General features: G+C 40.3%; 2 protein-coding genes and 2 pseudogenes across 3 annotated transcripts; 2 read left to right on the top strand and 2 right to left on the bottom strand.

Annotated features, from left to right (window-relative positions):
- The first annotated feature begins 11,738 nt into the window (after positions 1–11,738).
- On the top strand, positions 11,739–71,876 carry LOC119509982. Its single transcript, XM_037803927.1, has 7 exons — positions 11,739–12,084; positions 12,117–12,353; positions 47,004–47,060; positions 68,599–68,699; positions 69,792–69,917; positions 70,632–70,778; positions 71,590–71,876. Exons 1-7 carry the CDS (start codon positions 11,739–11,741, stop codon positions 71,737–71,739), a joined length of 1,164 nt encoding a protein of 387 aa, XP_037659855.1. The 3' UTR covers positions 71,740–71,876.
- On the bottom strand, positions 17,671–18,633 carry LOC119510252 (annotated as a pseudogene).
- LOC119510254 lies at positions 58,955–59,535 on the top strand (annotated as a pseudogene).
- A 43,104-nt stretch (positions 71,877–114,980) lies between the features above and the next one.
- LOC119510491 (zinc finger protein 260-like) lies at positions 114,981–121,671 on the bottom strand. Of its 2 annotated transcripts, none has more exons than XM_037804824.1 (3): positions 121,452–121,671; positions 121,102–121,197; positions 114,981–119,988 (listed from the first exon to the last, which is right to left on the bottom strand). In XM_037804824.1, exons 1-3 carry the CDS (start codon positions 121,483–121,485, stop codon positions 117,794–117,796), a joined length of 2,325 nt encoding a protein of 774 aa, XP_037660752.1. In that variant the 5' UTR covers positions 121,486–121,671; the 3' UTR covers positions 114,981–117,793. The 2 variants fall into 2 exon arrangements, with proteins under 2 accessions (XP_037660752.1, XP_037660751.1); XM_037804823.1 differs by having other exon boundaries at positions 114,981–119,991; positions 121,452–121,670.
- Between the last annotated feature and the right edge of the window lie 2,926 nt (positions 121,672–124,597).

Below are 124,597 nucleotides of genomic sequence, written 5' to 3'. Positions count from 1 at the left end.
ATAAAAGCCGATCCATTCTGTTTTGCATTCTGACAGCATTAGCAAATTAGAACAAGGGGCAATGTAAGAAGATGCTATTACAACACAGTCTTAAGTAAAAATTTTAGAGACAAGATATGTGGCTTCTGGACAACCATCAGATCAAGTTTTCTGACTGCCTTGTTCTAGGACTGTGGCCACCAAAAGGAGCCAAGTGGCCTCAGGTTTCCAAAGAAACAAAAAAGCGACCTACGGAAAATGCTTTGTGGGAGGAAAAACTATGTATCAATTAAAAAATGAACCCTGCATATTATTTCAAGGAAATGCTTCCATACAATGTTACATAATTTTAAGTGAAAAGGACCCTCAGACACACATGCAAATTTAAAACAAAACAAAAAATCTGGAACAAATTCTACCTAAATGTATTATGATGGCAAAGTTATGGATAATGTAATCTTCTGTAATAAATTGCTTTTTCATGAAAAACAGGAAAACAACAGACTTACCCCTGATTATCTATATCCTCTGACCCTAATGGTTTAGAATCAGAAAAAAGTGTCACTCTGCTGGAAGCCATCTTGGCATCAATAGTGGAACGGGTGGAAATGAGACTCTGGACCAGTTCGTGGGTAGGCCTCACCTCCTCCTGCCAAGGGAACCGAAAGAAACGTGAGGAAAGCACGAGGATTCTGAAGAGACACACATTGGTTTCACGAGGATTCTGAAGAGACACACATTGGTTTCAGTTTCCCCAAACTATCCTAAAAATAATTCCTGACAGCCTTTCTTACTTCCTCAACAACAACAAACAGAAAATTCTTACAACAAAGTCGGAAACTGATCACCACATTCATTCACTCAACTCTTCCAAAGTTCATGGAGTATATATACTAACTTCCAAACTAGGAAAAGCTAGATCCCAATGCTACAGCAAGAGAATCATTAGTCCAATAAAATTCCATTCCAGAACAGTCAAAAAAATGAAGTCAGTAGCCCATTTTATAAAATTAGCTACTCTTTGAACCAAAAACTTCACTTCAAGACATTTACAGTGTAGAAAGTTCTTCGGAGTTAGCACATCTGAGCGAGCGAGGGTACAGGGAACTGGGAGGGAGTACACAGCCCTCAAGGGGCTGCTTCAGCAAGTGTGGTTAGTCTATGAAATGAAATAATATACAGCAGTCAAAAGGACTGAAGCAGTTCTACAAACATGAACAGGAGACAATGGGATCACAAAAAGAAGTGCAAAAGCATTTATAGGATGTCATATTATACAAGTATTTCTTCTCTCACATGTATGTATGTGTATATATACACTTAGAAAAAAAAAAGACCAAAGAGAGCTAGAAAAGATCGCAATGACTGGTTTTGTATATAGAGATTGGAAGCACAGTACTGACCAGCTCATAGTAGTCAGGCTTGGAGACCTGGGATCATTGTGTGAGCTTGGCAGGAGGGCATGACTTTATATTTCTGCTTGGTACAGTTAAGTATTCTTTAATTATTTCCAATATGCATGATGGTGTTTGTAATAAGCGTAAATAAAGATAAAAAGCTTGAATAGATTAAGAGCTGAACACATTGCTTTCTGTGATTTAAAAAAAACAAACAAGGATTCAGAACAAGGAGAGTCAGAACAAAGATTCCCCTCTCACCGATTCCTGAAAACCATGGCTGCCACCAAGGTCAACATAGACAGCATCTTTGTCATACAACACACCACCAACTCCAGAGAGGGGCGCATAAACCAACTTTTCTTTCTCATTTAAGCAGCGCTTCTTTTGTTGTTCAGGCAGAGCACAGGGGTCTGGGAGAAAACTGACATCGCTCACAGCAAAATCTCCTACACCTAAAGACAGAACACATGAAAAGAGAGAACTGTTGGTAGAAGAGTCCTATGGCCCGAAGGCTGAAAACACTATACTAAAAAAGGGTAGTATTCAACACTGGGACTATGTCTCCAAATGACACAAAAACCAGAATAGAGGGGATCTGGTCAACCCAACACTATTGTGAGTTTATGCAAAGCGAATCACCAGCAATATTGTTCTATTCTGTTTGACCTGCAGATTCCTCAGTATTCCTGAGAAATGAAGCTATCCCATAGGATACCTGGCATGTGAATATGGCTTTTATTTTTCAAGTGTGCTCCTCTTAAATAACCATAAAGAGACACCTTTCGGTCACATTTGATATTTGTTCGAATATCTTCTGGGTTTGTCAAATCTTCCATCCTAGAAAAATAAAACTCAATTATACTGCAGAAATAAATGTCAAAAATTGTACCTTCTTTTCTAGGTCAACAACTCAAGGCATCTACTCATTCACTAAGCATGCTGTGCAGCAGCACATGACTGCACTTCTCCTATGGTACAGATGATATACACTCCGTAAGTAAGAAACAGAAATGAGAAATGGTTTCTACCTGGGGTAGGGGGAAGAGCAGAGAACATATGCAGAAAAACCTTTATAGAGGAGGGTTAATCTTTGATCTGGATTTTTAAAGTGGCTTCGTTTGGAAGGAAACTGCAAGGCCCATTTGAGTAACCAACACACATGGTACCATTGAAAACAGGCTGAAAAAGTGGGAGGGGGCCAGATCCTATAGGCTTTTCATAAATGCTTCAAAGTTGTCACATTTTTCATATTTAGTTTACTCCTGAAGGCAAAGCATCTTTAAATGACAACACAAGAAAAGTAAATATTTTCCATCAACTACATTTCTCCCCACACTAATCCAAAAGGCACAAAATAAACTGACTGATTTTTTTTTCCTGACCCTTTCTAGCTTTCAAATATATGGGTCAGGAAGAAAAAGTTTATATTCACTTTTTACCTGTCTGCCAAGATATAAGGGTGAGAGGTTTGCCATGTTAGAGGCCTAAACTTCATAACTGTAATGAAACGGCCGAGATTATGAATTTCTTGGTTTTGATATTCTCCATGTACCATTCCAGAAAGGTAGAATAGCTTTGCACCCTAAACATTAAAAAAAAAAAAAAAAAAAGGTTGATTTTCAATTAAATTCTTGTCAATATCGCACCAAAATAAAGGCCCTAAATTAGAAACAATCCTAAGTAAGGGAGACTCCCAGCAAGGCCACCATCCCAATGCTTCTTATCTGGTTTCTTTTAAGAGTCATCCTGTCAGGACCTCTTAGGGGTAGAATTGCAAATAAGTTTAGTTTCAAGATCGATCTCTTGGCATCTGTCTGGAATAATGCACAGAGAAGAGCACTGAGGCTCCTGAACAAAGACTTCTGTGACTGACTGGAGGGGTAGGAGTAGTGGGAGTATGTGTGCACTATGGTTCCTGATCCTATAACCTGGAAACTTCAGGGGAACTCTGCTAAGACATGAACCCAAAACGCTTAGAACCAGATATTGCCTGGTGCAGGGGGGCGAAGAGACAGATAACACACATCAAAAGCTCAGAATTAAGCCCATCTCAATGAAAATGTCCCAGGGACTGTGAAAAGTTTTATAAAGGAAACTGAGGAGCTGGATCTTGTAGAAAAGATCCAGAGTATCTTCTCCATATTCTGTCTACTTAAAAAGGATTAAAGTATTAGTATTCAATTATTTCTCTTCCTACCGGATAGACTTCAGTCCAGAACCTGTGTTTTAATCGCTTCTTTGTCTTCTTCAGCTGTTTATTATACTTGAAGGAGTCTAGGTGGGTGAGAACTCCCATAATTTTAGGAAAGCCATGTACTTGGCAGATGTTTAGAAACTCAAATGTTTCCATTTCAAACCCAAAGCTGGCATCTATAAGCATCAGAACCTAAAAAGCAGAACACACACTTTCTCAAGAAAGCTACCAAAGGATAGTAGTTACGATGAATGCTAACACATATGAAAATATAAAAATATAAACAGATAAGACCAATTTTTAAAAATTTTTCGACTCTTTAAACATTCAAAATTATTTCAGAATTGATTTCTGGAGACTTGTGGATTTTAAGATATTAAAAATATCTCTGCTTTTTTTTAAATCTTCATTTTATTGAGATATATTCACATACCACGCAGACATACAAAACAAATCGTACATTCGATTGTTCACAGTACCATTACATAGTTGTACATTCATCACCTAAATCAATCCCTGGCACCTTCATTAGCACACACACAAAAATAACAAGAATAATAAAGTGAAAAAGAGAAATTCAAGTAAAAAACAACAGTGGGTACCTTTGTCTGTTTGTTTGTTTCCTCCTCCTATTTTTCTACTCATCCATCCATAAATTAGACAAAGGGGAGTGTGGTCCTTATGGCTTTCCCAATCCCATTGTAACCCCTCATAAGCTACATTTTTATACAACTGTCTTCGAGATTCATGGGTTCTGGGTTGTAGTTTGATAGTTTCAGGTGTCTACCACCAGCTACCCCAATTCTTTAGAACCTAAAAAGGGTTGTCTAAATTGTGCATAAGAGTGCCCACCAGAGTGACCTCTCGGCTCCTTTTGGAATCTCTCTGCCACTGAAGCTTATTTCATTTCCTTTCACATCCCCCTTTTGGTCAAGAAGATGTTCTCCATCCCATGATGCCGGGTCTACATTCCTCCCCATGTATGACAAAAGACTGATACCTTGCATATATAAAGAAATCCTACAACTCAATGACAATAGCACAGACAGCCCAATTATAAAATGGGTAAAAGATATGAAAAGACAGTTCTCTGAAGAGGAAATACAAATGGCCAAGAAACACATGAAAAAATGTTCAGCTTCACTAGCTATTAGAGAGATGCAAATTAAGACCACAATGAGATACCATCTAACACCGATTAGAATGGCTGCCATTAAACAAACAGGAAACTACAAATGCTGGAGGGGATGTGCAGAAATCGGAACTCTTATTCATTGCTGGTGGGACTGTATAATGGTTCAGCCACTCTGGAAGTCAGTCTGGCAGTTCCTTAGAAAACTAGATATAGAGTTACCATTCGATCCAGCGATTGCACTTCTCGGTATATACCCGGAAGATCGGAAAGCAGTGACACGAACAGATATCTGCACGCTAATGTTCATAGGAGCATTATTCACAATTGAGAGATGGAAACAACCCAAATGTTCTTCAACAGACGAGTGGATAAATAAAATGTGGTATATACACATGATGGAATACTACACGGCAGTAAGAAGGAACGATATTGTGAAACATATGACAACATGGATGAACCTTGAAGACATAATGCTGAGCGAAGTAAGTCAGGCACAAAAAGAGAAATATTATATGCTACCACTAATGTGAACTTTAAAAATGTAAAACAAATGGTTTATAATGTAGAATGTAGGGGAACTAGAAATAGAGAGCAATTAAGGAAGGGGGAACAATAATCCAAGAAGAACAGATAAGCTATTTAACGTTCTGGGCATGCCCAGGAATATGGTCTGTTAATTTCTGATGGGTATAGCAGGAACAAGTTCACAGAAATGTTGCTATATTAGGTTACTTTCTTGGGGTAGAGTAGGAACATGTTGGAAGTAAAGCAGTTATCTTAGGTTAGTTGTCTTTTTCTTACTCCCTTGTTATCGTCTCTTTGAAATGTTCTTTTATTGTATGTTTTTTTTTAATTTTTTTTATTTTTCATACAGTTGATTAAAAAAAAAAAAAGTTAAAAAAAAAAAAACAAGGAAAACAATATGTAGAGCCCCCTTGAGGAGCCTGTGGAGAATGCAGGGGTATTGGCCTACCCCACCTCGATGGTTGCTAACATGACCACAGACATAGGGGACTGGTGGTTTGATGGGTTGAGCCCTCTACCACAGGATTTACCCTTGGGAAGATGGTTGCTGCAAAGGAGAGGCTAGGCCTCCCTATAATTGTGCCTAAGAGCCTCCTCCCGAATGCCTCTTTGTTGCTCAGATTTGGCCCTCTCTCTCTAGCTAAGCCAGCTTTAAAGGTGAAATCACTGCCCTCCCCACTACGTGGGATCAGACACCCAGGCAACATGGAATATGACTCCCAGGGAGGAATGTAGACCCAGCATCGTCGGACGGAGAACATCTTCTTGACCAAAAGAGGGATGTGAAAGGAAATGAAATAAGCTTCAGTGGCAGAGAGATTCCAAAAGGAGCCGAGAGGTCACTCCGGTGGGCACTCTTATGCACAATTTAGACAACCCTTTTTAGGTTCTAAAGAATTGGGGTAGCTGGTGGTAGATACCTGAAACTATCAAACTACAACCCAGAACCCATGAATCTCGAAGACAGTTGTATAAAAATGTAGCTTATGAGGGGTTACAATGGGATTGGGAAAGCCATAAAGACCACACTCCCCTTCGTCTAGTTTATGGATGGATGAGTAGAAAAATAGGGGAAGGAAACAAACAAACAGACAGACAAAGGTACCCACTGTTCTTTTTTACTTGAATTGCTCTTTTTCACTTTATTATTCTTGTTATTTTTGTGTGTGTGCTAATGAAGGTGTCCGGGACTGATTTAGGTGATGAATGTACAACTATGTAATGGTACTGTGAACAATCAAATGTACGATTTGTTTTGTATGTCTGCGTGGTATGTGAATATATTTCAATAAAATGAAGATTTAAACTCCCCAATTAAAAGATACAGATTCGTAGAATGGATTAAAAAAAATGAACCATCAATATGTTGCATACAAGAGACACATCTTAGACACAGGGACACAAAGAAATTGAAAGTGAAAGGATGGAAAAAATACTTCTGCTCTTTTCTTTCTGCAGCTAACTAAATATAAGAAAAAGCAGAAACAGAAAAACCCATCTTTGATTACAAACGTGAATATCCATAATCCCAAACCACAAAATATATGGATGGCTACCAACTGCTGTGGAAGTCAGATACCAGAAACACAGCTACCTCTGCAGACCACAGGCCAAGCTGACAGAACAGAGCTCACCAACAAAGCTACAAGTGGAGTTGAAGCAGGGCAAGCTGGCTATGGGAATATCCCTAGGACCCATTGGACACCATGGAGTGTCAAGGGGCCATATGAAGAAACAGCATAAGTTCTCTGTAACGAGCAAGAAGCTGTTGGGAGGATGGAGTCAAATAGGCAGCAAGCAATCCCTTAGCTGCCAAACTTTGTCAACTAAACATAAGTGACACCTAGATTACTCCCCCAATGCACCCACATGTAAACACACACATGCATCCATGTATTTTGTGGGCCTCTGCTGTGACTTAGAAGGCTTCTTGACAGCCCAGAGCAGAGTAATCAACATAAACCCAGTTAAACAAATAAATGATGGTGCATCCATACAGGAGAGTACTATGCAACTGTTAAAAAGAATGAAATGACCCTAAAAGGAGTTATAAGTAACGATAATATACCTGCAAGATATATTCAGTGAAAAAAGCAAGGCACATAACCATGTATATAATAAACTACCATTCAGGTTTTCAAGTAAACAAAAGGGGTACATGTGTTTCTATATATGTATCTGGAAGGAACTACTCTGAGAACTGAGACCAAGGTCAGAGCTGGAAAGGAGAGATTTGCATTGTGTGTGCAATATGTGTATACTTTTAAAATTAGGAACTTGGTAAATTTTACATAAAAGAGAAAGCAATGACTATTATATGCTGAACTATTTTTAATCACTCCAAATACTTATATACACAAGGTTTAATAAGTTTATACTATTTTATATTGGTAACAACACACTTATTTTTATCAATGGTAGCATTACATGATTCAAAATTTGGATGATATTAAATATCCTTTGATATTTAAATGCCACAGCTGTAACATATTTATATAAATTACTTTTTATTTTGTATTTTAGGATACTTCCTGGGCCAAAGGATAAAACAGCTGTCCAGAAAGAGTCACTCCACACTTTCTAATCAAAATGGTTTAATTTTGTTTTTTCTTTATGGTTTTATTTGACTTTATTTTTGCTAGTTTAAAAGTAATACGGGAATATTAAAGAACTGAATATTACTGTTACTGTAAATGCAGTCTAGGCTGCACATTTCCATATGCTGAACACTGTGGATTTTCTATTTACAAATTCTCCCCACTGCTCAAGGGCAATTCATATACTTACCTTATTATAATCATTAAAAACAGAGGTTCAGGCACCATCAAGGGCAGGGCTCAAATCCACAGACAAGTTACTTAACTGCTCAAAGTCTCAATTTCATCATTTATAAATACCTTCAAGGCTTACTGGAGAATTAAATGAGCTATATTTGTACAAAGCTATTGACATAGTGCCAAGTAAGGGTCCAAGAAATGGTACTTACTATTACATACTTGTAAACATTATACATTTATATGAATATGACAATGAGCTTTTATTGGTTATGTTCATTAAAGGTTTTCTCCATCCTGTGGTTTGTAGCTTTTAGGTCTTAGAATACATTTCACCGTGCACATTCCATTTATTAGTAGTAGTATCAATCCAAACACATCTGTTATATCCCCAATATCCTTGCCATTCCTTTAATAATCCTAACTTTTTCTTCCCTTCAATATGGGATAAACAAACTATCACACTGCTATAAAGTTTCCATCAGAAACCCAGGCTGCCCCTCCTGACTTACCAAGTCTGCTACTTTAGCCAGATCAATCATCATATTAATATCACACCCACATTCAATAATGGTCAATCTACGCTTTTTACCTGTAAGTAAAGACATGAAAACTTTACTTTTAAAAACTCTTGAAAAACTTTACCCATTAATGCTATCATTTTTTAATTGCATTCACCAAACTGCTTTAAACATTTACAGGAATCTGCCAAAAGTACATTTTTACATGAGAAAACTGCTAAAATAAAATAAATTCTATCTTGGTTTTCTTGTTGTGTTTTCTCTTCAATTTAAAAAGAATATCAAGTCTACCCAGACGAATGAAACTGCTCAAACAGGTAAAATCACAACTGGAATGGGCAGGCAAGTAGGCTTCATGACAACTGGGATCCTGCTATCCAGGAGCGAACCAATGTTTCCATCTCTGCCAGAGATTCAACGTTCTCACAACAGCTAAAGACTTCCTCAAACATAATGCAAACATAGTGTCTAAGGAACAATAATTATTTCTTAATTAACATAAAAAGGATAAAAGGTCAAGATGATCAGGAATACCATACAGATAAAGAAAAGCCTTAATCCGACTGTATTATTAACTGTAACAAGAGATTTCAGATTATATCACTGCCAATTCGGGAATCTGTTTTATCCTCCCTCAAACTTAGAAAGATCGCCATCTCCCAGAGCAGACAAGTTCTCTCATGAAAAAAGAGAGAAAAGCCCCCTCTCACTTCCACAAGCATGTGGCTTCCTAAGGGCAACTACGGGGGCCTGGTGCTTGGAATGTGCTTACTGTCTGTTACATGAACGTGGTCACAGCATCCAAGTTGGCCTGTGTAGGCCTGCTAAGCCTTCCAGAACAGCATGCTTGGCAGATCCACAGAGTGGTCAGAATAAGGTATACAGCTACATCACTACTACCTCTAGGAACCTATCCCCTTCCAAAGCTACATTGACTTAGTAAAACTATGACAAATAATATGATATAACAACATTACCTTAACATTTGCCAGTCAAGACAACAACAGACATGCATGTCCCTTAGCTGACACCGCCTGCCATGTCAGCTCTGTGGCAGCACCCCTACCTGACACGATCGTTACAGGCCCTCTGATCTCAGTCAGTTTCTGCCTGGTGAAGTTCCGGATGAGGCACTGTATCAAAGTGCTCTTTCCTACTTTTGGAGGCCCCATCACCACCACCACTATTGGTGGAGGCTCTAGTGGAGTTCGATCAACCACCGGAATGTGATGCTTTTTTGTCTTCAAATCTTGAGTCCTATTTGCAAATTTTAAAAAGAAGGAAATTTTAAGAGAGAAATGCAAAATTTATTTCAAAAAGGCATCTACCTTATAAGTATAGATTTTAAAAAGAACAGAGCAGACATCACATGGATGCAATTAACATCAGTCACTAGTGAACTTCTGGCCCCAATCTAAATAACTGCTTCTCAATCACAATGTAACAGGTTAACTTCAATGGCAGAAAGCGCTGAAAAGTGCAAGCACCTTAAAATGTTGTAGTATGTTTAAAGGAAAACACTGAGGTAGTGTATCATAATGGGGGAAAGAGAACAGGTTTGAAGTTAAAATTTGTCTCTCCTACTTACTGGTTGTATAATTTTAAGTAATTTGCTCCCTTAGCCTCAGTTTTTTTAATCCATAAAATGAGAAAACAATAATTCCTACACCCTTAAGGCTGTTGGGAGGATTTAATTCAATAATGTTTAAACTTACTACACGGCATAAAGTAAGGGCTTGCATTTATAAATAAGCTATTTAAGACTACATATTACAATGTTATGAAATATATCCAGAAAGAAACAAGCACATCTATCACAGAAATTGTTTAAAGTTTAGGAACAAACTCTAAAAGAAAAACTTTAAGCATTTGTCTCGGGCTAAAAAAAAAGCCAATCAGTATGCAGATGCTGGAGGCAAGGTGGTTCCACAGGAAAAGCTTCTCACAGAATGCATACATCTCCACGACCTTCAGAGCTGGATTAGACAACTTCTAATTCCAATGGTCTATGAACTCATGAATCTGAAGGTCATCGATGAGAGGCTCCTGCTGTTTAAAAAGGATTAAACCAGAAAAACCACCAGACTCTAGATGATCATACCTATGGAAGGATCGAGCCATCCGCACAGCAGACTGAACTGCAAAAGCTTTGGGGTTTCTCTTCCGAGCATCTTCCTCATCACCAAGCTGGAGATCCTGCAGATGCCGTTTCTTTTTCTTTTCAGCTTTTGGTCCACTGTTTTTCTTTCTGTGTTTCTTCTGGTCCTTAGTCTCCATAGTGGCTTTTTATCAATTCACAAATAGCTCTAACGACATCAAATGAGGCAGGTGTGGGGGAAGCATTTTACAATCCAGGTAACACCCAGAGAGAGGCAGAAAATTTCATGTACTGATTTCTAAAAGTTTACGCATTTGTTTACCCAACACGGGTAGAAACTGCTTAATATCATCTCTGATTTCACTTCTGTTAGGCTAACCTCTACTTTTTATGCTTAAGTTACTTTTTATTCAATTCAGTGTCTAGATTAATACTGCCAGTTTCTGTGATGATGGAAATATTCTGTATCTATAGCCACTAGCTACATGAGGCTACTAAGAACTTAATATGTAGCTATCAAAGCTGAGAAACTGAATTTTTAATTCAACTACATTCTAAATTTAAATTTCCACATGTAGCTACCATATTGGACAGCACAGGCCTAGGTAACAAGTGGATTGATGAGATGGTTTCCTAACTTAAACTATTAAAATCTTTGTTTCAATTTTCAAAAAATTTAACAACTCTCCAACATGATAATATTAATTTTAGTACTTTCGTTCTGTAAAATCTTTAAATTACACTAGCCACCTACATGCATCTACAGCACCGGTCCCTGACTAGTGAAGGAAATGCAAACTAATCCCTTCCACGTCATATATTAAGGGCTATATCGGCTGAACAATAGGAGCAGTCAGAAGCTTCCCACAGACATAAGCACAGAGGAAATAAGAGTTCTTATATACCAGGATAATGTCAAGGAAAACTGCTCCTGGGGGGAGAAGACCTGGGTTCCAAGAGCGCTTTATTCTAGCTATGTGATTTGGGGAGAGAATTTTGGTTTTAAACTTCCAGTGATGCCTTTCTCTTCATTTTTACGAGTGGGAAAAAGCACAATTTGGAGTCCACAGATCTGGCTCAGGTCTAACGTCACCAGTTTGGATTACCCTGTCATGAGAAGAAAGCTCCCAGCCACCGTCCCTCCCAAGGACCCCGGAACACTTCTTTGGCAGGTAGAAATGGGAGTATGTCTGTCCCAGCGCCATGAGACGCTCCTTGGGGAAAAACCGTCCGAAAGGACCGAAAGAGGACCTTACCACGCGCACGACTCGCCGATCCTCCCTCGGGATCCCGCCGTCGTCTGCCTCAGCCCGCAGCCCGGTACCGTGTTCAGAACTGCTACCCCTGAGCCTCGCTTGGACACCGCCGGAAACGGAAATGCGCCCACACACGGACTCTACACTCCGACGGGAAACAAGAAGGCCGAAGAAAGAGCCCGGCGGACGGACGACTTTCAGGGCAAAGCCGGGAGGAAGACTGGTGATTGGCAGAGGGCGGGCGCAAAGCCCCGCTCCACTCTGCGCGTGCGCGCGCGTTCCCTGCAGCGGCGTGGATCTGGCAGTGGAACCCGCAGTGGACTGGGGCTCCTCTCTCCCCGGAGTCTCCTGCGGGTCCCTCCGGAGAGCCCCAGGCAGCGCGTCCTCGGCTGGGAGTCGGGAAACCGCCCTGTCCGAGCCAGCTGCGTCAGCCGTGGGGCCGGCCCCAGGACCGCTCGCTCATCCTCCGAGGTAACTGCGACCCAGGGGGTCTCGGGCTCCCTGCGTTCTGACGCCCTCTTTTGCTGGGACCAGCGCCAGGGCGGGGACGGACTCCCACCCAACCTGGAATGCCTCGGCTTCTCTGTTCCTTGAGGGTGCGGGTGTCCGCGAGCACGGGTCTGCCTTCCCAGGACTCTGCCCATGCCCGGGGGAGGGGGTGTCCCTGGTAGGTTGGAGCGTTCTCTGGCCTGTGAAGACAGTTACGTTTTCGGAGGGTGAGGATGCATCCTTCCGTTGTCACGGAGGTTTTCTTGTTGTTCTAGTTTGCTAATGCTGCGGAATGCAAAACACCAGAGATGGACTGGCTTTTATAAAAAGGGGGTTTATTTGGCTATACAGTTACAGTCTTAAGGCCATAAAGTGTCCAAGGTAAGTCATCAACAATTGGGTACCTTCACCGGAGGATGGCCAATGGTGTCTGGAAAACCTCTGTTAGCTGGGAAGGCACGTGGCTGGCATCTGCTCCAAAGTTCTGGTTTCAAAATGGCTTTCTCCCAGGATGTTCCTCTCTAGCAAGCTTGCTCCTCTTCAAAACGTTACTCACAGCTGCACTGAGTTCCTTCTGTTATGTCAGTTCATTTATATGGCTCCAGTGATCAACTTAGACCCACCCTGAATGGGTGGAGCAACACCTCCATGGAAATTATCCAGTCAGGGTCATCACCCACAGTTGGGTGGGGCGCATTCCAAAGAAGCACTCAAAGAAATCTAATCAACACTGACAACATCTGCCCACACAAGATTACATCAAAGAATATGGCTTTTTCTGGGGGACATAATACATTCAAACCGGCACACTTGTCAATAAGGTACACCGAGGCTCAGTTGTTCTGCCCCACAAAACTAGCCCCACTGGGACTTAATTGTGCTTTTTCCCAGCAATACACAGGTATTCACTCTGCGTTCACCATACATTAAGTGCTGTGCTGTGGAAGTTAGCCTACATAGCACATACTTCCCTGATCTATGAAGCTCTTATAATTTTATAACTCCCCCCAACACTATCCCTGTCTTACTTGGAGGTTTCCATATATAGGTAGATCATTCTTCTAATGTCGTCACCAACCCCCATCCCCTTGTCCTCTGCCTTACCTCATCAATGGGGCCCAATAATAATTCTCTGTCTGCCTGGTCCATTCAATCTCCCTTTCTTCTTTCTTCCAAATTAGTTGCAACATCCCTAGTCCTTGTCAGGACCAAGACCCTTATCCTCTGCAGGTCAGGAATGGCAAGATGATTGTGTTTTTCTGTTCTATTTTGTTAATAAGTTAGATCACATTGATGTATTTTCAAAGGTTCAGGCAAACTTGCATTACTCTAATTATGTCAGGATGTACTAGCCCTTTTACACACTGTTGAGAGTGATTTGCTAAAACTTCTTAAAAAATTTTTGATCTCCTTCATGAGAGTCATTGAAATTTAGTATTCTTTTCTTTTGTGTCTTCAGTTTTGGTATCGCAATGATGCTGGCCTCCAAGAATGAGTTTTAAAGTGTACCTTCCCCTTAATTGTTCTGTAAGAGTTTATGTATAACTGATAATATTTATTCCTTAAATATTTGGGATAATTCACAAATGATGTCATCTGGCCTGGAGTTTCTTTTAACCTGGAAAGGTTAAAATTGATTTAATAGGTATAAGAATATTCTGGTTATCTCTTCAATTCAGTAAAGTTTAGTATTTGTGTCTTTCAAGGAACTGGGCCATTTCATCTAAGTTGTCAAATTTATTGGTTTAAAGTTTTTCATAATGTCCACTTATCTTCCTTTTACTATCTATAGAAGCTGTAGCACTGCTATCTCTCTCTTATTAATATTAATAATTTGTGTCTTTACTCTTTCTTCCTAGAGGTTTGTGAATTTTATTGATTTTTCTGAGTCAGTTCTTTGACCCACTAATTTTCTCTATTGCTTTTCTTTTATTCTATTTCATTGTTATCCACTCCTTTCTTTTTTAAAAATTATCTTCTAATTACGTTGGGTTTATTTTTCTTTTTTTTTCAACGGTGGAGGAAAAGATCATTGATTTGAGACTTTTTTTAACTCTTTATTTTGAAATAACTTCAAACTTACAGGAAAGTTACAAAGATAATACAAAAACAATACATAAAACTCCAACTTACCCCCTCACCAAGATACCAGATTTAACAACTTTTAGCATTTTGTAACATTTATTATATCTATCTAGTATCTATCTGTTTATCATCTATCCATCTATATTTAAACATTTTAAAGTAGGTTGCATACATCATCCTCCTCAAACACAACACTTCAGTTACTTTTCCTGAGAACAAGGAAACTCACTATGTAACCAGCTATGTACAGCTATCAAGTTAAAGAAATTTAACATTGATATAAAGCATACAGCCCATGTTCCAATTTTTTCATTGTCACAATAATGTCCTTTATTCCTTTATTTTAGTAATGTATATTGAACCTAAAATTTCTCCCTTTAACCATATTCAGATATATAATTCAGCGGTGTTAATTACATTCACAATTTTGTGCTGCTATCACCATTATCTATTACTAAAACTTTTTCATCAACCCCAACAGAAATTCAGTACCAACTGAGCTTTATCTTCTCATTCCATAACCCTTCCCAGCCCCTGATAACCTGAATTCTAGTATCTGTCTCTATGAATTTGTTTATTAAAATTATTTCATGTCAGCAAATGAGCTTTTTCTTATGTTCTAATGTGGGCATTTAGGGCTATAAATTTTTCCCTAATTGCTGCTTTTGTGGAATACCACAAATTTTGAAATGCTGGGTTCTCATTTTCATCTGGTTCAAAATACTTTCTCATTTAAATTCAATTTATTTCTTGACCAACGGTGTATTAATTTCTTGTTACTACTTGTAATAAAAAATCACCAGAAACTTGATAGCTTAAAACAACACAATTCTATAATTTTACAATAATATAGGGTAGAAATATGGCATTGGATCACTGGGCTAAAACAGGTGTTTGCAGGACTGCATCCCTTGCTGGAGGTTCTAGGGGAGAATCTGTTTCCTTGCCTTTTTCAGCTTCACCAGGCTGCTTGTCTTGCTTTATTCATGGCCCTTTCTTTTCCTCTATCTTCAAATCCAGCAACGCTGAATCTCTCTGAACATTTTTCTGTAGTGACATTTCTGACTCTTCTGCCTCTCTTATGCTTTTTAAAAAAAGTTTATGTGTCATGCTGTTGATGGATATTTAGGCTGTTTCCAGTTTGGGACTATTACAATGCTGCTGCTATGAACATCCTTGTATTTTTTTTTTTTTTTTGGTGAAAAAAATGTATACATTTTGTTTGGACAAATGGAATTGCTGGGAATGTGTATGATTATGTTCAGCTTTAGTAAATAGTGCCAAACTTCCAAAGCAGTTGTACAAATTTACTCTCCCTTCAGTATTGAATTGAGTTCTTTTTGCTTCACATCCCAGCCAACACTTAATGTTGTCAGCCTCTTTAATTTTGCCATTCTGATGGCTGTGTTGTGGTACAATATTGCATTTTATTTGTCATCTACCTGATGATTAATTTCTGTTCATTAATTAATAAAGAATAGGAAGTTTTGGGATAGGTAGAGTGGGCAAGGGTATTCTAGGTAGTTGGAATAGCATGTTAGATGGCTTCTGGAAATGTTTTAATTGAGTTTTCTTTTAAAGGATTAGGTCATTAAAAGCAAATAAAATATGGACATAAATGAAACAAAGCCAAGGGTAAATCAAGATGGAGAGGTAGACTCCTCTCCTCCTTCCTCCTCAAAGTCGGAGCGCCAAGACATGCTTCTATCCTGGGTACTACAGGATGGGTCGGATCCAATTCTTCCCTTGCTGAATGCTGGCTTAGTGGGGAGAGGATCACTGGGGGAGAGGATCACTGGGGGAGAGGATCACTGGGGGCATTGCAAAGGAATACTCAAGGGGCTGTGGGAGCTCCAGGAAGACAGACACTTAACTCTAACCTGGATTTACAGAACCCAGGCTCCTTTGAGGTTTATGTCCTCAGGTTCTACTATCCTCTGTCCCACATCCTTATTGATATCTATTGACTCTCAGTCACTTCTCCCCATTCGAGAAGACTCTAGCACCTAATCACAGACTTGCTATCTATTCCAAGCTCAGTTATCTTGCTGGGATACTTAACTGCCATGTGATAATCCATCCTTCCAATTATTTTGCCTCATACCATTTTTTTTATTAGAGAATTTGTGGGTTTACAAAAAAAAAGTTATGCATAAAATACAGGGTTCCCATAAATCACCCTATTATTAACAGCTTGCATTGGTATTGTACATTTGTTACAATTGATGAGGCACATTTTTATAATTGTACTGTTAACTGTAGTTCAGTGGTTTATCTTAGGATTCACTGTTTGTGTTGTGAAGTTCCAGAGATTTTTTTAAAAGCTTTTAGTCCAGTAACATATATGCAACCTAAAATTTCCCCTTTTAACCACATTAAAATATGTATTTCAGTGCTGTTAATTATGTTCGCAATGTTGTACTACTATCACCACTATCCGTTACCAATTTTCCTTCATTCCAAAAAGAAACTCTGTACATATTAAACATTAAATCCCTATCCTTTGCCTCCACCCTATCTGACCTGGTAATCTATATTCTATATTGTGACTATATGAGCTCGCGTTGCTAATTATTCTGTATCAGTGAGATCATACAGTATTTGTCCTTTTGCACTCAACATGATGTCTTCAGTGTTCATCCACATTGTCACAGGTATCAGAACTTCATTCCTTTTATGGCTGAATAATATTCTGTTGTGTGGATGTTCCACATTTTGTTTATCCATTCACTGGTTGCTCCCTGAAACTTTTTTTTAATGTATTAGACGTGTTCTTTATTTGGGGAAAAAAAAAATGGTACTTTCATTAGAGTAAAAAGCACAGAATTAACAATCCTTTAAAATGCACAAGACTAAATGTGAATATATCTGTTTATTTAAAGCTTTTGATGCTTAAAATATCAAATAAAATGATCTGTCCAGTTGCTATGGTTTTAAAACATAAAACATTTTCCCATTCTCTTTTAAGAAAAATTGCAGCACAAATTAGCACAGTAGAGAGTAGTGAAACAGAGTAACATTTAAAACAATTTTAAAACACAAAGATATCTCTTTAAATTAGTATTTATAATATCAGTTGATAACAAAAGCCAACTTGAATGAAATACAGACATTGACATCATATCATGCTTGCATGTGCCATAAGGACAACAATAGTAAGTTTTAAATTTTACTAGAGATAAGTGTAATCATATAAACAGGAAAAACCCTCCCTTGTTTATTTTTACCCCTAACTTTTTCTTCTATATTCAGTTCTAAAATTTTTTACTTTTCAAAAGTATAAGACAGCTGTCAATACAAATCTCTCACTCGTTTAACATATACTTTTCATTCTCTAATACATATTTTGGTGCTGACGATGCAGTTTTAAATCGAATCATTTAATGCCAGAATCCAGGTTGCTTCAATGTAACTGCAGAAGACTTAAAGCTAGGACTGTACCAGATCGTATGATAGCAAACGTGCTGTATTGCCCCGTGCTAGTCTGATACATGCTGCTTGGGACTGCCAGGGTAGCGATGTTTGGGGGCATTCCTTTTTACTCGGATTTTTCTTCTTCAATCTTGGGAACCCCAGGCACATCAGAGGAAAGTTCATTCAGTATTTTTCTATAAGAGGGTCTTCGTGAAAGGATGTCTCTACGTTTATGAGCATCAGTTACACCTTCAGATTCTGCAGACTCATCTGTCTTTAACAATTGTTGCTACCTGAACAGTTTGTATTTGTGGTGACTGAATAACCGATGGCTGTGGTGTCTGAATTACTCCCTGGACATGTACAGTTTGGCCCGAAGGTAACTGCACTAGAGTTACAGCTGGGGAGCCTCCTCCAGTGCCTGATCCAGCTACAGAAACCTGAGCTAAAGTAGGAATTTAATTTTGACCAGTCTGAGTCTGCATTTGAGCAGATTTGCTCTCTGTCACAGAATCTGTTACACTTCCATCCTGCTGGGATTCAATAGTTTCATGGTCATTTGTCTTAGATTTGTCTTAATATATTTTTTCCTGCCACATTTGCTCATTATTAAGACACTTGTAACCAAAGCATTGCTCTTTTCCCGTTTTCTTCTTTATTTATCCTGAATTCAACTTGGCTTTTGTTAAAATATTAGTTTCAAACAAAATTTAAAAGAGTTCATTTGAAACCTCCTTTTTGTAGCCCGCCGCGGTGGGTTCACGGAGCGGACGTGGTCACTGGTGACGGAGGGGAGGAGGTGGGGACGCCGGGCCCGGCCCGCCGCTCTGGCACCGCGCTGCAGCCCAGCAACCCGCGGCGGCCCCGCACAGCCCAGCCTCATCGCCCAGCTGGGACCGCGCTCTGAAACTTTTAATAATCCCTGTGATTATATAGGGTCCACCAGGATAATTCAAGATTATCTACCAATCGTAATGTCAGTTGAAAAGCAACTTTAATTACATCTGAAATCTTCATTTCCCTTTGCTGTGTAACCTAGTACATCAGATCCAGGGATTAGGACATGGACCTCCTTGAAGGGCATTATTATATCCACAACACAGGGGTCCTTGAGCAGTGTTATTTAGTTTGCATATATTTGTATATTTTCAAGAGATTGTTCTGTTATTAATTCCTTTGTTGTCAGAGGACATGTTTTGCATGAGCTTGAATTGTTCTAATTTTATTGAGGCTTATTTTATGGAAAGGAATATGGATTCTTGGTCAATGTTCCATGAGTAATTGAAAATGTGTATTCTGCTGTTGTTAGGTGGAGTGTTCTATTATTGTGAATTAGGTCAAGTTGGTTGAGAGTTTTTTTCAAGTCTTCTAATGTCCTTACTGCTTTTCCAATTGTTTTATCAGTTACTGAAAAAGGACTACAATTGTGGATATATCTGTTTCTCCTCATAATTCTATCAATTGTTGCTTCATATACTTCGAAGCTCTGTTATTTTGTGCATAATTGTTTAAGGTTATTATTTCTGCTTAATGAAATTTATCATCGTTATGAAATGACATGCTTTATCCTTGATAAAACTTTGCTCTGAAATCTAGTTCATCTGATAATAACTCCTTCAGCTTTCCTTTGATTAGTGTTAGGTATATTTTTTTATATCCTTTTGTTTTTAACCTATTTGTGTCTTTATAGTTAATGTGCATTTCTTATAGGCAACACAATGTCATGTCCTGCTTTTTTTTTTAAATCCAATGTGATAATCCACCTTTTAATTGGCAGATTACATTTAATGTGATTTTCAATATGGTTACAATTAAGTCTATCATTTTACTTGTTTTGTATTTTTCCTCTCTGTTCTTTGTTGTTTCCTCTTTATTTCTGCCTTCTTTTGAATTGAGTATTTAGGATTCCATTTTATCTCATGTGTTGGCTTATTATATCTTTGTTTTATTATTTTCATGGTTATTTTAGGGTTTGTAGTATACACCTATAACTTATCTGCTGCAAAGTCAGGGACACTCTGCAGCTCTGAATTTCTCTCTCTGTGAAGCCCTCCAGAACGCTGCCTGTGAACTCTCACTGCCTGCATCTCTCTGGACTCTGCTCAATCTTCTTGACAGAAGGAATCTTTTAGGCTTCATGTGGGATTCCCTTCTCTGCTCTGTGGCCTGGAAACTCTCTCAAGGCAGCAATCTATAAAAATGTTAGGACTCATCTCACTTGGTTCCTAATTCTCAGGGATCACTGTCTTTCATTGCTTAGTGTCCAGTGTCTTGTAAACCTTTGTTTTATATATTCTTTTTTTTTTGTCTTTTTTGGTTGTTCCAGAGGTGAAAATAAATCTAATTCATATTACTTTATTTTGACCGGAAATCCATCTGATGGATCTTTATTTCAGATATTGTATTTTTCATTCTAGGATTTCTATTTGGTCCATTTCCTATAATTTTTTCATGTGGAAATTTCCTGTGTGTTCACTTATTATGAGCATTTTTTTTTATGCTTTGAGCACAGTTATAATAGCCACTTTAAAACACTTATGTACTAACTCCAAAATCTTGGTCATCTCAGATTTGTTCTCCATCAGTTGTCATTTCTCTTGAATGTGGTTCCTGTTTTTCTGTTTCTTCTAACAGTTCTAACTGCATCCTCTCTGGTGGTGCATGATCTCTTGATTAAGATGGTGTCTGCCATGTTTTCCACAGTATTTATGTTTTTCACCCTTTATAATTAAGTATTTTGTAGGGATATACTTTGAGACTCTAGTCAATTTCATTCCTCATTATACTTCCATCCATTAGTTTTAGTATCTGCTGATGTTTCATGCCTGAAGCAATCATTACTGTTATGATAAACCAAATGGTAATTTCTTAGGTCCATTAGTCCTCCTATATGTATTAATTGATACCATTTTATAAAGAAAATCATTCTCTTCTCCCCATTTATTTGTTTGTATTAGTGCAGACTCATAGATCCCTATTTTACTCTAAATGCTATAATTTACTATCATTATTTATTTCAGTTCTTACACTGTCCCAGATGTGGCCAGGGTGGTCCTTTTAAGTGCATTTAAGTGGAGTCTTTTGACATGGTCCCATCATTTTTTGAGACATTCCTTATTTTCTGACACAAAGATTTTCCAAGCTCATCTTGTATTTTATCTGCCCCAGGCCTGGAATTAGCTAATTTTCCAAGGATTCTGTTTCCTCTTAGGGAAGAATGGTAGTTAGAAACAAAAATACTAGCTTTGTTTATTACTTCTTTTTTTGCTGCTCCCATGCCCTCTCTGTGGACATAGCTAGGGAGTGTGTGCATATGTGCATGGGGATGCATGTGTGTGTGTGTATGTTTGTATACACCTACATATTCACTTTTTCTGTATCTTTTGTATTTATCTGTATTGAAACCCATAAACTCATATTGATATCACTAATTACATTCTAACACCCTATGTCTTTAAACTAAACTCATGTTAAGCAGAAGTTGCCTTTGTTATATGCAACAAAGTTCCTGCCTAAGAAATATTTTTTAGTATAAACCCTATTGCTTTCATAAATCATTTTATCATACATTACTAATGTAATCATAATAATGTCATTCTTTGAGATTCAGCTATTATTTTTCCTAGATTCATTTTCTCTTGCAGTTTTTATTTTCCCTAACTTAATGTTTTTGATACAATTTAATTGGGTTCTAAATAAAAGTTTAATCGTAAGTGTCCTCAGAAATTTAAATTTTACAGTACATTTTCTAAGTATTTATTTTTCCTTCCCATGGCCAGGTTTTGGATGTTTATTAGAGTCATTCATTCAATACAGTCCATTTTTTTTCAAGTGTGTCTATGTGGTAGTTGTCCCACTGGCTTTGAAAAGTCAAATACCAACATGATTAATAATTCCTTGTAAATTCCTGGTTTTATTTCCTTGAACGTGTAGATTATTTTCACTTAATCTTTGTTGTTCAGAAATTTTACATTCTATGTAAAGGATATATTCATGTGTGATCTTTTTAATTAATCCTAACTGGCACAGTGTGTTTCCATTCAATGTGAATTTTTTTCTTTATTTATGAGATGTTTTCTCTCTTTCTCCATTGTACATTTGCTACCTCCTGTAGTGAAGATAAAAGATCAGACATGTATCTTAGTAGCCTTCCTTGGAGCTACTTGGACAGTGAATAAGAATCCATTAATCACATGCCTTCCCTGTGAATTAGAATCTAGTGACATCAAACAAGGACAGTGGTAAAATAGGTATCTTTGTAAGTCTGGGTTTCTTGAGCAGTGGTGAAAGCATTGCTAGTGGAATCATTCAGGCTTAATGCTGGGAGTGCAAGTGGCAGCATTTAGGGCTCGGGAGTAGCGGCAGTGGTGGGCCTCACTGGATTAGTCCTATGGAATAATTTTGGGTATTGTGCCTGGTTCCGTAGGCTCCTAATCTGGTCAATTCTGTGATTTAACAAATGTCCTTTTACATTTATTATTTTTATTATTTCCTTATTATGATTCTCTCTTATTATACTTATTTTTCTCAATGTTATTTTAATGCAGTCACACTAATTTTAGGTCACCCAGAGTCAGTTTAGTTGTTTGAAATCGTTTTGTCCATCCTTCCAGCCCTCCTATTATTTGCATATGAGGTCTGAATCCTGTTGCCAAAATCTTTTCACAGTAAATTGTTAACACAAGACCATTTAAAACATAAGTAGGCAGAAAGAAAAAAAAAAAAAAGAAATGATTTACTAAGCAAATATTACATAAAATAAAGATGGTCTAGCTATGTTACCACTTTAAAACAAAAACATTACTACATAAGAGGGATCATTTCATAATGATAAAAGGATCAGTTCACCAGCAATATAATTCCAAAGTTTTATTAACCTAATACCATGGCCTCAAAATATTTGAAGCAAAAATTGACCAAATTACAATGAGAATTAGACATTTCCACAGATACAATGGTAGATCTTTAATATGCTTTTCTCAGTTACTTATCAACAAACTCACCTATGGGACAGATATGGAACACTGCAACCAACAACTACAGAACATCCATCCCTTTTCAGGAACACATGAAGAATGAATGGACAGAGGGTCTGTAGCATGACTGATAGACAATATGCAGGGCACACTTAAGGTTATCTGTCAGAATTAAAGAGACTCCAGTCATTAGCTACAATGAGGGGCACAGAGGTGGCTGAAGAAGAAAGAGTGGACATGAGTAAGGGTGAAGGACAATAAAAATGTTAACATCAATGGATTGTAGGTCAGTAAAGGATTGTTGAAGTTGGAGACAAGAAGGAGTGAAGCTGAAAAGATAGGAGGCAGTGGTCAGAGAGTGGAGTGGGAAGACTTTGGTAGCAATAGTGAAGCCCAAGAAAGATACCAAACCCACCTCCAGGTCCAATGGTATGAGGGTTGTGGGAGACAAAACAGCCATCACTCTAGAAGACTGCTAGGAGGAGAGTTAGACTTCAGATAGAGAAAGAGGCATTCCAGAGAACAGGTTAATGCAGAAGATTAACCAGTGGGTTAGTGGAAACCCAGTAGGACCAATGGATAAGAATTGAGAAGGGTAAGCAATGGGGTCATAGAAGGGGACATATAGAATTCTATGTAGATTAGATTCTGGGGGCTGAGTGATGATCTAGGAGTCCAGGGCTTATTAAAATGGATGCAAAATAAGCTAATGGGAACAATAAATTATTATGGGTATTCTCAAGACAGGGTGAATGTTGGGGAAGAGTGAGGGGTCAAAATTCTTGTCAGGTGCAATTCAAGTTAAGTTTATAAGACTAGGCTATGTGCTGTGAAGGACACAGTGTTAGGTGGAAAGCAAATTGGTGTTTAGGCAGAGTGACATATTATCAACATATGAAATCTGGAGTAAAACCATTCTGATTTGAATCATTTCACCTCTTTAAAAATCTGTGCTTTGCCCCCTGCCTTCCACTAGTTCGGTGAGTTGCTTGGGAGGGGGCTCTGGAGAAACTGAGGCTCAGAGGATGGGAGTCTGCAACTGACTAATGTCCTGTCACTGCGGGGTCAATGTTGGACTTGCCTTCCCCAAAGCTGAGCAGTATGACGTGGCCTGCCAGGCCCCAGCCACTTGCAGGGCCTGGGTTGCCCATCTGCACAGGGAGGAGGGAGGGTTGCATGGCCCTGCGAGCCTTGTTCACTCCCATGCAAGCAGTGATGGGATGGGTCTTTGGGATCTCAGAGTTCAGCGAGGTGCAGAAGCCCAGACACCATCCCTTCCCTTCCCTGGGCCTCAGTTTCATTGTGTTGTTACTCTTTAAACCACCTGCTTTCCAAAAGATAGTTTATATATTCCAACTTCTTCATATATTGAATGGATAATTGTGTGACAAGTAGAGCAGAATTTTAAAAAAAGCCACACAACAATCCCACCACCTAACTTCATTTTTCTTTGTTCTGGCCTGATTTGGGCCCTATGTATTTCTTATATCTTTCATAGACAAGAAGAAAAAGAATGAATTGACGAGACTGCTTAAAATAAACTGAATGCAGTCAGATTGCCAAGTGTAAAGCCATAATAGAGAATTGAGGTTAGAGCATGGGGTTGGGGTCAGTGAGACCTGCATTTGAATCACCACTTGGCTGTGGAACCTTGGGCACGTCACTTCAGTGCTTTGAGCCATAGTTTCCTGTTGAAGAATGGCAATAATGCCTCAGAGGGTTGATGTGAAACTTAAGTCAAATAATGGACGTAAGGCACCTGGCACAATGACTGGCAAGTCGTACGTCATCAAAAATGTTAGTTATTATCCTCCTAATAGGAACAACCAAATACACTAGCCAAGGGGCCCATATACTTACAATAATTGAGTACTACAAGTTCAAAATTTGACAGTTAAGACAAAAGGGGAGCCATAAGTTACCTAATTCTGACTAACTAATAATTAAGGAAACCAAGTTTTTCTGTAAAGAGAGAATTTTTTTCCTACTGCCTATATTAAAAGGAATTTATGTTGTGGAATGTTATATATAAGTAATATCATGGTGTGATGAGCATAAGTTTTTCAGAAAGTATGAAAAGTCATTTCTTGACTCAACTATCAATAAAACCTAAGAGCATGCCATTGAAACATTTTAAAAAGTCTGTGCTTGAGTACAGACCATCATCACCACAATTACCACTAGCAAGGCCCTTAGTAAATGTCTGTGCTCTTCCCAGCTGCAGGCAGGCCAGGTCCTATTAGCAGAAGCAGGGATTTTGTAGTCAGGGAATGAACATTTAAATTATCATAACTCCCACCTATCAGCGTACCTTTGGGCGTGAGCCCACTGTAATAGGACGTTTTGAAGCTGTACTTCATCATCATCAACTGAGAAGACACCCAATCTTTGACAATCCTACTTCTAGTGATGCTAAGGTTGACCAGTGGATTTAAGTGGTGACAGCTTGATAGTTTTATTGTAAAGTCCCCCATCAACTTTCTTCCAATGACTTTATCATCCTTGATAATTATTGCTTGAAACAATTGTTTCATGAGGATCACAAAATGTTTTCTCAATTTCATCATTTCTTCCACATTTTAAAGTTGGAACTCTATTAAAAAACTCCGTCAATTTTAAGAATTCCCTTTCCTCTACGAAAGGGAACTCTTGTGTGAGATTTGTAGGGTGGAAGTGAACCGCATAGATTTTGTAGCCACACTCACATTTGCTTAACCGCAGGCTCACTTCAGATGCATGAGGCAACTGCTGCACCTTTCCCTTAAATTACCTTTGGGATAGATCGGATTCTCCAACTCTTGTTCAGATCCTGAGCAGTTGGAATTCCAGGCTTCATTCATTCCATGAAAATGACAGCCCCATTGAGGCAGATGTGCACACTGGGGTTTAGGGCACCCAGGGCTTTCTGGGTGGCCTAGGGGCTCCTGGGTCCATGGTGACTCATCAGGGGAAAGCTGGTCATCTTAGATTCGGTTCCCAGAAGCAGCTTCTGAAATAGAGAATTGCCTCAAGTAGATGATTGGGACATTCTCCCTGGAAAGAAGCAAGGGAAGCAAGACTGGACAGAAGGAGGTGATGAAATATGGCTCCACTGAGGACTCAGCTGTTCCCAAAGGGAGCTCTGGGGCTGGGAGACCCTTCAAGGCCATCCTCATCTAGTCCTGACTGGGTTTTGGCCTCAGGGAGTCATCACACCTGAACCACCCTGTGAGCGTTTTCTGTAGCCAACCACGATTCACAGTAAATCCTAGAGCTCTGAGCTGCCCAGGGCTCCCACGGCTGCAAAGGGTGTGTCAGCCCTGAGGAGGGATTCCGTGTGGATGCCACAGTGCCCACCACATTGGTTGTTCTTTCCAGAATCCCAGGTGGCTTGAGGACCTGGAGATTTATGGTCTCACCTGAACCTGGGCCGTTCTGGGAAATAATCCAGGATAGCTGGGGCTTGGAAAGGTCCTCTTGCCACATATAGAAATGCAGGGACCATAATGATGGATGGATGTGTCCTTCTGTCCATCCTCCATTCAGGTCCTCTGCCCTAGTCCCTCTCCATTCCAGAAAATACCAGGGCTGCCTGGTCCTGCCAGCCTGAACCCCCCCCCCCCCGATACACCCTCTGAAGAACCTGCCTGGAGGGCTGCAGCCAAGGTGGTCTGGGGGTCTCAGACCAGGGGGATGGGGTCAGACCTGCATATTGTTTGTCATCAGTCCTCCTGGGGCTTGAGGGAGAGTGAGATCCAGACAGAGGAGCAGATTTTTGTCCCCTGGTCAGGGTGGTCATGGTGGCTGTGTTCCTGAGTTGGAGCCAGAGAATCGGTCAGGGATCCCTGAGGGCTGTTTGCTGGCCTGGTTTCTGCTGGTACCTGTGCACATACTTATCTTCCAGGCTGTCTCCCTGATCATCTACACTGACACTGCATATGGTTGGGTCAGATCATAAGAGGTCACAGAGACTGGAGAGGAGACAAGGAGAGGTGGGCTTTGTGGGAGGGGTTCATCCCAGGAGAGTCCCCTCCTGCCTTGCCTGGATTGAGCTCTAGGGGGTTTGGGCACCCACAGCTCCAGCATGCATCAGCCCCAGCCCCTCTGGCACATATACTGGGCTGGTGGATGGAGCTCTGAACAGAGGACAAAACCGGCCCCCTCCTATGGCAGGTGCAGGGTCCTTTGGAGCTCAAAGCCAATTAAGCAAAGCACTGAGTAGTTGGGTGTGATCCTAGGGATAAGCACCTGTGCAATGAGCCAGGAGGGTGAGGAGGAGAGGGGTCCAGGCCATGGTGGAGGTGCCCCCAGATCTGCTCCCTGAGGTCCCGAGGATGGGCTAGTTTCCCCCAGGCCTCTCTTATCCCCTGGCTGAGGGGAGCTTCCTGTTATGCAAAACAACTCAAGCTCATGGGTTGCAGCTGAGGGACTCTTGTTGCCTCCTGGGAGGAACTCAGCCGCCGAGGACAGACAGGGGAGGGGCAGGCCCTGCAGATCCACAGTCAGCTCCAGGATTCTCCTTCCTCTGATAGTCCCCTAAGTCTGGGCCTCATCTCTACCCCAATCCCTGTCCTTTCATCCCTCCTGGACAGGTCTGGCCATTGAAGAGCTCAGCAGGGATGTCTGTCTGTGTTTTCCAGGGAACTTGAAGTCCCTGTCCTCGGGGTGATCCTGGGCCCTGTCCTGGGGTGGCCAGAAAGTCACAGGGTGATGCTAATTGATCCAGGGGTCCAGACTCTAGCTCGGCCCAGTCTGGGCTCAGTTGACAGGTGGTTAATTTTGGTCCAGGACCCAGGGGTTTGCTGTCTAAAATCGGTTCATGGCTGAGTCAGATGTGGGATCTGGTCTCAGTTCCTTTTTTTTGGAGGCTGTATGTAGGAGCCAGATTAAAATTCCTCCTCTGTAAGGGCACATGAAGTTTTCAAAGATCCATGCAGGTGCTGTACATGTCTGTCCTTGGCTGTGAGTCCTGGGGCAGGTCACAGGGGCTTTGCCTCAGTGTCCCCTCTGTGGGGTCAGGGCAGGTACAAGGCAGAGGCTTGTTTGCGCTGTAAGAAATACTCTTGGCAAGAGGATGAGAGCTATGTGAACAGCATGATTGTAATTTTATTGCCTTTGATTCATGGGGAAAATATATTAAGTAAAAATAAAAAAATTAACCCAAACACATGTTTAAACCTACAAACGGGTATGGAGCAATTCTAGTGAGCCAGGCACTGGCAAACAGGAAATTACATTTGCCCTTGCTTCCCTGAGAGAAAGAGAAAAGACAAGGTTCTGTGCCCCATGGGAGGTGCTTTCAGGAAAAGTGAGAAGCAGAGTTGCGGGGGAGAGGGAACGCGATGCCTGGGCCTGTAGCCAGAGAAAGAGGTGACATTTCCAAGAGCCAGAGAGGAGTCCCACAGAGCAGTTTCGACGTCAGTGTCAAGGACAATTCTGTGGAGACAGAAGGATGCCTTCTCCTTCAGGTCTGATGTCAGCGTCACTAACCTCCCTGCCCACTGGAATCCCCCTGATGCTCGCAGCCGCTCAGCTCCAGTGACTTTGACAGGTGAATCTCTGCTGCCCCCTGGTGGCCACTCAGGACTGGCTGCTGGAGGCACAGGGGATGTCCTTGTCCAGGAGATTCAGAACCTCCTGCTAGGGTAGGATATTTCCTGGCCCATGGACGGCCGTCCCAGGGGTGGAACTGCTGTACTCTGTGTGTCCCCACCTGCCTCAAGACCTAGAATGAGGGGCTTAGATTATCCAAGAAAATATGCACAGTCTTATTTGGATGAGCAGGCAGAGCTGACCTGGGCACCGGCACATTTCCCTGGTGATGGGTGGTCCTGCAGGTGGTACCTGGGTGTTGCATGTAGGGACACGGGAGCTTGGATTTGCGCTTACTGCTCCTGGCTGTGTACCAGGGACCCTTGTGGGTGGCATTTACTGCTGCAAAAAAGTCAGACAGGTGAATATCCCCCCTACTCATGTTTATTCAGACCCACATCCTAGAGCCTATGGACTCATCAGTGAACAAGACAGGGTCTCTGTTCTCTGGTGGTTTCCCCTCTTGTAGGCAGGGGAAGTGTGGTTCCCATGTTTGGCTTGCAGACCCAGGAGACCTCACAAACCACCTTCTAACTTTACCTCATCCACTGTGGTCATTTAATAGCCAAACACTCGCTTCTCCCAGGCCCATGCAGGAGGATTGACAGTGTGGCCCAGCGCTGGCCAGAGTTGCCTGGAAAACCTCACGGGGAAACTTTGGTGCTCTTTTGGAATGAATTAGACTGGATTAGTGCATCACCTTTCTTCCTGAATAATGTTGTGATAGCTGGAGCTTCAGGGGCCACTCAGAGATCTTAAATCAAATAAAATGGAAGCTGTTCTAGTTTGCTAATGCTGCCAGAATGCAAAACACTAGAGATGGATTGGCTTTTATAAAAGGGGATTTATTTAGTTACACAGTTACAGTCTTAAGGCCGTAAAGTGTCCAAGGTAACACATCAACAATCGGGTACCTTCACTGGAGGATGGCCAGTGGTGTCTGGAAAACCTCTGTTAGCTGGGATGGCACGTGGCTAGCATCTGCTCCAAGTTCTGGTTTCAAAATGGCTTTCTCCCAGGACATTCCTCTCTAGGCTGCAGTTCCTCAAAAATGTCACTTTTAGTTGCACTTGGGGTATTTGTCTTCTCTCAGCTTCTCCAGAGCAAGAGTGCTTTCAACGGCCATCTTCAAAACTTTCTCTCATCTGCAGCTCCTGTGCTTTCTTCAAAGTGTCCCTCTTGGCTGTAGCTCCTCTTCAAAACATCACTTACAGCTGCACTGAGTTCCCTCTGCCTGTCAGCTCATTTATATGGCTCCACTGATCAAGGCCCACCCTAAATGGGTGGGGCCACACCTCCATGGAAATATCCAATCAGAGTCATCACCCACAGCTGGGTGGGGTGCATTCCAAAGAAACACTCAAAGAAATCTAATCAACACTGATAACGCCTGCCCACACAAGATAACATCAAAGATAATGGTGTTTGGGGGACACAATATATTCAAACTGGCACACCCACCTTTTGGTGAACCCTCCAACCAAAGTCTCCACGTTGGACTATACATTCAGCCAGTCACAATCTCAGATGTCTACTAGCATGTATATGATGCCTGCCCTCTGGCAAAACCTGCAACCAAGGACTCAGCTTTGGACTTTATGCTGTCATGGATATCCAAGGACCCCAAGGCAGAGTTCTAGATGTCCAACCACCAGTGAACCTTCCATCAAAGGTCCTCACATTAAAAGTGAAAGTCAGCCAGAGGCCTCCACTGAATCCTACTCAGAGTGGCATGGACCAACATCCGTGGGCAAATCTTCCATCCGTGGGCAAATCTTCCATCCGTGATCTTCCCTAGACTCCATGCTCAGCCAAGACCAAACATCCACAGTCAGAGTATACCAGACCCCTGCCCATTGTCAAACCCTCTGTCTGACATCTCCACATTGGACTCATACAGTAAATGAACGGCAGCCTCAGATGGCCACTCTGAATGCATGGAACACCAGCCCACCAGTGCACCCTCCACCCGAGTCCTCATTGGAACCTATACTCAACCAAGGGCAACCTCAGATCCCTACTCAGTTTTCCATGGACCAGCATCCACCAGAAAACCGTCTATCCAAGATCTCCACAGCAGATTCCATACTCAGCCAAGGGCATCCAGAGACTCACAGTCAGAGGACACTGGATGCCTGCCAATCATCAAACCCTCCACACAGAATCTCCTCATTGGACTGTACATTCATCCAAGGGCAACTGCGGAACAGTACTCAGAGTGCCATGTACTTCTGCCAGTCAGAGAGTCCTCCAGTCAACACAGCGGACTCCCAAGTCACTCAGTCACAATCACTGAGTCCAACACTGAGTGCTGTGGACCCCTGCCCACTGGGAACCCCACCCAAGATCTCTACTTTGGACTCCACAGTGAGCCAATGGCAACTGCAGACACACACACACAGAGTTTAGTGAACTCCCGCCCACTGACAAGCCCTCTACCTGAGCTTTCTGCATTGAATTTCATGCTCAGCCAAGGGAAATGGCAGACCCACACTCAGAGGTCTCTGAACCTTCACCTGCCAGCAATCCCTCCATCAAATGGCTCCACAGAACCATCCACGTTCATCCAGTCTGAACTGCAGAATTCCAGTCAGAGTACACAGGGCACCTGCCCAGTGGCAGTCTCTCCATACCAAGAATCCATGTTGGACTTCATGCTCAGCCAAGTACAACTGTTCACTGCCACTCACAGTACACAGGAAGCCCACTCACCTGCAAGCCCTCCACACAAATTCTTTTCATTGGACTGTATATTCTACCAAGGGCAACCACAGACCCCCAGTCAGAGTTCTGTGGATTCCCACTAACAGGTGAAGCCTCCATCCAAGGTATCTGCTGTGGATTCCACACTCAGAAAATCACAACCTCAAACTCTCACTCTGAGTGCAACTGGCCTCTGGCTACTGGCACACCCTCCATCTAAGATCTCCCCATTAGACTCTACACTCAACCAAGGGCTACCCTTCATCCCCACTCAGAATGCCAAGGACCCCCGCCCGCTAGCAAACCTTCCATCCAAGTTTCCAGCAGCAGATTCTAGGGTCAGTCAAGGGCATCCCAGGACCTCTAGGTAGTGTACACCAGATGCCTACCCACCAGTGAACCCTCTACCTACAATCTTCACAGTGGACTCTACATTCATCCAAGGACAACTGCAGACTATCACTCAGAATGCTGTGGATTCCAGGCCATGGGGGAACCCTCCATTCAAGGTATCCATAGTGGATTCCACACTCAGACAATCACAAGCACCGACACCATCTCAGAGTACACTAGGGCCCTGCCCATTGGCACACCCTCACTCCAGGACTCCATATGGCACTCTACCTTCAGCCAAGGGCCACCACAGACCCCTGGTTCCCTGGACAATCTCCCTCCTCCAGTGAACCTTTCACCAAGGTCTCCACCGTTGACTCCACATTCAGCCATGTGCAGTTCCAGACCCTTACTCAGAGTACCCTGGACCCCCAGCCTCCTGCAGATCCTCCATCCCAGTCCTCCACCTTCTCTGCCCAACCCTACAACGATCAGCCAAGGACCCACACTCACAGGCTTCTAGACCCCCATCAGCCTCTGGGCCAGTTTTCCAGCCCCGGAGTTGTCCCAGATACCCAAGTCCTGGCTTGCCTCTAGCCATCAGGCCCCGTCTGGTCCAGTTAGCTGCAGTGGATACAGCTGCCACCTAGCAGAGGAGAAATGCCCCTATCATTCCACGGGGATCCCACAACTACACTGCTTGCTGAGCACCTATGCACAGGGGGTGCTGAGAGGAGGGCAGCACTGGGAGGTTTCTACTGCTTCCTGGCACCCTTGACCCTGGCCATATCCCTCATCCCCAGGTGGCATGCCAAGAGGCAGCAAAGGAAGAACTCATTACTTTTAAAACAAATGGAGGATCCAGAAACAGAGCCAAAAGGACAGAGCTGAAAACAGTGCATTAAAGAAGGAAGCAGACCACAGAGCAATCTGTCTTTGGGCATACTTCATACAACACTCATGAAAACGTGGAACTGCTGAGATCAGCGAAATCTGTAAGTTTTTGCGGCCAGGGGACCCGCGCCCCTCCCTGCCAGGCTCAGTCCCGGGGGAGGAGGGGCTGTCAGCTCCAGGAAGGAGAAGGGAGAATTGCAGTGGCTGCTCTTACCGGAAACTCATTCTACTGATTCAAACTCCAACCATAGATAGACTGAGGCCAGACACCAGAGACTCTGAGAGCAGCCAGCCCAGCAGAGAGGAGACAGCCATAGAAAAAAAACAACACGAAAAACTCCAAAATAAAAGCAGAGGATTTTTGGAGTTCTGGTGAACACAGAAAGGGGAAGGGCGGAGATCAGGCCTTGAGGCGCATATGCAAATCCCGAAGCAAGGCTGATCTCTCTGCCCTGGGGACCTTTCCTTAATGGCCCTGGTTGTTTTGTCTCTTAGCATTTCAATAACCCATTAGATCTCTGAGGAGGGCCGTTTTTTTTTTGTTTTTTTTTTTTTAAATCCTTTTTGCTTTTTCTAAAACAATTACTCTAAGAAGCTCAATACAGAAAGCTTCAAAGAATTGAAATTTGGGCACGTCAAGTCAAGAGCAGAACTAAGAGAGCTCTGAGACAAAAGGCAATAATCCAGTGGCTGAGAAAATTCACTAAACAACACAACTTCCCAAGAAAAGGGGGGTGTCCGCTCACAGCCACCATCCTGGTGGACAGGAAACACTCCTGCCCATCGCCAGCCCCATAGCCCAGAGCTGCCCCAGACAACCCAGTGTGACGGAAGTGCTTCAAATAACAGGCACACACCACAAAACTGGGCGTGGACATTAGCCTTCCCTGCAACCTCAGCTGAATGTCCCAGAGCTGGGAAGGGGGAGCAGTGTGAATTAACAGAGCCCCATTCAGCCATCATTTGAGCAGACTGGGAGCCTCCCAACACAGCCCAGCAGCCCAGAACTGCCCTGGGGGGACGGCACTCACCTGCGACATAGCACAGTCATCCCTCAACAGAGGACCCGGGGTGCACAGCCTGGAAGAGGGGCCCACTTGCAAGTCTCAGGAGCCATACGCCAATACCAAAGACTTGTGGGTCAGTGGCAGAGACAAACTGTGGCAGGACTGAACTGAAGGATTAGACTATTGCAGTAGCTTTAAAACTCTAGGATCATCAGGGAGATTTGATTGTTAGGGCCACCCCCCCTCCCCGACTGCCCAGAAACACGCCCCACATACAGGGCAGGCAACACCAACTACACACGCAAGCTTGGGACACCAATTGGGCCCCACAAGACTCACTCCCCCACTCACCAAAAAGGCTAAGCAGGGGAGATCTGGCTTGTGGAGAACAGGTGGCTCGTGGACGCCACCTGCTGGTTAGTTAGAGAAAGTGTACTCCACGAAGCTGTAGATCTGATAAATTAGAGATAAGGACTTCAACTGGTCTACAAACCCTAAAAGAACCCTATCAAGGTCAGCAAATGCCACGAGGCCAAAAACAACAGAAAATTATAAAGCATATGAAAAAACCAGACGATATGGATAACCCAAGCACAAGCACCCAAATCAAAAGACCAGAAGAGACACACCTAGAGCAGCTACTCAAAGAACTAAAGATGAACAATGAGACCCTAGTACGGGATATGAAGGAAATCAAGAAGACCCTAGAAGAGCATAAAGAAGACATTGCAAGACTAAATAAAAAAATGGATGATCTTATGGAAATTAAAGAAACTGTTGACCAAATTAAAAAGATTCTGGACACTCATAGTACAAGACTAGAGGAAGTTGAACAACGAATCAGTGACCTGGAAGATGACAGAATGGAAAATGAAAACATAAAAGAAAGAATGGGGAAAAAAATTGAAAAACTCGAAATGGACCTCAGGGATATGATAGATAATATGAAACGTCCGAATATAAGACTCATTGGTGTCCCAGAAGGGGAAGAAAAGGGTAAAGGTCTAGGAAGAGTATTCAAAGAAATTGTTGGGGAAAACTTCCCAAATCTTCTAAACAACATAAATACACAAATCATAAAGGCTCAGCGAACTCCAAATAGAATAAATCCAAAAAAACCCACTCCGAGACATATACTGATCACACTGTCAAACATAGAAGAGAAGGAGCAAGTTCTGAAAGCAGCAAGAGAAAAGCAATTCACCACATACAAAGGAAACAGCATAAGACTAAGTAGTGACTACTCAGCAGCCACCATGGAGGCGAGCAGGCAGTGGCACGATATATTTAAAATTCTGAGTGAGAGGAATTTCCAGCCAAGAATACTTTATCCAGCAAAGCTCTCCTTCAAATTTGAGGGAGAGCTTAAATTTTTCACAGACAAACAAATGCTGAGAGAATTTGCTAACAAGAGACCTGCCCTACTGGAGATACTAAAGGGAGCCCTACAGACAGAGAAACAAAGACAGGACAGAGAGACTTGGAGAAAGGTTCAGTACTAAAGAGACTCGGTATGGGTACAATAAAGGATATTAATAGAGAGAGGGAAAAATATGGCAAACATAATCCAAAGGATAAGATGGCCAATTCAAGAAATGCCTTCACGGTTTTAACGTTGAATGTAAATGGATTAAACTCCCCAATTAAAAGATATAGATTCGCAGAATGGATCAAAAAAAATGAACCATCAATATGTTGCATACAAGAGACTCATCTTAGACACAGGGACACAAAGAAACTGAAAGTGAAAGGATGGAAAAAAATATTTCATGCAAGCTACAGCCAAAAGAAAGCAGGTGTAGCAATATTAATCTCAGATAAAATAGACTTCAAATGCAGGGATGTTTTGAGAGACAAAGAAGGCCACTACATACTAATAAAAGGGGCAATTCAGCAAGAAGAAATAACAATCGTAAATGTCTATGCACCCAATCAAGGTGCCACAAAATACATGAGAGAAACATTGGCAAAACTAAAGGAAGCAATTGATGTTTCCACAATAATTGTGGGAGACTTCAACACATCACTCTCTCCTATAGATAGATCAACCAGACAGAAGACCAATAAGGAAATTGAAAACCTAAACAATCTGATAAATGAATTAGATTTAACAGACATCTACAGGACATTACATCCCAAATCAACAGGATACACATACTTTTCTAGTGCTCACGGAACTTTCTCCAGAATAGATCATATGCTGGGACATAAAACAAGCCTCAATAAATTTAAAAAGATTGAAATTATTCAAAGCACATTCTCTGACCACAATGGAATACAATTAGAAGTCAATAACCATCAGAGACTTAGAAAATTCACAAATACCTGGAGGTTAAACAACACACTCCTAAACAATCAGTGGGTTAAAGAAGAAATAGCAAGAGAAATTGCTAAATATATAGAGACGAATGAAAATGAGAACACAACATACCAAAACCTATGGGATGCAGCAAAAGCAGTGCTAAGGGGGAAATTTATAGCACTAAACGCATATATTAAAAAGGAAGAAAGAGCCAAAATCAAAGAACTAATGGATCAACTGAAGAAGCTAGAAAATGAACAGCAAACCAATCCTAAACCAAGTACAAGAAAAGAAATAACAAGGATTAAAGCAGAAATAAATGACATAGAGAACAAAAAAACAATAGAAAGGATAAATATCACCAAAAGTTGGTTCTTTGAGAAGATCAACAAGATTGACAAGCCCCTAGCTAGACTGACAAAATCAAAAAGAGAGAAGACCCATATAAACAAAATAATGAATGAAAAAGGTGACATAACTGCAGATCCTGAAGAAATTAAAAAAATTATAAGAGGATATTATGAACAACTGTATGGCAACAAACTGGATAATGTAGAAGAAATGGACAATTTCCTGGAAACATATGAACAACCTAGACTGACCAGAGAAGAAATAGAAGACCTCAACCAACCCATCACAAGCAAAGAGATCCAATCAGTCATCAAAAATCTTCCCACAAATAAATGCCCAGGGCCAGATGGCTTCACAGGGGAATTCTACCAAACTTTCCAGAAAGAACTGACACCAATCTTACTCAAACTCTTTCAAAACATTGAAAAAAATGGAACACTACCTAACTCATTTTATGAAGCTAACATCAATCTAATACCAAAACCAGGCAAAGATGCTACAAAAAAGGAAAACTACCGGCCAATCTCCCTAATGAATATAGATGCAAAAATCCTCAACAAAATACTTGCAAATCGAATCCAAAGACACATTAAAAAAATCATACACCATGACCAAGTGGGGTTCATTCCAGGCATGCAAGGATGGTTCAACATAAGAAAAACAATCAATGTATTACAACACATTAAAAACTCGAAAGGGAAAAATCAATTGATCATCTGAATAGATGCTGAAAAAGCATTTGACAAAATCCAACATCCGTTTTTGATAAAAACACTTCAAAAGGTAGGAATTGAAGGAAACTTCCTCAACATGATAAAGAGCATATATGAAAAACCCACAGCCAGCATAGTACTCAATGGTGAGAGACTGAAAGCCTTCCCTCTAAGATCAGGAACAAGACAAGGATGCCCGCTGTCACCACTGTTATTCAACATTGTGCTGGAAGTGCTAGCCAGGGCAATCCGGCAAGACAAAGAAATAAAAGGCATCCAAATTGGAAAAGAAGAAGTAAAACTGTCATTGTTTGCAGATGATATGATCTTATATCTAGAAAACCCTGAGAAATCAACGATACACCTACTAGAGCTAATAAACAAATTTAGCAAAGTAGCGGGATACAAGATTAATGCACATAAGTCAGTAATGTTTCTATATGCTAGAAATGAACAAACTGAAGAGACACTCAAGAAAAAGATACCATTTTCAATAGCAACTAAAAAAATCAAGTACCTAGGAATCAACTTAACCAAAGATGTAAAAGACCTATACAAAGAAAACTACATAACTCTACTAAAAGAAATAGTAGGGGACCTTAAAAGATGGAAAAATATTCCATGTTCATGGATAGGAAGGCTAAATGTCATTAAGATGTCAATTCTACCCAAACTCATCTACAGATTCAATGCAATCCCAATCAAAATTCCAACAACCTACTTTGCAGACTTGGAAAAGCTAGTTATCAAATTTATTTGGAAAGGGAAGATGCCTCGAATTGCTAAAGACACTTTAAAAAAGAAAAACGAAGTGGGAGGACTTACACTCCCTGACTTTGAAGCTTATTATAAAGCCACAGTTGCCAAAACAGCATGGTACTGGCACAAAGATAGACATATAGATCAATGGAATCGAATTGAGAATTCAGAGATAGACCCTCAGATCTATGGCCGACTGATCTTTGATAAGGCCCCCAAAGTCACCGAACTGAGCCATAATGGTCTTTTCAACAAATGGGGCTGGGAGAGTTGGATATCCATATCCAAAAGAATGAAAGAGGACCCCTACCTCACCCCCTACACAAAAATTAACTCAAAATGGACCAAAGATCTCAATATAAAAGAAAGTACCATTAAACTCCTAGAAGATAATGTAGGAAAACATCTTCAAGACCTTGTATTAGGAGGCCACTTCCTAGACTTTACACCCAAAGCACAAGCAACAAAAGAGAAAATAGATAAATGGGAACTCCTCAAGCTTAGAAGTTTCTGCACCTCAAAGGAATTTCTCAAAAAGGTAAAGAGGCAGCCAACTCAATGGGAAAAAATTTTTGGAAACCATGTATCTGACAAAAGACTGATATCTTGCATATACAAAGAAATCCTACAACTCAATGACAATAGTACAGACAGCCCAATTATAAAATGGGCAAAAGATATGAAAAGACAGTTCTCTGAAGAGGAAATACAAATGGCCAAGAAACACATGAAAAAATGTTCAGCTTCACTAGCTATTAGAGAGATGCAAATTAAGACCACAATGAGATACCATCTAACACCGGTTAGAATGGCTGCCATTAAACAAACAGGAAACTACAAATGCTGGAGGGGATGTGGAGAAATTGGAACTCTTATTCATTGTTGGTGGGACTGTATAATGGTTCAGCCACTTTGGAAGTCAGTCTGGCAGTTCCTTAGAAAACTAGAGATAGAGCTACCATTCGATCCAGCGATTGCACTTCTCGGGATATACCCGGAAGATCGGAAAGCAGTGACACGAACAGATATCTGCACACCAATGTTCATAGCAGCATTATTCACAATTGCCAAGAGATGGAAACAACCCAAATGTCCATCAACAGATGAGTGGATAAATAAAATGTGGTATATACACACGATGGAATACTACGCGGCAGTAAGAAGGAACGATCTGGTGAAACATATGACAACATGGATGAACCTTGAAGACATAATGCTGAGCGAAATAAGCCAGGCACAAAAAGAGAAATATTATATGCTACCACTAATGTGAACTTTGAAAAATGTAAAACAAATGGTTTATAATGTAGAATGTAGGGGAACTAGCAGTAGAGAGCAATTAAGGAAGGGGGAACAATAATCCAAGAAGAACAGATAAGCTATTTAACGTTCTGGGGATGCCCAGAAATGACTATGGTCTGTTAATTTCTGATGGATGTAGTAGGAACAAGTTCACTGAAATGTTGCTATAGTATGTAACTTTCTTGGGGTAAAGTAGGAACATGTTGGAAGTTAAGCAGTTATCTTAGGTTAGTTGTCTTTTTCTTACTCCCTTGCTATGGTCTCTTTGAAATGTTCTTTTATTGTATGTTTGTTTTCTTTTTAACTTTTTTTTTCATACAGTTGATTTGAAAAAAGAAGGGAAAGTTAAAAAAAAAAAAAAAAAGAAAAAAGACAAGGAAAAAAAAAAAAAAAAACGATGTAGTGCCCCCTTGAGGAGCCTGTGGAGAATGCAGGGGTATTCGCCTACCCCACCTCCATGGTTGCTAACATGACCACAGACATAGGGGACTGGTGGTTTGATGGGTTGAGCCCTCTACCATAAGTTTTACCCTTGGGAAGACGGTTGCTGCAAAGGAGAGGCTAGGCCTCCCTGTATTTGTGCCTAAGAGTCTCCTCCTGAATGCCTCTTTGTTGCTCAGATGTGGCCCTCTCTCTCTGGCTAAGCCAACTTGAAAGGTGAAATCACTGCCCTCCCCCCTACGTGGGATCAGACACCCAGGGAAGTGAATCTCCCTGGCAACGTGGAATATGACTCCCGGGGAGGAATGTAGACCCGGCATCGTGGGATGGAGAACATCTCCTTGACCAAAAGGGGGATGTGAAAGGAAATGAAATAAGCTTCAGTGGCAGAGAGATTCCAAAACGAGCCGAGAGATCACTCTGGTGGGCACTCTTACGCACACTTTAGACAACCTTTTTTAGGTTCTAAAGAATTGGGGTAGCTGGTGGTGGATACCTGAAACTATTAAACTACAACCCAGAACCCATGAATCTCGAAGACAGTTGTATAAAAATGTAGCTTATGAGGGGTGACAGTGGGATTGGGAATGCCATAAGGACCAAACTCCACTTTGTCTAGTTTATGGATCGATGTGTAGAAAAGTAGGGGAAGCAAACAAACAGACAAAGGTACCTAGTGTTCTTTTTTACTTCAATTGCTCTTTTTCACTCTAATTATTATTCTTGTTATTTTTGTGTGTGTGCTAATGAAGGTGTCAGGGATTGATTTAGGTGATGAATGTACAACTATGTAATGGTACTGTAAACAATCGAAAGTACAATTTGTTTTGTATGACTGCGTGGTATGTGAATATATCTCAATAAAATGATGATTAAAAAAAAAAAAAAAAAAAAAAAAAAGAAGGAAGCATCATTACCCAGAAAGGATAAATCCAAGACCACTAGCTCAGGCCAGAATGGAACTTCCAATGGAAGGGCCAGGCCGGACTTGGCCATGAAGGTAAAGAGTGCTGACTCAAGACAGTGTGGGTTAGGAAACATCCATGGTCTATGGCCCATCGTTGAGGCCCCAGCAACACCCAGAGCTGTTCAGAGCACAGTTCTCCTGATGACTCACTGTGCTGAGGGGCTGATGTTCCCATGGTCAGATCTTTGGGGACTGATTTCAACCTAATCTCCTGGTGGTGTATCATCTGAGGAGCCCTTTCCTTCATTCTGTTGTTGAGAGAGAGCAAAGGATGGCAAGGTTGTGAACAATAAATTGACCTGGAGGTGCAAAAGTTGTCTAAAGAAATGAAGCTTGTAGTTAAAACTTTCTTAGAATGTGAGGAAGAACCTGAATTTATAAAAATACCTTCTAAGGCAATCATGAATGTTAATGAGACTCTCTCCAAGGAATTGTCTGAGATGCACTCAGAATGTGTGAGCCAGAAAAACTAAGGTTGCTGCAAATTTGCCTTCTCAGCTTGGTGTACAAGGAAGGAGAGGATTTAATAAACATCCTGGAGAGCCAGCTCTCCATGAACACATTAAGAGATGACAAGGGGAGTTGTGAACAAGTTCCTGAGGAAACCCAGGCCCTGGGGATGCTCCTGCAGAGTAAGAGATTCCTTGGCTGATCTCCACCTGGTCCAGGAGGAGCGCTGGAGTTTGGAGGAGGTGGTAGGGGGTGGAGCACTGGCATCAGCAACAAACTGAGCTCTGGGAGCAGAATGACCCTTAGCAAAGTGCAGGCAGACCAAGAGACTCTGGTCTCCCAGTCAACAGCCTTGCAATATGAAGGAGTGAAAGCCCTACTCATCTCTGCCCCAGGAGGAAATGGAGGGGAGCTGGACCTGAGACTGGGTCTCCTCCTTGAGGAGAACAGGGCTTGAACTTGATACTCCAAAAATAAGTACTTTGCTTGGCATGCAAAAGAAATACCCCTATTCTCTGTACAGCCATGTAAGGCAAGCCCTAGACCGTGCCCAGCAGTCAGGAATTGCGTCAGTCCTCTCATTGTCCAGCTGGATGGGTCTAGATGCAGCAATTGTCTAACTGGAGCCTCAGAACAGTGTAATGAGACAGGCAGGAGTCACCAAGGGTTTGAGAAATTATCTAAGTATCTCAACAGCTGGTGAACTACAGAGGGCTAGCATTAAGTACAAACTGTCTCTACCCTCTACGTGTCACATCTACAGACCCAGAAAATCCATGGGTCTGTAAATATGGACTCATTTAATCCACACCTGTCACTGTCCTCTACATGTCCCAGAAAATCCATGCCTGTCACAGTCCTAAACACATCACATATATGCTATCATGAATGATGGAAAGGAAAACGGAGGCAGAGAGTCTTGGCACATAATTGTTTCTACATAAACCATTTCCTGTTAAGTTTCTTGACACCACATGGTGAGTTTGTGGTAAAATTTGGGTTCAGATCCAGACATTGTGGCTGGAAACTTGACCCATTCAACCCTTTTCCTGTGTATCCCAGGGAGTACATGATGACTAACAACAGTTTGTTTGCTGAACTTACTCCTAAGGACAAACTGTTCCAGTTTGGCAACTCTGCCATTAAGCAAAATACCAGAAATGGATTGGCTTTTATAAAGAGGGTTTATTAGGTTACAAATTCACAGTTCTAAGGCCATAAAAGTGTCCAGATGAAAGCATCAATATGAGGATACCTTGCCTGAAGAATGGCTGATGACACCTGGAACACCTCTGTCAGCTGGGAAAGCATGTAGCTGGTGACTGCTGGTCCTTTGCTCCTGGGTTGCATTTCTTTCTAAACATCTGGGGTCCTCTCTTAACTTCTCTGGGGCAAACTCTGGGCTTTATCTCTTAGCTTAGCATCTCCAAACCTCTTCAAGCATCAGTATCTGTGTTGGCTCTTGAGCTCTCTTAAGTAGTCCAGTGAACCAATCAAGACCCACCCTGAGTGGATGGGGTCCACACCTCCATGGAAATAATTTAATCAAAGATATCACCCACAGTTGGGTTAAGTCACAGCTCCATGGAAACACTCAATCAAGAGGTTCCACCCAACAAGATTGGGTTAAAAAATCATGACTTTTGTGGGGGACATAAGATATCCAAACCAACACAGTGACCAACATCTTCGGTTGGGTGTGGAGAGTCCATGACAGGCACAGCAGAAAATAACTGGTTTTTAAGTTGGAGAAAAATGAGTTTAGTGTACACTGGTGAAAGCTGGTATAACAGGCTTATTGAAATGGTTGTTCTCAATACTGTGCTTGCTGCAAAGTGAAGTCAGGGTAGTTGCCTCTTCCAAGTACAGGTTGCTCAAGCTTGTCCTTGGCACTGCTGTCTGGGAGCCTGCCAGCCACACCCAGGGCGGGGGAATGGGTCCTGAGGATGGGCCGGCTCTGCTGACACCTGGACACTGCACTGAAGTGAGGTGGGACACCCACCATCTCCCTACCACCCATCCCAATTCCCACTTGAGAAGCTCTGCCCTCCTCCCCCCACTGAAGTCTAATTGTGGGGCAGGGTGATTGCGGTGGTCACCTCACCTGGAAGCCCCAAAGTCCTTTCTCCCCTCCCCTGCATCAGCCAGGAGCAGGCCTGGCACTCTCAGGGACTGGAGCCCTAGCCAGTGCCTCCAAGGAGAGCGGGGTCACCTGGTGGATTCCCACTCCAGGCAGCAATTCCAGACCATTCCCAGTCCTGGCCCCAGCCTCTCCCAGTGTCTCAAGACACAGGAGTCTTCGGATGGGCTCCCCTCTGCTTAGGAGAGTCAAGGTTGTTTTCTCCTCTTCACCTGAGGGCCTCAAGTGATACAAAACTGCTGAAAGCAGGAGCCTATCCCACCACGCCTCCTAAACACAGGTGGATCAGACATTTCAGTCCGTCTGTCTACACCCAGGATGCTTCCCCGGATGGCCCACATAAGGGCCCCACAGAGGGTGGTTCCCAGGCTCCGGGTTTCCCAGGAGCCCTGCTCTTAAGGGCCTCCCCCGGCTCCCCCAGCCCTCTCCGTGCCGCGAGCGTCTTTTCTCTTTCCCACGCTGCTCACCCGTCTGCGCTGTTTTCCTTTGTTTACCGCCCACCCCCAGGACGCAGCTCCCCGAGGGTGCTCTGGCCCAGATCGGTGCCTGTAAACATTTTCCACACATTAGATGCGCTCCCCTTTCTTGAAGGCCACATTTAAAACAACACTCAACCTCGACAGAGTGCCTGTTCACTAGCGATTACACTGTTTGAACAGGAACTCTTCTTCCCTGGCTCCCACAAGCATTTATTCCCAAATCTTCATGCGGCGCTTGCGCATTAAGCGAGGGCTCGGTCCTGGGAAAGGGGTCCGGCCTGACCCGCCCCTTCCCAGCGCAGGCTCTGTGGGCGGCAGACGGCGGGCGCTCGCCAGGCCGGGAAGGGCGGGCCGCAGAGGCGCCTCGCAGCTCCCACCGCCAGCCCCGGCCCTGGCCTCCCGTGCTCCTCCTTCCGCGGAGACCCTCCCTCCTTCCCCCCGGACCCCGGCTCCGCCTCCGGGCGCGCCCGCAGCCCTCGCCCCTCCTCCCTGCGTTCCCCAGACCCCGCCTCGTCCCACAGGGCCCACAGCCCCTCAACCGCCTCTCCCCGGTCCCAGCCCCGACCCTGGCGCCCCCGCGCGCCGCAGCTCCTGCCTTACCTGCGCCATCCCTTGTGGGCAAACAGACCATCTGTGCGAACCGCCCAAAGCAGCGGCTTCCCCGTTCCTGAGACGAGGAAAAAAAAAGCAGAGAAGCGGTAACCCAGAGCAAGGGACACGTCCACGCGCGAGTGACACGCGCTGCGGGTGTGTGCTCAGCTGCAAAGGCCGCTGCACGGGCGTTCGCGCCCCGCGGCTCCTGCTCGGTGGGCGCAGGCCGCTGCCGCTCAGGCCCCCGGGGGCCTTCAGAAGGCTGCCTGGGAGCTCCCAGCCCCTGTGGGGTGGCCTGACGTTTCTCCCACATCCTTCCAGGGCCCGTGGGATGTAGTTTTCATTTCAAGAGCCAGTAACAGTTCACCCCCAAATCATCCAAGCTAGGGGATGCCCAGGATTGAAACAGCAGCATGAAAACATTCCATGTTCTGCCTTCATCTTCTCCTTTGACGAAGGATGTTTATCACAAGAGCAGGAAGGACATCGTTTCAAAGAAGTCAATCCCTTCCAGGAAACTGGGAACAGGTGCCCTGTGAGAGGGAGGGATGTGACTCAGGGTCACCAGGGCACGGATGTAACCTGGAGCCGGGAGGTACAGCCACCAGCCAAGGACGGGCAGCTTGCGACCTTCCCACAGGGCCCTCCCCAGGTGCACTGCGGGCGACCGTCCCTGAAGGCCAGATGGAGAAGGTGTGTCAGGAGGCAGGCCCCACCCCCCGTGCCAGCTGCCCAGGGAGGCCCAGCGAGGCAGAGGGGAGCAGTGTAGAGTGGGGAGCAAGGCCCACAGGACAGCTTCCTGCCCTGCTGGCTGGGGCAGTGAGGGGCCTGCTGGTGCCTGCACAGACCCTCTCTCCTCCCTCTGCCAGTCCTGTGGGCCCACCCTATTGCTTCTGCTGCATTGTCAGCCTCTGCAGCCTTCTCCAAAAGACTGTCCTGGACGACCTCAAGTCACTGAGAGCCAGGAGTGCCTGGGAGTCAGGCCATCCCTTAGCAGGCTGAGCTGGAGGAATGAGGAATTTGGGGTGCAATTCATGCCCTGGCCCCTGGCAGGACCAGGATGGGAATGGGGAGCAAGGAACTCGGGGTGTAACTCAAGGACCAGGCTGTGGTAGGGATGTCACAATAAAAATGCAATGTGTGGATCTTGGATACTGGGCAAAGAAATCCAGCTTTTGAGCGTGAAGTCTGTGAGTTGTGTGAGATGTAGTAAGGACTTGAGGTGTCATCCTGTTAAAGAACATCCTTTCTAGTCAGTGATGCTTGCTAAGGTTCCAGTGGGTGAAAATGACCTGTGGTCTGGAATCTGCTTTAAAACACCCTAGGAAAAAAGTGTGGGCATGTGTCTCATACAGTGTGTGTTTGTGTGTGTTAAAGATTGGGGTTCATAGCACAATTCTCTAGTTTTGTGTGTATGGAAATTTCCATAATAAAGAGATATTTAGAAATGAATGGATATGAGGAAGTGGTGACAAAACATCCAGACAACTCTTTGAAGATGTTAGGCTATGAAATAGTAGCAAACTCAATAGCATTTACCTTGTGCCGGGGCTGTCGTGAGCACTTGACACACAGGAAAGCATTTGATTCTTACAGATGCACTGAAAGGCAGGGACTGTTCTTATCCAGCTTTGCAGATGAGGAATCTGGGGCAGAAAGCCAGTAAGTAACCTGCCTGGGTTACTCACAGGTAAGCCGCAGAGGAGGTGAGCCCAGGCGGGGGCCCCAGTGTTGCCTCTAGACGGAAGACTGGGGGATGCCTGATGAAGGGAAGGCCAGGCAGGTGCTCAGAGCTCAGTCCCTGACGAAGAGGCAGGAGAAGATGGTCTCCAAAGCCAGGATAGGCTCTGGGTAGGGGGGGTCTAAGGGCAGGGTCCCAGTTGGAGACAGCTGCAGAGGGCCCGTGAGCTGAGACCCCACCCTGGGCCAGAGAAGCCAGGAGATGCAACATGTGCTGATAGCCACAATGTCCAGGTGCAATCCCTGCTTTACAGATGGCAGCCCTGCAGTCTCGTACCTGTTCAGATGCACTAGCTAAAAGGTGTGGTGGATGAGTCCAGGCAAACTCCAGTCTCTGCTCCAAACCACAATGCCACGTTTTTCTTTTTTTTCACTTGTTTGGAATGTTCATAATTCCTCATGGAAGTGTTCTTATGCCAGCACACACACACACACACACACACAAAGTGTGTGCGTGAATGGGAAATCATCTCGTCTGCAGTCTAGCCCCTGAGTTGCACCAGTGTCACCCTGACTTTGATGAGGTGGCCAAGAAGTCACCTTCTTTTGGAGGGCTTCTCCATCAGGGGAAGCTGTGCAGTGGGTACATGGGCCTCTCTGTGCTGTTTCCTTTGCAACTTCTTGAGCCTCTAATTATTTTAAAATAGAGGGTTTAAAAAATAATACCTAGGCAGAGCTGAAGGGAGGTAAGGGATGACACTAATTGCAGCGCCCTCTTTTTATGAGGTAGTCTCCTTGCAGATGAGGCCTCTGCCAGAACGTGGGTTGCCTCTCCACCCCAGCATCCAGCTTCTTGCTCCAGCTGCTCTCTTCTGCACCAGTCTCTCCCCCACCTCCTTGCATTTCTCTCCTCCATGGCACCAGCTTCACCTCCCACCCCCAGGCCTCCTGCCAACAGTGGAAGCAACCAGAAAAGGGTCCTTTCAGACTGTTCCTAGAGACATATCCCTGGGTCCTCAGGGCTTGCATTGGCTGTCCCTGTTCTTTCTGTGTATCTTCTGGTGCCTTTCCTTTCACCCCACATTGTTTTTCATTCCATCAGAACACTTCAAATTCTTTAAAAGCGATCTTAAGTAAGAACACCTTAAAATCTTGAGTAACATATGAAATGTGCACAGAACATACTCAGACGTCACCATGCTTGGAAAGGCCCAAGGTCCGCCCACTTTTTATCTTGTTCCATGAAATTTGCTGCAATTACGTGCCCAAAAGTAACCACCATATGTCTCTTCTCACGAAAATCAATTTTACAAAATCATCCAGAGAAATACAACACTCAATAAACAGTCTCCATTGCAATTAATCCATTTCAGAGAAAGCACCACCAGGAGTGGTTACACAACAGAAATGCAAACATTAACATTTCTTTTAAGTTTTTCTTTTTCGCTTTCAACTGCTTTTTATTTCCATGTAGGAGAACGAGAGGAGAAATGTATAATGGAAGATATTCCAAGTGACACTTTGATAACAGGTAGGCAAAAGTACTTTGTTGAATGTCAAACTCAAAATGTCATTTTATGGTATTACTGTGTTAATCTAGAGCATATGTTATTTGCCAATGAGTATAATGCTGCATGGTTTTCTCTTGATGATTTATCAAATTATGCAAGCCTAAAAAGAAAATGGCCTTAAAGTGAATCATGTAATTCCTAAAATAGGAGGCCTGGGAATGTGGGCACCACAGAGTCCAGGCTTAAGTTGTTTTTCCATCATCAGGTTCCCTGAATAAAAGAATCTCTGATGCCATTCATCATGCTAATGATGGTTAAACACTGAAAAGTTATCTGAGGTCTTAAGCATGCCCAGTAAAACAGGACAAAATCAGCACAAATCAGTGTATTCTCTGAATGTCAATGTCCTTAGCCCACCCCACATTCCCCCTGGGAAGGGGTGCTGTGGATGGGTGGCAGGTGTGTCCAGCTCAGACCTGGCTTTCCAAGCACAGTGCCCAACGCACAAGCTCCAAGCACGTTCCTAGACAGCTGAGCTTAACGGGTCGTCTACAAAAGAAACATGTCAGAATCAATAGTAATTTCCCTGTTTTCAATGCAAAAAACAAGCAGGATTTAAATCTAGTGCTATTTTTCATAAATGCTAATAGCATTTTTTACATCCCATTCAATCTTACATTGAATAGTGTCAAATTCTTTTCTCAATTTGACATTAAAAATTGAATGTCAAATTGATCAGTTATCTTGATCTTTACATTTGGATGTTCTACTGCAAAGAGTAATAACTACTGTTCTTCAGAAAATCCAATAAATGTGTACGTATGGAAGCAAAGACAGACAAGAGAAATGTGAGATATGGCTTTGAGATGAGTAGAATGGAAAGAAGACACATGGGGGAGGATTAAATTTATTAGAACCATCACTGCATTGTAATCACCATGACAAGAAGCTTGAAGCCTGTGGGTTCTGAACAAGGCTGCCAGGATCCAAATCCCTTCACAATGGTGAGCTCTTGGGCAAGTTTCTTCACTTGTAAAATGGGATAATAATAATACTACCTCTTTCTTCTGGTGTGATGGTGATTGGATGAATGTAAAGCTTTTAGAACCTGGCCAGCTATGGAGAAAGTGCTATCTAAGTATTTGCTAAGTCTTGTTCTCAGAGCCAACTCTCTTATCCAAGGTGAATCCTTGGCTCCTGGGAGAACAGCCTTGTTGCAGCTCGTTGTTTTCCTAGCAACTGAATTTTTCAGCCTGCAGTTGAAGGGGCAGAGGATGCTTAAGGGAATAGGTAGCCCGCCCACTGTGCATGGTGTCTCATGGCCACTAGCTGGCTGGATGTGGCCTGGGACACAGGTGTGGCAGCAAGCCAGAGCCAAAGGAGCCACTGGAGGCCTTTGAGGCAGAAATGACAAATGCCGTTTCTGTGCTCCTGAGAGCTGCACTGTGGAGAGATCTGTCTAGGCTGGCTCATGGCCCAGCCTGCCATGCTGGCTGCCTCAGCCTTGGTGCTGAAGACCTATTGCAATCCTCCAGTGCTTGGACATTGCTGTCTGTCTGGTTCTTAATGCCCCCTCCTTCCTTGACTCCTCCTTCACTGCTCTAGTTCTTTGCTGGCCTCAATGGTTCCCCACCCCCACCCCTGCCTACCTGGTCTTCCATTTGGGCCCTTCCCACTCTGAGGTCTCCTTAGCCACCAACTTATGCAATTATTTAGATTCAGAGCTCAGCTACTTGAAGTTTACTATGAGTACAGGGAAAATTTGGGCACATGTCAGGTAACATGATCTAATTTTTACATAAAAGAGGAAAATATGGTGCTTAAGCCACAGAACTGCAGGCTCTGGTTGTGGAAGAGACCCTGTGAGTCTGAGCCTCCTGCCCCTGATGGGGTCTCAGCATGCACAATCCCAAGCAGCTTGCCTTCCCCTTGCAAAGAGACATGGTTGGCAACCATCTGAGAGCAGAAAGCTGCCTCCCACAACTTTCACCCAGTCATCTTTCTTCTGCCCACTTCATTCTGGGCTCACTCAAAATTAAGCTATATGTATACATTTTTATTAGAGAACTTATAGGATTACAGAAAACACAAGAGTTCCCCTGTATTACTCCCCAATAGATTTCCATGTTATCAACAATTTGCAATAGTGTGGTACCTTCGTTACAATCGAAGAAACAGTATTATTATAATTATACTATCAATTATAGGCCATAGCTTGCATTAGGGTTTACTGTTTGAGTTGTATAGCTCTATGGGTTTTAAAACAGTTTTATTCTAATAGCATGTCATTCTGTCTTTGTTATAAAGCATACCTCATAATTTTGGTTGGATGCCGAATATTAAGGATGAAAATTTGTGAAGGCTGTGGATAATGTACTCCTCCTACAAAGAGGGTTATTTTTTTTCCAGCAGACAGCTAGGGCTGGTCTACTTCTGTTTTCTCCTTATTCATAGAATGTAGCACTTATCACAGGATGTGGTCCTCCTTGAGCCTCGTCTTATTCCTCTGGTGTGGCTCTTCTGGGTTCCAACGGAAAGTCCAGAGTGTTTGCCAAGGTCCCTCCTACCTCACTGGGGCTTGAACCTCTCTCCCTAGATCCCTGTGGCTGCTGAGGTCTCTGCCAAGCTTTTTAGCTGCCCATTTACCATTTTATGCCTTTTTAAAACACCCCCCCCCCTACTTTTATGTAGTAAAGGTATCAACCAATGACTTGAAGAGGATTCTTTGCAGATTTTGGGCCTCCCTCCTTGTTTTCATTTCCTTCTCCTGGATTTCACTCCACCATTCCCAGCCACTTTGGCAGACAAGAACTCTGACTGCTATTTCCCGAGCCCTTTCTCTCAGCTTCTGTTCCCTAATCCATAATTTCAAAATTGGCCCGAAGGAAAAATGTTAGGATGATTGTGAAACTCACATTGTATCCTTCCCTTCTCTCAGACATTACAGCCTCTTAAGTCTACCTGTGTTGATTATACTCCAATGCCTTCAAACACTTGTTTAGTATATTTTGCCAAGCTTTCATAGTTGTTTTCAGATTGGAGTTGATTGAAGAAAGAATCAGTGAACTTGAAGACAAGAGAATTGAAATGATCCAGACTGAGGCACAGAAATAAAAAAGAATTAGAACAAAACACAAACAGAGCCTAAGAGGCCTGTGGGTTACATCAAGCATAGCAGTATATGCATTATGGGAGTTGGAGGAGAAGGAGAGAAAAAGGCAGAAGGAATATTCAAAGAAATAATGGCAGAAAACTCCCCAAAGGTAACCAAAGACACGAATATGCACAGTCAAGAAGCCCAATGAACCCCCAAAAGATAAACTGAAAGAGAACCACACCCAGATGCTAGTAATCAAATTGTCCCGTGCAGAGGATGAGAGAGAGTTCAGAAAGCTGCAAAAGAAAAACAAGTTATGTATAAGGGAATCTCATTTAGATTAAGTGCTGAATTCTCATCAGAAACCATGGATGCAAGAAGACAATGAATGAAATATTTAAAGTGCTGAAAGAAAACAATTGCCAAGCCAGAATTTTATATCTGGCAAGACTCCTTCAAATCTGAGGGTGAAATTAAGGCATCCCCAGAAAAACAAAAGGTGAGGGAGTTCATACCACTAGACATTCCTTATAGGCAATGCTAAAGGGCATTCTTCAGACTAAAGGAAAGGACACTAGACAGTGGGTTAAAGTGGCGTAAAGAAAGATCTCCAATAAAGGTAACCATATGGGTAATTATAAACGCCAGTAATATTGTATTGTTTTTGTTGGTATGTAACTCCACTTTTTACTTCTTACAGGTTCTAAAATGCAAATACATAAAATTTAATGAGAAATCTATGGTTTTAGACATACAATGTATAGAGATATAATTTGTAAAAAGTACAAGAAAAAGGTAGGGGGACAAGGGCATAGGAACAGCATAGGTGTATGCTATTGAAGTTAATTTGCTATCAAATCAAACATTTGATTTGATTCTACAGATTTAGGATAATTATAGATTTAGGTTAATAAAGTTAAGCCCCATGGTAACCACAAAGAAAATATCTGAAAAATATGAACAGAAAGAAATGAGGAACCAAAATGGTACAGTACAAAAAAATTAACAAAATATGAAAGTAAGCATTAATGGCAGAATTGAGGGACAAAAAGATATAAGACTTACAAGGACAAAATAGTAAAATGGCAGAATAAAGTCTTGCATGATAAGTTCTTAGTTTAAATGTAAATGGATTAAATGCTCCAATCAAAAAGCAAATATTGACAGGATGGATAAAAAAGCATGGCCCAACTATATGCAGTGTATAAGAGACTCTCCTTAAATTCAGAGACAAAAATAGATTGACAGTGAAAGGATGGAATAAAACATACCATGAAAATAGTAATCAAAAGAGAGCTGGGGTAGCAATACTAATATCAGATAAAAGAGACTTTAAATAAAAAATGGTATGAGGGCCAAAGTAGGTCACTATATGATAAAGGGGCCAATTAAACAAGAAGACATAGCAATTATAAATATATATGTGCCTATTGGAAGAGACCCAAAAATATATGAAGCAAGCACTGACAATTATGAAGGGAGAAAAAGCCAATTATATATTAATACAGGAGACTTCAATACACCACCTTTGATAAGGGATAGAATAGCTAAACAGAATATCACTAAGGAAATAGAAGATTTGAATGATACTCTAAACCAACTAGACCTAACAGGTATATATAGAACACTTAGTCCAACAGCAGCAGAATAGAAATTCTTCTCTAGTGCACATGGATCATTCTCCAGGATAGACCACATGTTAGTCACAAAACAAGTCTTCATAAATTCAAAATAGAAATCTATTACAGAGGGATAAGTGGAAAATTAACAAAGAGGCCTTCAGGAGGAGGCTCTTAGGCACAATTATAGGGAGGCCTAGCCTCTTCTTTGCAGCAACAGTCTTCCCAAGGGCAAGTCCCATGGTAGAGGGCTCAGCCCATCAAACCACCAGTCCCCTATGTCTGTGAGCACATCAGCAACCATCAAGGTGGGGAAGCCCAACACCCCTGCACTCTCCACCAGATCTTCAAGGGGGCTCTGCATATTTTTTAATTGTTTTTTTTTAATTGACTTCTTTTTTTAAATTAACTATATCAAAAAAAAAAACATACAAAGAAAAAACATTTCAAACAAACAAACCATAACAAGGGAGTAAGAAAAAGACAACTAACCTAAAATAACTACTTTACTTCCAACATGTTCCTACTCTACCCCCAAAAAATAACCTAATATAAGCAAAATTACTGTGAATTGGTTCCTACCATACCCATCAGAAATTAACAAACCGTAGTCATTCCTGGGCATTCACAACTGGGGAATCTTGAAAAAAGAAAAGCAAAGTAAGCACTAAGTGAGCAAAAAGAAGGAAATAATAAAGACTAGAACAGAGATAAATTGAGAATAATATAATAGAATCAACAAAATTGAAAGTTGGTTCTTTGAAAAAATCAATAAAATCAACAAGTCTATAGTTACACTGACAGAAAAGAGAGGACACAAATGATTAAAATCAGAAATGAAATGGGGGACATTATTACTGACTCCAAAGAAATAGAAGGCTTTTGAGAGGATACATTGACAAACTGTATGACAACAGATTAGATGATCTAGAAACATGCAAACTGCCTACACTGATTCAAGAAAAATTAGAAGACACCAACAGACTTGTAACAAGTGACAAAATTGAATTAGTCATCACAAACCTCCCAACAAAGAAAAGGCCAGCACCAGATGGTTTCACTGGTCAATTTCTCCAAACATTCCAAGAAGAATTAACACTAATCCTGCTCAAAATCTTCCAAAAAATTGAAGATGAGGGAGCTCTTCCTAACTCATTCTGTGATGCCAGCATCATCCTAATACTAAAGTCAGATAAAGATACCACAAGCAAAGAGAATTGCAGACCAATAAATTTTATGATAATACGTGCAACAATCCTCAACCAAATACTAGCAAACTGAATTCAACATCACATTAAAAGAATTGTACCATGATCAAGAGAGTTTTATCCCACATATGCAAGTGTTTCAACATAAGAAAATAAATCAATATGATATGCCATGTTAAAAGAATGAGGAATAAAAATACATAATCATGCCAATTGATGCAGAAAAGGTATCTGTCAGAATTCAACACTGATTCTTTTTTTTTAAATTAAATTTAGTTTTATTGAGATATAGTCACATACCATACAATCATCCATGGTGTACAATCAACTGTTCACAGTACCATCATATAGTTATGCATTCATCACCCCAAGCTATTTTTGAACATTTTCCTTACACCAGAAAGAATAAGAATAAGAATAAGAAATAAAAGTTAAAAGGAACACCCAAATCATCCCCACCATCCCACCCTATTTTTCATTTAGTTTTTGTCCCCATTTTTCTACTCATCCATCCATACACTGGATAAAGGGAGTGTGATCCTTAAGGTTTTCACAATCACACTGTCACCCTCTGTAAGCTACATTGTTATACAATCATCCTCAAGAGTCAAGGCTACTGGGTTGGAGTTTGATAGTTTCAGGTATTTACTTCTAGCTATTCCAATACATTAACACCTAAAAATGGTTATCTATATATTTCATTTCATTTTGCATCCCCCTTTTGGTCAAGAAGATGTTCTCAAGCTCATGTTGCTGGGTCCAGATTCATCCCTGGCAGTCATATCCTGTATTGCCAGGGAGATTTACACCCCTGCGAGTCAGGTCCCATGTAGGGGGGAGGGCAGTGAGTTCACCTACTGAGTTGGTTTAGTGAGAGAGAGAGCACCACATCTGAGCAACAAAGAGGCACTCAGGGGGAGACTCTTAGGCACAATTATAAGCAGGTGTAGTATCTCCTTTGCAGTAATGAGCTTCATAATGACAAACCCCAAGATAGAGGGCTCAGCACATAAAACCACCAGTCCTCAACGTTTGTGAGAACATCAGCAACAATCCAGGTGAGGAAGTCCAACATTTCCACATTTTCCCAGCTGCTCAGGGGCACCCTGCATATACATTTTTATTCTCTGCCCAAATTATTTAGGGATGTCAACACTGATTCTTGATAAAAACACCTAGAAAACTGGGAATAGAAATGGACTTTCTGAACATGGTAAAGGACATATTTGAAAAACCCATAGCTAATATCATACTCATGGTGAAAGACTGAAAGCTTTCCCTCTAAGAATCAGGACCATGACAAGGATGCTTGCTGTTACTGTTTGTTGTCAACACTGTACTGGTAGTTCTAGACATAGCAATTAGGCAAGAAAATGAAAGAAAATCATCCTATTCAAAAATGAAGAAGTAAAACTTTCCCTATTTACAGATGATATGATCTTACATATGGAAAGATAGATATCCATATGAAAAGGAATGAAGGTGGACCCCTACCTCACACCATATACAAAATTAACTCAAAGTGGATCAAAGGCCTAAGTATAGGAAGCATAACTATAAAAATTCTAGAAGAAAACATAGGGAAGCATCCTCAAAACCTTGTGTTAGGCAACAGTTTCTTAGAATTCACATCAAAAGCACAAGAAACAAAAGAAAAACTAGATAAATGAGACTTCATCAAAATAAAAAAAACTTGTGTATCAAAGGACTTCATCATGAAAGTAAAATGATAACCTACAGAATGGGAGAAAAGATTTGGAATCCACATGCCCAGTAAGGGATTACTATTATTATAAAATAATCCTCAAACTCAACAACAAAAGACAAACAACTCAATTTTAAGAATGGATAAAAATCCTTCAATAGACATTTCTCCAAAGAAGATAACCAGATGGCAAAAACAAAACAAAACAAAACAAAACAAAAAACAAAAAAAAAACATGGGAAAGATGCTCAACATCATCAGCCATTAGAGAAGTGCAAATCAAAACCACAGTGAGATACGATTTCATACCCACTAGAATGGCTACTATTAAAACAATGGAAAATATCAAATATTGGAGAGGATGTGAAGACATAGGAACACTCCTTTATAGCTGGTTGAATCAGATGTAAAATGGGCCAACTCCTGTGAGTTATGAGTTTAGCAGCTCCTCAGAATGAATAGAGTTACCATATGTCCTGGTAATCCCACTTCTAGATAAATACCCAAAAGAATTGAAAGCAGGGATGTGAACAGACATTTGCACACTGATATTCAAAGTGGCATTATTCACAATTGCCAAAAGATAGAAGCAACCCAAGTGCCCATCAACAGATGAATGGATAAGCAAAATGTGGTACATAAATATAATGGAATATTATTCAGTTTTAAAAAGGAACAAAGTTCTGAAACAAGCCAGACACAAAGGTACAAATATTGTATGATCTCACTGATATGAAATAATTTGAATAAGCAAATTCATAGAGTCAGAAACAAGAATACGGGTTACCAGGGGCTGGGATGAGGCAGGGAGTGGGGAGTTAATGCTTAATTTGTACAGAATTTCTGTTTGAAAGAAAGGAAAATTTTGGTAATGGATTATGCTGATGGTAGCACAACATTTTGAATGTAATTAACACCTCTGAATTATATATATGAATGTGGATCAAAGGGTAAACTTTAGATTTTATGTATGTTACTAGAATAATTTTTTTAAAACCATAGGACTGCACAATACAAACAGTGAACCCTAATGCAAACTATGGAATATAGTTCGTATTACAATTATAATACTCTTTCATCAGTTGTAAAAAAAGGCACCATACTAATACAAAGTTTTGATAATGTGGAAAACTGTGCTTGTGAGGGAAGAAGAGAATAAAAAAACTGTATTTTCCTCATTATTTTTTGTAAACCTACAACTTCTCTAAAATAAAAAATAAGCATGGGGAAAATGACACAATATCAGTAGAATAATGGAAAGAATAGCAACCAGTCAACAGAAGCTGGAACACAAATGGCATCTTCAAAGAGTATGGAAACAAAACAAAACAAAAACCCATATTTCAGTATTTGTTGAAAATAACCTTCAAAAATGAAGGTGAGGCAAGATGGCAGCATTGAGAGGTGTGGGATTTAGTTAGTACCCTGGAGCAACTAATAACCAGGAACAACTAGTAAATAATCTGGAACAACTGCTGGGGGACAACCATGACAGTCTACACATCGTACACCAACCTGGATTGGGTAGAATGGCTGAGATTGCAGCATAAAAACTGTAAGTCAAAACTGCTAACCATGCCAGGAGCCCCCTACCCTGAGGGCAGGCTGAGCTACAAGACCTTTTTGTGAGAGAAAGCAGCATTCCCTGAGCAAGTGAATATAGCTCAACCTAGCTCAAACTGGGGTTTTAATTAACAAATATGGACTGCTTAATACAAGCTAGAAACATAGACAAACCCCTAACAAGCAGCAAATTACCCTGAGGTTGCTCCCAGTGGAGAGGACGTGGGGCTGATGGAAAAAAATTAATTAAAAAAAAAAGTGCAGAGGCTTTTGGAGATGACTGAACTTAGAGAGCCAGAAAATGGCTGTGCCCCAGGAAAGGAAGAACAGAAGATCAGGTCATGTACTCTCTGACAGGTGAAACTGGGGGTCCATGGACTGCTTCTGAAAGGGGGCTTTCTTTCCCTTTTTCTCTCTCTTAACTTGAGTGGCTCAGTGGAGAAATCCTCAGCCATTTTCAGTTTGCAGCACTCTGACCCAGACAGGGGTGGAGTTAACAGAGTCGGAGAGGCAAAGGAGAAATTCAAATGCAGAAGATAACTCCCTAGGGGTGTATCTTCCCTAAGAGGAAGGAGGTGGGGCCCAGCTCTAGTGCCAGCCCTCCGTTCAGAACTCAGACCCCAGGGCCTGGGGGAAAAGAGTCAACACAGAAACAACCTAACCTGAGAACTAAAGGGAACACACTTCTTCACACCAGTCAGGAGTGACAGTCAGGTTAGGAAAAGCACAGCAGCTAGAGGCTTCTAAGGTGTCAATCTTCTAAGACACACCCTCAGGAAAACTTGATGCTGAATATAGCCCCATTATGAGACCTGAACCCATTCTGGTCTGGGAAAATCTCATTGGGGTAACGAAGGAAACCAGATGCCTGGACAACAGAAAACTACAAATTACACTAGGAAAAACAAAGATATGGCCTAGTCAAAGGGACAAACTTACACTCAATTGAGATACAGTGGAGATATTGTTTCACTTTAATGAAATAATTAATTAAAGATTTTCAAATAAATATGCTAAATCAATGCAAAAACCAAGTCAATGAGTTCAGGGAAGATATGGCAAAAGAGATAAAGGATATAAAGAAAACACTGGGCAAACATAAGGCAGAAATAAAAAAAGTTTGGAAAAAACAACTGGCTGAATCTATGGAAATGAAGGGCACAACACAAAAGATGACAAACACAATGGAGACATAAAACAGCAGATTTCAAGAGGCAGAAGAAAACATTCAGGAACTGAACAGCACACCTGAAATCCTACACACAAAAGAACAGATAGAGAAAAGAATGGAAAAATGTGAGCAACGTCTCAGAGAATTGAATGACAACATGAAGCACATGAATGTACATGTCACTGGTGTCACAGAAGGAGAAGAGAAGGAAAAAGGGGCAGAAGCAAAAATAGAGGAAATAATCAACGAAACTTTCCCATCTCTAATGAAAGACATAAAATTACAGATCCAAGAAGCGCAGCATACCCCAAACAGAATAGATCTGAATAGATCTACAACAAGACACTTATTATATAATAAGATTGTCAACCATCAACGAATCTTGAAAGCAGCAAGAGAAAAGAGATCCATCACATACAAAGGAAGCTTGATAAGACTATGTGTGGATTTCTCAGTAGAAACCATGAAGGCAAGAAGGAAGTGATGTGATATATTTAAGATACTGAAAGAGATAAACTGCCAACCAAGAAACCTATATCCAGCAAAACTGTCTTTCAAATATAAGAGTTTAAAATATTCTCTGACAAACAGACAATGACAGAGTTTGTCAACAAGATACCCGCTCTACAGGAAATACTAAAGGGAGCACTACAGACAGATAGGAAAAGATAGGAGTGAAAGGTTTGAATCACAATTTTGGGTGATGATAGCACAACAATGTAAGTACACTGAACAAAGATAACTGAGTATGGTTGAAAGGGGAAAGTTAGGAGCATGTAGGACACTAGAAGGAAAGAGGAAAGATAAAGACTGGGGCTGTATAACTCAGTGAAACCTAGAATGCTCAACAATTGTGATAAAATGTACAAATATGTTTTTACATGAGGGAGAACAAATGAATGTCAACCTTGCAGGTGTTAAAAATGGGTTGATATTGGGGGAAAATACAATCAATTCAAACTAGAGACTATAGTTAACAGAAACATTGTATTATGCTTCCTTTAATGTAACAAAGGCAATACACCAATGTTAAATGCCTATAAGAGGAGGACATGAGGGAGGGGTATGGGACTCTTGGCATTGGTGATGTTGCCTGACTCTTTTATTGTACTTTAGTTTAATTGTATCTTTTCTTTTGTTGCTTTTTAGCTGTTGTTTTTTTCCTTTCTTTTTCTTCTTTTGTCCCTCTACCTTCTTTGACTCTTCCTTCTTCTTTGTAGAAGAAACAGAGATGTCCTTACATAGATAGTGGTGATGGTGGTGAATGCCTAAATACGTGATTATATGGGGAACCATCTATTGTTTACTTAGGATGGAATATATGGTGTGTGAACAAAACCTTCTTAAATACAAAACAGGTTGAGGGCACTATATTGAATGAAATATGTCAGAAACAAAGGGACAAATATTGTATGGTCTCCTGATATGAACTAATTATAATATGTAAACTCAGAGACAAGAAATATAAGTTACCAGGATAGAGAATGAGGCTAAAGAATGGGGAGTGGTTGCTTTTTATGAGCAGAATGTTTAACTAGGTTGAACGTAAGTGTTTGGAAATGGACAGAGGTGACGGTAGCATGTTATTGTGAGAGTAACAATGCTGAATGATGTGTCTGTGTGGTGGAAAGGGAAGCTTCACGTCTCATATGTCACCAGAAGAAAAGTTGGAGGTTAAAATATGGGAATGGGTCCAATATGGTGGCACCCAGTGATAGTGTGAACTGTGAGGAGTTTGCCAAGTTCCAGGAATTACTCAAGGTGATGAGGACAACTGATGACAGAATAGTACATGAATTAAACACTACGGTTCCAACAGTTTCCTTTGCAGGGAAAATTGATGCCAGCCAAACCTGTAAACAACTTTAGAGTCTTTGATGATAGCTCATGCCAGTAGCGACAGAGTCATAAAACAGTGTGTCGCTCAGACCTCAGCAATAGTAAAAGATCTCTGAGAAGAGAGAGAGAAGAATTTGGACAATTTAGCTTTATTAAAGCAACTTAGAAAACAACAGACAAAGTTGAAATGGATGCAGTCAGAACTGAAAGTTGAAGAAGTGGTAAATGACAGGAGCTGGAAGGTGTTTAATGAACACTGTTGAATTCACTTCAAGCCCCCAAAGAATGAATAAACAAAGAGAGAGACATTGTTTTAAAGGACCAGGTCTCTCAGAAGAGCTAAGCATGGCAGATAGCAAGAAGGTGGGCTTCCTAGGGTGATTTCTGAGCCAACAGTCCAAGACCTTTTGTTGATTTCAGCCCCAGTTAGCCAAGACCTCACAAATAAATAATTCTAATAATTATGGAAAAATCAACTGCTATTTTATACTGATTCTGTAAAAAAAAAAAATTACAAAATATTAAAATAATTTTCTGATTCAGTGTGAAAAAATACGGGAATGTATAAAACAGTGAATCTTGTGGTGGACAATGTCTGTGATTAACTTTACAAATGTTAGAAATCTCTTTCATGAACTACAACAAATGTATGACACCATAACTAGAAGTTAAAATGGAGGGGTATATAGGGAAAAATATACCTATTGCTAACTATGTACTATAGTTAGTAGTATTTTAACATTCTTTCATGGACAGTAACAAATATACTATACCAATACTATGAGTCAATAATGGAGGGGGGTGGGTTAGGGATATGGGAGGATTTGAGTTTTCTTTTTTGTCTTTATTTCTTTTCTGGAGTAATGAAAATATTCTAAAAATTGGAAAAAAATTAATTGTGGTGATGGATGCACAGCAGTGTGATGCTACCATGGGCAATTGTTTGTGCACTTTGGATCATTGTATAGTATGTGAACAATTGCAATAAAATGGAATTTAAAAAAATGAAAGTGAAATAAAGATGTTTTGAGAAAAGCAAAAGCTCAGAGATTGTTTAACCAGCAGACCTGCACTATAAGAAATATTAAAGGAGTTCTTCAAGCTGCAGGGGAATGAATCCTGATGGCTACAAAAAATCAAATGAAAGAATGAGGAGCACCAAAAAGGGTGAACATATGGGTAAACATAAACAACTATTGACTGTTTAAAACAATAATAATAATGTCTTGTAGGTTTTATAACTTATGTAGAAGTAAAATATATGATAGTGATAACACAGAAGAAGAAAAAGGGTAAATTAAGCTGTTTAAAGATTCTTGCAATGTTCAGGAAGTAGTAAAAGTGTAATTTAAAGAAGAATGCAATAGAAGGTTGCATACTGTGATCACTAACATAGTCAATAAAAGAATAAAAAAAAGAATGTATGCCTAATATGCTAATAGAGACAATGAAAAAATAAAACATAAATAACCTTGATTATTCCAGACAAAGGCAAAAAAGGGGAAAAACAAACAAATAACAAATGGGAAAAATAGAAAACAAATAGCAAGATGGTAGGCTTAAAACCCAAGTACATCTTAAATTACGTTAATTGTAAATGGACTAAACACACCAATTAAAAAACCAAGATTGTCAGACTGGATTGAAAAAAACCACACAACTGTATACTGTTTCCAAATGAAACACTTTTAATTTGAGGAAATGTTGAAAGTAAAAGAATGGGAAAAGACCTGACACGTAGAATATGAACTAAAAGAAAGTTGGTGTAGTCAAGTAGACTTTAAGAATGTAAATATTACTGGAGTTAAAGAGGGACAAATATACCAATGTTTAATAATAGAAAGGTGTTTGGGGGGTGTTTCCCAGTTCTCTGTTGTGAACTTCATTTAAAAGAATTTTGAGCATGATGGACTATCAATTAATTCTCTATTATCATTATTTTTCCTTTTAAATATGGTCACATCTTTAATCATCAGTCTATTACTTTGATGTGCCAAATAAGGTGAAAGCAGACACAAAATACAAATATGAAATGGTTTTTAAAAAGGCCCTTTGATATCTTACAACTCAGTAACAAAACAAGCCATTGAAGATGCACAAATGGCCTATAAGCATATGAAAAGATGCTCATCAACATTAGTCACTAGGGAAATGCAAATCAAAATTGCAATGAGACACCACTTCAGACACACAATGACTATTCTCACATAAACAAACAAATCAGACAGAAGATAAAAATATATTTGCAAGGATGTAGAGACATTGGGACTCTACTGCATTGTTTTTGGGAATGCAAAATGATGCATGCATTGTGGAAAAGAGTTTGGTGGTTTCTCAAAATGTTTACCATATGACACAGTTATTCCACTCCTGGATATTTACTCCAAACAATTAGAAACAGAGACTTAAACAGTTACTTGCACACCAATGCTCATAGCATTCTCAATAGCCAAAAGGTGGGGAAAAAAACAAATATCCATTAACAGATGAATGGATAAACAAAATACAGTACATAAACACAATGGAGTTTTATTCCACCATAAGAAGCACCATAAGAAGGAATGAAGTTCTGACAGATGCTACAACACGGACACAAAAAGGCACATATTGTGTATGATTCTACTTACATGAGGTACCTAAGCAAATTCGTAGAGAAAGTATAATAGAGATTACCAGGGGCTTTTTCACTAAAATGAAAAAATTTTTAATTTTCTGAGAATCTATGGGGACCGTAGAATAGGCCTGAGATCCCCAGTTCAGGAAGAGCAGATAGAATTTGTCTTGTTTCTCTCTTCATAGCTCTTAATACCAATGTGGTCCAACAGAATACAGCCTTCTAGAATGTTCAGGAGGGATGACCTCAGAGACAGTCATCCAAATCTACCGTCAAGGTTGTTTTTGCTCACTAAGACTAAAAATAGACTGCAAGAATTTTTGAGGTATTGGCTTATGTCCTCTTCAGATGGAGGTAGCTAAGTGCACCATGGAAGACTGGATGGAGAATAGGCTTTGAGACAAACAAACAAGATGTAGTTTAAAACCCACTTTTATTGCTTAATAGACGGGTGATTTTCAGCTCCTTATCTGTAAGCTGGAGACCACAGCTCCCCTGAAGCAGCAAAGCACCTGGTATTGTCCTTACGAGCAGCAGGTACCTGTCGATGTCAGCTCCCGCCCTGTGGACTCTGTCTCTAACCTCTGAACTTGGACTATGAGTGTCTGTCCTAAGCCTGCCTAGAAAAGTACATATGACTCTGACTCTAACCCCTTCCTGAAAGGAAGATTGATGAACCGGGAAGCAGAGAAGAGGCTTGCATTCTCTGAGCAGAGGCTGACAGGGAAACGGTACAGGAGTTATGCACCCATAAATGGTGATAGTCTGCACCCCTCCCCCACCCTGGCTTCAAGACAAAAATTTATTCCTAGACATTTTATTCTCTTACATGCTATTGCATATGGAATATCTTTCTTGATTTCCTTTTTGGGTCATGCATGCTGATCTCATACTCTGCAATTTTGCTGAAGTTATTTGTTAGTTCTGTTAGCTTTCTATTAGAATCTCTGGAGTTTCTATAAATAGGATCATGTCATCTGCATATAAAGATAGTTTTACTTCTTTCTATCCAATTTGTATGCCTTTTATTTCTTTCTCTTGCCTAATTTCTCTGGCTAGAAGACAGTGTTGAATATCAGTGCTGACAGTGGGCATCCTCTCCTCTCCCTATTCATATGGGAAAAGTTTTCAGGCATTCACCACTGAGTTTGATATTAGCTTTGCATTTTTCATAAATATCCTTTATCATATTAAGAAAGTTCTCTTTGACTTCTATTTTTCTGATTGTTTAGTTTTCATTAGAAAGCCCAATAATAATGTAAGGACTTATTTATCAAGCACTTACACAGAGCTTACAGTGTGCTAGGCTCTGCATTAAGTAGTTTATAAATATTAACTCACTGAATCATCACACCCTAAGAAATATACTATTATCATCCTTGTTTTACTGGTGGGGAAACAGGCATCTTGCCCTGGACAGCACAGCCAGTAAACTGCTGAGTCAGGGTTCAATCAGGTGGTCTGGCTTGAGTCATGGTTCATGAGCACTGAAGCCTGCTGGCTCTCTCACAATGTGGTGACAAACATGACAAGGCTTGTTACGTTGGTGGTTAACATATCAGTTCTATCCAAAGCAATATACAGATTTGACACAATCAGAATTCCAACCAACTTCTTCAAAGAAATAGAAAAAACAATCATCAAATTTATATGGAAGAGTAAACCCCAAATAGCCAAAGCCATCAAAAAAAAAAAAAAAAAAAAATTGGAGGACTCACACTTCCTGACTTTAAAATTTATTACAAAGCTACAATTTTGACCTAAATATAAGAAAGAAAAGTATAAAACACCTAAAAGAAAATATAGGGAAACATCTTAAGGATTTTGTGCTAGGCAATGGTCTTTTATACTTTACATTAAAACCACAAGAAATCAAAGAAAAAATAGATAAAATTGGTACTTCATCAAAATTAAAAACTTTTGTGCATCAAAGGACTTAATCAAGAAAGTGAAAAGAACCTATAGAATGGGTAATTTTTGGAAACCATGTCTGATAAGGGTTTAATATCCAGAATATATAAAGCAATTCTACAACTTGAAAATAAAAAGACACACAACCCAACTTAAAAATGGGGGAAAGACTTGATTAAACATTTCTCCAAAGAAGATATACAAATATCCAAAAAGCACATTTGAAAAGATGCTCAAATTCATTAGCCATCAGAGGAATGCAAATCAAAACCAGAAGATACCACTTCACACACACTGAAGTGGCTACTAACTGAAAAAGGAAAGTAAGTGTTGGAAAGGATGTGGAGAAATAGGAATACTTATGCATTGTTGCTGGGAATGTAAAATCATGCAGCCACTGGGGAAATCAATATGGAGATTCCTCAGAAAGTTAAGTACAGAATTACCATATGACCAGGTAATCCCATGCCTAGATATTTTCAAAAGAATTGAAAGCAGGGATGAAGAGACATTTGCACACTGATGTTCACAGTGGCATTATCTGTAATTGACAAAAGGTGGAAGCAACCGAAGTGTCCTCCAACAGAAGAATGTATCAACAACATACGGTATATACATACAGTGAAATATTATCCAGCCATAAAAAGGAATGAAGTTCTGATGCATTCTACACCATGGGTGAACCTTGAAAACATCATGTTGAGTGAAATACACCAGACAAAAAAGTACACAAATACTGTATGATTTCATTTATATGAAATAAACCAAATATGCATAATCATAAAGTGAGAAACTAGAATAAAGGCTACCAGGAACCAGGTGGGGAAAGGGAATGGGGAGTTATTGTTTAATTGGTACAAAGTTTCTTTTCGGGGTGATGGAAAAGTTTTGGTAATGGAAGATGAAAATGGAGGCACAAATTTGGGTGTATAATCAACACCACTGAATTATATATCTGAAAAGGGAAAAAAGGGAAATTTAAGTTGGATATAATTTACCACTCACACACACACAAACCAGTAGAACTATTCCACACAAGTGAAGCTGCATGTAAACAGTGCACTGAAGTTAGTAGCATAGTTGTAATAATATTGTTTCATGAACTGTAGCAAAGGTACCACCCTAATGCAAAATGTTAATAAGAGAGGACTCTGTGTGGAGGGGAGGTATATGCAAACTCTGTTTTCTGCTTCATGTTTCGGTACACCTACAACTTCTCTAATTCACAATATTTTTTTAAAAAAAGAAAGTCGCATAATTTAACTTCTGTACCTAACGGCTTCCCAGAATCCCTACAGTGGACTTGCAGACCCTCCATGACCCAGCCCCTGTTATCTCTGACCTCATCCCCTACCAGTCGCCCCCTAATATCCTTCCAGCCTCTCTGCTGTTCTTTGAACACTCCAAGCATACTGCTGCCTCAGGACTTTTGCGTTTCCAGTTACTCTTGAAGGGAATGATCTTTTCTCAGACACAGACAGTATAATGTGGTGGTTAAGGGAAAACACACTACACTGCCTGAGTTGGGGTCCTGATTCTGCCACTTGCTAGCTCTGTGGTCTTGGGCAAATCACTTTTCCTTACTATGCCTAAGAATCACCTTACGTAAAATTATCATAAAAATAGTTTCTACCTGTCATGAAGATTCAGATAATATGCATTAATTGCTTAGAATGGTGCTTGGCACATAATTACTACTAAATAAATAAATATACAAATACCCACATATACATGTACAAACACACATATACATTCACAAGCATATACATATGTATACACACCCATGTATGTACATTCACACACCATGAACATTTGCACACATACAGACCCACACATACACATGTGAAAATATACAGAGGCACATATACTTTCACATACATATATCTACATTCATAGAAACAATGCATACATACCTTCATGAACACATACACACACTTAAATTCACCCACACACATATATTCATACACATATACATTCAAAGACACATATTTATACACACATAGAAATACATACATATATTCACATATATATATAATATTCACCCACATATTTTACACACACATATATGCATTCATATACACACATTCATTTATACACATATATACCTTCACAAATATATTAACACAATATATTTATGTACACACATACATATATAAAAACAAAACATATATATACAGACACATGTATACCCATATACACACACATTCACACATACATACACACATACATGTATACCTTTGTGGTGGTTTGAAGTTGTATGTATCCCAGAAAACCATGTTCTTAAATCTAATCCAGTCCTGTGGGTGTGAACACAGTGTAAGTAGGACATTTTGATGAAGCTACTTCAGTTAAGGTGTGGCCTACCTCAGTCAGGATGGGTCTTGATCCTATTACTGGAACCCATTATAAGCGGAGTGAAATTCAGAGAGAGGGAGGGAGGGAGGGAGAGAGAGAGAGAGAGAGAGAGAGAGAGAGAGAGAGATGGAGGGAGGGAGGGAGAAGCATGAAGCATGAAGGTGAACCTCAACAGAACCTAGAAGAGAAGGCAGAGGCCACCACGTGCCTCGACATATGCCAAGCTCAGGACCAAGAATAGCCAGCAGCCGACCCCAGAACACCACAGTCTTCAGGAAGAAAGCATCACCTTGATGACAACTTGATTTGGGCTTTTTCCCAGCCTCAAATCCTGAGTGAATAAATTCCCATTGTGTAACCAGGCCCATTTCATGAATTTGCTTGAGCAGCCTAGGAAGCTAAAACAACCTTCATGCACACATACACATATATTTATAAGTACATATGTACTCACACACATGTATACACATTCACAGACATATACATTTATACACACATGTGTATATGCACACAAATATATACTTTTTCACACATACATACAAATTCAAAGATATTTATACACACACATACATATACAGAGATATACATTCATACACACAAACACATATACATTTACACATATACAAATACCATACATGTATATATACACAGAAATATATAACTTCACAAACATATACAGATATATATTTGTACACACACGTCTGTCTCCCTCTTTCACATCCCCTGTAGGTCTTTGCTCAATTGGCAGAGAAGCCTTCCATGACTTCCCCACACAGCACTGCAAAGTCCCCAGCGTGAGACATCAATCTCAGTTTCTTTCCTTGGCACTAAGTATATCAGCATTTATTTTCTTTTTATTTAGGGAAATGACAAAGACCCAGTTTATCAGATTTAAGTTTCATAAATCAAAACTTAACGTTACATATTTAAACAGTTGTCAAAACACTTAGGTATCAGCATTCATGCACAATTGAAAATGGCCTTAATTTATGTTAAACCAGAAATGTATCACCAGTAATGTATTACTGTCTTTCACAACTAAGCACTGAAAGAAAAAGAAATGATTTTTGTAGACGATTCATCCCAACAATGTTAACTTCACAGCAGACTGATTCTACTTGGTTCACACTTCAAACAAAATGGGAAAGAGCAAGATCCAGGCTGCTATTAGTGTATAATTTTGTCCCAGTACTGCTAAAGAGTCATGATTCACCTTGGAGTAAGTTAAAAAAAAAAGCATGCACACAAAAATTTACAATAATTTTAAAGGCAAAAAAAGGCCTAATTTGGTCACCACAATAAACTCAAAAGTCTGTGACGTTCTTTGAGGTTACCTACAGAACTGCTTGTTAGATCATATACTTTGAAAGTTGTCACCTTTCTGTGTATGTGTTGTATGTCACAATTGTGGAACTATAACCCATAGCATTCTTTGAAATTTGCTCTCTAAATGCTTGTTAAATCATACTTTGAAAGTTATCACTGATCTGTATATATGTTAAATTTCACAATAAAAAGGTATTTTTTAACGAACAGGTGCTGTGGTGAGCATTTTTAACACCTCGACATTATGCTAGTGATTTGCTTGTCTGTTTCTTGCCTGTGTGAAAGCTCCTTGAGGCAAGGATGTGGTCGGCTTTGTTCACAGCTGTGTCCCCAGCTCTCAGAACAGGGCCTGCTCCGTGAAGGTGCCCATTTATCCTCGTCCAGTGACTGTGTGAATGAGTGAATAAAAACACTCTCCTCCAACACCATCTTGAGATGAAATGAGGTAATGCATGTTGGGTGCTCAGTTGAGTCCCAGGCAGGGAATATGGACACAGTAATGTCACCTGCCTTTTCCCTCCCACTGCAGCTTTCAAGTATACACAGGGGGAGCTAAGCCCCAGGCTGGCAATCAGAATCTAAGGGCAGAAAGCAGAGGAGACGGTGATCCCCAGTCAGCAGGAGGCTTCAGAGGCCAGGAGAGAGAGGCTAGGACAGGACCCCACCTTTGTTTACGAAGGAATGCTGCCTGAGGTATAGACGGTAATTGTGGGAAGGCAGGGGGGTGACTTGGAGGCCAGTGAGAAAAGGCTCAGTCCTGGCCCACGTGGAGCTCATGGAGCCCATTCCAGGTGGAAAGCTTTCCTCGGCCCATCTTCAACAACCCTCACAACTCCAAGACTTAGGCAGGATGTGTGTTGCCTCAGTTTCTCTGAATAGGAAATTGAGGCGTGGACTGGTGGGATGATTTGCCAAGTCACCTGGTCAACAAGAGCTAGAACTGTACCAAGAACTCACGGTCCCCTCTGTATTCCAGGGTTGTCCAACTCTGCCTCACAATGCCAACACCAGGACAGGAGTTGTTCACACTGCTACACTATGTTGTGATTGGAAAAAACTGAAAAGACAAGTCCTTTTAAGTGGCAGGAACCATCTGATTACCTTGTCTTACATTAATTGCATAAGAAATGTCTTCTATGTTTTGAAACAGGGACTTTCAAGGTACAGAAGTGGGATATAGGCAGACATGATTTCCTTGAATCTGCTCCAGGTTTGGGAATGTTTGTGACTGTTACAACTTACAATGATGAGGTAAACATTCTTTATGTTTTTTAAATAAAATCTTTCATTTGCTAAGTATGAATGTACCCTGCATCCCTGCAAAGTTTTAAATGTGTTAGTTATGTGACAGGAGCACTCATTAATCAACACTTATGATTCTTAATGTGTACATTGTAATTCTAAATAAAGGCAGCATGCAAAGGGGAATTGAGAACATGGCAAGATTCTTCTGTTTTCTCCAAATCAATATTGAAAGACTTTTTTTTTAAAAAGTAGAATCTTTATTGTATTTTATAACTATGCATAATATATATCTGTTTATAAAATTCAAAACAACATAGAAATAAACTAAACAGAAAATCAAATTTCCCCAACAAATATAGCCACTATGAAAAGCCCAAGTATATTCTTTGGGACATTTTAAAAGTGTGTGTGTGTGTGTGTGTGTGTGTGTGTGTATACACACACATATATATAGACATATATACATATATACTTGCACATGTGGTGTTTCAAACACTATGTTTTTCAAAAATAGCATACTATAGAGATTGCTCTACAAAACGAAAGGAACACCTTTTCTTAATAGTAGATATAAATCTAATAACACTTTGTGTAAATGTATTTAATTAATTCCCTACCAGAAGGCATTGAAGTTATTTCAAAATTCCAGTTTTGCTGTTACAAATGACATCACACTGAATGTTTTACACAGAACCTTGTCTACTTGTGCATTTCCAAGGATAAATTTCTACAGGTAGAACCACTGGGTCAGTGCTTATGCACATTTTAATTTTTAATACATTTGGCCAAACTTTTCTCCAAAATGGTTCTTCCAGCTTATGAGCTTCACCAACAATGTCTGGACAGTGCTTATTTTGGCACACTACCTCTGGGTACATTTTAATCTTCCCCAGTCTGATAAAGAAAAAGGGATGTCTTAATGCAGTTTGTACTTCTCTGATTACAAGCCAGGCTGAGTATTTTCTCATATGTTTTTGGCCATTTGATTTCTTCTTTGGGAACTGCACAATTTTTACTAGATGATATAGAGGAAATTTATATTTAAAAATGAAAAGCAGAGAATAATAAACTTGAACTATATAAATCCTCTTATTGTAGGTATTGCTGTCAAAGTTATATGGCCCACAAGGAACATTCTATTTTACTTCCCATTCATCTGGTGAGCACATCATCTGCTTAACATCTAATTCGACAAAGATCTGGTCATTTGGAGGGAGTGATCTGGTGAGTGGCGTCTCCCGTGTCGTTGTCCATGCACCCAGCGTCCGTGCTGTCCAGGCTTGACGCCGGCCCGCAGAGCCATTCCCTGCAGACTGGCCAAAGCTTATTCAAGTCCCACGTCCAGATCTGGGTGCAGCAAAGAAAGAGGGAGTGGGAGAGCTTGGGAAGGTTCAAGGGAGAGCCAGGAAGTTGAGTAAAGGGTTTTAAAATATAAACTATGCGGGAAGGGTAAGAGAATTGTGATTACTCAGGCTTGAAAACAAGTAAAGACTGAGGGGTGGATTAGTAAGGAATTCTAATAAATAAAATGCATACACGGTGGTGGTGATGGCCTATTTCCTAAATGTGCTGACAAAGACTAAGAAAATTTTGCTTTAGCAGGAGTCATTTAGTTATAGATGAATAAAAATGCCCTGTGGGCAATAATAAATTTTTGCTGTACCAAAGGCATTTGCCTAATAGTAAATTTGATGTCCAGGTTACCAGTTAATGCATTATTTTTACAAAGAAAAACTGCTGAGCAGAATAGGGAATAGAGGGGCAGGGAGAAAAAGAGACAGAGCAGAGGAGTATCGCAGGGACCCAAAGCCCAGTTCACCAAATGGAGGGAAGGGACAGAAAGGGGAGGGCAATGGGAGGAAAGAGAGGGAGAAAGGAAGGAAAAAAGAGCAGAGTTATTTTGGAAACATGACTTGCTTCCTTTTGTTGTCTGTGCAGCGGGTCCACTTAGATATTCGAGTTGGAGAACATGACCTTGATGCAGCCATGGCACAGGCAAAGGACAAAGTCAATGAAGTCAGAGTGAAGCTTGAACATCTAATTGAGCAAATGCAGCAAATAGTCAAAGAACAAAACTATCAAAGGGTCAGTTTGCCTATTCAGCTTACTTTACCTCTTCATTCCTCTTCATGCCAGGGAAGGCATTTCCTGAGACAAAGCCTCTGGAGCAAGGAACCGCCTGCTCCTTGGTCTTTCTCTATGAGCTAAAACTGCAGACATGCAGGGCTGGAGAGAGCCATCTGTCCCTCTGTCTGCTGGAACCAGAGCTCCTTGAGGAAAGGGGCCTGGGACTCATTCGCCTTTTTACCCCCAGTGCCAGACAAAGTGCCTGCAGCAAGTATGAGCCTAATAAATGTTAATTCTAGAACAAACAAATAAATGCTTTCAAACACACCCTCTTAGCAATGCAAATGCCACCTTGTAGGTTTGTGCAGACTCTTCGAGTATAACCCGCTTTCTTTATCAATACTTTATGAGTCACTGCACTTAATGGAGTCTGGGGAGAAGTGAGCTCAAGTCTGGCCCACCACTCACTCACTTTTGTGTTGTCTCTAAGCCTTCATTTCCTCATCTGGAAAATAAAATGAAGACGGGTGTGATCATTCAATAAGGAGTGCCCAGTGCTCAGCAGAGAGTGGGTTAAGGACTTGCACGGTCAAAACCCATCATTTCTGGGCCATGTGCTATATAAATATTTGCTTTGCCTTATGGTGGCAAAATAAAATGTATAATTACATCATAAGTCTTGATATATTACATCAAAATGTAAAAATGTGTTTTATAAGGTTGATTCTTCCTTTCTGATACTTAGCTAAATAAAGCACTCTGGCAAAAAAAAAAATCATATACTGAGGTACTTCAAGAATCTAAACCCACCCCTTTCTCTTCTCTATAGGATCGAGAAGAAAATTTTCGAATGACCAGTGAAGATACCAATGGCAATGTTTTATGCTGGGCTCTTGCACAAACATTAATCCTTATCTCGGTTGGACTTTTCCAAATGAAATACCTTAAAGACTTCTTTATAGCTAAGAAGCTTGTTTAAAAGTTATTCATAATGTTCAAAAATTGATTGAACAATTTATGATACACAACTATATGCTGGTACTGTGAACAACTGATTGTACACTGTGGACGACTGCATGTGTGTGAATATATCTCAATAAAACTGAATTTAAAAAATATTGTTGAGACATTGTATCAACCGGTTCATTCTTTTCTTTGTTGAGTCATATGCTATTGACTGAATATACTGTAATTTGTTTAACCATTCTCCTGTTGATGGACATTTGGCTTGTTTTCAGTTTTACTATTTTGAATAAATAGGCTATGAATATTACAAAAACATTAAAAAACATTAAGAAAAAAGAAAGGATGCTGGATTTTGTCAAATGTCAATTGGAATCATGTGGTTTTTTCCTTTTTGATTTGTTAATGTGGTGTATTACGTTAATTGATTTTCTTGTGTTGAACCACCCTTGCATACCTGGAATAAAACCCACTTGGTCATGAAAAAAGAATTATTCATAAAGGCAAAGAACTACCTGCTAATTTTCATACTTGAGATAATAGGTCAAAACATGACTATAAATATGTATTGTTTTATGAGATCTCAAAGACATCAACATTTGAAATTAATTTCTAATTGATCAGCATTTGTAACATTGGCAAAAGTTTACTTTAATAGTGTAGCTTCTGAATTTGACAGAATAAGCACATCACCTAATTGCTATTTTAAATAAAATGTGTGCTGGACTCAGATGTCTGGCCAGGGCTGGCCAGCTGGGTATTCTGTCTTCACACCTTTCAGCCTACCTTGTGTTTCAGGTGTACTGCGACAACTGCCTTGTAGCAGGCCCGGCCCCCCCCAGACTCGCCATTGTGGGAACAGTCGCGGGCAGGGGGTGGCAGAGGCAGCCCTCTAGGTGGCCGTCGGGGTAGGGGTGGGGGGAAGTTGTGCACGGGGTGGCTGTGTGGAGGCGGCTTGCAGTAGAGGTGTTGGGGGACCAGCACGATTGTGACTCTTCAGGGTGGGGGCTGTCCCTGGGCTGGGAAGTCATGGTGACCCACTGGGTGCCTCATCAGGTCAGCAAACAGCAGCCGCTTCTGGGCTTCACAGGATGTAGAGGCTACGACAGAAATGAGTGGATATCACAGCTGGAAACTGCACTCTTTGAACCTGGGAACCTGTCAGTTTTTAGTCTTAGCACCAGGAAGAAAGCAGTGAATAAGACAGTACCATTCATTCCCTGCCCTGTTGGGAAGGCAGACATCAAACTGATAATCACTCTATGATGCGTTGAAAGACAAGTGCAGATGTTTAGAAGGTGCATCCTCACTGAGTCAGGCAAAGACAAAGGCAGGACCAGAAGGGGCTGTGAGAGTCAGCTTGGGGGAGGTGGGATGCAGTGGGCACAGGGCAGAGCAACAGAGTCGGAGGATCCCAGGCAGAGGGAACAGGCAAATGCACATGCCCCAGGGAAGAGGGAGGATAAAGAGGTCTGAGGAGCTGAAAGAATTCCCGAAAAGCGGGAGTACAGACTAAGTTAGCCAAAGCATGCCGAGGCTTGAGTGGTATAGAGGACCCTGTGAGCAATGGGAAACCATTTATCTTTTTAGGAATAAAGCATAAATGCAAAGCATGGTGACTTTTTACAAACTATAACTTATCCGTGACCCATCCCCACCCCCCAATTAAGAAAGAGTACTTCACCACTCCCTCAGAAGCCCCTTCTGCCTCCTTCCCATCAGCACCCAACCCAAGGATAGCCTCTGTCCTGACTTCTAGCAGTGTAGATTTGTTAAGTCTGGCTGGAATATTACATAAATGGAATAATACAATATGACTCTTTCTGTATCTGGGTTCTGTTATGCAACATTTTATTAATGAGATTTGCCCATGTATTTATATACAATTATAGTTGGTTAGCTTTCACTGCTGTACAGTACTCTGTTGCATGAAAATACTCTTAATTTATCAGTTCTACTGTTGATGGGCATTTGGGTCATTTCCTGTTTGGGACTATTGTAACACTGCCGAGGACATTCTTGTGCACATGTTTGGGTGAGCACAGGGGCACATTTCTGACTGAGACCAGGAAGTGGGTTTGAGTGTGAGACTGATGGGCTCACCTGTGGACACTGCTTGAGGTACCTCTGAGTGCCATCCAAGTGGAGAGACAGGAGGCTGTTGGGTATCTGGGTGTGGACATGAAGACATCCAGGAATATGTTTGGGGAGCCATTAGCAGGTAGATAATAACTGAAGATATTGGAGTGAGGTGAGGACTGAGGATGGACAAAAGTGGGTAGAGCATTTTTAAAGAAGTGAAGTGAAGATAGGAGAAGGGTGTTGGGGGAAAAAGGAAGTGGAGTCGTTGGTGAACTAGACGTCCCATTGAAGTCAAAGACTCAAAGGTGCTTGAGAGTATCCACTGGGTTTAGGGGTGCGCAGGTCATGGTGCCCTTAGGTAATCTTGTTGCAATGGTGGGGTCAGGAGTGAGTTAATGGTGTTGGGGTTCAGGAAGACAAGAGTCAGGTGTGGTGGCTCTTTGAGGAAGCCAATGGCGGCGTCCAGTGTTGGCAGGTGTTTGTTTAAGGACTTGAGGCAGGGGAGTTGATTCTCGGGTACCCATGGCTGTTGGAAGCACACACAATAAGCACACAAATATGAAAGGACACACAATACTGGTGAGGAGGGATGGGGATCCTATGCAAGACACCGGTGATGACTATCCAGAAATCCATTGCTCAGAGATAAGCCCTGGTTTAGCTTCAACAGATTTCCTTCCAGACTTTTTCCCAAATGACATTTAGCAATCTACTTTAATTCTTAATAGGACATGGTTGTCTTTCCATATTAAAATGCATCTGTACCAAAAAAGGGAAAGATTAAAAAATAAATCCATATCATCATTTTTAAGGCTGCATAATATATCTTTTTTTAGTCACAGTACCATACTTAATTTAACTGATTTTCTGTTAAAATACACTTATATTTTCTAATATTTTGCTATTAAAACACCACTTAGATAAACAGACCTGCTGAAATATTTGTTCACTTACTTAATTTTCTCCTTTGGATATGTTCTTAGAGGTAGAATTGCTAGACTGAGGGTGTGCACATTGAAACTGAGACATATTACCAAACAACCCTCCAGAAAAAATGTGCTGCTTCATATCCCCAGCATTAACATATGAGTGCTAATTTTCCTCCCCCTTTTGCATCTCTTTTATTGGTGACCTTGATTTGTTTCACATGTTCATTGGCTGTTTGCAATTTTGCTGATTGCTTATTCAGGTCCTTTCACATCCTTTTCATGGAAGGGTTTTAAAAATTGATTTGTAAGTGCTATTTATATATTGTGTCAACTCTATTGTCTATTAGATAATTTCCTTTCTGTCGTATTCTTAATTCATATTCCACCAACAGAATTTGTAGGTTTTTATGAGTCGGCTCTGTTCATCTTTCACTCCTTGGTTTCTGATTGTGACTGTGCATGGAAGGAATTTCCCCGCTTCAGACAATTCTTTCAGCAGAATCAGTAACAGAGAGAAATACAGGGGCAGGAACATGTCAGGATAGATGTTGCTAGGACAGGGGACACTTGAACTTCTTTGTTGGAAGAGAGGAAAGGATGTTAGAATCCACTCATTCCACAAAATGGACAAACACATAGGTGAAGGGATTAGGCTTGGGCTGGCAAAGCACGTTTCCCAAGCCAGGCAAGAAGGAGGCAGAGGATTCGGTTGTTCTGTGGTAGTTACGTCTAGAGGAGAGGGCAGGGAAGGTGAGGTAGATCATGACTGGGGGCTTCTTTTATTTCTCTCTAAATAATAGGAGGGGGCTTGTTTGAACACCCACCATGGAGCATGATAACAAAGAAAGACAGAAAGAACCAAAGGATGGAAGGATGGCCCAGTGCACTGTATTGAGAACTCAGCAAAATTGGAATCTATAAACCTGTAAATCTACTTTTCCATTAACTGAATTTTTCCCATTCTTAACTGCATTGGAGAAGAAGGACGGAAAAGCAGGCTTTTCTAGGTTTGGCATCAAGTGGGAGCGTTTTCTGGAAAGATAAGGAACAAAGAAACCATGGTGCCCATGTGGTTGGCCCTGGGATCCAGCTGGGTGGTGAAGAAGTGAAGCTTGGAAAACATGAGAAAAAAGGCAAGGCTCAGAGAAGAGTTTGTGCTGATCTCAAAGAAAGAGCAGTTTAGAGAAGGAGAGCTAGAAGGACAGGATTTCTGAGTGTTGGGGTGATAGAGCTCTGCCCAGGTGTGGTCATGGGGGAAGGTGTGGAGTGCAGTGCAGCTGCCATCCCTGTGTGAGAGGAGGTGAGAAGGTGCAAGGCTGGTGTTACTGGGCTGCCACATGGAGGAGGTTTCTAGGTGCTTGGAATCTCATGGAGAGGAAGACATGAAGTAGGAGCTAGAAATCACTCTGGATCCAGAGGAAGGGTCCTGGAGCTTGGAGGTGGGCGTTAGCTGGATGGCAGGGGGTAGAGGGCACCGCCTTTACATTCTTGATGCTGGCTTTCCCTTGTATGTGGCAGGAGCTCAATAACCTATTTATTGAATGAACGAATGGTCTGTCACGAATGTTCAGATGCCTCCTGCAGTGTTGTAGAGTGAGACAGAAAGGGACAGAATAAACTTGTTTATCTGTTGGCTGGGTGGTAAAGAGCTGTTTTCACTTTGAACAATTAAAAATGTTTAATTAAGATATCACTATAAAATCTAATTGTACCCCCCCCCCAAAAAAAAATCTAGATTTGTGCCTAATGAAGTATCTTTGTGATCACTATTTTGGGGCTTATTTTTCAAAGCAGAAAAAAAGTTGTTGTTTGTATAGATCTCTTCAACCATGTTCATACCGACAGTCTCATCCACTGTCTGAACATGAGAAAATTCAAAAGCCATAATCCTGTATATTTGTTGAAGAACCATTGTAATTTAAAGTCTGTGTTTATATGTGTTTAAAAGCACTAATAAGTGTAATATAATGATATTTGCTTTTATTTTGTAGGTGAAAAGGAAGAATGCTTGATTTGTAAATTTCCTTGTCCCACAGTTTTACTTTCAAAACATATAAGCTGGAATCTGTAGAATCTGAATATTAATCACAGTAGTATTTCCTTTTGGTTTTTAAAGCTATCTTTTTAGCCATAAATAGGCCTTATTCATAGCTTGTTGGATTGGGCAATATTCCTGAAAATTAAAATGAGGCTAAGTAGATTTCTTCAGTACAAATGTAAACCCATTTACAGGATGTTTGGTTTGCTAAAGCTGCCAGCATGCAATACAACAGATTGGTTTTTACAATGGGGGTATATTAGTTCACAAATTTACAGTTCTAAGGCCATTAAAATGCCTCAATTAAGGCAACAACAGAATAATACCTTCTCTGAATAAAAGCCAATGGCATCCAGGGTTCCTCTGTCACATGGAAAGGTACATGTCTGACTCTGCTGATCCTTCGCTCTTGGGTTTAGCTTCTGGTTTCAGTGGCTTTCTCCAAAATGTCTTTGGGCTTCTATCTCAGCATCTCTGAGTGCTCTACAAAATGTCTTTGCCTTTTAACCTCTCATAAAGGACTCCACAAGGGGATTAAGACCCACCTTGAATGGGTGGGTCACAACTCCATGGAAACAACGTAATAAAAAGGTCCCACCCATAATAGTTTTGTCCCCACAAGATTGTATTAAAAGAACATAGGCTTTCTGGAGGTACATAACAGACTCAAACCTATACCCCACCATCTGGACCCTAAAAAGACATGTTTTTCCATATGCAAAGCACATTCATTCCATCATAATATCACAAAAACCTTAAATAATTTCCATAACAATATTAAGTACAAAGTATTATCAAATCAGTTACTGGTGTGGTTTGTCCTAAGACAAAATACATGTCTGGCTGTGGAACTGTGAAACTTGGAACAAGTCATCTGCTTCCAATATACAAAGGGTGGACAGTCATAGGATAAATAATGGTCCCATTGCCATAAGGAAAAATTGGAAGGAAAATAGGGGTCATGGGTTCCAAAAACCCACAGGGTAAACTCCATTAGATTTCAAAGTCTGAGAGTCATTTGTAGAATGACATTTTATTCTCAGGGCTTGAGAGAGCAGCAGTCTCACCCTTTCCAAGGGCTTGCACAGTGGCTTTGTTCTTTCTGAATGCTGAGGTAATTGCTACAACATATCTAAGCTTGGGGAAGACCATGTTCTTCTCTTCCCCACCCTCCTCAAGCATTGTGGTGGCCCCCAGACACCTTTGCATCCCTGGGGCACAGGCTCTCCCCTCTCAAAACAGTAGAGTGGTAACCAGGCTTCCCCAATCCCTGGGGAATGTGCTCCACCTTCTTTGAATTCTGGGACAAACTCACTCTCTCCATGTGCATGGGTGGGTCTGCTCTCCTGGCCTGAGGTGTCTTAGCTCCAGACCTTGGCTTCCATGGTTCTGCCTTTGAAGTAATTTTTCCTGCAATCTGTCTCTTTTCTGTCCTTTTAAGTCAAGACTGGCAGGGTTCTGCTTATACAGATCCACAAAAAAAATTGTCAGTTTAACATGTAGCATACAGGAATCAAAGCCATCAGACAATAGGACTTTCCACAAATCCTTCCTGGATAACTCCATCTCCAAGCCTGGCTCATCCTGACATGGCTGACTGCTTTCAGGTTTGGTTAAATCCTTATGTAGGGCACCAGTCTCTGAGGTCTCACTTTCTGGAAGCACAGAGTTTTCCAAACCATCATTTTCTGGTTTCTTTTTACTCAAGAGTTCAGTTCTCAGCTTATCCCTTTCCTTTCGTATTTCACTATAAACTACAAGTCAGACTGCATTTTCCGCATTTAGTTTGGAGATCTCTTCAGCTAAGTATCCCTGCTCATTGCTTTCAAATTCTCCCTTCCATCCAACACTAGTACTCAATTTTGCCAAATTCTCTGCTACTTTAAAACAAGGATTGCCTTTCTTCCAGTTGGCAATAACACATTCATCATTTCTGTCTAAGGCCTTGTGCCAGTTTGGATGTATTATGTCCCCCAAAATGACATTCTCTTTGATGCAATCTTGTGGGGGCCAATATATTAGTGTTGATTGGATTGGAACCTTTTGATTGGATGTTTCTATGGAGGGTGGGTCTGAATTAAATCACTGGGCCATATAAATGAGCTGACAAAGAGAAGGAGCTCAGAGCAGCTATGAGTGACATTTTGGAGAGCAACTGAGAGTGACAATTTGAAGAGGAGCTGCAGCTAAGAGAGGGCAAAATGCCCCAAGAGCAACATTTTGAAGAATGCATGGGAGCTGAGAGAGAAGCTGGAACATAACATCAGTGGACACCAGCCACATGCCTTCCTGGCTAACAGATGTTTTCCAGATGCCATTGGCCTTCCTTCAGTGAAGGTATACTTGATGCCATAGATGGACACTTTTAGGGCCTTGAGACTATAACTTTGTAACCAAATAAACCCCTTTATAAAAGCCAATCCATTTCTGGTATTTTGTATAATGGGATGCATTAGCAAACTGGAACAGATTTTGGTACCAAGAGTGGGGTGCTGCTGAGTTTGCAAATACCAAACATGTTTGTAAATGAATAAGGGGAAGATTCTGGAAGAATTGTGAGGAGCTTGATAGAAAATGCCTAGATTGCTTTGAAGAGACTGTGGAAATATGGACTCTAAAGATACTTCTGATGAGGATTGAACAGAAATCATGAAAGTGTCATCGCAAACTGGAACAAAGGTGATCCTTGTTTCAAAATGGCAGAGAGTCACAAAGTCTAAGATGGTAGCATAGAGAAGAGTGGAAGCTAAGTAGTCCCCCTGGAAAAACTAAAAAAAACCAGAAACAACAAGTAAATAATCTGAAATAACTGCAGGGGGACAAATGAGACTCATCATACACCAACCTGAATTGGGAGGAATGCCTGAGATCACAGCATAAAATCTGTAAGTAAAGACTGCAGATCCAAATTGGGAGACCCCTTCCCCACAGCCCGAGCTACAAAGCCTCATGGTGCCAGAGAGAAGCTCTCCCCCAGCAAGTGAATATAGCTCAGCTGAGCTCCAACTGGGGTTTTAATTAGCGAGTGTGAACTGCTCACTATGAGGTACGAATCCCCAACAAGCAGACAGAGGCTTTGGGTGACGACTGACCTTGGAGACTTGGAGGGTCACCTCAGACTAGCTCTGAAGGGGACTCCCTGTTCCTTTTTTGACTCAGTGGAGAAAGCCTCAGCCATTTTCAGTTCCCAGTTCTGTGAACCATACAAGGGTATAGCACAGGCAGAGAGACACCACTGAAGTGCTAATGACCTCTTCCCAGGGAGTCTATCTTCTCTAAGAGGAAAGGGGTGGGGCCCAGCTCTACTACCTGTCTTTCATTCAGAACTTGGGGAAAAAGAGCCACAGCTCCTTACACAAGTCAAGAATTATAGGCTAACAGGTGTTACCTGCTGGGCAGAAAAGCACAGTGACTGGAGGCATCACAGGGTGTACCAATTTTCTGAGACACACCCTCAGGGAAACCAGATACTGAATATTTCTTCCTTCTGGGACCTTAGCCCATTCTGGTCTGGGGAGACCTGATTGGAATAACCAAGGAAACCATGCCTAGACCACAGAAAACTACAATCTACACCAAGAAAAATGAGGTTATGGCCCAGTTAGGGGAACAAACTTGCACTTCAACTGTGATGCAGTAATTGAAACAACTAATAATAAGTGAATTCAAAAAGCTTAGGGAACATATGGTGAAAGAGCTGAACTGTATAATGAAAACACAGGACGTACATAAGGTAGAAATTGAAAGTTCAAAAAACCAACTGGCAGAATCTATGGAAATGAAAGGCACAACACAAGAGATGAAAGACACAATGGAAACATACAACAGCAGATCTCAAGAGGCAGAAGAAAACACTCAGGAACTGAAGAAAAAGGCACCTGAAAGCCTACACACAAAAGAACAGATAGAGAGAAGAATGGAAAAATATGAGCAACATCTCTGGGAACTTAAAGACAAAATGAAAAGCAAGAATTTACATGTCATTGGTGTCCCAGAAGGAGAAGAGAAGGGAAAAGGGGCAGAAGCAATAATAGAGGAAATAATCAATGAAAATTTCCCATCTCTTATGAAAGACATAAAATTACGGATCCAAGAAATGCAGTGTACCCCAAACAGAATAGATCTGAGTAGGCCTATGCCAAGACACTTAATAATCAGATTATCAAACATCAAAGACAAAGAGAGAATCCTGAAAGCAGCAAGAGAAAAGCAATCCATCACATACAAAGGAAGCTTGATAAGACTATGTGTGGATTTCCCAATAGAAACCATGGAGGCAAGAAGGAAGTGGGTGATATATTTAAGATACTGAAAGAGAAAAATCACCAACCAAGAATCCTATATACAGCAAAACTATCCTTCAGATATGAGGGAAAGCTTAAAATATTCTCTGACAAACAGATGACAGAGTTTGTGAACAAGATACCTGCTCTGCTGGAAACACTAAAGGAAGCACTGCAAACAGAAAGGAAAAGATAGGAGTGAGAGGTTTGGAAAACAATTTTGGGAGATAGTAGCACAGCAATGTAAGTACACTGAAAAAAGATGACTGTGAATATTGTTGAAAGAGGAAGGCTGGGAGCATGTGGGACACCAGAACAAAAGATGAACAACAAAGACTGGGACTGTGTAACTCAAGGAAACCTAAGGTGTTCAACGATTGTAATAAAAGATACAAATATGTTTTTACATGAGGTAGAACAAATGAATGTCAACATTACAATCTGTTAAAAATAAAGTGGGATTGGGGGGAAAATACAATCAATGCTAACTAGAGGCCAGAATTAACAGAAACATTGTATTATGCTTCCTTTAATGTGACAAAAGCAATATACCAAAGCTAAATGCATATGGGGACGGATTATGGGACGGGTATGGGACTCCTGGCATTGGTGATGTTATCTGACTCTTTATTCTACTTTAGGTTAATGCTATCTTTCCTTTTGTCACCTTCTAGCGATCAAGTTTTTTTGTTTGTTTTTCTCTCTTTTTCTTGCTTTTTACTTTTGCCTCTCTGCCTTCTTTGACTCTTCCTCCATCTTTGTGGAAGAAATGTCCTATATACCGAGTGGCAATGTGCTCAATACATAAATATGTGACTATATGGGGAACCAATGATTGTTTACTTAGGGCAGAATGTATAGTGTTTGAACAAAACCATCTTAAAAGAAATGGGTTGATGAAGAAACCTTGAGGGCACTATATTGAATGAAATATGACAGACACATAAAGGCAAATATTGCAGGTGATATGAACTAATTATAATATGTAAACTCATAGACATGAAACATAAGTTACCAGGATATAGAATGAGGCTAAAGAATGTGGAGAAGTTGCTTATTATGAGCAGAATATTCAACTAGAGTGAACTGAAGTATTTGGAAATGGACAGGGGTGATGGTAGCATGTAATGAGTATAACTAACAGTGCTAAAAGGTGTGTGAAGGTAGTGGAAAGGGGAAGTTCAGAGTCATGCATGTCACTATAAGGAAAGTTGGAGGTTAAAAGGTGGAAATGTATAAAACAGTGAATCTTGTGGTGGACAATGCCCATGATTAACTATACGAATATGAGAAATCTCTCCCATGAACTAGAACAAATGTATGTCACTATAACTAGAAGTTAATAATAGAGAGGCACATAGGGAAAAAATATATACCTATTGCAAACTATATACCACAGTTAGTAGTATTTTAACATTCATCAACAGTAACAAATGTACTATACCAAAACTATGAATCAATAATGGAGGGAGGGGCGTGGTTAGGGGTAGGAGGACCTGAGTTTCTTTTTTTTGTCTTTATTTCTTTTCTGGAGTAGTGAAAATATTCTAAAAATTGAAAAAAAAATAATTGTGTTGATGGATACACAGCTGTATGATGGTACCATGGGCAACTGATTATACACTTTGGATCTTTGGATAGTTGTATGGTATCTGAACAATCTCAATAAAATATATACATACATAAATGGCAGAGAATTTGGCAAAATTGAGTCCTGGTGTCAGATGGAAGGCAGAATTTGAAAATGATGTGCTGGAATACTTAGCTGAAGCTGAAGAAATTTCAACACTAAATACCAAAAGTGTGGCTTGGCTTCTACTTGCAGCTTATAGTAGAATGCAACAGGAGAGACATCAACCTAGAACTGAACTCTTGGATTCAAAGAAACCAGAAACTGATGGTTTGGAAAATTCCAGGCTTCCAGAAAGTGAGACCCCAGAAGCCACAGCCCCATATGAGGAATTAACCAAACAAGGAACCCAACTGCCATTTCAGCACAAGCCAGGATTGGCAATGGAGTTATCCAGAAAGGATTTGTGGAAACCCCTATTGTCTGATGGTTTTGACCCCTATGTGCTTCATGCCAAGTCAACAAGATTTTTGCAACATCTGTGTAGAAGGAACCACTGCTGGTCTGGGCTAGAGAGGACAGACAAGGAACAAATTGAAGGAAGTTTTTCTTAGAAGACAGAGCCATGGAGGTTGAGGTCTGGAGTCAAGAGGTCTTGGGCTGGGAGAGTGGAGCAGCACATACACATGTAAAGGGTGAGTTTGCCCTGGAGGCAGAGCATGGGCCTTCTGCCTGGATGCTCAGGAAGAGTGCTGCACCCCAGACCCCAGAGAGGGTGGAACACATTCCCTGGGGATTGGGGAGAGCCTGGCTGCCACCCCACTGTTCAAAGAGGGGAGAGCCTTTGCCCCAGAGAGGCAGAGTCCAGGTGGCTCCCTGATGTTTGAGGAGGGCGGGGTCAAGAAGAATGTGGTCTCCCCAACGTGTGGATATGTTGGAGCACCCACCCTAGCATTTGGGGAGAAAAGAGCTGCCATGTAGGCCCTTGGAAAGTGTGGGACTGCTGCTCTCTCAAGCCCCAAGGCTAAAAAGTCAAGAAATGAAAGACATAATGGAAACATACAACACAGATCTAAAGAGGCAGAAGAAAACACTCAGGAACTGGAGATCAAGGCACCTGAAAGCCTACACACAAAAGAACAGATAGGGAAAAGAATGGAAAAATATGAGCAACATCTCCGGGAACTTAAGAACAAAATTAAATGCATGAATGTACATGTCATGGGTGTCCCAGAAGGAGAAGAGAAGGGAAAAGAAGCAAAAGCAATAATAGAGGAAATAATAATGAAAACTTTGCATCTTTTATGAAAGACATAAAATTATGGATCCAAGAAGCACAGTGTACCCCAAACAGAACTGATCTGCATAGACTATGCCAAGACACTTAATCAGATTATCAAATGTCAAAGACAAAGAGAAACCTGAAAGCAGCAAGAAAAAAGTGATCCATCACACACAAGGGAAGCTTGATAAGACTATGTGTGGATTTCTCAATAGAAACCATGGAGGCAAGAAGGAAGAGGTGTGATATATTTAAAATACTGAAAGAGAAAAATCACCAACCAAGAATCCTATTGTTCTCCTTTGCTAATGCTGCCAGAATTCAAAATACCAGAAATGGAGTGACATTTATAAAGGGGGTTTATTTGATTACACAGTTACAGCCTTAAGGCCATCAAGTGTCCAAGGTAATGCATCAACAATTGGGTACCTTCACTGGAGGATGGCCAATGGTGTCCGGAAACCTCTGTTAGCTGGGAAGGCATATGGCTGATGTCTGCTCCAGAGTTCTGGTTTCAAAATGGCTTTCTCCCAGGAAGTTCCTCTCTAGGCTGCAGTTCCTCAAAAATGTCACTTTTAGTTGCTCTTGGTGCATTTTTCCTCTCTTAGTTATTCTGGAGCAAAAGTCTGATTTCAACAGCCATCTTCAAACTGTCTCTCATCTGCTGCTACTCTCTCAGCTCCTGTGCATTCTTCAAAGTGTCCCACTTGGTTGCAGCAAGCTCACTGCTTCTGTCTGAGTTTATATAGAACTCCAGTGAATGAATCAAAGCCCACACTAAATGGGCAGGGCCACACCTCTATGGAAATTATCCAGAGTTATCACCTACAGTTGGGTAGGGCATGTTTCCATAGAAACAACACAATCCAAACATTCCAACTTAATCGATACTAATACATCTGCCCTCACAAGACTGCATCAAAGAACATGGCTTTTTCTGGGGGACACAATACATACAAACCAGTACACCTACATCCAGCAAAACTCTCCTTCAAATATGAGGGAAAGTTTACAATATTCTCTGACAAACAGACAATGAGAGTTTGCGAACAAGATAGCTGCTCTGCAGGACATACTAAAGGGAGCACTACAGAGAGATAGGAAAATTCATGAATGAGAGGTTTGGAACACTTTTTGGGGTGATAGTAGCACAACAATGTAAGTACACTGAACAAAGACAACTGTGAATATGGTTGAAAGAGGAAGGTTAGGAGCATATGGGAACTAGAAAGAAAGAGGAAAGATGAAGACTAGGATTGTATAACTCAGTGAAACCTAGAGTGCTCAACAATTGTGATAAAATGTACAAATATATTTTTACACGAGGAAGAACAAATGAAATGTCCAACTTTGCAAGGTATTAAAAATACAATCAGTGCAAACTAGAGACTATAGTTACAGAAGCATTGTATTATGCTTCCTTTAATGTAACAAAGGCAATATACCAAAGCTAAATGCCTATAAGAGGGTGATATGAGGGAGGGGTATGGGACTCTTGGCATTGGTGATGTTGGCTCTTTTATTGTACTTTAGTTTAATTTTATCTTTCCTTTTGTTGCTTTTTGGCTGTTATTTTTCTTTCTTTTTCTTTTCCCTTTGTCTCTCTACCTTCTTTGACTCTTCCTCCTTCTTTGTGGAAGAAATGGAGATGTCCTTATATAGATAGTGGTAATGGTGCTCAATACATAAATATGTGACTATATGGGGAACCACCAATTGTTTACTCAGGATGGAATGTATGCTGTGTGAACAAAACCATCCTAAAAAAGGAGGGTTGATGAAGAAACCTTGAGGGCACTATGTTGAGTGAAATTAAGTCAGACACAAAAGGAAAAATATCATATGGTCTCACTGCTATGAACTAATTATAATATGTAAACTCATAGACATGAAATATAGGTTACCAGGATATAGAATAAGCAGTTGCTTATTATGAGCAGAATGTTTAACTAGGTTGAACTTAAATGCTCATGTTATTATGAGAATAACTAACAGTGCTGAATGGTGTGTGAATGTGGTGGAAACAGGAACCTTAGAGTCATGTATGTCACCAGAAGGAAAGTTTGTAGGTTAAAATATGGGAAGTACAAACAGTGACTCTTGTGGTGGACAACATCCATGTTTAACTGTAAAAATATTAGAAATCTCTTTCATGAACTAGAACAAATGTATGACTCTATAACTAGAAGTTAATAATAGAAGAATATACAAGGGAAAATATAACTATTGCAAACTATGTACTACAGTTAGTACTATTTTAATATTCTTTCATCAACAGTAACAAATGTACTATAACAATGCTATGAGTCAGTAATGGAGAGGGGGTGTTTAGGTGTATGGGAGGATTTGAGTTTTCTTTTTTGTTTTTATTTCTTTTCTGGAATAATGAGAATGCTCTAAAAATTGAAAAAAAATTAATTGTGGTGATGGATGCACAGTTGTGTGATGGTACTGTGGGCAACTGTGCACTTTGGATGATTGCATGATATGTAAACAATCTCAATAAAATTGAATTTTTAAAAAAAGTCAAAGGAAGAAATAGACACCTCTACAATGATAGAGACTTCAATACACTGCTCTCAATAGATAAATCATCTTGACAGAAAATCAATAAGGAAACAAAACTTGAATAATACAATAAATTTGACCTAACAGGCATAGAGAGAACATTGCACCCTAACACAGCAGCATACACATTCTTCTGAAGTGCACATGGATCATTCTCCAGGATAGACCACATAATGGGTCACAAAACAAGTCAATAAATTTTAAAACATTGAAATTATACAAAGTGTCTTCTCTGACCACAATGAAATGAAGCTAGAAATCAGTATCAGACAGAGAACTGGAAAATCCACAAATATATCAAAGTTACACCACACACTCTTTTTTATTAATTTTTTTATTGAGATTGTTCAGATATCATAAAAACTATCCAAAGATCCAAAGTGTACAATCAATTGCCCACAGCAACACCATACAGCTGTGTATCCATCAACACAATTTTTTTTCAATTTTTAGAACATTTTGACTACTCCAGAAAAGAAAGAAAGACAAAAAAAGGAAACTAAGATCTTCCTATACCACAACCCCCTCCATTATTAATTCATAGTTTTGGTATAGTACATTTGTTACTGTTGATGAAAGAATTTTAAAATACTACTAACTGTAGTATATAGTTTGCAATAGGTATATATTTTTCCCTATATGCCTCTCTATTATTAACTTCTAGTTACAGTGTCATACATTAGAAAATATCAATAAAATTGACAAACATTTTGTTAGACTGACAGAGAAAAAAAAGAGAATATGCAAATAAAATAAGACATGAGAGGATGTTCCAGTTTGCTAAAGCTGCCTTTATGCAAAATACGAGAAATGGATTGGCTTTTACAATGGGGGTTTATTAGTTCACAAATTTATAGTTCTAAGGCTATAAAAGTGTCCAAACTAAGGCAGCAACAAGAGAATACCTTCAGTGAAGAAAGGCTGATGGTGTCCGGAACATCTCCATCAGCTGGAAAGGCACATGACTGCTGTCTGCTGGTCCTTTGCTCCCAGGTTGAGTTGCTTTCAGTTTCTGATTCCAGCGGCTACTCATTAAGTATCTATGGGTTCTCACTTAGCTTCTCTGTAGCAAACTCTGGGCTTCATTTCTTACCTTAGCATCTCCAAATATCTGGGTCTGTGTCAGCTCTTGTGGGTCCTGCTTTCTTCTCCTCAGGTAAATTCTGGATTCCGTATCTTAGCCTCTCTCCAAAATGTCTCCATCAGCTTCTCTGAGTTTCTGTCTCTGTGAACTCTCTTAAGGATTCCAGTAAACTTATTAAGACCCATCTTGAATAGGTGGGGCCACAGCCCCATGGAAATAATCTAATGAAAACATTCCAGCCAGTATTGGGTGGGTAACATCTCCATGGAAACAACCTGATCAAAAAATACCAATGCCCCCACAAGATTGCATTAAAGAACATGGATTTTCTGGGGGACATAATAGATCCAAACCAGCACAGAGGAGCTGTTACTACTGATCCAACAGAAATACAAAGGATAGGATATTATGAAGAACTGTGTGCCAAAAAATTAGACAACCTAGAAGAAACAGACAAATTCCTAGAACTACAAGAATAACATGCACTGTGTCTAGAAGAAAAAGAAGGCCCAGTAGACCAATTACAAACAAAGAGATTGGATCAGTCATCAAAACCTTCCCAACATAGAAAAGCCCAGGGCCAGATGGCTTCACAGGTGAATTCTACCAAGCATTCCAAGAACAATTAATACCAATTGTGATGGTTCATGTGTCAACTTGGGCAGGTTATGATGCCCAGATGTCTGGTCAAGCAAGCACTGGCCTAACCATTACTGCAAGGACATGTGTGACTGGTTAATAAACAAGAAAGCTGGTTTATTAAATCATCAGCCAGTTGATTGCATCTGTGGCTGATTACACCATTGAAGGGAGTGTCTTCTGCAATGAGAGAATTCAATTGACAGGATTTAATCCAATCAGTTGAAGACTTTTAAGGGAGAAGAGAAAACTTTCACTTCCTCTTCAGCCAGAAGCCTCTCCTGGAGAATTCATTGAAGGCCCTCATTGGAGTGCCAGTTTGCAGCCTATCCTATGGAATTTCTCTTCAGCCAGCCAACCTCTCCTGGGGAGTTCATCAAAGACCTTCATCAGAGTTGCCAGCTCATGGCCTGCCCTACAGAATTTGGATTCATGCATCTCCACATTTGCATGAGACACTTCTATAAGTCTCATGTTTACAGATACCTCCTGTTGGTTCTGTTTCCCTAGAGAACCCTGACAAATACACCAATCCTGCTCAAACTCTTCCAAAAATTGAAGGACCACTACCTAACTCATTCTATGAGACCAACATCACCCTAAAACCAAAGCTAGATAAAGATACTACAAATTGTTAGTCAAAACTCCCCACCCCCAGTACATACACAACACACCCTTAGAAGCTCTACCACAACAGACACGACTGCATAAAACCCACTGTTAGCTAATGTAGCAGTCTGAGCAAGAACATAATATTTTCCATAACATAATAACCTCCCTGATGTCAACTCCTTATCTTGCCCTAATGTCAACTCCTTACCTTACCTTGAACACCCCTGAATATTCTCTTCAACAGAAGGTGCTGGGAGAACTGGATATCCATATGCAAAAGAAGGTAGTAGGGCCCCTATCTCACACCATATATAAAATTAGTTCAATGTGGATCAAAAAACTAAATATAAGAACCAGGATTATAAAACTCCTAGATGAAAATGTAGGGAAGTATCTTTGGGATATTGCATTAGGCAATGGTTTCTTAGACTTTATACCGAAAACACTAGCAACAAAACAGTTAAATGGGACCTCATCAAAATTTAGAAATTTTGCTCATCAACAGATTTTGTCATAAAAATGAAAAGACAGCCTACTGAATGGTAGAAAATATTTGGAAACCAAATATCTGATAATGGTTCAATACCCAGAGTATATATATATAAAAAAATACCATGCAACAATTTAAAAGTGGGCAAAAGACTTGAACAGACATTTCTTCAAAGAGGAAAAACAAATGGCTAAAAATTACATGAAAAGATTCTCAAAATTATTAGTTATTAAGGAAATGCAAATCAAAGTCACAATGAGAAGTCAGTTCATGCCCACTAGAAAGGCTTCTATTGTTTTTTAAATACACGCATTGGAGAGGAAGTAGAGAAATAAAGAACCATCATTTATTACTGGTGGGAATGTAGAATGGTTCAACCACTGTAGAAGAGTTTGGCAGTATCTCAGAAAGCTAAGTATAGAATTACTATGTGACCCTACAATGCTGCTACCAGGTATATACTCAGAAGAATTGAAAGCATGGACCCAAAGAGATATTTGTACACTGATACTCATAGTGACATTATTCACAATTATCAAAAGATGGAAGCAACCCAAATGTCCATCAACCACTGAAGGGATCAACAAAATATGTTATATATAAAGAAATATTATTCAGCATTACAATGGAATGAGGATGCATCCCCCTTCCCTATAATGTCAACACCCCTTTTCAACATGAAGAAGTTAGGGTGGTCACTGCCCAGATATCCCTGAAGATTGAGACAATGATCAAATGAGAGCGAGTTGTAGCAACAGACAAGATAGGATTTACAAAGAATTATGAATACTGAATATTTACATACATTTTTTTTAGTTTCTAGGGTATTAGAATAGCTAGAAGGAAATAACTGAAATGGTGGAACTATAACCCATGACAATGTTTGAAGTTTGTTCTATAGCTACTTGTTAAATCGTACTTTGACAAAGTTGTAACATTTCTGTATATATGTTATATTTTACAATAGGGAAATAACTGAAATTGTGGAACTTTTACCCATAATATTCTTTGAAATTTGCTTTCTAACCACTTGTTAAATCATATTTTTTTTTTTTTTTTTATAGTTTAAGATTTATTAGAGGAAGAAAGCAGGTGGGAGCCAGCAAAAAGAAAGAAAATGGCTCTGGCTCCTGTTCTGGGAGCCGCATTTTTTTTTTTTTAATCATCATTTTATTGAGATATATTCACATACCACGCAGTCATACAAAACAAATTGTACTTTCGATTGTTTACAGTACCATTACATAGTTGTACATTCATCACCTAAATCAATCCCTGACACCTTCATTAGCACACACACAAAAATAACAAGAATAATAATTAGAGTGAAAAAGAGCAATTGAAGTAAACAACACTGGGTACCTTTGTCTGTTTGTTTCCTTCCCCTACTTTTCTACACATCCATCCATAAACTAGACAAAGTGGAGTGTGGTCCTTATGGCTTTCCCAATCCCATTGTCACCCCTCATAAGCTACATTTTTATACAACTGTCTTCGAGATTCATGGGTTCTGGGTTGTAGTTTGATAGTTTCAGGTATCCACCACCAGCTACCCCAATTCTTTAGAACCTAAAAAGGGTTGTCTAAAGTGTGCGTAAGAGTGCCCACCAGAGTGATCTCTCGGCTCATTTTGGAATCTCTCTGCCACTGAAGCTTATTTCATTTCCTTTCACATCCCCCTTTTGGTCAAGAAGATGTTCTCCGTCCCACGATGCCGGGTCTACATTCCTCCCCGGGAGTCATATTCCACGTTGCCAAGGAGATTCACTCCCCTGGGTGTCTGATCCCATGTAGGGGGGAGGGCAGTGATTTCACCTTTCAAGTTGGCTTAGCCAGAGAGAGAGGGCCACATCTGAGCAACAAAGAGGCATTCAGGAGGAGACTCTTAGGCACAAATATAGGGAGGCCTAGCCTCTCCTTTGCAGCAACCGTCTTCCCAAGGGTAAAACTTATGGCAGAGGGCTCAACCCATCAAACCACCAGTCCCCTATGTCTGTGGTCATGTTAGCAACCATGGAGGTGGGGTAGGCGAATACCCCTGCATTCTCCACAGGCTCCTCAAGGGGGCACCACATCTTTTTTTTTTTTTTTTTTAACTTTCCCTTCTTTTTTAAATCAACTGTATGAAAAAAAAAGTTAAAAAGAAAACAAACATACAATAAAAGAACATTTCAAAGAGACCATAACAAGGGAGTAAGAAAAAGACAACTAACCAAAGATAACTGCTTAACTTCCAACATGTTCCTACTTTACCCCAAGAAAGTTACATAATATAGCAACATTTCTGTGAACTTGTTCCTACTATATCCATCAGAATTTAACAGACCATAGTCATTTCTGGGCATCCCCAGAACGTTAAATAGCTTATCTGTTCTTCTTGGATTATTGTTCCCCCTTCCTTAATTGCTCTCTACTGCTAGTTCCCCTACATTCTACATTATAAACCATTGTTTTACATTTTTCAAAGTTCACGTTAGTGGTAGCATATAATATTTCTCTTTTTGTGCCTGGCTTATTTCGCTCAGCATTATGTCTTCAAGGTTCATCCATGGTGTCATATGTTTCACCAGATCGTTCCTTCTTACTGCCGCATAGTATTCCATCGTGTGTATATACCACATTTTATTTATCCACTCATCTGTTGAAGGACATTTGGGTTGTTTCCATCTCTTGGCAATTGTGAATAATGCTGCTATGAACATTGGTGTGCAGATATCTGTTCGTGTCACTGCTTTCCGATCTTCCGGGTATATACCGAGAAGTGCAATCGCTGGATCGAATGGTAACTCTATATCTAGTTTTCTAAGGAACTTCCAGACTGACTTCCAGAGTGGCTGAACCATTATACAGTCCCACCAACAATGAATAAGAGTTCCAATTTCTCCACATCCCCTCCAGCATTTGTAGTTTCCTGTTTGTTTAATGGCAGCCATTCTAACCGGTGTTAGATGGTATCTCATTGTGGTCTTAATTTGCATCTCTCTAATAGCTAGTGAAGCTGAACATTTTTTCATGTGTTTCTTGGCCATTTGTATTTCCTCTTCAGAGAACTGTCTTTTCATATCTTTTGCCCATTTTATAATTGGGCTGTCTGTACTATTGTCATTGAGTTGTAGGATTTCTTTGTATATGCAAGATATCAGTCTTTTGTCAGATACATGGTTTCCAAAAATTTTTTCCCATTGAGTTGGCTGCCTCTTTACCTTTTTGAGAAATTCCTTTGAGGTGCAGAAACTTCTAAGCTTGAGGAGTTCCCATTTATCTATTTTCTCTTTTGTTGCTTGTGCTTTGGGTGTAAAGTCTAGGAAGTGGCCGCCTAATACAAGGTCTTGAAGATGTTTTCCTACATTATCTTCTAGGAGTTTTATGGTACTTTCTTTTATATTGAGATCTTTGGTCCATTTTGAGTTAATTTTGTGTAGGGGGTGAGGTAGGGGTCCTCTTTCATTCTTTTGGATATGGATATCCAACTCTCCCAGCCCCATTTGTTGAAAAGACCATTATGGCTCAGTTCAGTGACTTTGGGGGCCTTATCAAAGATCCGTCGGCCATAGATCTGAGGGTCTATCTCCGAATTCTCAATTCGATTCCATTGATCTATATGTCTATCTTTGTGCCAGTACCATGCTGTTTTGGCAACTGTGGCTTTATAATAAGCTTCAAAGTCAGGGAGTGTAAGTCCTCCCACTTCGTTTTTCTTTTTTAGAGTGTCTTTAGCAATTCGAGGCATCTTCCCTTTCCAAATAAATTTGATAACTAGCTTTTCCAAGTCTGCAAAGTAGGTTGTTGGAATTTTGATTGGGATTGCATTGAATCTGTAGATGAGTTTGGGTAGAATTGACATCTTAATGACATTTAGCCTTCCTATCCATGAACATGGAATATTTTTCCATCTTTTAAGGTCCCCTTCTATTTCTTTTAGTAGAGTTATGTAGTTTTCTTTGTATAGGTCTTTTACATCTTTGGTTAAGTTTATTCCTAGGTACTTGATTTTTTTAGTTGCTATTGAAAATGGTATCTTTTTCTTGAGTGTCTCTTCAGTTTGTTCGTTTCTAGCATATAGAAACATTACTGACTTATGTGCATTAATCTTGTATCCCGCTACTTTGCTAAATTTATTAGCTCTAGTAGCTGTATCGTTGATTTCTCAGGGTTTTCTAGATATAAGATCATATCATCTGCAAACAATGACAGTTTTACTTCTTCTTTTCCAATTTGGATGCCTTTTATTTCTTTGTCTTGCCGGATTGCCCTGGCTAGCACTTCCAGCACAATGTTGAATAACAGTGGTGACAGCGGGCATCCTTGTCTTGTTCCTGATCTTAGAGGGAAGGCTTTCAGTCTCTCACCATTGAGTACTATGCTGGCTGTGGGTTTTTCATATATGCTCTTTATCATGTTGAGGAAGTTTCCTTCAATTCCTACCTTTTGAAGTGTTTTTATCAAAAAGGGATGTTGGATTTTGTCAAATGCTTTTTCAGCATCTATTGAGATGATCAATTGATTTTTCCCTTTCGAGTTTTTAATGTGTTGTAATACATTGATTGTTTTTCTTATGTTGAACCATCCTTGCATGCCTGGAACGAACCCCACTTGGTCATGGTGTATGATTTTTTTAATGTGTCTTTGGATTCGATTTGCAAGTATTTTGTTGAGGATTTTTGCATCTATATTCATTAGGGAGATTGGCCGGTAGTTTTCCTTTTCTGTAGCATCTTTGCCTGGTTTTGGTATTAGATTGATGTTAGCTTCATAAAATGAGTTAGGTAGTGTTCCATTTTCTTCAATGTTTTGAAAGAGTTTGAGTAAGATTGGTGTCAGTTCTTTCTGGAAAGTTTGGTAGAATTCCCCTGTGAAGCCATCTGGCCCTGGGCATTTATTTGTGGGAAGATTTTTGATGACTGATTGGATCTCTTTGCTTGTGATGGGTTGGTTGAGTTCTTCTATTTCTTCTCTGGTCAGTCTAGGTTGTTCATATGTTTCCAGGAAATTGTCCATTTCTTCTACATTATCCAGTTTGTTGCCATACAGTTGTTCATAATATCCTCTTATAATGTTTTTAATTTCTTCAGGATCTGCAGTTATGTCACCTTTTTCATTCATTATTTTGTTTCTATGGGTCTTCTCTCTTTTTGATTTTGTCAGTCTAGCTAGGGGCTTGTCAATCTTGTTGATCTTCTCAAAGAACCAACTTTTGGTGATATTTATCCTCTCTATTGTTTTTTTGTTCTCTATGTCATTTATTTCTGCTTTAATCCTTGTTATTTCTTTTCTTGTACTTGGTTTAGGATTGGTTTGCTGTTCATTTTCTAGCTTCTTCAGTTGATCCATTAGTTCTTTGATTTTGGCTCTTTCTTCCTTTTTAATATATGGGTTTAGTGCTATAAATTTCCCCCTTAGCACTGCTTTTGCTGCATCCCATAGGTTTTGGTATGTTGTGTTCTCATTTTCATTCATCTCTATATATTTAGCAATTTCTCCTTTAACCCACTGATTGTTTAGGAGTGTGTTGTTTAACCTCCAGGTATTTGTGAATTTTCTAAGTCTCTGATGGTTATTGACTTCTAATTGTATTCCATTGTGGTCAGAGAATGTGCTTTGAATAATTTCAATCTTTTTAAATTTATTGAGGCTTGTTTTATGTCCCAGCATATGATCTATTCTGGAGAAAGTTCCATGAACACTAGAAAAGTATGTGTATCCTGGTGATTTGGGATGTAATGTCCTGTATATGTCTGTTAAATCTAATTCATTTATCAGATTGTTTAGGTTTTCAATTTCCTTATTGGTCTTCTGTCTGGTTGATCTATCTATAGGAGAGAGTGATGTGTTGAAGTCTCCCACAATTATTGTGGAAACATCAATTGCTTCCTTTAGTTTTGCCAGTGTTTCTCTCATGTATTTTGTGGCACCTTGATTGGGTGCATAGACATTTACGATTGTTATTTCTTCTTGCTGAATTGCCCCTTTTATTAGTATGTAGTGGCCTTCTTTGTCTCTCAAAACATCCCTGCATTTGAAGTCTATTTTATCTGAGATTAATATTGCTACACCTGCTTTCTTTTGGCTGTAGCTTGCATGAAATATTTTTTTCCATCCTTTCACTTTCAGTTTCTTTGTGTCCCTGTGTCTAAGATGAGTCTCTTGTATGCAACATATTGATGGTTCATTTTTTTTGATCCATTCTGCGAATCTCTATCTTTTAATTGGGGAGTTTAATCCATTTACATTCAACGTTAAAACCATGAAGGCATTTCTTGAATCGGCCATCTTATCCTTTGGTTTATGTTTGCCATATTTTTCCCTCTCTCTATTAATATCCTTTATTGTACCCATACCGAATCTCTTTAGTACTGAACCTTTCTCCAAGTCTCTCTGTCCTGTCTTTGTTTCTCTGTCTGTAGGGCTCCCTTTAGTATCTCCAGTAGGGCAGGTCTCTTGTTAGCAAATTCTCTCAGCATTTGTTTGTCTGTGAAAAATTTAAGCTCTCCCTCAAATTTGAAGGAGAGCTTTGCTGGATAAAGTATTCTTGGCTGGAAATTTTTCTCACTCAGAATTTTAAATATATCGTGCCACTGCCTTCTTGCCTCCATGGTGGCTGCTGAGTAGTCACTACTTAGTCTTATGCTGTTTCCTTTGTATGTGGTGAATTGCTTTTCTCTTGCTGCTTTCAGAACTTGCTCCTTCTCTTCTGTGTTTGACAGTGTGATCAGTATATGTCTCGGAGTGGGTTTATTTGGATTTATTCTATTTGGAATTCGCTGAGCAGTTATGATTTGTGTATTTATGTTGTTTTGAAGATTTGGGAAGTTTTCCCCAACAATTTCTTTGAATACTCTTCCTAGACCTTTACCCTTTTCTTCCCCTTCTGGGACACCAATGAGTCTTATATTTGGACGTTTCATATTATCTATCATATCCCTGAGGTCCATTTCGATTTTTTCAATTTTTTCCCCATTCTTTCTTTTATGCTTTCATTTTCCATTCTGTCATCTTCCAGGTCACTGATTCATTGTTCAACTTCCTCTAGTCTTGTACTATGAGTGTCCAGAATCTTTTTAATTTGGTCAACAGTTTCTTTAATTTCCATAAGATCATCCATTTTTTTATTTAGTCTTGCAATGTCTTCTTTATGCTCTTCTAGAGTCTTCTTGATTTCCTTCATATCCCGTACTATGGTCTCATTGTTCATCTTTACTTCTTTGAGTAGCTGCTCTAGGTGCTGTGTCTCTTCTGGTCTTTTGATTTGGGTGCTTGGGCTTGGGTTATCCATATCGTCTGGTTTTTTCATATGCTTTATAATTTTCTGTTGTTTTTGGCCTCGTGGCATTTGCTGAACTTGATAGGGTTCTTTTAGGGTTTGTAGGCCTATTGAAGTCCTTATCTCTAATTTATCAGATCTACAGCTTCGTGGAGTACACTTTCTCTAACTAACCAGCAGGTGGCGTCCACGAGCCACCTGTTCTCCACAAGCCAGTTCTCCCCTGCTTAGCCTTTTTGGTGAGTGGGGGAGTGAGTCTTGTGGGGCCCAATTGGTGTACCAAGCTTGTGTGTGTAGTTGGTGTTGCCTGCCCTGTATGTGGGGCGTGTTTCTGGGCAGTCGGGGAGGGGGGGTGGCCCTAACAATCAAATCTCCCTGATGATCCTAGAGTTTTAAAGCTGCTGCAATAGTCTAATCCTTCAGTTCAGTCCTGCCATAGTTTGTCTCTGCCACTGACCCACAAGTCTTTGGTATTGGCGTATGGCTCCTGAGACTTGCAAGTGGGCCCCTCTTCCAGGCCATGCACCCCGGGTCCTCTGTTGAGGGATGACTGTGCTATGTCACAGGTGAGTGCCGTCCCCCCAGGGCAGTTCTGGGCTGCTGGGCTGTGTAGGGAGGCTCCCAGTCTGCTGAAATGATGGCTGAATGGGGCTTTGTTAATTCACACTGCTCCACCTTCCCAGCTCTGGGACAATCAGCTGAGGTTGCAGGGAAGGCTAATGTCCTCGCCCAGTTTTGTGGTGTGTGCCTGTTATTTGAAGCACTTCCATCACACTGGGTTGTCTGGGGCAGCTCTGGGCTATGGGGCTGGCGATGGGCAGGAGTGTTTCCTGTCCACCAGGATGGTGGCTGTGAGTGGACACCCCCCTTTTCTTGGGAAGTTGTGGTGTTTAGTGAATTTTCTCAGCCACTGGATTATTGCCTTTTGTCTCAGAGCTCTCTTAGTTCTGCTCTTGACTTGATGTGCCCAAATTGTAATTCTTTGAAGCTTTCTGTATTGGGCTTCTTAGAGTAATTGTTTTAGAAAAAGAAAAAAGGATTAAAAAAAAAAAAAAAAAAAAAAGGGCCCTCCTCAGAGATCTAATGGGTTATTGAAATGCTAATAGACAAAGCAACCAGGGCCATTAAGGAAAGGTCCACAGGGCAGAGAGATCAGCTTTTCTTCGGGATTTGCATATGCGCCTCAATGCCTGAGCTCCGCCCTTCCCCTTTCTGTGTTCACCAGAACTCCAAAAATCCTCTGCTTTTATTTTGGAGTTTTTCGTGTTATTTTTTTTTTTCTGTGCCTGTCTCCTCTCTGCTGGGCTGGCAGCTCTCAGATTCTCTGGTGTCTGGTCTCAGTCTATCTATGGTTGGAGTATGGATCAGTAGAATGAGTTTCCGATAAGGGCTGCCACTGCAGTTCTCCCTTCTCCTTCCCGGAGCTGGCAGCCCCTCCTCCCATGGGACTGAGCCTGGCAGGGAGGGGCGCGGGTCCCCTGGCCACAAAAACTTACAGATTTCGCTGATCTCAGCAGTTCAACATTTTCATGAGTGTTGTATGAAGTATGCCCAAAGACAGATTGCTCTGTGGTGTCCAGTCCACGCAGTTCCTGGCTTTTTACCTACTTTCCTGGAGGAGTAACTAAAACTTACAGCTCACCAGTCTGCCATCTTGCCCCGCCTCCTAAATCATATTTTGAAAGTTTTCACTTTTCTGTATATATGTTATATTTCACAATAAAAATGTAAAAAAAAAAAGGGGGAGGGAATGAGGTTCCAATTCATGCTACAGTATGGATGAACTTGAAGACATAATACTGAGTGAAATAAGCCAAACCCAAAATGACAAATATTGTATAATCTCACTGATATTAACTAATTATAATAAGCAAACTCATAGAATCATGATCTGGTTTGCTAATGCTGCCATTATGCAAAATACCAGAAATGGATTGACTTTTATAGAGGGAATTTATTAAGTTACAAATTTACAGTTCTGAGGCCATAAGAGTGTCCAAACAAAGGCATCAACAGTAGGGTACCTTCAGTGAAGAACACCAGTGGTGTCCAGAAAACCTCTGTCATCTGGGAAGGCACGTGGGTGGCATCTGCTTAGGGGTCCTGGTTTCAAAATGTCTTTCTGCCAGGATGTTTCTTTCTAGACATCTAGGGGTGTTATCTTAGTTTCTCCCAGGCAAACTTGACTAGCAAAAGTCTACTTTCAGTGGCCATCTCCAAAATGTCTATCTCAACTTCAGTAGCACTGAGATCCTCCTGTCTGAGCTCTTAGTGGGCTCTGGTAAACTAAACAAGACCCATGCTGAATGGGCGGGGCCACACCTCCATGGAAATAATCTAATCAAGGGTATTTCCCACAGTTGGGTGGGTCACATCTCCATGGAAACAACCTAATCCAAAGATTCCAACCTAATCAACACTAGCATGTCTGCCCCCACAAGATTGCATTAAAGAACATGGTGTTTGGGGGAACATAATACATCCAAACCAGCTCAAGTCAGAATCCAGAATCTAGAATTATAGGTTACTAGGGGCTTGGAGAGAATTAGGGAATGAGAAGGTAATGTTTAAATTGCACAGAATTTTTCTATTTAGCTTGATGGTAAAGTTTTGGTAATGGATGGTAGTAATGGGACCAAAATACTGCCAATGTAGTTAACAGCACTGAATTATATATGTGAATGCAGTTAGAAGGGGAAATTTTAGGTCATATATATATTACTAGAATAAAAATTAAAGTAAAAAACATAGGACTCGACAACACAATGGATCCTACTGCAAACAATGGACTATAGTTGTTTAATAAATTGTAACAAATGGACCACACTAATGCAAGTTGTTAATAGGATGATATATGAGAACTCTGTATTTTATATATTTTATGCATGACTTATCTGTAAACCTACAGCTTCTCTAACAAAAAAAAAGGTATTAATGCATCATTTAGTTTGGTGAGGTGGATAATTAAGGAAGCAAAGAAATGATCTTCAGAATTGTATCTAGGAAAGAACTTTGGGTATTTTTACTGGCACATGGTACTGGCTCTTTAAAAGTACACCAGCAGCCTCCTTTATTTTTGAGAGATCTCTAATGACAAACCTTACTGTAAAAGTTTAAACGTTGAAACAATCTATGGATCCCTAAACTTGTACCAGCAGAAAGTGGGCTGTGAAATTTGAACAGGCCATAAGCTGGGCACTCTTCCTAACGTAACTTAAATTGGGGAACTTGGAGAAGAGGTGATGAGGAAGAACTCTCCCAACAAGCAGAATCATGGGCCCAGAGCATGACAGACAGGGGACTTCCTTTCAGAGAGCAGAATGGCAGGGCCATCAGACCCTCTCCAAGGAGGGGATCTTCAGGAAGCCTACCCAGCAGGGATTCATGGTTACCTGAATCATTGTTTCTCCAATTCCTCCTTTGTACATGGGAGTGTTTGTTGCAGTTGTGTGTCCCTGTTCACCACTAGACATTTGATCATGGTGTACCCGAGAGACACATGTTCTTAAACTTAATCCAACTTTATGGGTGCGATCCCATTGTAGTTAGGACCTTTTGATGAGGTTACTTCAGTTAAGGTGTAGCTCACATCAGTCAGGAGGGGTCTTAATCCTATATTGGAGTCCTTTATAAGCAGATGAATATCAGACAGAGAGGGAAAGCCACAGGAAAAGCTGAACATCAATGGAAACTGGAAGATAAGGGAGAGACCAGTAGAGGCCACCATGTGCCTTGCCTATGACAACCTAAGGACCAAGGATAGCCAGTGGCCAGTCCCAGAATGCCACTGTCTTCAGGAAGGAAGCATTATCTTGATGATGCCTTGGTTTGGACTTTTTCCCAGACTCAAACCATGAACAAATAAATTCCCATTGTTAAACCTGAGCCATTTCATGGTATTTGCTTGAGCAGCCAAGGAAACTAAAACAATGGGAATGGGGACACGTTACTTTGTCTTTCTAGTTCATAATCTGTGGGTCCAGATTGAGACTCCAGGGAGAGGAACACACAGCACACAGAGAACCTGGACTGACACGGACACAGTGGCTGGTGGCATTTGGGGTTGTTGCAATGGAGGGAATGAATTTTCTGCACAGTGGGAAGAGTGGAATGGATGACCAGAAAGACAAGCTTTGGCCAGACTGGGTAGTGTTCCACAGATCCTTTCCCTTTTTTTCCAGGGCACCCAGCTATAAGCTTTCTCCCACCCTGCTTCCCCTGACAGGCAGTTGTGTGCTGGTGGATGGAATGCACTTTCTGGGTAGACAATACAAAGGAGCTTCCAGCTGTCCTCCACTCTCACTCTTGCCTCTGCTGGCTAGATGTTGAGGTCTTAGCAGAGTTGCATCACAGACCAAGGAGGGCATGGGCCCCAGTTGCCCAGATGGAAGGCCACTTGTGGCAAGAAACAAATGTCAACCATGTTAAGCCCTGAGATTTGGGGGCTGTTTGTTATGGAAGTTCCTTCATGATCATACACCTAATTCCACCAATTAGAATGTAGCTTCATGAGTCCAGGTGTGTCTTGTGTACTGCTGTATCTTCATTATCTAGAACTTGCACAAAGTAGGTGCTCAATAAATATTTGCCGTGGTATGGATATTTCTGCATACACACACATATCTGATTTCCCCCACCCTTTTAAATTTTCATTTTAGATTATCAAATATGTCCATATCTGTATTTATGGCTTCTGTCTTTTCTAAGGTCTCCAACTCCAAGGTTAAGCAAAGATTTTACTAAATTTTCTCTTAATACTCTTCATTGCTGGTTTTTAAACCAGACATTTAGATCTTTAGTTCCATTTGGAGTTTTTCTATTTTGAGGAAGGTAGGGATCTGACTCTGTTTTCTTCCAGTAATGCCAACACCATTTATCAAACAAACCCCTCATTTCCCTCAAATGACAATTCTACCTTTTGATTAGGTTCTCAGGAATACTGGGATTTACTTCTGGGCTCTGTGATCTATTTCTCATTTCCTATGCTAATACTATATTCTCTTTCCTTTCAATAGATTTTAAAATGTGTTTTGATACCTGGTAAGTCAAGCTCTTCTCATTCTTTCTCAACATATTCTTTATTATTCTCAGACAATGGCTTTAAACTGTTTTTTATCCATTTCCAAAAACATCTTCATTGGGATTCTGACTGGAACCACCTTAAATTTACAATTACCTATTTCTCTCTAAGTCTATCCCTTTGCTAAGTTCAGATTATTGAGTAAACATAGCAAATATGAATAGTAATATATACTTCATTGAATTCCAGATTCATTTGGCTCTTGAATTTTGGATAGTGGATTGTGAGAGTTCAGAAAGGGATTCACCTGAAAATTTATGTCAATCTACTTTTCCATGGCTTTAGATAGCATGAGCCAACTTTGCTCGGCAAAGATTCACATTTTGTGATATTCTATATACCTGCTCAGTATATACCCAGAAGATCTGAAAGCAGAGACACAGACATTTGCACACCAATGTTCATAGCAGCATTGTTCACAATTGCCAAGAGATGGAAATAATCCAAATAACTTTCAACAGATGAGTGGATAGACAAAATGTGGTATATACATATAATGGATTAGTATGCAGCAGTAAGAAAGGAACAAGGTCCTGAAACATTGACAACATGGATGAGCCTTGAAGACGTAATTCTGAGTGAAATAAGCCAGACACAAAAGGAGAGATATTGTATGTTACCACTAATGTGAACTCCCTGAACAATGTAAAATCAATGTCTTACAATGCAGAATATAGGGGACCTAGAGATAGAAGCTATTGAAGGGAGAATGACAACCTAATACGTACAGATATGATAATGAGGATGAATTTAAAGGTATGGAAATGGGCAGGGGTGATGATGGTTTGTTAATGGGTTACATGTATCAGTGCCACGCTGAAGGTGAACATGATTGAAAGAGGTTGCTTAAAGGCAGGTAACCCACAGAGTAGCACTACAAATATAAATAAGTGCTTGCATGATATACTTCTAAGGTATGACCCTTAGTGATATATGGAAAAACTACCCATTACATATTATATACTATATTTAATAGGAATACCTTACCAGCACTACAGTAATACTAGGGATGAATAATTAGCAGCTGATAAGAGCTCTGGGATGTTTTGTGTTATGATAATTGTTTAAAAGTGATAGTGATGATTGTACAACTAAGTGAAGGTAATGTGAGACTGTTTATTTTGGACAGAATATTTGGTATGTGAAATTAGGAACCTCCTATTTAATAAGTCAAGCCCTTGATCTTGAGGCTTGTTCTTATGAAACTTAGAGCTGTAAATGGGAGGCTAAGCCTTCCTATAATTATGCCTAAGAGGCACCTCCAGAGAACCTGTTTTGTTGCTCAGATATGGCTTTTCTCTAAGCCCAACTCAGCAAATAAATTCATTAACCTCTCCACTATGTGGGACATGACTCCAAGGAGAGTGACTCTCCCTGGCAGTGTGGGACATGACTCCCAGGAATGAAACTGGCCCTGGCATTGAGGGATTGAAAATACTTTCTTGACCAAAGGGGGGAAAAGAAAGGTAACAAAATAAGGTTACAGCGGCTGAGAGATTTCAAATAGAGTCAAGAGGCTATCCTGGAGGTTATTCCTATGCAAGCTCCAGCTAGATATCCCAAAATGGCCACAGTATGCCCAGCCCTAACCAACGGTAGTCCCAAAATACCTAGGTCCCTATCTGAGAGTCTATAAAAGTCTCATGCACTAAGTGTATCTCTCAGATACTTAAATCCACCAGAGTGTTCCTATGCCAGAAAAGTCTTAAAACCCAGAGGCAACAGCCTCTTTAAGAACAATCAGCTGCATCCCACTTCTCCATAATTTTGACACCCCTTTTCAATATGAACAAGTTAGGGTGGTCATTGCCTAGACACCCCTGAAGATTGAGAAAGTGATTAAAGGAGAGGAAGGGGTAGCAACAGGCAAGATAGGATTTAACAAAGGATTACAAATACTGAACCTTTATATAAAATTTTTGCATGCTAGGGTATTAGAATATCTAGAAAGAAATAACTGAGATTCTGGAATTGAAACCCATAACATTCTTTGAAATTTGCTCTATAGCTACTCATTAAATTGTACTTTAAAAGTTATCACTTTCTGTATATATCTTATATTTCACAATAAGGAAATAACTGAAATTGTGTAAATGTAACCATAACATTCTTTGAAAGTTACTTTCTACTTGTTAAATCATAATTTGAAAGTTTTCACTGTTATATGTTAAATTTCACAATGAAAGTGTATTTAAAAATATATATGACAGAACAATCAACACAATGCTGAAAAATACTGGTAACAACAGACATTTCAGTTTTATTTCCTGATGATGAAAATAGCTTTAGTACTTTGCGGTTTAAGGTGAAATTGCCTTTGAATTTTGATAACTAGAATCTATTGTAAAAATTGAATGTCCATTCATTCCATTTCTGTTATTAAGACTGTGTAATAAGAATGGTTCCTTCATTTCATCAAAACCTTTTTGGCCTCAATGTAATTGTTTCTCATATATATTTATATATTATTGGTGTCTGAGTGCCAAGCAAATAACTTTCTATAGAATATTGGAAATATTACATAATTAAAGGCAAAATATTTATTAAAGACTGATAATATTAGGCAAAGACGGCCAGGCAAATGCAGAATAAAAGAAGATAGGATTGATCATTTTAATATCTGAAAAGTGAAAGTTAAGTACAAAACAGTATCAAAGGGACTAGAAGGAGGAATAAAGGAAACAGTCTTGCTTATTCCAAACTTTTACATCTATCTAGAGACTGATAATGTAAGTTTTCTGTTTTGCCCAGTCTCCAGTAAGAGGCAAATGATATGCAATATCTTAAATTTAATTGTTAAAGAGGATTATGGGAGGATGGTGGGGTAGGAAGCTCCAGGAAAGTGCTTCCAATGAAAGAAGTATTGAACTGGAAGAAACTGAATCAACTATTTGGAATTCTGGTGTCTAGTGCAACACTTGTATCTTCCAGGGAAGAGCTAGATGAAGTGGGTAGTAAATTTCAACATATTTTATGTTTTGTATTTCATGTTTTCTATAGCAGCAGCTACCATCCTCTATCCACCAACCTCCTGGCTGGCAGCTATGGAGTATATAGCCTGCCTTCATGGTGTTGCTTGCTGATGCCAGGGTGGATAATAAGGCCCTTGTCCTCCAAAGATTGGTATTGTGTGTTTTGATTGATAATCACTGCTTTTGATCTCTATGTTATAACCCCTCCGGAATGAAGTAGCCAGCCTTAGAAGGGATTTAAAGGGACAGTACTTTCTTCACCCCTGTGTTGGTCTGAAGCTGTTATATACCCCAGAAAGGGCCATGTTTTTTAAATCCATTCTTGTAGTTGCAGAACTATTGTGGGTGGTACATTTTGGTTAGGTTATTTCAATTGAGATGTGACCCACACCATTCAAGGTAGGTCTTAATCCTTTTACTGTAGTCCTTCTTTGTGAGAGGATAAAAGACAGAAAAAAAAAAACAGAAAGAGTTGAGAGGAAAAGACCCCAGAGGAACTGAGAGAGGAAGCCACTGAAGGCAGAAGCTTAAAGCAATGAAACCCAGGAGAAAAGGACTAGCAGATGCTGGCCATTTGCCTTCCTATTTGACAGGTATCCCAGATGCTGGTGGCCTTTCTTCAGAGAAGGTATCATCCTGTCAATGCCTTTATTTGGACATTGTCATGGCCTTAGAATTGTAAATTTTTAAGCTAATGAATCCCTATTGTAAAAGCCAACCCCATTTCTGATATATTGCATTCTGACAGCTTTAGCAAACTGAAACATTCCCTTTCCCATTTGGGATCAAAATTAGTTTGAAAAAGTCACAACATGATAGCTCCACCCTCAACCAATATAATTAGTGATCCACAAGAAGTGAGAGAATTAGATTTCCAGAGTTACCATGATAATACTCAGAATGTCCAATTCTCAACAAAAAATCACAAAGAAGCAGGGAAGTATGGCCCATTCATAGGAATAAAGAACTTGACAGAAACCATCCCTGAAGAAGCTTTTACCTTGGAACTACTATTCAAATGTTTACAGGACTTCTGAGACCAGACACAGATTGTACACCAGCCAGGAATGAGCTGAAGTGTGAGACTGATAAATTGCAGCAAAGAGCTGTAAGTAAATCCTTCCACTCAGTGGAGACTGGTGCCCCTCCCCCACAGGCATGGCAGGCTGACTCAGAATCACTCCCTGGTGGGAAACAGAAGCCCTATATACTAGGATCAAGGTAAGGGAAGCTCAGCCAAGCTCCAAATGCAGATTTGATTAACAAATTTGGACTGCTGAATACCAGCTCCAAGCACAGAAAAATCTACAATGCAAACAAAAAAGAAAGTGTGAATTTTGTTTCAGCCCTACTCCCAGCAGGGAAGAAGAAGGGGTGACAGAAAAAAACAGAGGTTTCTGGAGTTGGATGAGCTCAGATTGCTGGAAAAGGGTTGAGCCCCAAGGAAAGGGGCACATAGAGTCAGGTACCAACACTGGCTCTTGATTGGCAAACCTGGGGGGTGGAGACCAGCTCTTAAAACAGCCTTTTCTTTTAAGCAGCCCATTAAAGAAGTCAGTCAGCAGTATCTGTTACAGCCCTGCCAGGCAGGGATGGAGATAGGGCTGACTGAGAAACAAAGTAATCAGGTAGAGGAAATAGTCCCATAAAGTGTCTATCTTCCCCAAGAAAATGGGGGCAGGGCCCAGCACAAGTAGCAGCTCTTATTCAGAGACTTTAGACCCCAGGGATTGGCTTAAGAGTTTCAACCTACAAAAAGCAGGGCCCAACCTGCCTAAAACACACTCTGGCAGGAGTGGAAGGAGGCTGCTTGAGATTCCTGTAACTTTTCCATACTTCTGGGAACAGGGTTCTGAAGAGGGGCTCCTCCCCAAGAAAAGGGGGTGGGCAAAGCCCAGCACAGGCTCTGTTAAATAGAGAACTAAGACCCCAGGGTCTCAGAAAATAGGAACAGTTTCAAATAACCTTCCCCTCAGTCTCTGTCTTAACCTCACCCCTGGCAGAGTGGGGTCTGCTGAGAAAGGCACAGTACCACCATTGGCTGCTGGGGAGCAGCAGACTGACAAGTGCCAACTGCTGGGCAGGACTGAAAAAGCACATAATCAGGAGGCTTCACAGAAAAGACCAGCAGCCTACTGGGTCTCATCACCAGGGAACCTTGATAACTGATCTACAACCCCTTTTTGACCTCTCTTGTCTGGGAAAGATTGATGGGGATAGATCATCTCTGTGGGGACCCTCTTCCCAGAATCAGCCCTCCGGGAAAAAGTTGCTAGATGTAACAAAAGTAGTGGTGTATATATATAGTGGCAAACAAACAAACAAAACAAAACAAAACAAGAAGAGCAACATTCCCAGTGGTGGAAGAGGGAAGAGAATGCTTTTTCCTGGGGATGAAACAACTGCACAAAAAAAGGGCAGGATGCAGGGTAACATTCAGAAAAACAAGAGCTGAAAAAATTTTGATCTGTTAAACATAAGCTATGCTAAAGATCTAGAATAAGTTGAACCAAATATCAAAGAACAGTTAGAGCACAAAGCAAACCAACAAGGAAAACATAGACAAAAGAGAGAGAACAACCTCCAGAATAATTGAAGCAAGAAAACTGGATGCCTTTACACAAGCAAAACATCATGTCATACTACACAGCATGAAGATTATGGCCCAGGCAAAGGAACAACCTAAAATTTCAGATGAGATACAGGAGTTGAAACAACTAATTAAAGACATTCAAACAAATCTTCTAAATCAACTCAATGAGTTAAAGAAAAATGTGGCAAAGGAGATGAAGTATATAAAGATGACACTGGATGACCATAAAGAACTCAAAAGGTTACAAAAAAAAAAAAAAAAAAAAAAAAGAAATTATGGAAATGAAAGGCACAATAGAAGAGATGAAAAACACTAATACAGCAGCATATTTGAAGAGGCAGAAGAAAGGTTTAATGAACTAGAGGACAAAACATCTGAACTCTTACACACAAAAGAACAGAGAGGGAAAAGAATAGAAAAATTTGAGCAGGGACTCAGGGAACTGAATGACAACATGAAGCACATGCATACAATCATACCTTGATACTCAATTGCTTTGAAACTCATTAAATTTGGTACTTGATGCATTCTGACACGAAAATTTTGTCTCAGTACTCATCATTTGTTTGGTACTTGATGTGCAAGCTAGAACTCATCAGTGCCGGTTGCCTTATGACTTGCTATCCTTTCCAGCCAAAACAAAGGGTCACACATTAGTCACACAGTAGCTCTTGCCCTGTGCACATTTCCTTGCAGTCTTGTCTTAGCTTCTGTGGCAATTTTGTGTATTTTTGAGCTTTTTTTCTCATCATGGGTCCTAAGAAAATGAGCAGTGATTGTGCTGAGCAGGAAAGAAAATCACTTTCCACCATCATTGAGAAAAAAGAAAGAAAGAAAGAAAAAAGAAATAGGCAAATATGAGAATGGTGTTCGCATTACTGATCTTGCTAGGGAATACAGTATGCCTAGAACAATGGTCTCCACCATCATTAAGAATACAGATGAGATAAAACAGGCTGATGCTGCAAAAGGAGTTAAAGAAGTAACAAAGCAGCATTCCCAAACACTCGAGGAAGATGAAAATCTATTATTGATTTGGGTACATGAGAAGTTAGTAGGCAACAGTGTATCAGAAGCCATGATATGTGAAAAAGCAAAAGTGTTGCATGCTGATCGTTTGAAAAACAGACTTGGACTGAGTGATGAGAGTGATGAAGTTTTTAAGGCCAGCCATGGCTGGTTTGATAATTTTAAAAAGAGGACTGACATGTACAGTGTTGTGAGGCATGCCAAGAGGCATGGCAAGGCAGTTACTGCTAATAAAAAGGCTGCAGGTACAGAGGGTACAGTTGTGTAGGACATTGTATCTTTGGGCCAATTCATGGGTCTAGAAGTCAATGTTGCTGATGTTGAGGAGTTAGTGGAGGAACATCATAAAGAGCTCAGCACCAAGGAGCTGCAGGAGCTACAGAAGGAGCAGCAATGAGAGGTCCCCTATCTCACACCTTATACAAAAATTAACTCAACATGGATCATAGACCTAAACATTAGAGCTAAAGCCATCAAACTTGTAGAAGAAAATGTAGGGAAATATCTTGAAGATTCCATGAACGGAGGTGGTTTCCTAGACCTTATACCCAAAGCACAAGCAATGAAAGAATAAATAGATAAATGACCTCTTCTCAAAATCGAATACTTTTCTGCATCAAAGGACCCTGACAGGAAATTTAAAAGGCAGCCAACACAATAGGAGACAATATTTGGAAATCACATATCAGATAATGGCTTAATATCCAGAATATATAAAGAGATGCTACAACACTACAACAAAAGACAAACAACCCAAATAAAAAATTGGCAAAAGACATGGATAGATACTTTCCTGAAGAAATACAAATGGCTCAAAAGCATATGAAAATATGCTCAACTTCACTACCTGCTAGGGAAATGCAAATCAAAACTACAATGAAATACTATGTCACTCCTACTAGAATGGCCATTATCAAAAAACCAGAAAACAACTAGCACTGGAGTAGATGTGGATAAATAAGTACATTTATTCATTGCTGGCGAACATGTAGAATGGTGCAGCCACTCTGGAAGGCAGTTTGGCAGTTCCTCAGGAAGCTAAGTATAGAATTGCCACATGATCCAGCATCCCATTTCTAGGTCTATACTCAGAAGAACTGAAAGCAGGGACATGGACAGACATTTGCACACCAATGTTGATAGTGGCATTATTCATGTTTTCCAATAGATAGAAACAGCCCAAATTTCCATCAACTGATAACTCTTGTATATACATATGGAAATTTATGCAGCTGTGAGATAGAATAACGTCATGATGCATGCAAAAATGTGGATGAACCTTGAGGACATTATGTTGAAAGAAATAGGCCATAAACAAAAGGGCAAATACTTTATGGTCTGACTAATATGAACTAATTATTATGAGCGAACTCTGAGATTAAATTTGAGAACGCAGGTTATCAGGAGATAGAATGAGGGTAGAGATCAGGTATTTGAAGCTTAAGGAGTATAGCATGTTTAACAAGATTGATTGTAAACTTTCAGAAATGGATAGCACAATACTGTGTGATGGTAGCAAAACATTATAAATGTAATGAACAAAGCTGAGTGTGAACATGGTTGAAGGAGGAAGCCTAGGAGCATGTACGGGACCAGAAGGAAAGATAGAGGATAAAAACTGGGACTGTGTAATTTAGCAAAACCTAAAATGGACATTGATGGTGGTTAATTGTACAAATATCAGAATGTTTTTACATGAAACAGAACAAATGTATGTCACTATTACAAGGTGTTAAAAATGGTATGGATACACGGAAAAATACAATTAACGCAAACTAGGATCTATAGTTAACAGTAACATTGTGATATTCTTTCATTAATTGTAACGAAATGTACCAAAGCTAAATGTCATTAAGAGGGGGATATAAGGGAGGGGTATGGGATTTTTTTTTCTTTTTCTTTTTTTTTGCTTCGCTTTCTTGTCAGAAGAAATGGAAATGTTCTCATACAGATTGTGGTAGGGGGTGCATAACTATGTGATTACACCAGGAGCCATTGACTGTACCCTTAGGATGGATTGTATGGTGTGTGAATAAAACAGTTTTAAAAATAAAAAAGAAAATAAGTAAACAAATACAAGCTGAATCACGGACAATCTTTAAAAAAAAAAAAAACTGGCAGTAATCAAGATAGTGTGGACTGGCATAAAGACAGACATCTAGAATGTTTCAGTTTGCTAAAGCTGCCAGAATGCAACATACTATAAATGCATTACAATGGGAGTTTATTAGTTCACAAAATTACAATTCTAAGGCCATGAAAATATACCAGTTAAGCCATCAACAGGATGATACCACCTTCTCTGAAGAAAGGCTGACGGTACCTGTGGTTCCTCTGTCACACGGGAAGGCACATGGCCCAGTATGCAGGTCCTTCTCTCCAGCAAACGAAGTTTAATGTCTCATTTCCATGGCTTTCTCCAAAATGTCTCTGAGCTCTGTCTCAGCTTCTTTGAGGTCTCTGAGTTTCATCATTTATCCTTTCATAGAAGACTCCAGCAAGGGGATTAAGACTCACTTTGAATGGACTGGTTCACATCTCCATGGAAACAAGTTCCCACCCAATAATAGGTCTGTCCCCACAGGGATGTATTAAGAGAACGTGGCTTTTATGGTTTACATCACAGATTTAAACCAGCACATAGACCAATGAAACAGAATTGTAATTCCAGAAATAGATTCAAACATCTATGCCCAGTTGATTTTTCAACAAGACTACTAAGTGTTTGCAATGGGGAAAGGATAGTCTTTTCAACAAACGGTGCTGGGAGACCAATATCCACAAGCAGAAGAATGAAATTAGACTCTACATCATACTGTGTACAAAAATTAAATAAATATTGATCAAGGACTTATGAGCTAAAATCATAAAACCCTTGGAAGATAATAAAAGGGCAAATCTTCATGACCTGAGAGTCAGTAATGGGTTCTTAGATATGACACTAAAAGCACAATCAACAAAGGAAACAGTAGATAAATTCAGCTTCATCAAAATGAAAAACAAAACAAAACAAAACTTTTTGCATCAAAGGAAATTAGCTAGAAAGCAAAAATACAACCTACAGAATGGGCAAAAATAGTTGCAAAACATATATTGGATAAGGGCTTAATATCTAGAATATAAAGAACTTCTACACCTCAAGAACAAAAAGACAAGTAGCTGAATTTATTTTTTGTTAACTTTATAAAAAAAAAAAACAAAAAACAAAAAACAAAAAACTTCCAAATAAACCATAGCAAAAGAATAAGAAAAACAAATATCTTGAAATAACTTAATTGCTTCCAATATGCTCCTACCAAATAACTCAATTTAAAAATGGGCTCAGGATTTGATTTTCCCAAAGCTATGCAAATGGTCTATAAGCATGTTTAAAGATACTCGACATCATTAGACCTTAGGGAAATGCAAATTAAAACCACATGAGTGTTTCACAGTAAGGAAACGGCTGGAATTGTGGAGCTGTGGCCCATAAACATTCTTTCTAAATTTGCTCTCTGGCTGCTTGTTGAATCATACTTTGAAAGTTATCACTGTTCCATATATGCGTCATATTTCACAATGAAAAATGTAAAAAAAAAAAACAACACACACACACACGAGATACCACTTCACAGCTACAAGGATAGCTGCTATTATTTTTTTTTTTAATCAGGAAATAAATTTGGAAGATGCAGAGAAATTGGAACTCTAATACATCATTGGTGGATATGTAAAATGATGCAGCCACTATGGTTATCAGTGTGACAGTTCCTCAGTTAAATACAGAATTAACATATGATCTGGCAATTCCACTTCTAGGTATATACCCAAGGAAAGTGAAAACAGGGTCTCCATCATATACTTGTTTACTTTTTTTTTTCTTTGGTAGAGTAAGTGGGTAGAAAATTTACTGAGTATGCATGTGAGAAGGACATGCAGGCACTATCACAAGAAAAGAGAGATGAGAGTGTCCTAGCTCTGTGGGGCAATCTGATTTTATAGATTCTTGTTCTTTTTGTAATTTTTCTGAACTATTTTACTACTGTCCCCTTTTCCCTCATCTGTGGATGCTTGGTTGTAGATGACTCATTCAGGTGATCCTTTGGCTGTTTTAAGGCTGTTCTCAGAGATAAGTTTTTCCTTGAGGGCTGACTGCTCCTTGGAATTTGCCCTTTGTTCATCAGCCAGCCACCACCCTTATTCTTACCCTGCTTCATCTCCCCCTCAGAGATTTCTATGTCCCTTAATCTTAAGTGAATTTTGGCCATTGGCCCATCTTCTGTAGCTGCTACAAGCTGTCAGTGGGTCACAGACCATACTTGTAGGAACACAGGCATTTTATAATATTGAGGATGGCTGGTTGAGTGTGGGGAACAGAAGTGTAGCCCCTGGTAAGGAGGTCTTTTGTGAAAGGCCTTTAATATGGAAGAAACAAACTGGGTGAGAAGTTGTATACACAGTCTGAATGAAAGCAGGAACAACATGGAGCAGATGTTTTTAGGAAGAGTGTTGGTTGTGGCTTGGCATACTGTGGCAGTTTGCAATATTTGGCTGGAATTTGCATAAGAATAACTTTTAGAATGACTTCTCAACTCTATTTGAAATTTCTTAGCCACTAAAACTTCATTTTCTTTTTTTGGTTAACTAATTTCATGACACAAGGGCCGGGTTCATCCTTGGGAGCCACACTGTATGTAAGTAGGGAGAGTTACATTCCTGGAAGTTGTGTCCCACATAGGAGACAAGGTGGTGAGTTTATTTGTAGAGTGTGGTTTAGAGAGACAAAATCTTCAGCAGTGACTCAAGCAAAATCTACTTTTTCAAAGTTTTTACAACTTTCCACATCCATCCAGGGTTTGTAGTCAGCAACGACTACAAAATTCACTTTCTCAAACCTTCTGCAACCTTCCATATCCATTCAGGGCTGATATTTCTGAGCTGAGAAGCACCTCAGAGGTTGTCTAACTTCTGCCTCTCTCCCTCAGGCCCCTCCCAGCTGTTTGTGAAATTCCCACTACTCTTCCCAGGGGAGGGAAGAGATTTGCATAAAAACAATCAATCACTGCCCCAAAAGGCCTGAGAGAGAATAACAGCAGACCCCCCATAGTCCTGCCCGATTTAGGCCTCAGGAGGCATCCCCACCATGGCCTGGTCCCTCCCCTGCTTGCTGTCCTCACTCTGTGCAAACTGCTGCCCCCCAGGACCTGACTTCAGGCTCAGCCCCCAAATACCATGAGCTGGACCTGCCCCAAACCCTGCACTCAGCCCATGCCCAGCCTCAGGGAGGAACATGCTGGCACTTGGGTTTCACCCCCATGCCACCTCCCCTCTCCACTCTTCTCCTCTTGTAGGTTCTGTGGCCTATGAGCTGACACAGCCATACTCTGTGTCAGTGGCCCCGAGACCAACAGCCAGTCTCAACTGCCAGGGAGACGGCTTAGACATCTGTGATATGCAGTGGTTCCAGCAGAAGGCAGCCCAGGTCCCCATGCAGGTCATCTATGCTGACAGTGAACGGCCCTTGGAGATCCCTGACCCCAAGAGGAAGCAGGAGTGAGTGAGCCACACACCCTGCACTCAAGGAACTTTCAGTCTGGATGAGGTAGACATGTAAGCTGGTAATTACACTTACCCACTGTGACTGGTGCTCTGAAGTCCTCTGAGGTCTGAATGGGGGGCTGTGGGAGCAGCGATGAGGCAATGGGGAGCTCTGCTACAAATGATGGTCACAGGTACCCCAGGCTGAGAAGGGGAGCATAGCATCCCAGGCAGAAGGCACAGCAAGACCAAAAGGCAGGGAGGTGTGAAGGCACAGTGCTCGCACCATGACCAGAAGGTAGAATTTTGGTGGGGTGCACCAATCGATGATTTTGGAGAAAGTAGCTTGGGGCCCAATCTTAGGGGTCCTGGTGGGCCATGCTAAGGAATCTGGTCTTTATCCAGTAGGAAACGGGTTTGTCCCTGAAGGGAGTGGAATTGTGGTCCCACCTTAAAAATAAAACAACTGCACATTTTATTGAGATCTAGTCAAACACCATATAATCTATCTAAAGCATAAAATGTCTCATTATCATCCCCTAGTTGTGCAATCCTCATCACAATCAATTTTACAACATTTTCATTACTTCAAAAAGAAAAATAGACATAAAAAGAAAACCCAAAACAAGTCTTGGTAACTAAACATTACCCTTGGCATGAGTATAAACAATTCAACGAAAGAAAAGTCAGAAATGGATCACAGCACATTGACGACATTAGTATTTATCGGTTTAATACTGAAACCACAAAAAGAACATGATGGTGTGGATCTTTGGGATACCTAGAACAAGGGAGTCAAACACTGCCTCTCTTTCCACTTCTCAAGAATTTCTCTACATGCTGTTTCCTCTTTTGGCAGACACATTTTCTCAACAACTATTGGCAGTTCCAAGATCACCAACCCAAATGATGTGCTGCTCTCCTATTACAGAAGTCCCAAGTGGGACCGTGATTGGCCCATTTTGGATCAAAAGCCCTTCACTGTAAATAACTGGGGAACCAAGATGTGTCCCCTATGGGATATCTGCCAGGTCTTATGCCACGAGGGCAAGGTTTGTTCCTAAAATAAGGTGAAACAATGTTTAGCTAACAAAAACAATACTCACTGCAAGAGATAAATTAGTAGGAAAGGGGTGAATTAATCATGTTGTAGGGAGAACTGGCTACTCTTTGGGAAAGCAGAAAAATCCTTACCTCACACTGTACCTAATCAAACAACAGAGATAGATCAATGAACAATTAAGTTTAATGTAACATTTATTTCACACATTTAAAATGCAAGACATACATAATGGCAATTTCCAGGTGGTTTTCTCTGCTGATGCAATGCAATGAAAGCTTAACAAAGCAGTTGTTTCATACAATGGAATACTGAATAACTTTATTTCTAATTGCAAGTTTCAAAGCATGGCAAGGCTGACAAATGGCCAAGCCTCAATTTCTCATGAATCTCATGAGTCCCCCTCCAGACTGCTAGAAGTTAATACTTCTGAACTAAAAAGTTTTCAAAATGGTATACCTTTGTTGGTTAAATCAGCTTTAGATCCAAGAAACAGAAAATCCTAACTCAACTGGCTTTAATGATGACAAATTTATCCTCATATATAATGAAGTTCCAAGTTTGGCAATTTCACCTGCTCAGAAGATAACAATGATGCACCATCTTCCAAGTTTTGTGCTTTGCAATCCTCAGGTACCACCTCAGGATCTCAAGATACAGATATCATGAACAGACATAAGAACAGCAAAACTAAAGAGCCATCTTATCAAATGTTGATCACTCAGGAATCCTTTTCCCCTAGATCCTGCTGAATACTTCCTCCAAGCTCTTCACTGACCAGAGCTGAGTCATATGATTACTTCCAATCATCCAATGATCGGGAAACATTTTTAAAACTAAGTTATTAATCATGATTTACCCTCTGAATCATATAGACAAAGACTGGACAATGAAACAAAAATAACACTCTGTTAGCATGGAGTAAGTTGGGGATAAGTTTGGTAGCAAATCAAATATATGAGAAGTTCCTAAAAATCTGTTGCAAGGAAATGATGCTACCCACATAGTAGCTAGCACTTGTAATGTGTTCTACACATTGGACCAAGTACATCAGATCGACTAACTTGCCAAATCCTTACCAGAACAGCATAGGATAGGTAATGTTATCATTTTGCAGATAAGTAAATTGAAGAACAGGTGTCAAGGAATTTGCCCCAAGTCCTATACCCAATATGTGTCAGTGCTGGGATGTGAACCCAGAAGTCTGGATCCAGTCAAGGTCCTTAACCACAGTATCAGGGATGGTCAAGTACGGCCCGCAGGTCAAACCTGGCCCACAGCCTTCTTTTTCTATGGTCCATGAGCTAAGAATGGCTTTCATTTTTAGAGGGTTTCTTTTAATGTGACAAACTGAAATGAGAACTCCAACTCCATTGTTTACTGTCTGACTAATGACATCTTTCAAACCTCATCCATTGTGCCCTACAACGGGACAAGTTCATAAAAAAACCTGGATACTTCCTCCTTTGGTGCCAATGGGAGAATTAAACCATATAAGGCCCTGCCCACACACAGGATCTCACCCTGGCTCCACTCCCTAATAAAAAACCTAGGCCAGTCTCCTTTCCTTCTAGTCATTTTGGACCTGCTTAAAGGGCCTGCCCTGCTCTTCTGAGAGACCTCAATAATGTGATAAACCTTTTCACACTCTCTTTGTATATACATGTCTGTGTGTGTAGTGTCATCAGTTTTGATATCTCAAGCAAACCTTGGGGGTGGGGGCGGCCTCCTGCTTTACAGGTGATCATTAACAGAAATATGTGGCCTGAAAAGCTTAAAACACTCTTACTCTATGGCTTTTTACAGAAAGTTTGCCAACCCCTGCACTATACCATTGTTTGCAATACTAGGAAGTAAAGGCAGAAAACAATAAATAGTATATTACCAAATAGTTCTAGGGTTATATACAACTTGGGCTTCACACACTTGAAGCTTTGGAGGTTCCTCAAATTTTTTCAGGTGGCAAGATGGGGTTATTTTCTTACTGAGCACATTTTATGGTGCAGAGTACAATGAACATTACTGTTCACAGCTGCTTTCTTAAATTCAGACTTCTACTGTATGTAAATTGTATACTCAACATTTGCATTTTCATGAAAATAATTGTTTTTACACAAGTATGTGTGGATAGAAAGTTTGGCTTTTTAGTGACCAGGTAGTTCAATAATAACCATACCTGTTTATATAAACCAGGAAATGGTAGGGGAAAAAATGTGCTTGGTGTATTTTAAATTTGTCAAATACTGTTTCACATAAACATACATTGTGTTAAGATATTTAAAAAGCCACAGTGGTATTTGCAAAAAGACATTGTAGTGCATGTCATAAAGGTTATTAAACTAAGGATTTTGATTTTTGACTTTGATGCTGTTGGATTCTTATTGAAAAACCAAAACCAGAAAATACCATGTAGTGCACTGACACAAAAAAGTACACCTTTTCTCAAGGACTCTTTACACGTTTAATGCTGCATAACTGATTATCCAAAACATTTATATTTCACAAAAACACATGTTCAAAAGTGCCTATATAAATGGGAAAAATCCCTTATATCTAATAAAAATTGTGGTATCTGAACTTAAAAATTTCACTATATTTTCTAAATTAATTCTTGCCTTCAGCATCAATTCTCTGATATATCATAAAGTATCTTTTGTAGAAACTTTCAGGAAATCAAACATTTAAAAGGTTCTATTCTACTACTTAAATGATGTTCAACGAGCTATCACTTTTTCGTAAAGGCTGTCTAACATTTGCTGTCATTTCTGGGTTTCTTATGATTTCTCCAATTACAATGAGTTTGATACATGGATGAGGCTTCTCAACCTTCAAAATGTTGACAGGAGTTTCTACTCTTGCTGAATTCACCAATATACAGTGAACACTGATCTCTTAAAGGAAGGCATCTATATTCCTACTTCACAGAAAACAGGAAACAACACAGAGGATTGCCATGGAGATCTATTATGTTCCAGACTTATTCACATGGTCCCACCTGAATGCAAAAGAGGCTGTGAAATATAAACTAGCTGTGTGCCCAGGAGGAAAAGGATAGGACCATTGGTAAATAAATTGCCATTCTCCACTACACACGGTTTCTCCTCTGTGTGAGTTCTCTGATGTAAATTGAAGGTTGACTTCTGGTAGAAAGATTTCCCACATTCGTTACATTCATAAGGCTTTTTCCTTGGCAATACTTTTGATTGCACCAAATACTCTGAATTATGGTAAGAGGGTTTTACACATCCATTATTTTTATAGTGTCTCTCTCCTGTGTGTATTCTCTGATGTGTGGTGAGTGTTGGCTTGTGACTGAAGGCCTTCCCACATTCATTACATTGATATGGCTTTTCCCCTGTGTGAATTCTCTTATGTTTAATGAGAGTTGATCTATCAGAGAAACATTTTCCACAATCTTCACATTCATAGGGCTTCTCTCCTGTGTGTATTCTCTGATGTACTGTGAGGGATGCCTTCTGGCAAAAAGTTTTCCCACATTCTTTACATTCATAGGGTTTCTCCCCTGTATGAATTCTCTGATGTTTAATGAGCTGTGACTTTTGGCAGAATGTTCTCCCACATTTGTTACATTTGAAGGGTTTCTCTCCTGTGTGAGTTCTATGATGTTGAGTAAGGGTTGACTTATCACAGAAAGTTTTCCCACACTTATTACATTCATATGGTTTCTCTCCTGTATGAGTTCTCTGATGCTGAGTAAGGGCTGACTTATCACAGAAAGTTTTCCCACATTTATTACATTCATAAGGTTTCTCCCCTGAATGAATTCTTTGATGCTTACTAAGGGCTGACTTCCCAGAAAAGGATTTCCCACACTCACTGCATTCATAGGGTCTCTCCCCTGAATGAATTCGTTGATGTTTAAGGAGAGCTGACTTCTCACAGAAGGTCTTCCCACATTCGTTACATTCATATGTTTTCTCTCTGGTGTGGATTCTTTGATGTTTACTCAGGGTTGACTTCATATAGTACGTTTTTCTACATTCACTACATTCATAGGGCTTCTCCCCTGAGTGTATTCTCTGATGTGCAGTGAGTTTTGACTTTATACTGAAGGATTTCTCACATTCATTACATTTATAGGGTTTTTCTCCTGTGTGAGATCGTTGATGCACAGTCATGTCTGACTTATGGGAGAAAGATTTCCCACATTCACTACATTTGTAAGGCTTCTCCCTTGTATGTGTTCTTTCATGTTGACGGAGCGTTGAGTTCTGACAGAAGGTTTTCCCACACATAGTACATCCATAGGGTCTCTCTCCTGTGTGAATTCTCTGATGTACAGTGAGGGCTGACTTCTGGTAGAAAGATTTCCCACATGTAGTACATTTGTAGGGTTTCACTCCTGTGTGAGTTCTCTGGTGTACAGTTAGGTCTGACTTACGGCAAAAAGATCTCCCACATTCATTACATTTATAGGGCTTTTCCCCAGAGTGTGTTCTCTGATGTACTGTGAGGGTTGATTTCTGGAAGAAGGTTTTCCCACATACACTGCACTCATGGTGTTTCTCATTCATGTGAACTCCATCATATTTCTTCAAGAGAACTGAGTTATCAGAGAAGGTTTCCCCACATTCACTCAATTCATAGTTATTCTCCCTTGAGTAAATTATCTGACGGAACATGAGAGTTGATTCATCCCGTAAGGTTTTCACACATTCATTACAATCACAGGGTTTTTCTCCAGTTTGAGCTTCCTTATGTGTAATGAAGAGAGCATTCTTGTGGAAGGCTTTAATACACTCATTATATCCAAATGGTTGCTCTAGACTCTGACTCTCCTGATGGTGAATATGATTCTCATTCTGATGGAAGATGCTCTCATTTTCATTCAACTTATTATGTTTCTCTCTAGTATGAATCTTCTCATGCTTAATGTCAGGAAGCAATTTCTCACACAGACTGGCATTATCAAGTTTCTTCCTTGAATAGTTTTGCTTATTAGTGATTAAGTCTGATAAAATTTTCACAGTCATACCATCTCGGTTACATTTACTGGGAATTTCTCTTGAAGGGAAAGAGTCTATGCACAGATGAAATGTTTTTTCTAGTATGTTTTCTCTCTCTGTAATCACATTTTTGTTATTGATAAATTTAACTTGCCATAAATGTTTTTCTTGGTTTTCTTTGCTTTCTACTATGCCATCAACTTTCAGTTCTTCTAGAAATGAGAAAAATTAAACATACTGTATGAATCTGAAAACATTTCTTATAAAATGGGACTAAGAAACAAATGTTCTTTATATATTTGACTGATTTAAGGCCCAATCTCTTGGGTTGAAAGTAATACCAAATTTTCTATTCCCCCATTTTTGGGAGGTATAGGTGACAACTAAATGAACAAAGCTACTGTTATGGAAAAGGAGAGAAGAAAATCAGCATGGAATGTGTATTTATTTGGCCCTTCACAAATATGCCTTTCAAAAATAATAGAGGAAAATAAGCATAAGAAACAGAGAATAAAAGATAAAAAATTTGGTAAAAATGGATGAATTATCATAACTTAAATTGACAGTGAGATATATCCAAACAGAACAATATATAGTAAATAACATGCCATGAAACACAAGTAGGTAGATATGAATGTTCTAAAAAACTATCAGAGCAATGGAAATATTTACAGGTGGTAGATTAGAGTATAAGTGCTAATTCTGTTAAACCCACCTTCAATCATTTTGAATACTTTTATCACCCTAAACCTAGTACATGCTAATATCAGCTTTGGTAACTGGTCACTCTGCCTCTACTCCTGCCACCTCTCTGAAGGATTTGCTCTGAATGCAGCCAGCTTCCTGTGTTTCTCCTATAATATATGTGCGTTCCATGAGATCAGCAACTTTATTTCATTCATTCTATATATCTTTCACTTAGAACATGACTGACCCAGAGCAAGCGCTCAATTAATACTGGTTGAATGAACAAATAAATGACTTACGGAAAACAAATGAAGGGAATGTGGGAAACTGAGAATGCTAGAGGAAGAGAGACTAAGATATTTTACCATGAGATAGGCAGGAATGAAATTCAAGGTAATGGGAACAGGGATAAAACTCTTTAAAAAGTCAAGCATGAAAGACATTTATGTATGACTGCTATCTGGTGATAAGTTTAGGTATCTGAGGCATACAGAGTAATTATTCCTAAGTCACTTCCAAACAGATGGGGCCTATAAAAAGACATCCTTGAAAAACATTTCAAAAACCCCTACAACTAAGTTAATAACCAGGGATTTAATTTCACCTGAATTACAGATGCCTGTGTTCTAACTCACCTGGATAACACTGGCTTGGAAATTCCTCCTCTAAAATCCACGGTGCTCCTCCTTGCTCCAACTTAAAGATCACCTCTGGTTTGGTAATGCAATGCCCTGAAAATGGAAAATGACACAAGACAGGAAAAGCTGCCTGGATTCAGGTACTGTGCAAAAAAGGAAGGTCCACCTCTGGGACCTGCCCAATGAAGGGGTCTCCTGGAATCTCTGGCTGGGGAGGTAAGAACATAAACAATATTCCTGATGCCTAAACCTAAATAACATTAAACTCTACAACAGATCCATACACTTTGGTAAGCAAAGAAAGGAAATGCCTGAAGCTGACCATTACTCAGAGAAGCTCTCCTTACCCAGTGAGACCAGGATGCTGTAGGTCTCCAGCATCACATCCCTGTACAAGGTCCTCTGATCAGGGTCCAGCTGATCCCACTCCTCCCGGGTAAAGGCCACAGTCACGTCCTCAAATGAAACTGATTCCTGTAACAGCACATATCTGATTAATCTGAAGTGTTCTGAACTGCATTACATAGAGAAGATATTTAGGAACCAATTCTCCATGTTCACTGTTGAGTTTACAAGAAAAAAGTTTATAAGGAATGCTTACTATGTTCCCTGTTTTGTATTATACTTTGTGGAAGAAAGAGAAACACAGTAAAAGCACCCAATTAATTTATTGATTCATGCATAAAATACATACATAGGTCTCACAAAATTCATGAACTATCCTAGATATTAACATACATAAAATACTGCTTCTAATCTCAAGAAGCTTACAATCTGGTATGAATGCAAACTGGACCAAATTGTGACTAACTGTGTAAAACACAAACTTCACTACTGGCTCTTCAGTCCATAAACCAAAACATTAATAATAAATGTGCATAATTATCAGTGACCAGCCATCACTTCTGTGGAATTCTATTGGAAAATGGTCACAGCACAGCTGTTATTCAGTTCACACAGAGATAGAAAAGTATATACTTGTGTTGGCTCTTGGTCCCCCAGGGATAAAGCCATATGATAGCTTGAAAAACGGGTAACTGAAAGAGGGAGTTGCCAACAAAGATAAAAGTGCAACAAAGAAACAGTGATTGTGCCATAAATGAACTTCAAAGTGAATGTAAACGGAATTTTAGAAGAAAAAAGCTGACTATGGGAATGTCACACTGCCACCATCCAAGAGAATCTAGACTAACTTAGTGAAGGTGAGCTTACTGATGTAAGTGAAGAAAACTGTTCTGACAAAAAGGATCCAAGTGTCCCATAGGAAGTGATGCTGAAAGAAAAACTTTTGGATTAAAGGAACCCTTGGCAGATGTTTCACAACAGTGAAAACACAAAGGATAAAATGTTGAAGCTGATCTAAATTTACTAGGGAATATGACAAGGCATATAAAAGAGGTTTGTTCTGTATCTTATGTCTTATTTTGAGAAGAGGCAACCCCTATACAAACTATTCTCATAAATTTTTTACGAAGACATAAAACACTTTTAATTCTAGATACATCTACTGTTAAATTCCAGGATATTAACTAAATATCAATTGTACTGTTTTTTCATTTCCCTGTACATTTATTACTGACACTAAGAGAGTTTAGAATGTTTCAACAAAACACTGACAAAAATATCATTGATGTTGACAAGAATGACAAAAATTTCAAAAGGTCATAGAACAACTGCAATTTTCACCCTCATTACTGACATCTCTTTGCATGGCTTTCTCTTGTATGGCCATTTTCATTGCCCACAGTACTGTCAAAGTTAGAAATGCCTGTGTCTTGTGTCTGTCTGTGTATACAGTGTGTGTGTATGTGTCTGTGTGTGTAGTATATATACAGGGAGAGACCTCTAAGCTCAAAGTGGGCAGTGTGCTGAATGATACTCCCCATTCTGTATAAACACAGCTGCTGTTGGAAGGATAAAGGAAACAAAAAGATGTTTTACATAAATGCGGGTGCATGCTTCAGAGGCTCCAGAAATGGCCAAATATGTTTTATTTTGAGGCAGATCTTTGATGAGATCCTAATGGTTCTACAGTATGGAAATTCTCACTTCAGGGATCAATGGCCCTTAAATTGCCTATTTTCACCCTCCTCCTGATAGCCTGAAAAGAAATTCACCCGTTTATATATTGTTCCAATAATTTTGTTGATAAAACCTTGAAATCGGCTCTTTCATTGAAGGGAGGAAATAAAGAAACAGCTTTCCACACTTCTGAATAAACTCACAACACCTACCTACATGATTCAAACTAAATCTTCACTTATAAATGTAAGTAGAAAATGGAGAGTCTCTAGAAATTTGAGAAGAACCAATAATACAGAAGACATGCACCAAGATAATGGAGAAAGCAAACAAGAAGAAAATAAAATCAAAGTAAGAAGAGACTATGTTTCTTGAGACACTGGAGAGTAATAGTAATCCTCAAATATAGTCAAAAGAACACTGCTTCCATTAAATGCAAATCATCTGCTATGATAAGGAGGCATTATAATAGGAGTACTCAGAAACTAAAAACTTAATTGTTAAATAGTGAAACAAAACTCCTCAAAAGAAGTTCCAAAAACATTCAGGACACGAAGGTAAAACTGTGCACATTTCCCAGATTATGGAATAAACATATATTCTATAGACAGAAGATGAAGCTCGGTGACACAATATCATTCAAAAGAAATTTTGGAGAAAAAATAGAGGACAGAGCAGAAGGAAAAAATAAAAGAACAGAAAACGCATTGAGCTTACAAGTATTTTGAACACAAGTATGATCTCAAGTACCACGCAGGAGTACTGAGAAAAGAGTAACCCTAAACACAACTTGAAGAAATTTCTAAACTCAACAATAAAGAAATCTGCAAATTTGCAAAACACCAACAAAAAGTAACCTTTTATAAAATAAAGGAATAAGATTCAAACTGACACCAGACTTCTCATACACAAACCCATATGCTAGGAAAAGAATTTTGAATCTGAAATTTCATTCTTACACAACCTATCATTCATGTATAAAATAAAGACATGCCAATACCAGTAAAAGTACCATTACAGGACATATACCATCAAAAGAGTAACAAAAATAACAAAAGACAAACACAAAGACAAATACGTGGCATTTGGAAACAGCAGTGACCAAATAAAAGGTCAGCAAAACTGGTTTCTGATTGATGCACAGCAGGGAGCTGTGGAACTGCAAATAGGTTACTATCTGTGCAAGAGGTTGTTAAACGGAGATGCTTTTGTGGCTCAGTCAACATGCTGCATTATCCCAAATTAAGTAACTTATAAAAGTAACTATCTTTTATATTCAGGGTAGATGCACCACGATCCCGATATAACTGAGGTGGGGGTGGCTACACTGAATGACTGAGAAGCTAAACCAAGTCACAGAATTTACCAATCCACAAGATGAAATGAGGATAAAGTCAATAACAAAAGAACATGTGCATCCTTATCAATACCAGCCTGGCCCTTATGCCCAGTTTAGGAAATCTCCAATTCC

This window comes from Choloepus didactylus, chromosome 15 (assembly GCF_015220235.1).
Source record: "Choloepus didactylus isolate mChoDid1 chromosome 15, mChoDid1.pri, whole genome shotgun sequence".
In the NCBI taxonomy this organism is placed as follows: domain Eukaryota; kingdom Metazoa; phylum Chordata; class Mammalia; order Pilosa; family Megalonychidae; genus Choloepus; species Choloepus didactylus.
Note: the sequence above shows the minus strand (reverse complement) of the source record. Positions and strands in the feature narration are given on the sequence as shown.

Coding starts and splice junctions, on each gene's coding strand:
- LOC119509982 (XM_037803927.1), top strand. CDS start 11,739: ATGAGAAGAAAGCTCCCAGCCACCGTCCCTCCCAAGGACCCCGGAACA. Junction 68,700..69,791: donor TTACAACTTACAATGATGAG/GTAAACATTCTT, acceptor CTCTTATTGTAG/GTATTGCTGTCAAAGTTATA. Junction 70,779..71,589: donor AAGAACAAAACTATCAAAGG/GTCAGTTTGCCT, acceptor TCTTCTCTATAG/GATCGAGAAGAAAATTTTCG.
- LOC119510491 (XM_037804823.1), bottom strand. CDS start 121,485: ATGCTGGAGACCTACAGCATCCTGGTCTCACTGG. Junction 121,198..121,451: donor CAGCATCCTGGTCTCACTGG/GTAAGGAGAGCT, acceptor TTCCATTTTCAG/GGCATTGCATTACCAAACCA. Junction 119,992..121,101: donor TCCAAGCCAGTGTTATCCAG/GTGAGTTAGAAC, acceptor TCTCATTTCTAG/AAGAACTGAAAGTTGATGGC.